Raw genomic sequence first — 136,338 nt, 5'->3', positions numbered from 1 at the left:
TTTTTGGTGGCCAACCTTATTTAAGGATTGCCACAAATTTGTCAGACACTGTGACAAGTGTCAAAGAACAGGTAACATCTCTAGGAGGAATGAGATGCCCCTCAAGGGAATCCTTGAGATTGAGCCATTTGACTGTTGGGGCATAGATTTCATGGGTCCATTCCCATCCTCCTACTCTAATCTGTATATCCTTGTCTGTGTGGATTATGTGACCAAATGGGTGGAAGCAATTGCTTGCATAGCTAATGATGCCCATATTGTTGTTAATTTTTTAAAGAAAAATATCTTTCCTAGGTTTGGAACCCCTAGGGTTTTGATCAGTGATGGGGGGAAGCACTTTTGCAATAAGTATTTGGAAAGTGTTCTTGCAAAATATAATGTCAAGCACAAAGTTGCTACTCCCTATCATCCTCAAACCAGTGGGCAGGTAGAAGTGTCGAATAGACAATTGAAACAAATCCTAGAGAAAACAGTAGCATCATCTAGAAAAGATTGGTCTAAAAAGCTTGATGATGCACTGTGGGCCTATAGAACGGCTTATAAAACTTCCATTGGTTTCTCGCCATATCAGTTAGTTTATGGAAAGGCTTGTCACTTACCAGTTGAGTTAGAGCATAAAGCCTATTGGGCTATTAAATTTTTAAACTTTGACCATACTCTAGCTTGTAAGGAGAGACTTCTGAAACTAAATGAATTGGATGAAATGAGATTGCAAGTGTATGAGAATGCGCTAATTTACAAGGAAAGAACAAAAAAATATCATGATCGCAACCTTGTGCTTAGAGAGTTTTACGCTGGGCAACCAGTATTATTGTTCAATTCTCGTTTGAAGTTGTTTCCAGGTAAGTTTAAATCCAAGTGGTCCGGGCCATTTATAGTGAAGGAAGTGTCACAACACGGAGCTGTTGAGGTGACAACACCTGATGGCGAGAGGAGTTTTAAGGTGAATGGGCAAAGGTCGAAGCCCTATCACGGAGGTGATATGCCCAAAGAAAGAGCGGGCTTGGTACTTTCCGACCTTTAAGAGGTCATCAGAAGTCAAGCTAATGACGGAAAACGAGCGCTGAGTGGGAGGCAACCCACTGGTCATATGTTTCAGGTAATTTTACAATTTCATGTTAAAAAAAAAACAGAGAGAGAAGAGTAAGAGATGGAAGCACAAAATAGGAGTCCGATTTCCCTAAATCGGGCTACGATTTCTTGTCCAGTAAAATCAAGCTTGCTTCGTAAAATATCGGAGTCCGATTTCCCTAAATCGGACTACGATGTATCTTTAGTAAAAAAAAAAAAAATTTAAAAAAACATCGGACTACGATTGCGATTCATCGTACTCTGATTTTTGAACTTTGAAAACTTTTTTTGAATCGTAAAAAATCATAGTACGATTTTAGGGAATCGGGCTACGATTTAGGAGTTACTATGCCAATCTGACCGTTACACAAACAACATCGGACTCCGATTTTTCCCATCGGACTCCGATTTCGCTGCCTCTATAAATATCTGGACCAAATCCTTGACCGTACACACCAGTTTTTGAGGCGAAGCCCTGCTAAATTTTTCTTTGAACACGCAAAACTCATCTCGAACACAACCATCACTTAAACTTCATCTTCCTAAACTCATTCCTTCATCACTATATTACCCATCCACCATTACCAAAAATCAAACCCTCACAAAACCACTAATCCACACATTTTCTAACACCCATTTCATCAAACACCTTACACACAAACATTTTCTTCACCCAAACGAACGAGATGGCTAGAACTTCCAATAACACCGAGGTTTAACCAAGAAAAAGAACCCGAAACCAAACGAAAGCATCCTCATCAAACCCTCCACCACCCAACCAACCAGCGGACCAACCACCACCTTACAAGCGGTTCACGACTGAAGAGGCTGAGGAACAGTTCAAAGTGATCCAGACGTTAGATTTCACCGGAGAGAGAGCCTTTGATCTCACGAAACTCACAACATACAACACATTTGATAGAACATTGAGAGAGAAAGGCTGGGAAGGTCTGAATGCGATGGTAAGCAAGACAAGTAACAAGTCTATTGCAATGGAGTTCTTTGCGAATGCTATCTGTGAGAAAGCAGGGAGTTATGTGTCCCAGGTTCGGGGTAAGAGGATCGATTTTAGTCCCCGGGAGATTAACCGTGTGTTGAGGTTACCTGTACCAGCGGTCTGTGATGTGGAAAGGAGAAGGTTATCCGAAAATTGGCCTCGCGGTCAAGAGGCGTGGGATGAGTTACTCTTAGGGCTGATGAAAGAAGGAAAGGGTTGGATAAGGAAACACCCGACGAACAACCCTCATAGGCTTGACACAGCTGATTTGCTTCCGATCTCGAGAGCGTGGGCATCGTTCATTCTATCCACTATTGTGAGTACTTCCGCTGCTGCCGAGATGATACTGGCTCGTGCTTTTATTCTATTGGTTTTATTTTCTGAGCAGGAACAGATGGATGTCGGGAAGTTGATAGCTTATAACACTCATGACATGATCCATAAAAATACAGCTTTAGGGCATTCTTGTTTGATTAATCTGCTGTGTCACGAAGCTGTAGTGTTACCGGAACCTGCGGATGTGATTCTCAAGTCTCAAGTGCCTATCACCAAGTCTACAAGGGCCAGGTTAGAGAAGAAGGTAATGAGAGTGCACCACCAGCAGCACCAAGCACCACCGGAGGCACCCCATCAGCAGCACCAAGCACCGCCTCAAGCTGAGTATCCACCTATGCACCCGGCGTTGGCTGAATACATCTACACATCGGCCAATTGGATGGATGAGGCGTCCTCGCAGCTTTTAATTGAGCCCCCGCGTTTTTCCGAATAGTTCGCAGTGATGCAAATTCAGTACAAGAGGAAGCCGGGCCATTCCTACGAGAGGTTTGGCTCTCGTGCGAACATGCAGGATTATTTCCGTGTGACTAGGGAGAGAGCGCGACAAAGGGAGAAAGACATTGAGGAGGACTACAACTATGGTGAAGAGATGGACATTGAGATTGACTTAGCGGATGTTCCTTCACAGTCAGATTTTTTCCCTCAGGATGGACAGCCGGGGCAGCATGACGAGTGATGTTCATTTGTCATTTTAGTAGTGTAGTCTTTATTTTTATTTTTGATTTAGTACTTTTTATAATAAAGACTCATGTGTGATTGCTGCTAGTGTCTTTATAATTTGAAATTCCCCTTGTTTTGCAATTGCATCGGCATTTGTTTATTAATGAATTTTCTTTGATTCTGAATTTTACCAGTTTTGTAGCATATGGTTCATCAATGGTGTGTCAAAAGTTCAAAGGAGGTAGAGCTTGCACAAGGATCAACGGTGAAGTGTACGACAGTGTAAATTGTCACAACTTCCAAAAATCTAAACTTGTAAGTTCATAAGCCAAATCTTTATTTTTCAATTTTCACAAATACGAGTGTTCCATGCTGTGCTATTTCTAGGATTTGCTGATTTTCTTTATGTCGATTGGTTGCATCTCATAACACACTAAGGCAAAGTGCTTATACCTTGAGCCTTTGAAGCCTACCCTTTGCATTGAATATTTCCATTTTTAAGCCAACTTTAAGCCAATAAGTTAGACCAACTTTGTTTCGGTGACAAACCATGTATATGCCTAGAGCCTTAGGATGTTGAACCCGTTCTTGTTGGAGTTATGCATTGTGATATGTTGGTAAAAATATAAGTTTGGGGTTGCTCATGGGATAGCAACTTTCTAAGTTTGGGGTAGGGGGATTTAGAGAACAAAATTTTATACTTTATGGAAGATCACTATGTCTCAAATAAAAAAAAATGAATGAAATTTAAGTTGAAGTACAGAAAAAAGTCAACTTACACAAAAAAAAAAGTGTTTATAAATAGAGACGTTGTAATTATAAGTGATCTAAAGAGCTTCATGTGTTCTCTAAATTCCCGAATGTTTATGTGAATCCATATTGTGTGTTGTTTTCATTCAAGAAGTAACATAACTCCAAAGTTTTTATTTTAACCTACTTCCCAAATTATCCCACCTTGTTAACCCTGGCCCCGTTTCACCTTGAAAGTCCTTAAAAGTGTGGAATGTGATGCAACTTTGATTGATGTTTAGAAGGTTTTCAAATTTTGGCAATATAGTATTAGCATGTCGACTGTGTGCACCCTGTATTCAAATTGTTGCGTGAAGTTATGGGATGATGATTGGCAAGTATGTTAGCCCTCTAATTGCTAACAAGAATATGAACTTTTGACACTGCCATTGGTGAGGTAAATGCTATATTACTGTTAAATTTCATTTTTTAAAGTTTATTCCTTGAGGACAAGTAATGATGCAAGTTTGGGGTTGTGATGACACTAGGTCATACAGTGTTTTTAGCTCAGTTTTTATGTAATTCTAGTTGAGTTCAGGTGTTTTTGGCATGAGTTTGAAGCTAGAAAGGACAATTTTATGACTGAATGAAGCAGGAAAATCGTAGCCCGATATTTGGCATCGTAGTCCGATTTATGGAGGAAAGTTGGGGTTTTGGATACGTAAAAAATCAGGCTCCGATGTGGACACATCGGGCTCCGATTTGGAGGAGCGTCTGATCTGAATTTGGTCTTTAATGAGAAATCGGACTCCGATTTGGTACATCGGGCTCCGATTTTGGCGAACTCAGAATTTTTATTATAAAAGCCAAGTTGTTTTCTGGAAAGAGGGTTGGAAATTTTGAAGAAGAAATCATACTTTTAGAGCTGGATCACTGAGCTAACGGTGGAATACCACCAAAACTCATAGTCGGTCGTCAAATTTACATGTATGAATTCTCTTTTGTATTTAGTTATTTGTGCTTTAGCCATGAGTAGCTAGATCTACCGTGATTAGGTCAAGAGAAGAGTATGTATTAGCTTACATTATTGTAACCTGAAACTCTTTTTGTTTTATGAATATTAATCCAGTTTATTCAGTATATCTTGTGCTTAATGCTTTTATGATATTAACACTATATAATCGATCTTAGGGTTTACTTGACTACTGATAATAGCTTGTAACTCAGACATAGTTATACTGTTCAATCTAACGGACAATCTAGGGATAGAGAGTTGTTAGGTTGTGACAATTGGATTAACGGACTGTATAGCCTTTGATGATTATAGGTTCACCTAAGGAATTAGGGAATTATAATTAGATAAGCGGATTTAGGATCAAGGGATTGACCTAAGTTAATGTGTTAGTTCGTCGTTGACTTTGTAATATTCGTAAACATAAGAATCAGGTTGCTAGTAAGTAAAATGCAGATGAATTGATTGACCTAGTCATCTCTCTAAATTGATTTTAAACCAAAGTTATTTTCTTTGTTGTTTCAAATTATCATTGCAATCAAACCAACTGCCTAGGGCAACCCCCATATTTACACATCTTAACAATAACATTCTTGTTTAGTAGAAATCTAACAGTCCATGTGGATACGAATTATTTTATTACTTCGATATAAATTAGTACACTTGCTAATATTGTATCATTTAGTAAGACCACTCTTACCACTTTTTGACAACACAGTAGGTGGTGAAGAATTACTTTGTGTCGTATCTAAAGTATCAACCTTATTTTTCTCGACATTGCAAGTAGCTGAGAAAACATCACCACTGTCCTGAACAGTCCTCCGATTCGCAAGCCAATCGAAGCTCCACGATCCATAAGTAATATTTTCCTTCGGTGCTAATGGTAGTGATTTATTAAAAGTTTCAAACCGCTCATTGACATCCTCCCTTGGTGACTTCGGCAGAGGCTGAGTCACTGGTGATAAATTCACCTCAAAAAACTTTGATTGCTGATCTTTAACGTCATCACTAGGTGAACCAAGAATAGGACAAGTACCTTTATCTCTCTTGTTTTCATCATGTTGACTCCATTCCTTATGCAAGTCATCTACCAATGCATCCAAATCCCACTCCCCTTGAACTTCATCCATGCCATCAATGTCATTTGGTTGAAATAACTCATTTGATCTCGAGTTTATGTCCACCTCTGTCATAAACGCGTCCTCCCCCAAATTACACCCCCATTCCTCCACCAACTTGATAGAAAACTTGGTCCCATCAATCAAAAATTCTGCCAATTTATTCACAGTCTCAATTTGCGGTGTTGATACTAAAATACGTGCAAAATCCATTCGAGCTTTGTCCACCGTTTGTCTTATCTTGGTTTTCGGGTGTCAAACATTGATTACGTTTGAACCTTTTAAACCGGTGATATCTTATTTTTTCTTGGGAAGGGAAAAAGTAAGCAAAACCCTTGAGAATCGAGGTCCGGGAGTTGTTTTCGCTACGGGAAGGTGTTAGGCACCCATAACGACTATAGTATCCTATAGGAACCGTCTTTAATTTCTACGCGCGCGCTTTATTTTTAAATGCTATTTTGAAAGAAAATATTAAGCCTAAGAGTTTCTAAGTGAAGAATTGGAGGGAGAAGAATGTTTTTGGATTTTTATTTTAGTTGAATTGAAGGAATTTTGTTCCTTGCCTACGTACCCGTTTAAGGGATCAAATCCACCGTAGTTCTCTTCAAAAATGTTTTTGTTTTTGTTGGTTGATTTTAAGTTTGAAAATTGGAATTTGAAGAATAGAAAGAGGCCTCAAGGGCATGAGATTTAGGAAATGTGAGGTGGGATTAGTTATTTGCAAAATGTGGTCTAAGTATGGTTATTATTCATTGAAATTTGATTAAGAAAATGAAAAAGGAAAATTCAATGGGATTTTGATCCCAAGGTTTATTTTGAAAAATATTTGAGTGATGTTGTTCATATTTTTTTTGGAAAATTGGTTTTTTCTAAGTCTAAAGCCTAAACATACATCTAAACATACAATCCTAAACATACATCTAAACATGCATATTCTAGCTATATACCTAAAGTGGAGTGTGTGCATGTGTCGGTGCTTGTGTCGGTGTACACCATTAGAGTCCATTGTCCTTATTACATCATACCCTAAATACATTCTATGGCCTCTTTGCCAAGGAATTAAAAGTACATAAAGGAAAATATTACAAAACTCCTAAGTGTTTACATTCTAACTTTGGTACAAATTAAATTGCAAAAAAAAAAAAAAAAAATAGGGATGAATATGGGATGAAATGGAGATGCTTATGAAATGATGAAACATGAAATGAAAGGAGTTAGTAGCACAAGATATAAAGCAAGTCAAAGCTATCATCACAAACGTAATGAAAATTAGCATAAAAACAAGCAAAACAAAGTGAAATAGGCCTAAAATCTCATTACCAATGCAAGACTTGAGTATGACCTATAATCCTCACAATTCAACATGCTTTCAAGGTATAAAAATCCAGGTTTTAAAATGAGGATCCAAGTGTCATTGCAAACTTTGCATTTTTTATGTGAATTTAGACTTATTTGCACCATTTATTCACAAAACAAAACTTGCCAAGCAAGCAACCAATCATCACATGCACATGTCCAGTAAAAAATACATTCAAACAGTAGTAAAAATCCTCATAAAATCATCCATCATGAACCACAAACATTTATCAAGGATTGGAATTGGAATCAAGCAAATTTTCATTTATTTCTTAGCACAAAATACCACAAAAATAGTAGAAAAGTTAACACCTTATTTTTTAACCAATTTTAATATGTAAAATTTGTCACAAGAGACTACAAAATTATCAAGAAAATTATATGAATTTTTTTAGGAATTTTAGACTAAAAAGTGCAAGAAAATTACTAATTCTAACAAAAATAGGAAAGAAAACTATACATATTTTTTATCAAGTTTTATTATGTGAAAATATCATAAAAAACATCAAGAATATCATCAAGAACCTATGGAAAATTATTTGGAATTTTTATGGAGAGTTTTGGACACGTAGAAGGTTCAAATAGCAAAAGGCAGTATAGAAATAGCAAGAAATCATAAAAGAAGAGAATCTGCACAAAAATCCAGTCCAGGCCCAAGGTTGCAGATGGATCTTGGACTATCCAAATGCCTCAGGGGCGTTGGATTGATCCAAGTCTATCAAAACCCTAGATCTGAAGGCTGGAATTGCAAGGCGCATAGTAACACAGATTAGGCACACAATAGGAACGAATCTAGGCCATACACGTCACCATCTAGTGAATCAAACGGTCAGGATTAAAGGATAGGTTTAACCAAGGGTGAACCAGATTGGTTTATGTGAACCGGTCCGGTTCACCTCTTATATATACTTAGAGGCCGGTTCAAACATCACAACTCACCTCTCTTTCTCTCACTAAACCTCTCTTAGAGAGAGAAGCTCAGCAATACTTCTCTTCTTCTCCGACGAGAAAGATTTCTCCGGTACGGTTGCCGGTGGCGGTTTCCGTCACCGGAGAGTCAAAACTTAACCGATCTTGCATTTTTTTACATCGTTCTCTTCGTCTCTCTCCCCTCTCTTAGAATATGTAACTCTTTTTCTTAAGAACTCTCAAATAAAACCTAGATCTACATTTTTTGAATCGATGAAAACTTTTTCAAAAGAAAGAGGGAGAGGAGAACGATGATACCTCAGTTTTAATCGGAGATTTGGAACAAGAATCACGTCGGAGAACTTGAAATCCTCTTTGAATCGGTGAGTTTCTGGATCTTCGTATTTTCACCGAAAATAAATCGGTGAAAAGCTTCGTATTCTTCTTCTCTCGCTTCGTCTCTGTGAATTTGCTTAAACTGGTACTGATTCACTTCGATCCCTCTTCTTCTCACTATTCGTCTCTGTGATCGTTCAAAATTGCTACCTCGATAGTGAATTTGAGCTCGAATTGCAGGGAAGAAGGTTCGATGATGAGATTTTCTCAGAAAATCACTGAGAACTGATGCAAATCGAACGAACTCTCTCTTCGAAATTGGAACTATCTTGACTAAGCTTCTGTGAAATTTGTGTCGAATTCATATGATTGATGATGAATTTCGTGAGAATCAGTGGAGAATTGAGGTTGAATTGTGATGGTTTTGTAGAATTTGGATGAAGATTGATACGGTTAGGGTTTAAAGTTCATATGTTCTTGATGAATTTTCTGGAAATTTTTGCGTGTTTGATCCTTGTGATTTTGGAGAGAGATTGTGGTTATGTTTATGAGTTGGCGGAAAATGAATGGTATCTGTGATGATTTGGCCCCTTTTATAGACTGACACTTGGACAGGCTGGACCAATAGAATAGTGACACCTGGACTAGACTTGTAACTGACTGGACCAATGCAAAATTAACACGTGGATTGAACTTGTGACTAACTGGACCAATGAAAAATTGACACATGGCACTGAACTAATGACTTGGACAAAAATGGACTAAAATGCAATTTTTTTAGAATTTTGGGACTTAAAATAAAAAAATAAAAATAAAATGAATTAAAATTGGTAACTGGAAAATAACGTAAAGTGAAACGATTAAAATTGACAAAACGGACTAAAACGAACCAATGGCCTAAATGAGGTACTTTAAAGTAACCTCTCTCTGCCGAAATTTCGTGTGAAATGACCAAAATGCCCCTAGGGCTAAAACAACTGAAAATGACTCAGATGCAATTTTAAAAAAAATGGATTTTTAACAGAAATTGAATCAAAGACTCATACAAGCAAAATTAAAAGACTCAGAGACAATTTTAAGAGTTTAAACAGAGCTTTGACACTTGAAAAGACTAAAATGCCCCTAGGGGCAAAACTGACTCAAAATGACTTCAAATGCAATTTTTGAAATGGGTTTTGACATAGAATTGAAATGAAGACTTATTCCAACTACTTGAAAAGACTCAAACAAAATTTTTAAAGACTGAAAGAAAATTGACATAGGAAATGACTAAAATACCCTTCCATGTGAATTTTGCAAATAAAATTGAAATAAAATGCAGAGAGAAATGTAATTGATCAGAGACATATCAAATGACTTATAATGCAAGAAAAGAAGAATTGAATAAGTATTTTTAGGTCCAAAATTAGGGTATAACAGCTGCCCCTATTTAAGTTTCTTTGTCCGGAGAGTCAAGAGACGAAGTCTTAGAGTTGACGGGACGAAGATACTTAAATATTAACATTTGCACTGCTTTTGGACATAAAAATACGTCTTCAGATTTTCAAAGACATGAATGCCATGCAACATTTTGATTATGAATGCAAGACAAACAACTGGAGTCCATGGAACATGTCATATCACTGGGGATTCAGGTGGACATTGACATGGTGGACAGACCAGGGGATAGAAAGTAAGGTACAAGCTGTTCTCTGGGTCGAACTAGCCACTTGACCAAGGAATACAAAACAAAAGATAGGTGCAAGCTGCTCTTGGGATTGAACTTGGCACTTGACCGGAAACATAGACATATAGGCAGATACGAGCTGTTCTTTGGATCGAACTTGACACTTAGCTGAAGATACAAACAGATAGGCAGACACAAACTGTTCTTTTGGATCGAACTGGCCATTTGGCTGGAGACATAGACAAAAGGATTGATACAAGCTGTTCTTTGGATCGAACTTGCTTTTTGGATTATCACCACATCATGTGGGAGGGTGCAAACTGTTCTTTTAAATCGAACTTGCCGTTTGACCGATAACAAAGCATAAGCTGGGTACAAACTGTTCTTCAGATCGAACTTGTCGTTTGACCGATAACAAAGCATAAGCTGGGTACAAACTGTTCTTTTAGATCGAACTTGTCGTTTGTCCGGAAGCATAGGCATATAAGTAGGTACAAGTGGTTCTTTTTTGGATCGAACCTGGCACTTGACCAGTAACAAGATACAAATTGAAAGTCTGGTTTAACAAGATACCAATTGAGGGTAAATTGTCATTGACTTGATTTGAAAACAGACATGACCATTTTTGTTGGCCCAAGAGTGAGTTGAGAGTGAATTGGCATTGATCTGAATTGAATTGAAAGTTGACATTGAAAGTTGAGATTGAACAGAGACATAGACATTGGATTGGAGAGTTGCAATTGACATTGAGATTGGATTGGAATTGAATTGAAAGTTGAAATTGACATTGGACATTGACATTGACATTGACATTGACATTGACATTGACATTGACATTGACATTGACATTGACATTGACATTGACATTGACATTGACATTGACATTGGATATTGACATTGGAGATTGTCATTGAAATTGGAATTGAAATTGGAGATTGGAAATTGCTTCGAATTGACATTGAATTGAAATTGAAATCGAGATTGCTTCGAATTTGACAGTTGACATGATTTGGAATTGAGATTGGAAAGTTGAGATTGCATTGAATTTGACAGTTGAAATTGAATTGAATTTGACATTGGAATTGGAATTGAAATTGAAATTGAATTTGACAATTGACAGTTGGATATGCAACATGCATGCATGGTATAGCAAGATTATCGGATGTATGAGCATATAAAATGCATGATTATGCATGTATGAATGCTTAAAATGCATGATTGGCTCGTAATTTGATAAAGGAGTTTCACAAAGGCAGATAAAACATTGGAAGTTTGGGCACGTAGTGGCTCGTGCTGCAACATATTCACATGGGAAAAACCTCTTTGGAGAGACCGTCGTTGAGAGACGTATCAAAACCATGGCTGAGGGCAATAAAACTTGTAAAGGAGGGACCCTTGGAAAGTCCTTGGATACAGGTCGCCGCCGCTAGGCGTGTCAGTGCTGAGTAAACATTGGATGTTCGCATCTGTGGTCAATGCTTTTATATTCTTTTCATTTTTCATTTTCAAACCCCACTTTTGCCTGAACCGCCCTTTTGGGTTTTCGATTCACCGGGGAATAAGATTCTTTTCATTGCCCCATTTTTGCCTGAATTGCCTTCATAGGTTGTCAATCAGCGGGGTGCTCATTTTTGCCTAAGCCGCCCTTTCGGGTTTTCAACTTAGCGAGCTTTTTATTTGCATTTTTTCATTTTTCCTTTCATTTCCATTCTGTTTTTTCATTCTTGCCATTGACCACAGATCATCCTGGGGAGTAACCTGCTAGTAACATGTATTGAAATAGACATTGACATTCATTTATTCATGCATGTTTCATTGAAATGTACCCTGTTGCTCAGGTTTGCTTTCAAAATAGACAGAAAAAGATTTTTCAATTTTCAAAAGATGTTTGTTTCAGATATTGACATTATCAAATAGAAAGAAAATATTTTGTATATATAGTATTGAAAGTAGAAAGGAAATAGAGTTTCAAACAATAGAAAGGCTCAAATTGATGTAGAAGAGTGAAAGTTAGCCAAGGGCATGACTTCACGGATTTACAAAGCTTGGAAAATGGTAATTTTATTGGTTGGTGATACATTGAACACGATGACCGCTACATTTCATAGAAATTTTGAATTCACAAGTACAGAAGCTTCTGATGAAGATGATCATTGACAGTTGCAGATGCCCCAAGAGGTGATGGTGATTTGCCGGATATAGTTACTTGTCTTTTATCAACCTCATTTCTGCATGAACCGCCCTTTCGGGTTTTCGGCTCATCGAGGCGCTCCTTCTTGCCTGAGTTGCGTACAATCTCAGCGAGCTCTTTCATATTCATTTTTTTTGTCCCTAAATTTTGCCTGGATCGCCCTTTCGGGTTTTCGATCCACCGGGAAGCGCATTCTTGCCTAGGCCGCCCTTTCGGGTTTTCGACCTACCACGCTGTTCTTTTCTTTTTAGACAAAGTATTTCTTGACTATATCGGCATTAACAGGATTTGGAAGCTCAACACCATCCATGTGTGTAAGAATCAAAGCACCACCAGAGAAAGCCTTCTTGACAACAAAAGGACCTTCATAGTTAGGTGTCCACTTGCCCCTTGGGTCGGGTTGCTGGTTTATCCTTCTTTTCAATACAAGTTCTCCTTCCTTGAATTCTCGAGGTCGAACTTTCTTGTCAAAAGCATTCTTCATTCGCACTTGATACAACTGTCCATGAGTCATAGCATTCATACGCTTCTCTTCAATCAGATTCAATTGATCGTACCGACTTTGACACCATTCAGCCTCAGTTAACTTTGCTTCCATGATCACTCGAAGAGATGGAATCTCCACTTCCAGAGGGAGAACTGCTTCCATACCATATACCAGAGAGAAGGGAGTTGCCCCGGTTGAACTGCGCACTGTAGTACGGTAACCATGCAAGGCAAAGGGTAGCATTTCATGCCAGTCTTTGTAAGTAGTGACCATCTTCTGAACAATCTTCTTGATGTTCTTGTTAGCGGCCTCAACTGCACCATTCATCTGAGGTCTATAAGGAGAAGAGTTGTGATGTTCAATTTTGAATTCTTCACATAAAGCTTGCATCATGCTATTGTTCAGATTGGAACCATTGTCAGTGATGATCTTGTTGGGAACACCATATCGACAGATGATGTTATTCTTGATAAACTTGACAACCACTTGCTTGGTCACATTTGCATAGGAAGCAGCTTCAACCCACTTGGTGAAATAATCAATTGCCACTAGAATGAAACGATGTCCATTGGAAGCCTTCGGTTCAATTCTTCCAATCATGTCAATGCCCCACATAGAGAAAGGCCATGGGGAAGATATAACATTGAGAGCATGTGGAGGCACATGAATCTTGTCAGCATAGATTTGACACTTGTGGCATCTTTTAGCATGTTTGTGGCAGTCACGCTCCATAGTTATCCAGTAGTAACCGGCTCTTAACAGCTTTCTTGACATGGTGTGGCCCGAAGCATGGGTCCCAAAAGTACCATCATGTACATCATGCATCAATTTCTCAGCTTCTTGTTTGTCAACACATCTCAACAAGACCATGTCATAGTTCCTCTTGTATAGGATTTCTCCGTCCAGATGGAATCTACTAGCCCACCGTCTCAAGGTCTTTTTATCTCTGTTAGAAGCACCAGGTGGATATTCCCGATTCTGCAAGAATTGTTTGATGTTGTGATACCACGGCTTTTTATCATTCACCTCTTCATCCGCCTGATCTGGCCTATTTTCAATGGTAAACACATGAGCGGGTCTGTCAAGACGCTGCACTTTAATTACAGGCACGTCATTCCAATGGTTGACACGAAACATGGAAGACAAAGTAGCAAGAGCGTCAACCATCTGGTTTTCATCCCGAGGGATGTGGTGCAGCTCAACCTTGGTGAAGTACGTCAACAGACGTCTTGCATAGTCACGGTAAGGGATCAGCTTCTCATGATGAGTCTCCCATTCACCCTTTATCTGATTAATAACAAGTGCAGAATCTCCATAAATGTCAAGGTGCTTGATTCTCAAATCAAAGGCTTCTTCAATGCCCAAGATGCATGCTTCATATTCAGCTATGTTGTTTGTGCATTCAAAAGTTATTCGAGCAGTGAAAGGAATGTGGTGCCCCTGCGGAGTTACAATGATGGCTCCAATCCCTTTACCATAAGCATTAACAGCACCATCAAACACCAATCCCCATTTGCTATTGGGGTCCGGCCCTTCATTGATCAGTGGTTCTTCACAGTCTTTTGCTTTCAGATACATAATCTCTTCATCAGGGAAATCAAACTTAATTGGCTGGTAATCATCAAGAGGCTGACAAGCAAGATGCTCAGCAAGGATACTTCCTTTGATTGCTTTCTGAGCTTTGTACACAATATCATATTCAGACAACAACATTTGCCAACGTGCGATCTTTCCAGTAACAGCAGGCTTTTCAAAGATGTACTTGATTGGATCCATTCGGGATATCAACCAAGTTGTATGATTCACCATATAATGACGCAGGCGTTTGGCAGCCCAAGCTAAAGCACAACAAGTCTTTTCAAGCATTGTATACCGAGTCTCACAGTCGGTGAACTTTTTGCTCAGATAGTAGATATCATGCTCATTCTTACCAGTCTCATCTTGTTGACCGAGAACACAACCCACTGAATCATCTAACACTGACAGATACATAATCAAAGGCCTTCCTTCCACTGGTGGGACAAGGATAGGTGGTTCCAACAGATATTCTTTAATGCTATCAAAAGCTTCTTGACATTCATTGTTCCATACAACAGGCTGATTCTTTCTGAGCAATTTGAAAATTGGACCACAAGTAGTAGTCATGTGAGATATAAATCTTGAAATATAATTCAGACGTCCGAGGAAACCTCTGACTTGCTTCTCAGTTTGAGGGGCCGGCATCTCTCTGATGGCTCGGACTTTGTCAGGATCAACTTCAATGCCTCTTTGACTGACAATGAAGCCTAGCAATTTTCCAGATCGTACACCGAATGTGCACTTGTTAGGATTCAACCGCAGCTTGTACTTTCTCAATCTTTCAAACATCTTTTTCAAATACACAACATGCTGCTCTTCATCACTTGACTTCACAATCATATCATCAACATATACTTCAATCTCTTTGTGAATCATATCGTGAAACAGAGTGGTCATACCCCTTTGATAGGTAGCACCAGCATTTATCAAGCCAAACGGCATCACCTTATAACAGAACGTTCTCCATGGAGTAATGAAGGACGTCTTTTCTCTATTTTCGGGAGACATTCGTACCTGATTATAGCCAGAGAAACCATCCATGAAGGAGAAGACTTTGGATTGTGCAGTACTGTCAACAAGCACATCAATGTGAGGCAATGGGAAGTTATCTTTTGGACTGGCTTTGTTCAGATCTCTGTAATCAACACACATTCGAACTTTCCCATCTTTCTTTGGTACTGGTACGATGTTGGCAATCCACTCAGGATATTCAGCCGTCATGAGGAAACCCGCATCAATTTGCTTTTGCACCTCAGCCTTGATCTTAAGAGCCATGTCTGGACGAGACCTTCTTAATTTCTGTTTGACAGGAGGACATTCAGGTCTTGTCGGTATCCGATGTTCCACAATCTTGGGATCTAGACCCGGCATATCTTCATATGACCATGCAAAGACATCTGGATAATCATGGAGGAGCTGAATAATCTTCCTTTTCACTTCTGGCTCAAGTGCAGCACCAATCTTGATCTCTCGCTTGTTCTCTTCAGTGCCCAGGTTGATAAGCTCAATCTCTTCCTGGTGAGGCTGAATGGCTCTTCTTTCTTGCTCAAGCAGTCGAGTGATCTCATATGGTATCTCTTCATCATCATCATCCTCATCTTCAGCTTCATATACAGGGAATTCAAAATTTGGAGGAACCATAGGGTCACTGTGTTCAACGGGTTTATTATGGTTCAATCTGCATAATATGATTGGGATGATTTTTAGGAAAAGTTTTTCTATGCAGATTTTTGAAATTAATAAGAAAATAACAAATGTTTTGGTTTTTTCTGGTATTACCATTATTTCCAAGAAAAAGGCACTAAAAAGTAAAAAAACAAAGAGTCGTGAGAAAGACGACAACTTTTATTGATAACGGCAATGCCGAAACAAACATGCCCTTACAATGATATCACTTTCGCCTTGGGCAGAGCGAAAGGATTGTTATTTTGAAAACAAAAAACATGAGCAACAAAACACATTACATGGAAGCATGCATGACTAAAGGAACATCAATGGCTTCCCAATTTCTCACAGTGCCTCCTGGTATAACAAATGCAGGCACGTAACCACCTTCAGCAGCATCTTCAGTAATAGCATTGATGAACCCAGCACTGTAGAAGGTTCCCTTTGAAACAGCAGGTGTCGGGGAGAATCCAAGGCCCTCTTTACGTTTGTTCTCCAGAATCTGAATCACTTTGCCCCAGCCAGCAGCTTGCCCTTCTTGAACAGCCTTCTGGGCGTCTTTCAGTGAAGCCATGCTAGCACCAGCCCTCCGGGGTTCTGCACCCTCAACAGTCAATCCTTGAAACGACGTCCCTTCAGCGGACCCTGCTTCAACACAAAAGAAAGATGACACTTGGCTGACTAGATATGCTTCCTCACCATGCACAGTGACAATCTTACCATTCCTCATGAACTTGAGCTTCTGATGCAAAGTGGAAGTTACTGCTCCAGCGTCATGGATCCACGGTCTTCCGAGGAGACAGCTGTAAGAAGCGTTGATGTCCATGACTTGGAATGTAATCTGAAATGTCTCAGGACCAATGGTAATTGGCAAGTCTACTTCCCCAAGAACATCTTTGCGGGATCCATCGAAAGCCTTAACCAGATAGCTGCTACCCCTCAGGGAAATTCCATGATGGCTCAATTGCCTTAGTGTGGACTCAGGCATTACATTCAACGATGATCCAGTGTCCACCAATACGTTGGATATCATATCAGACCCACAGTGCACCGAGATATGTAGAGCCAGGTTGTGGTGTTTCCCTGCTTCGGGGAGCTCATCATCACCAAACCCCAAGTTGTTGCAGGCAGTGATGTTACCCACTATACCGTCAAACTGATCCACAGAGACCTCATGATCAACGTAAGCTTGCTCAAGTATCTTCATCAACACCTTCCTGTGAGCTTCTGAGCTCATGAGGAGAGACAAGATGGATATCTTTGATGGGGTTTGTAGCAGCTGGTCAACGATCTTATAGTCACTTTTCTTGATAAGCCTCAGGATTTCGTCCAGATTAGACTCTTCATTAGATTGACCTGCTGGGCCGGTGTTCTTGTCAACAGGAGGAACAACTGGTGGAGTTATTGTGGCAATAGGTGTCACCACCTTCTTTTGAAACAAGGGTGGACGGATTTTTCCACTTCTCAGAGTTGTAATTTCACCGGCAACATTGTCAACTGTAGCTGGGGATACCAGAGGCACCTCCACCCCGTTCTCAATCATGGTTGCATTGTACTTGTAGGGAATTGCTTTGGTAGAGGTATAAGATACCGGACCAGGTAGCCTGATCACCAAAGGCTCAACATTCTTTGCCTGAGATACACTTTCAACAGGAGAGTCATGGAACACTGGTACAATCACACATACATCACTGGTAATCAAGTGCTTGTCATCCATCAGACTCTGGATATCATTTTGCACAACACAACAGCCCATAGGATTCCGAAGACATTCCGGACAAGAAGCATGATCATGTTTGAACAGAGAAGCCTGGCAAAGTTTGACATGTAATGGCACCAAGGGAGTAACGACATTGCGGACATCCAACATGGGATCCTCTTGAGGAAAGGGAACCCTTTCAAAGGCCTCAATCATATTGACAGCAGCATGGTTTGGAAGCGGGTTGTCAAGGACATGAGGAACACTGTTCTCAAAAGTCAAACGTCCTTTTTCTATCAGATCTTTCACAATATATTTCAGAGCAAAGCAACCTTCGACATCATGGCCTTGAGCACCCTGATGGAATTCGCATGTTAGATCCTGTCGGAACCTGGGAGGCAATGGGTTAGGCGGAGGCTTGCCTGGTCTAGTGACACAGTGTCCCTTAGCCAGTAGAGTTGGGAGCAGCTCACCATACCGCATTGGTATCGGTGGAAAAGAAGGTTTGGGTCGGGGACCCTGTTGTTGCTGCCGTTGCTGTTGAGCAGGAGGCTGTTGTTGCACTTGCTGAGCGATGGCATTGACGGGCACTGGTGGTTGGCCCGGTGGCAGAGGGTATTGCTGGTAGAATGGTGGGAAGAAAGGATGCTGAGAGTACTGCATGTAGTGATAGGGCAGAGGTAGTTGCGTAGCAGCTGCAGATGGGTTACCAGATACCATCCCTACGTCAGATTCTTTCCTCTTGTGACCATTACCATACTTCTTTGGCGCACTGTTTGAAGATTCACCTTTCTCAAGGACAATAATACCATCTCGGACAGCCTCCTCTAGACGAGTTCCCATTGTAACCATATCAGAGAAGTTGTTTGGAGCAGAGACTATCATTCTCTCCTTATATTCCTTCTTCAGAGTCTTCAGGAATGTTTGTGTTAACTCTTCCTCATCAAGTCGAGGAGAAACACGGGCAGCTGCCCCTCTCCATCTCTGAGCGTACTCACGGAAGGTTTCATCTGATTTCTGAGATAGGGCCTTAAGAGAGTCCATGTTTGGCCTCAGACGGGTGTTGAACTCATATTGACCTTCAAAAGCAGCAGCGAGTTCCTCAAAAGTATGGATGTTATCTTTGCTCAGACTAGTGTACCAATCTGCTGCATCATCTGTCAAGCTACTCTGGAAGCAATGGATCATCAGCGCATCATTATCGGCGTAATTTGCCATCTTTCGGACATACCGGATAACATGGTTATGTGGGCAAGAAGTCCCATTGTATTTGTCAAATTCTGGCTCTTTGAATTTCTTAGGAACCTCAAATCGGGATACCAAGCATAAATCACGAGATTTAGCAGGAACACCGTTGTTTCCCCGGCTAGCCTTGACTTCACGGAGTTCTCCAGCCAACTCCCTTAACTGTCTTTTCATAGCTTCCATTGCGGGATCTTGTCCACGCAGAGTATCGACATCAATCACCTGTTGCACAGTGCGTACAATAGGGTCGGTAACAACAGTGGTTACTTGAGGCATAGCAGTGGATACAGGAATCTGTCCTTGACCAGTAACACCAGAGACACCAGCAGCAGTATTAGGAGAATAGTAAGCTGAGAGACCATAAGGACGGCCATTGGGCATAACAAACCGAGCATCGGTAGCCACAGTAGACAGTGGGATAGATGGAATTGTTTCAGTAGCAGCTGGAATAGATGTGGCTGGCTGTTCTTGTGCAGCCATCATAGCGGACATAGCGTCATGAGCCTTAGCCAAGTCTTCTTTCATAGCAGCCAATTCGGCACGGAGCTGAGCATTCTCTTCTTCAAAGTTAGCCATAATTCTTCTCTTGTGAAATCTTGTTTGATGAACTCTATCTGGTTGGTAGACTTTGCGAACACGAGCCACTTTTCAGACTGCGGCGGACAAAACCAGGAGGCAATGAGCACGAGAGAAGTCTTTTGTGACCAATGGATGCATATGATGCATGAAATGTGTTAATGCATATGCAAAAAGACTCTTTTTGTGTTATCGAAGGGTTTTAGACAAATTATAAACTTGTAAACATTACTTAAACAGCAATAAACGGGAACAAACAACCAACATATAGTTTTACAAGACAATTTCAACATAGACAAATGGAAATAACAACAGGAAGAAGAAATCCTCAAGCATAGGAAGTGGAAACGTCATCCTCAGACTCAGACTCATAGCTGCAGTATCGTGCATAGAAGTCACGGGCACCCCTAGCCCTCTTAGAGTCTCTCATAAGCAACATATCCTTTTCTTCAATCTCTCTCTTAGCCTTAGCTAACTCTTTCTTCACTGTCAGGACCTCATGAGTCTGCTGCTCATCCTTTCCATCCAAAGTCATGATCAAGTTCTCAGCCTCGTAGTATCTAGCTCTCCACTGATGCTTCTCCCGACTCTCCATGGCTAGATGCTCCTGATACATCTCCTGGGTAGGTGGGAGTAGAGGCAAAGGCATGGTAGGAACAGTTGCAGACACATATCTCATAGAGGGGTAAGGTATACCAATCTCCTCAGCTTGGTTTATCACCCACTGTGTATAGGCTTCATGAGCAATACCGGACCTTACACCCATATGCTTCACCTCTTTCTTCCGAAGCTTAGTCCAAGCTTCCATGAAATCCTCTCTAATTCCCGTGGGAGCACTGGAGTAGTGAAAGAAGTAAGGAGCCGTAGCAAGATTGATGGGCTTATCTTTCATCGGGAAACCAAACTGTCGCAAAGCAAGCTCCGGGTTATAGTTGATTCCACCCCGGGTACCAAGAAGAGGTACATTAAGAAACTTTCCACCGCCAAAGATAATTTCCTTAACCCTTGAAGCGGGAGTAAGCCAAACCACTTCATTAGGTGTGAGAGCCATAATCCTCTGCGAAATAGACCAATTCTCCGGATTGTCATGGAAAGACTTCGGAAGGTGCGAAATAAACCACCTATAGAGGAGAGGCACACAACAAAGAATGTATCCACGACCTTTGTCGGAACGATCGTGAATAGCATGGTATGTGTCAGCTAGCAAAGTAGGAACCGGATTCTTGGAGTGGAAGATCATAATAGCATTCACGTCCACGAAGCCGTCAAGATTTGGAAAGAGAATAAGCCCATAGATGAGAAGTGCAAGAATAGCCTCGAGAGTGTCCTGACAAGTGGTATTGAGGTTGGCTTTCCCAAGAAGATACTCTGAAGTGAACCCTCGGATGCGTGCCTTAGTGACAAGATTCTTGGAGACGTCGGTGGTCTTGAGATAGAGATCCCTAGCAATAACCAATGGAGTAGGAGGATTTTCAGGTCCTGAGAAAGGTATCCCCTTAGCAATAGATAAACCCATCAAGGAAGAATAAGCCTCTAGAGTAGGCACCAACTGAAGGTCTGGAAAAGTAAAGCACCGATACCCCCGATCATAGAATTGCACTAGAGTGTGCACAAGCTTCTCATCCACATTAGTATGGAGAATAGGAAGTAAGGCCCCGTAACGACGTCGGAAACCAGTCGGATCCTCAATCTTGAGTGCCAAATCTCTCAAACTAGCCAAATCCACTTCCTTGAACTTGTAGGACTTAGTCATCTTCATCCCTACAATGTTTACAAATTCAACTTGTCTAAGCCCTTCGATAACAATGCATGGAAAAAGTTTATGCATGTATGCATGTATGCATGAATGCATGATTATGTTCAAGTTCGGAGAAAACATGGTGGGTTGAAGTTCAAAGTCGAGGAGTCATGGGTGGACACGGTGTCCGGTGAAACTAGGGCTTTAGGATGATAGTAACCGGGTTCTAAAAAGGTTCCCAAGTTGCAACCTCTCCGACGTATATCATGGTGCCACGAGACAACACTCGCTCCATGATTATACGTGGAAGGTCTAACTTGAGTGTAGTATCGCGTGACGACTAAAACTCGAGAGAACACTCGGTTTAGCCTCCGCACTACATCCTAGAAAATGGCCATGGATGGGTTTGGTTATCTACGGTCCATAGCGTCATAGAACAATTAGAAGTAAAGTGCCTAAACGCGACAACACGCGCCAACAACATCACCCCCAAAATGCCTCAGCTATGTGGGATTGATCGCATAATCCAAAACACGAGGCAACCCCCGGAATGAATTGTCGATTATATCCCTCCTAAATCCTAAGTTCACTCAGCCCGGGTGCAGGACTTTTGATATTCTCACCCCACACGTTTGCATGAAATTAAACATTTATTCACATAGGAAAGCAAGTAAAAGAAACAAGTAAAAATACAAGCGCAAGCGTGGAAATAAAGACTAGGCTCTCGAATCTCCCCAGTGAAGTCGCCAGCTGTCTTATCTTGGTTTTCGGGTGTCAAACATTGATTACGTTTGAACCTTTTAAACCGGTGATATCTTATTTTTTCTTGGGAAGGGAAAAAGTAAGCAAAACCCTTGAGAATCGAGGTCCGGGAGTTGTTTTCGCTACGGGAAGGTGTTAGGCACCCATAACGACTATAGTATCCTATAGGAACCGTCTTTAATTTCTACGCGCGCGCTTTATTTTTAAATGCTATTTTGAAAGAAAATATTAAGCCTAAGAGTTTCTAAGTGAAGAATTGGAGGGAGAAGAATGTTTTTGGATTTTTATTTTAGTTGAATTGAAGGAATTTTGTTCCTTGCCTACGTACCCGTTTAAGGGATCAAATCCACCGTAGTTCTCTTCAAAAATGTTTTTGTTTTTGTTGGTTGATTTTAAGTTTGAAAATTGGAATTTGAAGAATAGAAAGAGGCCTCAAGGGCATGAGATTTAGGAAATGTGAGGTGGGATTAGTTATTTGCAAAATGTGGTCTAAGTATGGTTATTATTCATTGAAATTTGATTAAGAAAATGAAAAAGGAAAATTCAATGGGATTTTGATCCCAAGGTTTATTTTGAAAAATATTTGAGTGATGTTGTTCATATTTTTTTTGGAAAATTGGTTTTTTCTAAGTCTAAAGCCTAAACATACATCTAAACATACAATCCTAAACATACATCTAAACATGCATATTCTAGCTATATACCTAAAGTGGAGTGTGTGCATGTGTCGGTGCTTGTGTCGGTGTACACCATTAGAGTCCATTGTCCTTATTACATCATACCCTAGATACATTCTATGGCCTCTTTGCCAAGGAATTAAAAGTGCATAAAGGAAAATATTACAAAACTCCTAAGTGTTTACATTCTAACTTTGGTACAAATTAAATTGCAAAAAAAAAAAATAGGGATGAATATGGGATGAAATGGAGATGCTTATGAAATGATGAAACATGAAATGAAAGGAGTTAGTAGCACAAGATATAAAGCAAGTCAAAGCTATCATCACAAACGTAATGAAAATTAGCATAAAAACAAGCAAAACAAAGTGAAATAGGCCTAAAATCTCATTACCAATGCAAGACTTGAGTATGACCTATAATCCTCACAATTCAACATGCTTTCAAGGTATAAAAATCCAGGTTTTAAAATGAGGATCCAAGTGTCATTGCAAACTTTGCATTTTTTATGTGAATTTAGACTTATTTGCACCATTTATTCACAAAACAAAACTTGCCAAGCAAGCAACCAATCATCACATGCACATGTCCAGTAAAAAAATACATTCAAACAGTAGTAAAAATCCTCATAAAATCATCCATCATGAACCACAAACATTTATCAAGGATTGGAATTGGAATCAAGCAAATTTTCATTTATTTCTTAGCACAAAATACCACAAAAATAGTAGAAAAGTTAACACCTTATTTTTTAACCAATTTTAATATGTAAAATTTGTCACAAGAGACTACAAAATTATCAAGAAAATTATATGAATTTTTTTAGGAATTTTAGACTAAAAAGTGCAAGAAAATTACTAATTCTAACAAAAATAGGAAAGAAAACTATACATATTTTTTATCAAGTTTTATTATGTGAAAATATCATAAAAAACATCAAGAATATCATCAAGAACCTATGGAAAATTATTTGGAATTTTTATGGAGAGTTTTGGACACGCAGAAGGTTCAAATAGCAAAAGGCGGTATAGAAATAGCAAGAAATCATAAAAGAAGAGAATCTGCACAAAAATCCAGTCCAGGCCCAAGGTTGCAGATGGATCTTGGACTATCCAAATGCCTCAGGGGCGTTGGATTGATCCAAGTCTATCAAAACCCTAGATCTGAAGGCTGGAATTGCAAGGCGCATAGTAACACAGATTAGGCACACAATAGGAACGAATCTAGGCCATACACGTCACCATCTAGTGAATCAAACGGTCAGGATTAAAGGATAGGTTGAACCAAGGGTGAACCAGACTGGTTTATGTGAACCGGTCCGGTTCACCTCTTATATATACTTAGAGGCCGGTTCAAACATCACAACTCACCTCTCTTTCTCTCACTAAACCTCTCTTAGAGAGAGAAGCTCTGCAATACTTCTCTTCTTCTCCGACGAGAAAGATTTCTCCGGTACGGTTGCCGGTGGCGGTTTCCGTCACCGGAGAGTCAAAACTTAACCGATCTTGCATTTTTTTACATCGTTCTCTTCGTCTCTCTCCCCTCTCTTAGAATATGTAACTCTTTTTCTTAAGAACTCTCAAATAAAACCTAGATCTACATTTTTTGAATCGATGAAAACTTTTTCAAAAGAAAGAGGGAGAGGAGAACGATGATACCTTAGTTTTAATCGGAGATTTGGAACAAGAATCACGTCGGAGAACTTGAAATCCTCTTTGAATCGGTGAGTTTCTGGATCTTCGTATTTTCACCGAAAATAAATCGGTGAAAAGCTTCGTATTCTTCTTCTCTCGCTTCGTCTCTGTGAATTTGCTTAAACTGGTACTGATTCACTTCGATCCCTCTTCTTCTCACTATTCGTCTCTGTGATCGTTCAAAATTGCTACCTCGATAGTGAATTTGAGCTCGAATTGCAGGGAAGAAGGTTCGATGATGAGATTTTCTCAGAAAATCACTGAGAACTGATGCAAATCGAACGAACTCTCTCTTCGAAATTGGAACTATCTTGACTAAGCTTCTGTGAAATTTGTGTCGAATTCATATGATTGATGATGAATTTCGTGAGAATCAGTGGAGAATTGAGGTTGAATTGTGATGGTTTTGTAGAATTTGGATGAAGATTGATACGGTTAGGGTTTAAAGTTCATATGTTCTTGATGAATTTTCTGGAAATTTTTGCGTGTTTGATCCTTGTGATTTTGGAGAGAGATTGTGGTTATGTTTATGAGTTGGCGGAAAATGAATGGTATCTGTGATGATTTGGCCCCTTTTATAGACTGACACTTGGACAGGCTGGACCAATAGAATAGTGACACCTGGACTAGACTTGTAACTGACTGGACCAATGCAAAATTAACACGTGGATTGAACTTGTGACTAACTGGACCAATGAAAAATTGACACATGGCACTGAACTAATGATTTGGACAAAAATGGACTAAAATGCAATTTTTTTAGAATTTTGGGACTTAAAATAAAAAAATAAAAATAAAATGAATTAAAATTGGTAACTGGAAAATAACGTAAAGTGAAACGATTAAAATTGACAAAACGGACTAAAACGAACCAATGGCCTAAATGAGGTGCTTTAAAGTAACCTCTCTCTGCCGAAATTTCGTGTGAAATGACCAAAATGCCCCTAGGGCTAAAACGACTGAAAATGACTCAGATGCAATTTTAAAAAAAATGGATTTTTAACAGAAATTGAATCAAAGACTCATACAAGCAAAATTAAAAGACTCAGAGACAATTTTAAGAGTTTAAACAGAGCTTTGACACTTGAAAAGACTAAAATTCCCCTAGGGGCAAAACTGACTCAAAATGACTTCAAATGCAATTTTTGAAATGGGTTTTGACATAGAATTGAAATGAAGACTTATTCCAACTACTTGAAAAGACTCAAACAAAATTTTTAAAGACTGAAAGAAAATTGACATAGGAAATGACTAAAATACCCTTCCATGTGAATTTTGCAAATAAAATTGAAATAAAATGCAGAGAGAAATGTAATTGATCAGAGACATATCAAATGACTTATAATGCAAGAAAAGAAGAATTGAATAAGTATTTTTAGGTCCAAAATTAGGGTATAACACCGTTCATTCATCAGCTTGGATAAATCTCCCTACACCCAAAACACACAATTTGAAAAAAGAGACGTTCCATGCGTGTATGGGAACCCCATACACACGTAGCCAAGCACCACGTTCATACCTAACCTCCGTGGACGACCACTTTTGAATGTTTGCAAATAATATTCCAAAAAAATAAATTGCCTAGTTGAACACTTGCCAAATATCACCACCTCCGTTGCAACTGATGAAAACCTTATCACCCCCCAAAGGGGTAACAACCACATTTGGGAAGCTAGCATCGTCGACCTTTTGTTGAATAACCAACGCAGAATCACCACCAATCACAGAAGCAATCATATCGGATGTTGCCCAATTAAGATACTCAACCTTTGACTGATATACCGGAATAAAATAATTAATTGCATGATCTTTTGTACCTGTTGCCTTCGCTGCCAAAGTTTTCTTCTTTCCCTCTTCCACATGATTCTTTCCCATACCTCCACCAGCTCCCTCGACTACCCTCTTCTTCTCAACCTTCCCTCCTCCCTCAACCGTTGTTACCCTCTCCTTTCCACTCTCATCCTCCACCACCCTCCTAACTGAAGCTCCCTCAACCTGCTTAAAAACCACCCTCCGCTCATTTTTTGCTCCCTCACCCATTTTCGACTTCGCCATACCCGTAACCCTCTTCTCTCCCTCACCAGCCTTCAACGCCCCCAGCGTAAATTCCCCACCTTCCTTCCTCCCACCAGACACTGCACCAGAATCTGGAACAAGATCATTGTGCGCAAACTTGTCGTATCTAACGTCTCTCGCCCAAACACGACATTCCCCAATCCAAACATTATTCAAGGCATGTAATAATTTGTCAATATTTCTCATGTTCACATACCTTAAAGCCATATTCCTGACCGCTCGCATTCTTGTATCGTGCAATATACACATTTGTTGATATAGCACGCACCTCGAAAGCTTGACGCAATATGAACAGAGGCATATTGTCGGGGAAGTTGGAGACATAAAATGAAACCCTAGAGCCATGATTGCCTGACGATACTGCACCAGACCCATGCCATTCTGTTGAAGCCACTCTACCTCCCACAAAGTTGGAATTTCCACCGTGAACCCTAGTCTCATGCAGCTGCCTGACTCGGACGCCATCCTTGGAAACCCTGTCGAAAACCTGAAGCCTATCCTGTCTGAACCCTGAAGCCGCTCCTCCTTGCCCGTCTGATCCTCTTGAACTGTCCCTTCCTCGTTGATTCGGTTCCGTCGCTTTCTTCTTCCTCGATCTCACCACAGACCAATTCCCCCTATCCCCCCTAGTTTCTGCCACCCAGGCTGGACCCCGATCCCCCCATGATGTCTCTCAGTCGGAGCAAAATTCCAACGAGGTTGCCATTGGATTACCCTTGGGTCACCGCCGCTCATTCTACCGCTCTCTCTCATTCTCGTTTGCCTTTTCTCTCTCATTCTCTCTTGTGAGAAAAATCTCATGTCTCTCGCACAAGTACACAATTTATCATTTTTGTCAATTGTATTTTTCTTTTTATTTTAACCCTCCGGTTCTCATAGTAAAGCGGCCATGGTGATCCAAAGTTCAGTCTAGAGGTAAGTAAAATCTGGCAAAAAATTGATCCACTTGAGAATCAAACTCAAATTCTCCTAAACAATTAGTCATTTTGGTTTTCTCACACACGTACACAATTTTTTTTTAAAAGATGTTTTGGTTTTCTCTTTCTAATTTTTAATATTACTTTTTGCTAGTAAGTCAAAAAAATTCCAACAAGCCAAGAGAAAGATTAGGCATCAAGAAGAATCATCTATATCTCAACTAAGTTACCGTCTAACTGAATCGCCCTTCACTACCGCCTGCTCAATATAATATTTTTAAAAAAGGAAAAATATATATACAGGGGGCAGACCAAAACCATCAAAAGGAGAAAGAAATAGCAAAAAAGAAAAACAACCTACGTAAAATGATAAGAATCCTGCTCTTCGCCCTGCACGTTTCGGTCCCACCCAGCTGAATGGACATTAATGCCCCTGCGCTAGTTAAGTTACGCAGCGTGACTTAACTAACGCACGCTATGATCTTTGCATGAGTTAAGTCACGCACCACTGGCCTGTGCGCGAGTTAACTCACGCAAGTTGGCCGGTGGTTAGAGCTCAAAAACACGTTTTTTTGACTTTGTTCAATGCATTTTAATTGGTTTTGCATGTTTTTGTTAAGTTTTTTCAGATTTTTTTACCCTATTTATGGAAGATATAACCTACGTTACAATCTCCCCCTATAAATACACCTCTAAACTTCCCCATTTCCTCACACCATCTCACATTCTCACTCTCCTCCTCACTTTCTCCCCCTATGAATCTTCTTCCTTTCCTTCTTTTTTTCCTTCTTTATTTTGGTGTAAAAAGAGAAAGAACGATAAGTAGTGGGAATGATAGGGAAAAGATAAGTAGTGAGCAGCTTTCTTGGAAAAAAAACCAGATTGTTTAAAACTAAATGTGCAGATTTAGTTTTACCCCAGGAAGGTCGGTTTTTTGGTGGTTTTCTTTTAGTTTTACGCCAGGGAGGTCGGTTTTCTGGTGGTTTTTATTTTTTCGCAGATTGAGTTTTACCCCATTGTAAATGTAATAAGAATTATATTAATAAAATGTTATTTTATATCTATTATTTTTGTTTCTTTATTTTTTTAAATTGTTGCATTTATTTTACGATTGAGTATTGAATTAATAAATTCGAATAAAGTAAATAAATGAATTAGAATAAATTCTGTGTGAATTAGAATAAAAATTGCGTATTCAGTAAATTCGAATAAAGGTTACGTTACATTACCTAAACGACATGTATGTCAACTATATATGTTCATAAATATGTCCTATCATTACATTACATTACATTCGGGAATGCACCTTCCAACTACAACAATTGTCTTGCCTCTGAATGGGGTAAATTCAAACTTGCTAAGCAGCAGGACTCCAACATTCGTCCAGAAGTCCTTTTGTTCCATTCAAAAGGTTAAATTCTAGTTGGTCTTGGTTTAAAATGATAGTATCCAAGTGCCAACGGAATGAGGTCCAGACATTGACACCTCAATACCATCATTTAAACGAAGCCAACAAGAATTTAACCTTTTGAATGGAACAAAAAAACTTCCGGGCGAATGCTGGAGTCCTGCCGATTAACAAGTTTGAATTGCCCCATCCAGAGTAAGACAATTGTTGTAGTTGGAATGTGCATTCCAACTACAACAATTGTCTTACCTTTAAATGGGGTAAATTCAAACTTGCCAAACAGCAGGACTCCAACACTCGTCCGACATTCCTATAGTTCCATTCAAACGATTAAATTCTTGTTAGGTTTGGTTTAAATGACAGTATTCAAGTGTCAAAAGAATGAGGTCCATTCCTTGACACTTCAATACCTTCATTTAAACCAGACTAACAAGAATTTAGTCTTTTGAAAGGAACAATGGGAATGTCGGTCGAATGTTGGAGTCCCGCTGTTTGACAAGTTTGAATTACCCCATTTAAAGGAAGACAATTGTTGTAGTTGGAAGGTTCATTCCCTACCTAATCACGATCTTCTGGCGGAATCAGACTCTTGATGATATCTTCAGTTGATCTCAGCAACGTTACCCGCTTATCGATCCACTGGAACATGTTGTCCTCCCAAAACATGCTCGTCCCGTTTTCGTCGTTCTTTAACTCCACCCAAGTGAATGATACTCTCCCCTCATCGAGCGTTGCACGTTTATATCGAACGTTTTGCACCCTCCTTGTGTCTCCGTTGTTGACTCATTGGTTGAATTCATCCAGTTCATCCTTGAGGCCTCTTAACGTTACACCAAGGCACCGAACCTTCAACCTATGAGGTTATCCGTCGTTGAATTGTGCATGAACGTCGATCCACCCATCATTGTTTCAAATCTACACAATAAGAAATTGAAAACAATCAATGAAAAACTCATTCAAACATTTCATCAAACACTTGGAGTGCAAATTATACATAAACCCTAAAACTCATAACTATAACATTAACATGCAAACATCTAGCCACAATTAAGCAACATAAGTCATTTACATGTAACATTGTATCATTTCTTGCAAGCAAAATTAAAATGTAAACAAATCCTAAATCTAAAAAAAAATATCTAAAAAATCTCAACTACAGCATAAACATGCAAACATCTAAACATTTATGCAACACAAGTCATTTTCATGTAAACATTGTATGATTCTTGCCAAAAAAACAAAAATTTAAACAAACCCTAAATATAAAAAAATTCTAATTTAAGAAAAAAAATCTAACATATAAACATAAAAGGTTAATGGTGTTTGATTATGAAAACTTACTTGTTATTGGAGTGTTGTTTGATTTGAACTTGAAGGAATTTTGGTTTTGGGTGATTTGAGAGAGATTTTTGAGATTTTTTGATCTTTTAGATGAGAAATGAGGAAATGAGGTGTTCTACCTTGTTTAAGACATTGTGTTAGTTAACTAACACAATGTTTAACACTTGCGTTAGTTAACTAACGCAAGGGCATTTTTAGCATGGCTGCAGGGCGCGAGCAAAATGTGCTGGGGGAAGAGCAGAATTCAAATGATAATTAAGCAGACCATTTTTTTTTTATCTTGAGAGAAGTCCTCCAACACAAACCGAGGTTTAGAATGGTGGAGTAAGCTGCCTTTTGAATTTTCTTGTTCGGACTCTTAGACAAATAAGGTGTAAAAGGTACTTCTGCAGGTGCACTTTGAATCAACAGATAACACTTATATTTTAAGTATACTTAGTGATTAATGTCTCTTATATTAAATATAATTATGAATTTCTTTAACAATTATTTAAAAATATTTTTCTTTAACAAATAACACAATATTAGATTAGGGTTTCTTATATACTTATTGTATTTAAGAAATTATTTTTTAATCAAATTATATTCCTTGTTCGCTTAAAAAATAATGTTCCTTATACTCGATTCCTTTAACTTTAAACTCCTAGCTCCGTTCTGGGTGAGCTAATCAACCCGCTGACCTCTAAGGTGTTTTGATTAGGGGTGTTTGTGGGTGGGTTTGGGTTGGGTTTGGCCAAACCTAAAACAAAAACCAAATAGGGTACCCTGGTTTGGCTGAGATAAAATAACCACCCGTTATACTATTGGGTGGGTTTGGGCAAACCCACTAATTTTTGGGTTGGGTTGGATTGGGTAATGGGTTACCTAACTTATTTTTCTATTTTTTTAATATTAAGTGACTAAATGACAAGTCCTCATAATTTTGTTTTAAAATATTAGTCTACTTTTTAATTTTCTTAAAAAAAGTTTAATTTATTTTACTATAATTTTATGCATCATAGAATATCAAATAATAAACTTCATCATAAAATACTTGCAACAAACTAAAGTTACATGACATAAAATTGCATTAGTATCAAAATAACCAAAAAGTGCAACATATTAATTTGTAACTCTAGTATGTTTTGGTTAAAGGTAAGACCAAGTTAATTGGTTAAAGAAATAGAGAATAAAAAACTACTACATATAATGACATATGGATTTGGTTAAAGGTAAGACCAAGTTAATTAGTTTTCTTAATTAGATTTCTCTTTTGTTTTATACTTTAATTAGCAAGAGACACGTTTCTAATTTCAATTGGGATACAAAAGCCAGCAGTTGACTCTCTGTTTGTCCATTCTAAAATAGCTCTTACTAGCCTACATTATATTCCCTTGTACCTAACTTGATTTACTTCATATTTTTATCTCATAAAAAAATACAAAAATTCTTATATTTTAAGCGGTCCCTTGCTTGTTCAGAAGTCTAAATAAACTTCATTCAAGCCCACACATAAAAAAAAGTATAAAAGAAAAATATTTTTAAAATAATTAAATTACACTATGTAGTTATTTTTTTTATAGAGCTGAAAAATATGACTAAGAGAGACCTAAACCAATCACACAAGAAAATGTATAATATGTAAGGCATACATGAACTATCCCTAGCAGGTAAAGGAACAGTAAAACAGGTAGTAACTCCCACCAATGTGAGAAGAACTGAGGTAAAACATATGCTTATTTTTTGCCAGTGCATCGGCTGCATCATTTGTGTAAATCCATAAGTTGATCTATTGCTTTTTCTACAGCCAACGTGAAATCGCAAAGCTCAGCAGCAGTCTAAGTCACTTCATACAAATATAATGCATTTTGATTTTGGTAGTGGCCGGGGTTTGAACCCCAGACCTTGCATTTTTATGCATTGTCCCAATCAGTTGAGTTAAGCTTACGAGGACAAATAAAATGCATTTAAGCACATACATACAAATAGTTATCATTTAATTATTTAAAATAATATATTATTTAAGTGGTTCTTCTCTTATATTTTTCTCATTTGTGTGTGTACCCAGATAAAATCATCTGTATCTGTGACCAAGCGTATTTCTTTGAATACACAATTAAAAAGAAAATTTCACTTATTATTTAAAAAATACATATTATTTAATTATTTTTTTCTACTATTTTCATTTATGTAAGTGTTTTTAAATTATGCCTTCAAAATTTTGTGACCACGCAAGAGTTTCACCTTTCATCTTGTCCCTCGCGAAATGAGTATTTAATATTAAAAAAATATGAATGACAATTTTAAATCATGTATTAAGACCAATTATATGGTGTACAGGAGAAAAATAGGTTACACAATGTACCTATAATTTATTTGTGCATGTTAGACAAAGTTATATAGACCAAATAATTTAACTTTTGTTGACACATTTGATTTTTATAAAAAGAATCGGAGGAAGAATTAAATATTTTGATGCTGGTTTTGATCCCAATACAATAAGGTTGGAAGGGCGATGGTCCAACCAACCATATCAAAAGTCATAAATATTAGATAGGTGCATTCATACCACATGATGGGGTGCTTCTATAATATAATCACATCCAATTTCTATTTAAGGGATGGGGTTTTGCATACACTTTCCTCATATCATACCAATAGGACTTGTTTTCTTGCTTCTATCATTTTAGTTTCTTCCAAGGATGGTGCTTAATGGTAAACTTAGTACTGAACTTGGGATCAAAGCATCCGTTGACAAGTTCTACAATTTCTTTGCAACACAACTACACGAAATGCAAATCCATTGTGAAAGAGTTCATGAAACCAAGCTACATGAAGGTGATGATTGGCATCACACTGATACGGTTAAACATTGGACTTATGTCATAGGTAATCATGTTTCTAACAATTAACTTTTAATTGATTATAAAAAGTAGGTAAATGATATCACCATAAATTTTGTTTCTCCTAAAATTTATTAAATTCAATTTATAATTAAATATTCTATTAACGTTTGAATTTAGAAGTTATTTATTTTTTTTTTTTGAGCAAGAAGTTATTTATTTAAAAAGACAAATATCACAATTTTCAATGTATTAAATACATTAGTTTTTATAAAAATATTCTAGTTAAGTCTTTAAAGAGTACTCAAGAGGCATCAGTTAACCTATCCCAAAATGATAAAATTAGAAAGCTTTTACATGTTCTCCTGTTGGCCTCTACGTTTAATTACTTACTATAAAATAAATCCTTTTATTTTAACAATTTACGTACTATTAGTTTGATCTCTAAGTTTATCTACTAGTTTCTAGTGTATTTTTTGAAGGACTAATGTTAATAAGATTTGCAGAATCGGTAATGTTTTAGTATTAAAATTACTTTAAAAGTTAAAACAGCTGGTACAAAACTTAGATATATAGCTTAAACTAGAAATCTGAAAAGGCAAACTATTTATGTTTACCAACAAATATTGTTCTTAATTTTTTATCTTTGTTTAGAAAAATACGTCCTTATCTTTCTCAATAATTCTTTCATACCACACAATTTTATTTTCATATGGTATTAATTGCCCGTCACATGACAACAGATGGCAAGGTACACACATGTCATGAGCGTCTTGAAGAAGTTGATGAACAGAATAAAAAACTCACTTACAAGCTCTTTGGTGGAGATATTGGTGAGCACTATAAGGATTTTAAGCTCATTATTCAAATAATTGATAATAGTGGCAGCAGTGCTGCCATCAAATGGACTATTGAATATGAGAAGATCAATGAGGATATTGACCCTCCTAATGGCTGGATGGACTACGTTGCAAAACTTACTAGAGATATTGATGCTCATCTGGTCAAAGCATAGCTCTATAAGCCATATATTAAAGAAATAAACAAATAAGTAGTAATGGCTTAATGCATGGAGTTGGTTTGGTTATGGATATAATTAAGTGTTCTTTATATAAATAATGTGATGTTTGTAATTGCATGTTTCATATGCATATATTGTCTTCTTGTGATTTTTCGTTTGTAATGGAATAAATGTGTCGATTGAAGATTGTGTCTTAAATTATATGATGCAAATTAATAAATGGATATTTGTGCCTTTTTAGTTTATTTTGTATGAACAAGTTAATGAATCATCTTTAACTCAATTCACTAGGATAAAACAATAACCTAACTCATCACATTCCGCTAGGTCAATCACATTTCAAACAATAACATTGCGTGCTCTTGGAATCTAGACTATTCAACTTTATTTGCTATCATTCTACTGTAACTTACTTGGTTAGGAGATCGATAGTCATATGTCACCATATGGGTATGGACTGACCATTCACAATATCATGTTGGTCTTATCATTATTGCTAAGCTAGAAGGGGGAATATTATGGTGGTCTTATCATCATCGATAAGTCAGAGAGGGGGAATATTATGGTGGTCTTATGATTATTGATAAGTTGGGGGAAATCGTACGTGGCGGTCTTATCATTATTAATAAGCCGAGTGAAGTTTGACCTCATAGACCCTCTCCTCAATCCAAGACCTAATGACAAAATGATTTTTTACCTTTTAAACCTTTAACAACTATTTCCCCCTATAGTTGGCCTAAGATACTCTTTCAAACTCCAATCTTAAGCCGAGTTGAAATTGTCGTTATTCCAATCTTATGGGGTAACCTCAATTTTGTTCATATATCAGTTTAAAATATATCAATTGTCCTCTCAGATATTCATCTTAGTATCATTCACAACATTTTCAAATTAGTGCATCATAATTTTAGCTACACCTATTAATCACAACACAGTCTTAAATCTTACAAGATCACATATCCGATGTATTAGCCAAATATCACGTGAGCATATAATCATCATCAAATACATAGTTGCACACATAATTTCAATCAACAACAGTCAAACTAGTCAAGTAAGCACAACAATTCAATATCAGCACAATAACTCATTCACGTATCATATTTCTAAAAACATATACTCATTGTTGAACTAATATCTCACTATCAATAGTCATATATATTTTTCATGCAAAAAATTCAACATAACATCCCAATTATATCAGTGGTTGAATAATTCATAAATTCAAATAATTGTAGAAAAAAAAAAAATGAGCACATCACAAACTATATCAAATATATCAATTACCACACATTCAACATAATTTAAATCAATCAAGACCTTAATAAATTTCTAATTCATCTTTTAACATCACATTGTCAGATTTTCACATTAATTTAATTATTTATCAAAAGGCTACGATCATTGCAGGAACCCCAGATGGATTGTTTGGAAACACATTTTTCCCGTTCATCACATTTATTTAACACTCATGATTCAAACTCAGATTCAACGGTGTTGACAATCTGCATCTCCTCCCCTTCACAATGTAATGGCTAATAACCTATTAAGGGTCCAAAAACAAAGACAACAAGAAGCCAACATAAATTAATTATTATCCCTACAAAATATAAATTTTTATATAAAACAATAATATTAATTTTTTTACTGATTCAGTGAGGAAGACATCATGAAGCCACTAAACATTCTGTCTTGGTCGGCTCCCCCATGAGACTCCTATCCTCTGCAACTCACCCATATAATATATATGGAAAAAAAGAAGAGGAAATATATATACAAGCGGAGGTGAAACCAAAAACCCTCTGGGAAAGACAAAAATAAGGAAAATAAATCTACAGAAAGCAAAAATTAGGTAATCCAAATTGGTCCCTAAAAGCCTTCTCCCTAACGAAAACGGGCATAATTTCCAAGCAAACTGTATCTAAAATAGAGTGATCATGATTAGCTAATTTGCCCGCGCATCCATCACCTTCTCGATAGATGTGATAGGAAACCACCTGAAAACCTTGTAAGAAGCAGTTGTGCCAACGATTCCGTCATCGAATAAGAACCATATAGGGCATAGAAAAAGCCAAAAGAGCACTAGTAGGGTCACCCTCTATCCAAATAAATCTCCAATGATTCCTCACTGCCATTTCCATCACTAAAATGAAGCAAATAATATCTTCTTCCAAAACCGAGTATTCACACCAATGTTGGCAGAGAAACAACCCATGAAAGTCCTCGAATGATCGCGGAAAATTCCACCACAAGCCGCATTAGAGTTCCGTAAGGATCCATTTGTGATTATCTTGATGCAAGGATGAGTATGAGGTTTCCGATCGTCTCAGTATCCTTAAACCGATAGAAGGACAGTGAAACGTTAAAACAGTCCAACAATCTAATATCATTAACAAAAGGAAGACATTGACCATTCGATGCATGACCCGACATGGTGACCATAATGGAGATCATTTCTTTGGCTGCCAAGAGAGAAACTTTGGCACCACTAAAATGCATAAAATTTGGAACCATCTGAATGGTATGAAACATGAATAATGCCAGCAATGAACAACTCTCTAACTTGCGAGCTGCATCAGATAAGAATACAAGAGAGAGTATTAACCATTGAAGAAGTGTTAATAGTGTGGTCCAATTTGTCCCTTAACCAGCTCCACAAATGCAATGCGAAGGGACATCAAAGAAAAAGACGATACAACATTTCAAATTGAAGTATGCAAAGGATACAAACCAACACCACCGTGCAACCACACTTCTGAAGATTCTCATATGTAGGCATCTTGTTGTGCATCAGCCTCCAAAAGATAAAAGAATGTGATGGTGGAAAGCTATTGCTCTAGATAACAGACACCCAAGAGGAAGGGCCAGCTATGAGAGTAAGGAAAGCATAAGTTTGTGTAGAAAAGTGTTCACCACATAGAGAATGCAACCAAACCAACCTATATGAAGGACTTTTCCTTTTTCATAACTTTAGGTTTTGAACTATGATGATTTGAATCATTAAAGACTTTAGATTTAATAGCAGTCTCATGCTTTTCAAAGTGTTTATCAAACCTCTTCTAAACTTCAGAGGATTGACCCTTCTCGTGAATCTTACTTCTCATCATGAGATTCTCAATCTTTATGTTTAGATTCTTAACTTCATGTTATAGTAAATCATACTGTCTTTTCAAAATTTTAAATCTTTTTTAGCTATTATGATAGTGGCAACTAAGGTCTTTAGAAACAGTGATTAAATCTTCACAAGTGAGTTCAGAAAATACCTCATCCTCATTTCTAAATCAGCCTCAGATTCTGCATCGAAAGATATTTATGTCATAAGAGCCATGTTTGCTTCCTCTTCGTCATATTCAACATATAGATCTTTCCATATTTAGAATAGACTTTTATTGACTATGCTTCTGAAGTTTTATTTCTTGAAGCTTGCCTTCTTGGACTTGTGCTTTTGAAGATTACGACAATCAACAACGAAATAACTAGATCTCTTGCAGTTGAAGCAATCCATTGGTTCATCTTACTTTTCCTTATAACTTGAGATTTTGACTTCACTAATTCTCCGTGGAAACCTTTTCTTCTTCTTTTTCAGATATTGAAGTCTCTTGGTCAATAATGTCATCTCTTCAACATCAGAACCATCTTCGGATTATCCTTTTGAAGTTTCTTCTTATGATTCCACAACTTTAAGTGCTTTACCCTTAGACTTCAGAGCAACAGACTTCGACTTCTTAGTTGGTTCATCACATACAAGATCCATCTCATGACTCTTAAGAAAGCTTATCAGGTTTTCCAAACTATAATTGTTTAAGTCTTTTTCTTCCTGAATGGTAGTAACCTTTGAACATTTTGGAGGAAAGAATCCTCATAATCTTCTAGACATGATCTAGAGTTGTATAACTCTAATTTAAAACTTAAAGATCGGATATAAGAGTTTGAAACCTTTAGAAATTGGTTTCATTATTTTCATCTTCCTTCATTTTAAATAGTTTGTACTGACGAACCAGAAGGTTAGCCTTTGCTTCCTTCACTTGTTGGCTTCCTTCAGAGGTTGAGCAGAGAGATTCAAAGGGTGAAGAAGATTTCCTTATTTAGACTTGGCTGCAAGATCAAAAAATTTCATGTGAAAATCTTGAATGGATTCATCATCATTCATTTTGAGATTTTCAAACTTAGTGGTGATTAACTGAAGTTTTGACATCCTGACCTTAGATGTTGCTTCATGCATAGTTCTCAATATTTCCCAAGCATTCTTTGTCGTGCAATTGTTTATCACTCTAATTTTTTTTTTGTCAACCCCATTGAACAAGGCATTCAATTCCTTGGAGTTTCCATGCGTACCTTCCAGTAATCATGGTTGGACCCATCCAGAATAGGTGGTTTGTTAACTTGTCCTCCTTCCCTTTCCATAGTACCAGAAAATATTTTTCCTGGAGATCACCTAGAAACATAACAGGGTGCATGCCCTGTTAACAATTGAAATTCTGGCACGCAGTAAAGATGTTATACATGATGTCGAGACAAGTGAGATGTCAAGAAGGATGTCAAGACTTCATCATAACACAGTAAACAAACAATTATAAAAGGGCAAGAAGTAAAAGACATAAGTTGTTTGTTGACCCAGTTCTGTGTAACTTCACCTACGTTTGGGGGCTACCAAGCCAGAAAGAAAATTCACTAAGTAGTATCAATTCAAAGCATACATAAAAACGCTCGGTCTACAACTTCTCACTTAATCACCACCCGTGCAATTTCTACCTAAGACTCTCCATAGTCCTAGATATGAGAACCTCCGCCCACTTCCTCTTAATCAGAGATCCAATGATCTTCCTTTTAGTAATAACAAAGTGGAGACACTCTCCCAATCCTAAGAATTAACTCGTTCTTACAAGCTTTGAATGATTTCTGAGAATTACAACTCAACTACAAAGTCCAGCTCAACGCATCAACATGATACAAGAATGGTTCACAAATAACAAAGAACAAACTAAAATCCTAAATAACTCTTTTGCAAATGACGGCTTCAGTGAGAAATTAGGTCTTGAGTCTTCCTTTATATAGCCTGATTGTAAAATGAACTTGATGTGCAAGATCGGATAAACATAAGCTGAATCACGAGATTTCAGCTCAAAATATTCTGAAGCAAATCTGATATTTCCGTAAATGTTGCAACAACATTCTTAAGGACTAAGATAAGTACAAACCGTCTTTTTTTGCTTCTTGAAACACGCTTCTGATAGGGCCAAACCGCAAGTGCACGGCCTATCGAAGTAATAGTAGTAAGTAGAGTATCGTTCCGCTAGGGAGTTGGTCAATCTAATTAACTTTTAGAAAATGATTAGAGGAGAAAGAAATAAGAAGTTGGAGAGTGCAGTTTTTGAAAGTAAATAACAATAATATTAAAAAGCCTCGGGATCATTGGTTCATCATAATAACGAATCTTTTCACAAGCAAGCCTTAAACTTATAATTATACGTTAATCTTAATTACTAAGGACAAGTTTCTCTTTAGCATATCACAGCTCCTCTCGAAGTCAGTGAGTGTATCCCTCCAACAACCACACCTATTCTCATGGGTGATTGCCTTTGGGACCCTTGAAGATCGAAACTTTATGTGTGCCAAGGTTTGCTAGACTATTCTCATGTTTCGCAAACCTTGTCTAAATTCACTTGCTCGGATATCAATGCTCCGCGTTCGCTTTATGAATTGATATCTGTGATGATGAATTAACCATTATCGAACCCTCCGAGTTCGCTTCCACAATTTGATAATAATTAATTCATGTTAAAACGGTGAATTTAGATTAGGAATTAAGGTAACAAATAATTAGGGTTTAAGGCTTGGCTTGATCCGGATTACGTCATTAGACTTATCCAACGATCCCAAGACAAAGAAGTCTACTCAGTCATGTTCATCGTAGACATGGGGGAAGAAGAGTGAATGCGATAAAAGTAAATTACAAAGAAGAAAGTAAATAAAGTAAAAAACTTTTATTGAAATAAAGACTTGAAATATTCAAAGTAAAGGTGAATGTTTATGGTGGAGAGCTACTCTATTTATAGCTTTACAATTGACTTAAAAACTTAGCAACTAAAAGGATAAAACGGTAAAGCTGCAACAGGGTAACTTGGGCCCGAAGAAAAAGCAGCAAAAGTGGATCTGGGGACGGGCACGGCCGTGCCACATGTTGGCACGGGCCGTGCCAAGCTTCTGAGTATGGGGGAACATATTTTTGTCCCGTATCTTCGTATTCTTGCGCTGTATTTGCTCCAGTCCTCTTTCTTTTGCTCCAAGGCACCTTCCACCATATATTCGTTCCTAAAATAAAATAAAAGACAATTTAAAGTAAAATATTCTAAAAGGAAATAAAATGCAATAAAATCAAATCAAATCTTAAATAAAACTAAACTAAATAATGCATTAAATTAGACTATTCTATGACTCATCAAACTCCCCCACATTTGAATCTTTGCTTGTCCTCAAGCAAAAGGCAACAGACATAGTAGCAACAAAAGATTTATTCATGGCAATATTAAGAACACATGTCTCAAAAGAAAGGCTTTGCTTCAAGTACACTAATTACAATTTCAAATACTTCTCATGAACCTATTCTACCCAACATCAAGTCTCAAGTGAGTGTGTGTGTGCAGTCCAACCCTTTTCTTGCTCCTGTATAAGACAGATATTATGAGGAATAGGTTCTATCCTTAGTGCTAAAGTAACCGAGAAAAGTCCTTTCTTCATTTCATATAAGAGTGATGAGAATTTAAGTTAAAATCAGATTAGATTAACAATTAAGCACAAGGGGATGCAGATGCTTAGAGGCTATCTATCCTCGTAGGAAGTCTTCTCGGATGTAATTGTCCTTTCCCCCTAGATTCAAAATCACCCTAAGCAGTGCTGCAAAATTTTATTTGTTTCATCTCCGCGTAGGAAGTCTTTTTGGATGTAATTGTCCTTTCCCCCTAGCATTGATGAATTTGTTTCACTTTAAGTTCAAATTAAGGAGTCACCACCACAATTAGGAAGTTAGGGATTGTCCTTTCCCCCACATGTTGGTGCCATTCTCCCGCCCCATTATAACTTTAACAATTAAGCATATAACAATTAAGAACATTTGATTAATTTCCCACACAAACTTATACTACTTTTACTCTTAAGACTTTAAAGGGTCTAAGTTAACACTAAAGATAGAACGTGTTCCTTAAAATACCTATTCATACATTTGCTCAAAGATTGCAACTGAGTGCTTTTCTCATTGGAGATTTTCACAATAAAACAAGACATGGGTATAGCATGAACATAAGAAACACAAGGAACTACTTTCATGTACAAGAAACAACCTTTAAAGAAGAGACAAAACAAAAAAAATTCATGCCATATTTTACATTAAAAACAAGCTACTAGTCATGCCTTTCACTATAAAAACAAAACAAAATAATAAAGTTCAAGGGAGTTTGGACACTACGACTCTAGACACTTTATTAGGCCCCCCCTACACTTAGGGGAAGCATTGTCCTCAATGATTCAAAAGAAAAAGAAATTAAAAAGAAGAAGAAGAAGAAGAAGAAGAAAGAAGGAGTAGAAGAAGAGTAGTAGAGAGAGAGGAGAGAAGGGAAGAGAGGAAGAGGAAAGCTCACAATTTATTGAGGTCCATATGGAGGACCTTGAAGTTACAGGTGTTGCATCATCCGACGGAGCATCTCATTATTTTCATCATTGACACGGTTGCCCCTTTGAACTTCATTGCGAAGGCCGGAGATCTCAACACCTTGCCTTTGTTGCTCGGTGCTCATCCTCTCGATTTCATTGTGAATCCATGTCCATCTTGGATTTTCATTAAGCTCACTGGCTTCATGGCCATGGTGCCCCTCTTGGTGCAGGTTAGCACCCTCTCCCATGTCATGGTGCAAGTTAGCACCGTCTCCTTCATCATCTTGCTGCTCTAGAACCTGCACATCATCAACATACAACCAATTTTCTTCCACTTCGGTGGTAGTCCAAGATGGGTTAGGAAGTAAAAACAAGATAGGCACATTTAGCTTGAGTTGGTAATGGAGGGGTGGACGTTGTTTAATGAAGTTCATAACAATGAGGGTATCTATGTTGAGTCTATTGTTGCCCTCAATGGGTTTGATCCCCTCATCTTCACCTACTCCAAAACACCTAGCTATGTATGTAATGATGCCACCCACCACTATGTCTCCCTTACCGGCTGGTTTATTACCTAAGAAGTCTAGGTAGTCAATCAAATAGAAACATGTGTTGACGGGGTGGTTGTGGAGCATTGCCCATAACATGAACAACTCATCGGTTCTAGTATTTCCTAGCTCGGTTCTACCCCAAATAGTGCAAGCCATTACCCTTTGGAGGTACCTAAGTACGGGGTTGTGGATGTTGCTAGCTTTGTTGGCTCTAGGAACATAGTTGGAAACGCCGGTGATACGTGTCCAAAAGGCAGCTGGGTCATAGTTAACCGGTTTTAGACTAGGATCCCAATGATCATGAATATATCCTTCATTTGCAAAACCTAAGGCCTCACAAAAGTGCTGAAGTGACATGTCATAATCAATATTCATCAACCGGAAAACAACTCTATGGTTAGGGTTATCATAATCCAACTTATCTTTGGTAAAAACTATTGAGCTCAAGAATTCATAAGTGAAATTTTCATAACCCCGCATAGGTTTCAGCAAATCAGTCCAACCTAACTTTCCTATCAGCCTAGAAACATCATCAAAAAGCTCTAGCACATCCAAAGTATTGGGATCAGGATAACGAGAAGGATGCAAGTGTTTAGAGATAAGATTTTTATACCTGTCCCTTTGCTTGTTGTTTTTGAACTGGATTCCATGATTCTTCACTTGTGCTTGCTTCTTTGGGGGAGGTCCTCCTTGAGAGCTTGCTGGTTCCTTACCACTTCTTCTTGAAGCCATTGACCCTTGTTGCAATTGGTTTGAAGTTTTAGGGTTTGGGAAGATTTTTGGTGGAAAGGATTGGTTTAGGGTTGGGGTTGATGTTTTAAGGAAGGTTTGTTGGTTTGGATGTGGAGATTGGTTAAGGTTTTGTGGTGTTTGGGTTGGGTTTTGAAAGATTAGGGTTTTGGTGAATTATGGGTTTGGATGGATGAAAGATGTTTTTGATTGGTGGTTTTTGTTTTGGAAGAAGTTTGTGGTTGATTGGTGAAAGAATTGAGTGATTTGGTTAAGTTTTGAGGGAGATATGAGGGTTTGAAGGTTTGGAGGTTATGGAGGTTTAAAGAGAAGTTTGAAGGTAGAGAGAGGTTTGTGGTTTGAGAATGAGGAAGAAGAAAGAAAAATTTGTATATATGGGCAACAAGAGGTCGGGCAGGGCCGTGCCACCTATTGGCACGGGCCGTGCCATCTTCCTGACTTCATGCCCATTTTTTCTTTAAAAACTTGGCACGGCCGTGCCATACCTAGCACGGGCCGTGCCACCTCTCTGGTCCTGGGGGCTTCAAAATTCTTCAATTTCTTGATTTTTTTCGAACTACACTTGGACAATTACCTACAAAACAACTGACAACAAAGAAAAACAAAACAAAAGCAATTAAATGGTGGGTTGCCTCCCACGAAGCGCTCTTTTAGTGTCATTAGCTTGACGGTTAGAAAGAGTCCTTAGAATGATCAAAGATATCATATTGTGTAGATGACGCTATAAAACGTCCTTTCACAACATGATCGTTAAGCATACAACAAGAGTAAAGAGCGGGACCTTTCATAACATTTTCCAACTCAAATCCTACCATCTTATCACTCACTTGAAAGACTATCCTACCGTTCTTGACATCTATAAGAGCTCCCGCAGTGGCTAGGAAAGGTCTACCTAGGATTATGGGGACGTCTTCGTCCTCCGCAATGTCAACGACTACAAAATCAGTTGGGATATATATCCCTTCTATCTTAACGGGTATGTCCTCAACAAATCCTACAAGTTTCATGGTAGAACGATCAGCTAGCTTCAACTCTATTTCGGTAGGTTTCAATTCTCCTATCCCTATCCTTTTAAGAAGAGACAAAGGCAGCAAACTAACACTAGCTCCTACGTCACATAAGGCTTTGTTTATGGTTTCATTCCCAATTTCACACGGTATGGCAAAGCTACCTGGATTTCTAAGCTTAGGGGGTGCTTCTTGGATGATTGCACTAGTTTCCTTGGCCAAGGCTATTGTCTCATTATGCTCTATAGCCCTTTTCTTTGAAAAAATTTCCTTTAAAAACTTGGCATATAGAGGCATCCTAAACAAAGCTTCAGCAAAGGGAAGTTTAATGCAAATCTTCCTAAGTATGTTAACAAATTTTTCAAACTTACCCTCTAGTTTAAGCTTATCAAGATTTAAGGGGGATGGAGTTTTGTTTTCTTCAAGCGGTTTTGCTTCTTCTATCACAATTTTATCACCTAAAGGCTTGACACTTTCTTTCCCAATGTTTTTAACCTTAGCAAAAGTTTTGCCTAACTTACTACCCCCAAAAGATATGACATTAACTTGGGCTTTGGGATTGGCTTCGGTTTGACCAGGAAAGACTCCCGGTGTTAGGGAAGAGGTAGCCACTTGTTGGGCTATTTGAGCGATTTGAGTTTCAAGCATTTTAGAGCGAGTAGCAATAGAATCAACCTTGGTATTGAGCTTGGAAAGAGAATCATTCAGAAATCCGGTTTGGTTTTTAAGTTCTTGAAGTTGTTTAGTTTGGTTGGCAATAGAATTTTCCAACAAAATTTCCAAATTGGATTTCTGAGTGAATCTTTGCTTGTTTGCATAACCGGGTGGTGCTACTTGTCCATAGGGATTTTGGTTTTTATAAAATTTTTGATTTTGTCGCATCCCTTGGTTGTATTGAGCATAATTCATTTGCTCAACACCATTAATAGCACTACCTAGTTGGCAATCAACACCAGCATGACCAGTTATACCACATATTTCACAAGAAGGAGTAGAAGCAGAATTGATAGCACTGACATTGAGTTTTTCAAGTTTTTCAGTTAGTGTATCAATTTTAGAAGCAAGGTGGTCATAGTTAGAGACTTCGTACATACCTGCCTCCTTTTTGGAGGATGAGGAACTAGTGATGGCTCTCTCGTCCGTCCATTTGTAATGATTTTGAGCCATGTCTTCAATCAGGGCATACGCCTCCGTGTAGTTCTTGTTCATAAGTGCTCCACCTGCAGCTGCATCAACAAACATCTTAGTGGTATAAGACAAGCCATTATAAAAAGTGTGGACTATAAGCCACTTCTCTAGGCCATGGTGGGGACAAAGTCTTAGCATTTCTTTGAAACGCTCCCACGCATCATAGAGATATTCCCCATCTTTTTGGTTGTACCGCGTGATTTGGTCTCTAAGTTTAGCGGTTTTAGATGGTGGAAAGAAACGGGCAAGGAATGCTTGTCTCATCTGATCCCATGAGGTAATGGAACCGACTTCGAGGGAATGGAACCAAGCGCTAGCTCTATCCCTTAAGGAAAAGGGAAAGAGATGAAGTCTTACGGCTTCTTGGTTCTCCTTCATGGTTCCACTAATTCGTAGGAAAACAGAGATGTGAAGATTGGGATCCTCAGTGGGGGATCCCGAGAATTGGTTTTGCTGCATCAAGTTAAGTAGGGCAGGCTTAATTTCGAAATTGTCATCCTCAACCGTTGGGTACACAATAACAGCTTGTGGCTCAGCCGTAGACGGCGTTGCATACTCTTTGAGAGTGCGATTGGCCATGGCGGTGTTATTTCGTGCGTCTCTCTTTCGTTTATGCAAATACCTTTCGATCTCGTTGATTATTACAACTCGATTTCTGGTTTTTCGCATAAAAAATTGAGAACCCAAGAAGTTAACGATAACAGAAAAATAAAAGGCTAAAAATAAAAAGAGAGAGAAAAGAGAAAGAAGAAGAGAGAATTCTAATCACTAAGAAAAAGCTAATTAAATTAGTTAACTCCCCGGCAACGGCGCCAAAAACTTGATAGGGCCAAACCGCAAGTGTACGACCTATCGAAGTAATAGTTGTAAGTAGAGTATCGTTTCACTAGGGAGTTGGTCAATCTAATTAACTTTTAGAAAATGATTAGAAGAGAAAGAAATAAGAAGTTGGAGAGTGCAGTTTTTGAAAGTAAATAACAATAATATTAAAAAGCCTCGGGATCATTGGTTCATCATAATAACGAATCTTTTCACTAGCAAGCCTTAAACTTATAATTATACGTTAATCTTAATTACTAAGGACAAGTTTCTCTTTAGCATATCACAGCTCCTCTCGAAGTCAGTGAGTGTATCCCTCCAACAACCACACCTATTCTCATGGGTGATTGCCTTTGGGACCCTTGAAGATCGAAACTTTATGTGTCCCAAGGTTTGCTAGACTATTCTCATGTTTCGCAAACCTTGTCTAAATTCACTTGCTCGGATATCAAAGCTCCGCGTTCGCTTTATGAATTGATATCTGTGATGATGAATTAACCATTATCAAACCCTCCGCGTTCGCTTCCACAGTTTGATAATAATTAATTCATGTTAAAACGGTGAATTTAGATTAGGAATTAAGGTAACAAATAATTAGGGTTTAAGGCTTGGCTTGATCCGGATTACGTCATTAGACTTATCCAACGATCACAAGACAAAGAAGTCTACTCACTCATGTTCATCGTAGACATGGGGGAAGAAGAGAGAATGCGATAAAAGTAAATTGCAAAGAAGAACGTAAATAAAGTAAAGAACTTTTATTGAAATAAAGACTTGAAATATTCAAAGTAAAGGTGAATGTTTATGGTGGAGAGCTACTCTATTTATAGCTTTACAATTGACTTAAAAACTAAGCAACTAAAAGGATAAAACGGTAAAGCTGCAACAGGGTAACTTGGGCCCGAAGAAAAAGCAGCAAAAGTGAATCTGGGGACGGGCACGGCCGTGCCACATGTTGGCACGGGCCGTGCCAAGCTTCTGAGTATGGGGGAACATATTTTTGTCCCGTATCTTCGTATTCTTGCGCTGTATTTGCTCCAGTCCTCTTTCTTTCGCTCCAAGGCACCTTCCACCATATATTCGTTCTTAAAATAAAAATAAAAGACAATTTAAAGTAAAATATTCTAAAAGGAAATAAAATGCAATAAAATCAAATCAAATCTTAAATAAAACTAAACTAAATAATGCATTAAATTAGACTATTCTATGACTCATCAGCTTCTTAGTCAACCCTTTTCCTGAATTAAATCTTCAAAGAATATTCAGGAAATCTTCACGTTTAAAATAAATAACCAAGTAAGCGGAACAAGACACATTATGATGGCGTACCAACATGTTAAGACATCTTGTCTGACATCTTGCTAAAACTATTGTTTTAACAAAATGTAGCCAACACATGTCTACAAACCCAAGAAAGTGTTTCTTTTCTTACATTTTTCTCATTTGTGTTGTTTTCGAATGAAACTATTTGCAATTTATCTCTTTGAACATACAAGTAAAAAGAAAGTATCACTTAATTATTTAAAAAATACATATTATTTAATTATTATTTTTTCTATTTTTTTTCAGTTTCGTGAGTGTTTTTAAATTATGCTTTTAAAATCTTGTGACCACACAAAATTATTATTTTTTCTATTTTTTTTCAGTTTCGTGAGTGTTTTTAAATTATGCTTTTAAAATCTTGTGACCACACAAAAGTTTCACCTTTGATCTTGTCCCTCATGAAACGAGTATTTAATATTAAAAAAAAAACTATGAATGAAAATTTCAAGTCGTGTATTAATGCAAATTCTACGGTATACAAGAGAAAAATGGGTTACACAATGTACATATAATTTATATGTGCATATTAGACAAAGTTATATACTTCCTTTGGTCCTTTTTTATAAGAGATAAATGGGTAAGAAAAAGTTGACATGTTTGATTCATAATATCGATCAAATACATCAATTAATGTTTAACCATTTTTCTTTTATAAAAAGAAACAAAAGGAGTATTACAGAGGAGGGATAATTAAATATGTTCATGCTGGTTTGGATCCCAATACAAGAAAGATTTTTTCCTTACAAAAATAAATTATATTCATTCATTCAAATTGATAAAGTATATCGATATAATATAAATTGAAAATCGCTAAAAAGAAAAAGGATGAATATGCGAACAAACTTACATCTTCCCTGTTAATAGCATAAAACAACACAATATTTATGCCTACAAATATGATTATATTCAAGTCTACGGAATACCCATATCTCCAGATCTGCAATGCAGACGACTCTCTGTGCTTGCTCAAAGCTCATTTTTCTATTTGAATAAAATAAACACCGAAATAAGACGCGAAATCCAAAACACATTTTTGTAGCTATATGAAAAACATTCAAAATATGTGGAAATCACTTGTTTAACTAAAAAAAAAATTGGAGTAGTGTTTTGAGATCAAAATTAATCTTAAATCACCTATCTTCAATAGATAAATTGATAAAAGATAATGACGGTTAGGGTTTGAGAAGGAGAGAAGAGAGAAAAAAGAAAAGAGGCCACGATACATGAAGATTGGAAGGGCGAAGGTTCAACAAACCATATCAAAATCATAATTATATGACAGGTGCATTGATACGACGGGATAAGGTGCTTGTAGTATAATCAATATCAAATTTGTACAATTTTCCTAGTTAGCATATAGATCACGAGCGATACGGATATGGAGTGATTCCCTTAAAATAGAAAAGGAAAAAGCCTCTCAGCATTCTATTTTGCATAGTCAAATAGTGGATCCCATATACAATCAAATTAAATTAGGTGGGTTTCTAGTAGGTGTCTTTCCACGATGATGCTATTTAGTGAACAAGTTTCACTCATTTGCAAAAACAAAAAATTGTTTCAAAAAATTTGATCTATATCATTTTTTAACGTAATATTAATTATTTTTTTCAAGTATAATTCTAATTAATATTATTTATCACTTTCAATGTAATATATTCTACTTTGTATTTATAATAATGATGAATGCACTAATACTTGACAATGCCATTCAAAATTATTTTTCTCTCTCTTTCACTTATACATTTTTTTAAATGAAATTATTTTGGAAGGGAGAGAGTGTAAGACAAATATATATTAGTCTAATTAATTTAATGGGCAGGTGTGTAGCTTGCCTATATGCTTTCAGGTGGTTGTTCAAATATCAAGGGTTATGATCCAACTATTCGCTAGACCAATCTATTCTCTCATGTCTTAGCCATCACAATCTTCATGACTCGGTCGTACCGAAAACGTGATCAAACAAAGCATAAAGTAAATTGAACGGGCTCTTTGCTCTTGGTCATGAGAGAATGTTCATAAAGTGTTCTTGTATGGTCACCAATTTCACACATTCGTGCCTACTGCAGCTGGAGGATCAGAGCTAACTTCCAGAGATGGGACCTGAGGGATGGACACAAAACCAATCCCATGTTCTAAATGAATCTATCTTTCCAGTAGTTTGAGAGCAATGAACCACCCATTATGGAAAAACTCCTAGATAAAACATGATTGAAAGTTGCCACACCAAGGAGATCTCGAAAGAAGAGGAAATCGAACTGCAAACATACAGTTGTACACATATTTAAGGTCAATTAACTGCTCAACCTTACTCCTTAATGGTTGCATGAAGATCCCATAAAGAAATAGATAAATGGATTGTCAAAAATGGGTACCTAATAAGGTAATAATGCTTAGTCATAAAATCAACAATTAGAAACTGAGACCTGTCAATGGCAATGTGTGCCAAATTTGAATCAAGATTAGCTTAGCTATTTTTCCGCCCTGTATGATGATTAGTTTCACAGGTTATTTTTTTGGCTTCCAACCCGAATTCTAAAAACATACGATAATTGAACCCCAAAGAGTGATAAAAAGCATCGCCTTAGACAATAGGCTACGCTCGCATATGAGACGGCTGAAAAACATCCCTTATACCTTTAGGCAACACTTTTTCTACTTTTGGCCATGATTTTCAGTTGTTCCTAGAGAGGATAAATGTTGTAGTGACTTGATTGTGATGATTATATAAAGCTCCCTGAAAGGATTTAATTTTCCTGAGACATATTATTAAAATTATTGGAGAGATCACATCATTTGTTCATTTTAAAGATTAGAAAATAAATTTGTTATTTTGTTATAATCGATTTTATGATGATCGTATAAATATTTATCAAAGCTCCTGAAGAGATTTTAAAATTTGTTGATGATAGAAAGGTTTGAAATAAATATGTTGGATGCGCAAAGTTTGTTTGGATTTGCAAATTTGTTATTTAACTGAGATTTTGTGCATCTAGAAAATTATTAAAATAATTTTATATGGACAAATCTAGTTAATTTTGTAGTAGAATGATTGCGATGTCATTTGACATGAACAAAGATCATGTCATGTCTCAAGAAAATTATAAACTTAAATTCCGAAAGTACCATATCTTAGTTCAAATAAGAACACTAACATATTTTGCTAATTATATATATCGTGGAATTTCATTTTTGTCAATATTAGTAAACACATATATTTGAGAAAAGTCAATCATACAATATTTTGCTCGAGCACATGGAAATGTCAGTTACATCAAAAAAGTGAAGAATGCTCTTTATTAAGGATTATGATTTAACACATACACAAAACTTGTGATTTTCATATTCTATAAGAAGCACCTTTCAACAACTCAAGATGAAGATAATATATCGAACACAACTATTTTGGATAAGAATATGGAGATAAACCACATTTTTCTACAAAGTCATCATCAAGTAAAGTTTTTGAGAAACTTGTACTATAAGGATTGGTTTTCGTCGTCTCAGAGAAAATTTTCTTCATGAGAGGGAGAAATAAACGTGTTCTACACTCTTTCCCTTCACCATAATTTTATCACATTGAGTTTTCCTGATAAGGTTTTTAACGAGGCAGTTTACACTCAAAATGATATTGTATCATTTTTCCTTCACTATAATTTTTTAGCAGTATGTTTATTTTAGTAAAGTTTTAGTGAGACATATCCTCGATGAATATCCAAAGAGAAGTGTTATGAATATATTCTTAGTGGATGTCCATTAGTCATTAGGCCAAACAATTGGTACATTATATTAACCCATTTCCATAATCTTGTATTTCCCTAAAAATATGGTGTATTTGTAATAGAATTATACACATCACAAATACTCTTTCTCTCACTTTTCTCTCTTTCTCTTCATCATCTCTATTTTGATTACAACACAGATATAATCTTTTTTTTTTATCTCAATTTTACTAACAAGTTTTAACCAACTCATAACCATAAATAATTAACCTATCAATTCTAACTAACTCCAACAATCTTAACAATGACCGAGGGAGATTTGGCAGAGCCAATAGACTAATTTAAAACAGAAAGTCAGTTCTACAACAAATTTTAATATATGAAACCTTTTTCTGCCTGCATGTAAAGCCTTTTGTTTATAAAATCTAATCTAAAATAATTTATTATTGATAGGTTTAAAGTGAGGTCTTTACTAACTTTACCCTTAAGTGGGGTCTAAAATATTTTTTTTTAGGGAATAAACACATCAATATTGTAAAACTTTTTTTCTTTAAAAAAAATAATTAATGTAAAACTTTTTTATACATACACCTAAGAAATAGCACCAATTAGACCAAACATATACGTGTAAAAACATTATAGGAACTAAGGTTGAAAAGAGGTATTATAGTTTGATTTAGTTAAATAAATGTATACAAGAATTTTACTCATCAGTTCATATAAATCAATCTTCTTAGCGAAAAAGTTGTTTCAATGTTTCTAGAATTTGAAAACATGTATTTAAAATGACAACAAAATGTCAGATTTCTTGGAATTTAAAACCACATGGTATAAATATTTTAATTGCATAAAATCAATCATGGAGCGCGAGATCAAATAATGTATAGTGAACAGTTCGTACATTAAGGGTAGTTGGCACTTGTTAATTTATGTCCCCCTCTTTTCTGTTCTTTTTATTTCTATCTATATATTTAAGGTGCTGCAGTTGGAGATCCCTCTGCGCTCTTTATTTTGCTTAAAAAAAGAATGTATAGTGAACAGTTGGTACATTAAGGGTGGTTGGCACTTGTTAATTTAATTTATTGATGACTACTTGCCTCTATCGTACTGTAGACTACATATCCATAATTATAGAACTCTCTACAACATTTTAAGGGATATGCTAAAAAAAAACAAAACTTAAAACACTTGTTAAAAAGTTTTAAAATGAATTCTTCTTGATGTTAACCTTATGATACACAAGGAAAATAAGTCTTCGTAATTTGGTGTTCAGTCTAGAGATAAGTAAAGTTTGGTCAAAGATCTTTTTATCAAAGAATGATACTCAATTTTTTTTTAAATAATTTGTCCTTTGTAAAACTCACTAAGCATTTGAGTTCAATTAATTATTTAGTTTAAAAATAATATCTTAAAAATTATGCATTTAACGCATTCACATTTTAAAAATATACCTTTTCTAGGTAGAACTCATCACACATTTCTTTAAAAAAATTCACTTATTTCCTTTTAGGTTACTTTATAAGTGTTCAGAACTTGTTAGCATGACCACTAAACCAACTCAAGTGAGTTGCAATATAATCAAACTTTGTATCAGGAAAATGGAACTTGATACCTTAAAAGGACACACTCTAAAGTCTCAAGTCAACACAACTAAACCAACTCAAGTGAGTTGCAATATAATATTGTTATAAAATTAACGTATCATGAGAAGCTAATAGTGGAACGGTAAAGCCTTCAATATTCTGATGATGAATGATATGATATTACATTTCGAAAGCTTAAATATAGTTATATTTGTAAGCATTTGAAGATGCTTTTGGAAGAAGAATGGATTGAACTGTTGTTTGATTTTTCTACATTATATTATTATAGATGTTTCCAAACTCTATGTTAATCAAAACATAATTGGAAACATATTAAAATGAATAGCAACTTTTTAACAATTCTAGTTTTCTTTGATAGATTGCCATTTTTTTTTGTGGTGACCGAAGTTTGAACCCCAGACCTTGCATATATTATGCATTGTCCATACCAACTGAACTAAGCTCACGAAGATATTGCCATTTATTTATATTAGCATATTCTAGAAATTGGAACAATAATTTAAACAGATATGCATGGAGGCACATCATGTAGTGGACCCCATAATTTGATTAGGTTTCCATGTTCGATAGTGTATCAACTTCTATTTAAGGCAAGGGATTGCATACATTTTCTTCACATCAAATCAACCCTTTTTACTTTCTTCTCTTTCTTCTTTTAGTAAATTTACTTTCTTCCCAAAAATGGTGCTTGCTGGTAAACTTATTACTGAACTTGGGATCAAAACACCCGCTGAAAGGTTCTTCAAACTATTTGCATCAGAACTTCATGAAGTGCAAAAACACTGTGAAAGAGTTCATGAAACCAAGCTGCATGAGGGTGAAGATTGGCATCACACTGATTCGGTCAAACACTGGACTTATGTCATAGGTAATTATATTTCTAACTAATTTAACTTGCCAACAAAATCATCTTGTTGGACTTGGATTTTTCTATCATTTAAGTTTATTTACGTGTTGATCACATTACTTAGTTTAGTTTATTATGTTTCATCACAAAAATAAAGCTTCAAGATAGCCGTTGCTATTTTCAATAAAATAATAATAATAATAATAATAATAATAATAATAATAATAATAATAATAATAATAATAATAATAATAATAATAATAATAATAATAATAATAATAATAATAATAATAATAATAAAAGATATGTAAAAAAGCAGATCCTTTCCATTTTTAATAAGGATCCAGTATTGTACAATTTTTTGCTGTTTATATTAGATCCACCATCAATAATAATATTTGTCTAATATGGATCTCTAAAAAATGTTTAAGGGTGAACCGTTATCATTTGTAGTACAACAATGAATTTAATAATTAAAAAAATTAAAGAGATGTACAAAAAGGTAGATCCTTAACATTTTTTAGTAAGATTGCACTCTAAAACTGCTGTTATTTTTTTTTTGGTATTAATTGCCCATGAAATAACAACAGATGGTAAGGTACACACATGTCATGAGAAGGTTGAAGAAATTGATGAACAACACAAGAAAGGTACTTACAAGCTCTTTGGGGGAGATATTGATGAGCACTATAAGGACTTTAAGCTCATCCTTGAAGTAATTGATAAGGGTGATGGCACTGCTGCTGCTAAATGGACAGTTGAATATGAGAAGATCAATGAGGATATTGACCCTCCAAATGGCTGGATGGACTACTTATGCAAATGTACTCGAGATATTGATGCTCATCTTGTCAAGCAGGCCAAGGTTGCTCTATAAGTCATAAAGACAGTAACAAATACTCCCTCCGATTCTAAATATACGGAAAATTGACTTTTTAGATTCATTCATTTAATGATGTATATATGTGGTTAATAATATGGACCATATATTTTGTCGAAAAAAAAATAATAATATGGACCATATACATCATTAAATGAATGAACCTAAAAAGTCAATTTTGTTTATATTTAAAAACGGAGGGAGTAACTAATAATGGCTTAATCCATGGGGTTGGCTTAAGTGTTCATCTTTAATAATAAATGTGATGTCATATTGTTGCATATGGTTCTATTGATGTTTCGTCTGTATGTGTGATCGGTTGAAGTGTGCTTAAACTAAATTTAGTAATGCAAATCAATAAATGAATATTCATACTTTTTAGTTTATATTTTGTATGAGCAAAATTTTCTAATTTTTACACAACAATACAAACGTTACAGGTTTCTCTATCAAACAAACTCATCAACCTTTTAACTTCATTTTTTTTTATAAGCTTTTCGTTCCTACAGCTGGTCAATATGTTATGTATTCACAACATACTCCGGTGGAAGGGGTGCATCCTGTAATACCAATTCCAACATACTGCTATACGTACTAAGCTTTTTTTTTTTTTTTTTTCTTTCTAAATTAAGAGCACAATGATATTACAGAGAATAGAAGGTTTCTCAACTAGACTATCATTTGTGTTCATATATATTCTAAAAAAAAATAAAAAAATACATAACACTACTAAAAAACCAAAAATTAGTGAGGAAAATTTAGTCAGGGAAAACATGAAATCCCTCTCTAATTCCGTCACTAAATTTTGCGACCAAGGATTTTGTGAGATTTTATTTTTTCGATCACTAATTTCCCTCCCTAATTTTGTTTTTCCTAGTAGTGTAAAAAAATAAATGGGGGACATAAACCTAGCTCAGTAAATCCACACAAACGTGTAGGTCAGCATTATTTAATCCTAAAACTAATAAACGGTCTTCAGTGTGGTGATTGAACCTTTCATTAACACGGAAGCGGGTAAATGTACCATGAACTCCCAGCAAAAAGGCAGCAAACTAAACACCTTTTCGAGCACCAGAGTCCCGGGTAATATAAAAAATTAAAACAAAGGTATTCAATATGGTGATTGGACCGATCGTCAACACGGAAGCAGGTATATGTACCATCAACTCGCTACAACAAAGACAACAAGCTAAACGACCCTTTCGAGCCCCCACAATCCAAGTAAAACATAGTGAATGACGAATCTAAACTAGCGTATATTTAATCGTCTCCCAACGCAAAAGAGATTCAAGATCTATCAACTCCCTGCAAAACAACAACAGGCTATAATCGCTCTTTCGAGCCAAACCAATTGAAACAGATTCATTAGAATGACAATGTGACATAAACCACAGCACACACCAGAACTGGACATTCAAAGCAGTAACCAATCTTTTTGAGTTCAATCACGAAGGATTGAAACAGATTTAAGACCATTCCAATTACTCCGACACGGTGGAAGAAAACCTTGAATCCTTCATATCTTAACATATTTGGGTTAGAATCAGAAAACCAAAGCAACACGAGAACACCAGTCAAACAAATCGAGACGGATGCGGTGATGATAGCTGTTATACCCTAATTTTGGACCTAAAAATACTTGTTCAAAACTTTCTTTCATCTTTGATATATGCCTATTATCCTTGAACATTTGTCAGTCTGCTATTGTTTACACTAACATTTCACTCTGCTTTATCTCTCAACTTAGCTTTAAAAATCTTTTCAACTGTGTATTTGTCCATGTTTTCTTGCATTTCAAGTCATCCAAAAACATCTTTCTTGCATTTTAAGTCATTTGATATGTCTCTGATCAATTGCATCTTTCTCTGCATCTTATTTCAATATTATTTGCAAAATTCATAAAAAAGGGCATTTTAGTCATTTCCTATGTTAAAATTTCTTTCAACCTTTGAAAAATTGTTTGAGTCTTTTCAAATGGTTTGAATGAGTCCTTATTTCAATTCTATGTCAAAATCCCTTTCAAAAATTGCATTTGAAGTCATTTTGAGTCAGTTTAGCCCCTAGGGGCATTTTAGTCTTTTCATGTGTTAAAACTCTGTTTAAATTCTAAAAATTGTCTCTGAGTCTTTTCAATTGGTTTAAATAAACTCTTGCTTTAATTTCATGATAAAATCCATTTTAAAATTGCATTTGAGTCGCTTTGAGTCGTTTTAGTCCCTAGGGGCATTTTGGTCATTTCACATAAAATTTCTGATTCATTTTAATCTGCTTTGTTGTTTTTAATCGTCTCGCTTTACGTTAATTTTCAATTTACTTTTTCAATTCAATTTTAGTTTTAATTTTCATTTTGGTCCTTGTACTTTTGTTATTTGCATTTAAATCCTTTTTCAAGTTTGTTAGAGTCAAAGTCAAGGTTTGTTAAGTTCAAATACACATGGCATTGTTTCATTGGTCCATCAATCCCATTCATCACCTATAAATAGATGAGTCATGGTCAAGGTCAATGACTAATTATTTTTTTCAATGATTTTCACAAAAAAATCACAAACTTCATATTTATTTTCTCTCAATTTTCCCTCTCCTCTAACTAACTTTCTCATCCCTAACAAACTTCCACCACCCTAACTAACTTCTTCCACCACCTTCAACCATCACAACAACCTTTAACCACCTTCAATCTTCATCCCTAACCACCACATTCAACACCAAAAACCTCCATAACCAAAAGCTTCAATCTAATTTCATCTTCAACCTCCATAAACCAACCTTCACCTTCAACAATCTTCATCATCAAAAAAACTTCCAAAATCACTACGGTAATTTCCGATTCGTAACTGATTCGCATAATTCACCACTGAATTTTCCAGCGTTCATCACCATATTCAACATCACCGTGTTCAAATCCAGAAGAATGAGCAGAAATTCGGACTGTTCGGAAAAAGGAAAGGCTGCGTAGTGAAGAACAGAGGAGAAACGGGATCAACAACAACGTTTTCATGATCCACAACCCAAGAACGTGAATCTCAGCCAGCGAGGAAGAAGAAACCAGTATCGCACAAGGGGACACAAACCGAGTTCATCCAAACACAAAACCGAAATCAAGGGAAGAAGGAGCGGTGTTTACAGTTCGTGAGAGAATTCGGATCTGTAGCCATCAACAAACAGGCCGAACTCGAGCATTAAAGCAACCAGGCCAAAGTCAGCACCAAAACGAGCTCAGATTCGCGAAATGGAGCAAGGAGTGTTCGAACAGTTCGAACAGCGTACAACAGTCATCGCATAACCACAGAACAGAACAGAGAAAGGTAAGAATAGAGGTATTGTTTTTTCCCTCTTGGCTTATTCGAATGTTCAATTTCCGATCTAGTGCATATGAGATTTGTTTTGGGGATTTCGAGGTCGGATTCGTACTCTAAAGGAAAAAGGAATTTAGAAAATGTGCTTGTTTTAAAAAAAGGGTGGAGTGTTGAATTCCGACGTGGTGGTGCCACCACCGGCCACCGCGTCGGAATGAACAATCTCACCGGAGAAGAAGCCCCACGGGCGGCGCTGTAACTTGAGAGAGAAGAGGGACCATTTCACGTTTTTTTTTTAGTTTGTAACAAATGGTTTTTTTGCAACCCAATCTTTATATACTCAACCCAATTACCCATAAATCTTGACCCGCTCCAGCTCTCTCCAACCCATGGATCCTGGGCTGATCCAACGTGGAGCCCATTTCCTTTGTCTCTTGCTTGTTTTCTGGTTACTTTTCATCATTCCCTTGCATGCTAATTACACCCCCTGCTGTGTAAAATTCTCATGATAAAAACTCCAAATAATTTTCTATGTGTTCTCTAACTTTTTCCTCTATATTTTTGTGATTTCTTGCATGTTAAAAGACTATGAAAAATATATGAAAAATATTTGTTTGTTGTTAATTCATTTCTTTTCGATTCTTGATAAAATCTTGTTAAAAACATGTAAAAATTTTGGTGAGTCCTTATCGCAATTGTGTTGATGATTTAGATTTGTTTTATGTGAATTTTGTATGCTGAAAAATGGATAGAAAAATGCATGAATAGTAGCTTGTGATTTGTGTTGTTTTGGTGCAATTTTGAAGAACTTTTGGTGAAGGGTTTGTTTCCAATTCTTTTGCTTATAATAGTGGTTAATTGTTGAGTATTTTGGAGACCTTGTTTAGTGTTTAAATTGAAGTATGTGGTGCTGTCTTTGGATATGTGATAATTGGTTGCTTAGTTAGCAAGTTACTTGTTATGTTAATGTGTGATTTAGTGCAAAATTGGCTTAGTAGTATACTATGATTCCTTGGCACATAATTTCCTTGTAATACTCACATTGCGGCTGAACCTAAAAAACCCTTGAAAAGTGTCAAAATGTGAGAGTTGTAGGTCTTGCATTTGCCTTGGAATTTTGGTGTTTTATTAAGTGCATTTTTGCCACTTTTTGTTGTTTTTTACCATGTTGATATGCTTTATTTTCTTGCCACTTTTTTCTACTATTCAATGCCTATTATTACTAACCCTTTGTTCATTGTTTCACATCATATTTTCATCTCTTATTTCTTGCACTTTAATTTCTTGCACATTAATTTTTACCAAGAGTTAGAATGTAAAAGACCTAGGTATTTCTTGTACTTTTATTCCATGCAATTTTAATTCCTTGCAAGACCATAGAATGTAAATTAGGCCAATGATGTAAAGGACAATGGACTCTAATGATGTACACCGACACAAGCACCGACACATGCACACACATCACATAGATATTGCTAGATGTATGGCTAGGATATGCATGTTTAGATGTATGTTTAGGATTGAATGCCTTAGATGTATGCCTAGGATTTACACTTAGAAAAATCATTTTCCAAAAAAATATGAACAATATCACTCAAACCATTTTCTAAATAAACCTTGGGATCAAAATCCCATTGCATTTTCCTTTTATTTTCTTAATCAAACTTCAATGAAAATTAATCATATTTTGACTTTCTTTTGCAAAATAACTAATTCAACCTCACAATTTCACAATCTTATGCCCTTGAGGCCTCTCTCTCTCTCATTCTTCAAAATTCCAATTTTCAAACTTAAAATCAACCAACAAAAACAAAAAAACATTTTTGGAAGAGAACTACGGTGGATTTGATCCCTTAAAAGGGTACGTAGGCAAGGAATCAAAATTCCTTCAATTCAAATAAAATAAAAATTCAAACACTTTATTCTCCCTCCAATTCTTCACTTAGTAAACTCTTAGGTGTAAATATCATTTTTCAAATAGCATTTAAAAATAAAGCGCGCGCGTAGAAAATAAAGACGGTTCCTATAGGATACTATAGTCGTTATGGGTGCCTAACACCTTCCCGTATCGAAAACAACTCCCGGACCTCGATTCTCAAGGGTTTTGCTTATTTTTTCCCTTCCCAAGAAAAAATGAGATATCAAAGGTTAAAAAGGTTCAAACGTAATCAATGTTTGACACCCGAAAACCAAGATAAAACAATAGCTAGACAGACGCAAATCTCATAATAAAAAAGATCTCAGTCCATGTTATAAAACTTAAAACACCCATCAATCACCAACCCATGAGACGGACATGGTGGTGAGAACTATGAGGATGACGAAACTGCTCAAAGACTAGATCTAAACCACAAACCAGTTGACGAACACATGCAACCTCCACCCATCACAAAATGTTGGCAGTAGTGAAATGGGTCTAAGTAACATCATCCGCATCCAACTCTGTTTAAAAGAACCAACCACCTCCGTCGAAGACAGAGGCTGCGCTGAGTATTCCCAAGGTACTTTACATATGGATGTTGTTTTAAAAAAATTGTTAATACATACTCCCTCCGTTCACATTTATAACCAAAAAAACAACTTTTTAGGTACATCCAATAATTAATGTATCTAACCCATAAATGTGACCGGATAAATTAATTATTCAATGTATCTAAAAAATCATTTTTTGCTTATAAATGTGACCAGAGGGAGTATAGAATTTAAAAAATTGTCTTATATTAAGGACATATAGAAAGTAAAAATTGATTTTACAATTTGTAAAAAAATAAAAAAATTGTAAGAGTATTTGAATGAGATGATAAGAAATCTCTTTTAGCATAACCAGAACCCTAAATTCAGATTCAGTTATAGAAATACAACGGTATTAAATCTTGCAAGGTAGAACTTTCTCGATGAGTTAATCATTACAATTTCATGTAGAAGATAACTGGTTTACACAAAAACACATCGTAATTTATTACCGAATTTCTTAGAGTGAATACCCAAATTCGTCCCTGGATTTTCACGAATCGGACAAAAACGTCCCCAAATTAATCGAAATGCATAGTTTGTCCCTGAATTTAATAAACGTCAATCAAAATAGTCCTTCCGTCCAAATGCTCCGTTATTGCTGCTGAGTTGTCTTCCTGCATGGCTTGTTGTCTTGTACATGTGTCTTAAAGGAAGCCATGTGTACAAGGACCAATTTGATTGAAAAGCACAAAATTTCGGTTGTACTTTTTGAATTCAATTTTTCCTGTTTTTCCAAATTTACCCTTGTAATACCTATACCTTTTCATGATCACATTTCAGCCAGAACATCAAAAACATCCCTAACCGTTCTCCTTCTCGCTAATCCCTTCATCATCGTCATCAGCATCATCTCCGGCGAGGAACGTTGCAAAAGATTCTGTTTTGATAGAAGATTTCGTCATTTCATAAGGTAACGCCGTTTTTGTTCGTTTTCCATTCAGTCATGTTTGTTCTCGTTCGTTTTCTCCCTTTTTGTGTCCGTTTTTGTGATTTTCGTTTTGAGTTTTTAGGCATTCATTTTCGACTTTAAACTTCATTAGATGCTTGCTTTGATGTTCGTTTTTGTTTGCTTTGATTGTTTGTTTTAGATTACTAATATTAAGGTTTTGTGTTGAAGACGTAAAACATAAAAATGGCGTGTTTTTATGTTTGGTTACTAAAAATTATGAACATTAGAGTAGTTATGAACAAGATTATTGGTTGATTAAGACAATATAGATATAGATTGTTTTTTTTTTACTGATGATTTGCATTTTTATGTTCTTTTGATTGTGCTTATGACTGATGCATTGCAAAATCTCTAGGATGGAAGACAATATCACATTAATCTTGCATCATGGTGGTTGTTTAGAGCGAGATGAATATTGGAGGCTAACTTATGTTCGTGGTGAGTTCTGTGTGTGGGAAAAAATGGGTGTTGATGAGCTGTGTTTGTGGGACATTGAGAAGATGGTGAAGAAATGCAGAGGCTACTTCAAGGTATCTAAGATGTGGTTCTAGAAGCCGTTCAAAGGTGCTGAAGATGATCATAATATTTGCTTGAATCCATTGACAACAGATAAGCATTTTTTGGATATGATGAAAGTTGCGAAGGCTAATGGGAATGAAGTGGAAATATATGCACAACATGTGGTGGATACAAGTGAGGTTGAAATTGTACCATTATCAAGTGAAGAAAGGGAAGAGCTTGAGAGAGCAATGGAAGAATCTCTGAGAAGTATGCAAACTGAAGCTGAACCATGCAATGTTATGGATGTTGACATACTTACTACTAAGGAAAGAAGTGTTGTAGAAAGTATGGTTGCTAGTGTGCAAAACAGGGTTGGTGATGAAGAGGACAATATTGGTAATGTAGATACTGTTGGTGCTACTCAAGCTACTCAAGAAACTCAAGCTCAAGAAACAGTGACACAACAAGCAACTCAGCCTCAAGAAATAGTGACACAAGAAGAAACTCAGATTGAAGCAAATGTTGCCAAAAAAGGGGCTAAAAATTCAGGGGCAAAAAAAGGAGCACAAAAAGGGAAAGAAAAGCAAACTGTAGCACCAAAAAGGAAAAGACCAGTAAGACAATCAAGAGGGACTGGGATTACAATTAATGATGATCCCCCAATGATGTTTGATTCTTCTAGTGATGACAGTGATTTCTAAGGATCGATTTACTAGTAAGTGTAGAAATTCAGGGACTAATTTGATTGAATGTTTTATAAGTCAGGGACTAATATGATTGAAACTCTTGTTGCAGGGTGTTCCTGCAATGAGGTATGGTGTAACGCCCCATTTTTATTCTAATATTTTAGTAGATGTGTGAATATTTTATATATGACTTTAATTGCTATATAAATGATTTTATGTGAAATATATGTTTTATATGATTTTTATATGAAATATGTTATGATGCAATTTTATTATATGAATATTGGGGTTGTGTATTATTTAAATGAATGTTGTTATTATTTGATAGAAATAATATGAGAAATAGAAATATTATAGAAATAGTATTTATTTTTGGTTAATGGGAATTAAGTGGAAATTAATAGAAATTAAGGGAGTTGGGTGAGAAAAGAAAAGAGAGATATTTTTGAAGTAAAAAGAAAGAAAAAGGGAGAGAAACATCTTCACGTGAAAACATTAGAAGAAAACCTGCTTTTGGAGAGAAAACCTAGAAGAGGCAAAGAGAGAGCTAGGAAGGAATCGATTGCGGTAGCTTGTCGTTTGGTGTTGCTGAATTAAGGTAAGGGTGGGATTCCTTTCAATAATCTTGATATATAATTTGAAAATTGATGAAATTGTTGTTCTTGAGTTTAGGGTTTGAGAGGTTATGTTAGATGATAATTTATGATAAAACATGTTGTTTAATTGTATGAATATAGGTTGTTTTACCCCTATGATGTATACTAAACCTGTAAACATTGTTCTAATTCATTTTGGGTGATTGGGGGATCAAAAATTGGGTTTTTGGAGTGAAAACTGGTCTTTCCCGTAAGCTGTGAATGTCCAAAATCGGGCCCCGAACTGCCAAAATCGGGCCCCGAATTCTGAGCTGATTTTTCAGCTTTGGTTCGACAAAAATCGGGCCCCGAACTGCCGAAATCGGGCCCCGATTTCCTGTCAGTCAAAACTGAAAAACACTCACTTTTTCGCCCGTTTCTGTTTTGAATTAGCTTTCGGTGTAAACATAAAAGTTGTAGATAATTGAGTTAGCTTTCTAATGGCCTTGGTTTGGAGTGGAAAAGATTTGTAAATTTTGAGTTATGATAAAAATAGTCCAAGTGGGTCTTTAGCAAAATTTAAGAAAACTTAGCATAACTAATCCCAAGTTAGTCCAAAAACTTATGGTTGGTTTCCCAACTTCAAACTTAAGTGTTAGGGCTTTAGTTGAGGTGTTTTATGGATATTTGACTTATGTTCTATTGATCAAAACTTAATTGCTTTTGGGGGATGTTTTAGACTTGAGCTGAATGTAATTGATTTATAAATATATGTTATGTTGTTGATTCCGTTGTTGACGTTGTTGTATCATCTAATGTCAAAGTTGGGGAGTGTGTCATAATTGTTTTAGGCACATATGTTGTTGTTGTAGTCGCTGTTGAAGTTGTATGTTGATATACACAAGTTGAGTCCATTTGCATACTCACATCTGTTGGGGGCTTATGCCCTGGAATGTTTATCATTCACCTGTTGGGGGCTTATGCCCTGGGATGCTTTAACCATCCAAATTGTTGGGGGCTTATGCCCTGGAATGCTTAGCATTCAACGCGCGTAGATTGGTACCACCTGCATGATGCATAGTTGTTGTTGTCGTAGCATTGTTGGGTAGTTGTTGTTGTCGTAGCATTGTTGAGTAGTTGTTGTTGTCGTAGCATTGTTGAGTCGTTGTTGTTGTCGTAGCATTGTTGAGTCGTTGTTGTCGTTGTAGCATTGTCGAGTTGTCGGTGTCGTTGTGGATAATGTTGTTGTTGTAGTTGTTGTACCTTGTTGCTGAAATTAATTATGTTGTTGCTTATGTATTTATTTATATACTTTATTAATGATGCATGTTGTGATATGTTGTTGTTTTCATTAATTCGATGAATTATATATTATTATTATTGGATAAGTTTCTCACCCCTTCTGCGTATATGTTGCCTCGACCGTGGGTAATGTGCAGGTAATGATGGCTTGTAGGTTGATTGGCTCAAGTGTCTAGGGCTCTGATACATATTAGGATGGGGATCGTCGCGAGTGTCTTCTCATTTCTTTTATGTATCACATATTTTGGAAAGGACTTGCTATTAGAATAAAGTTGAATTATGTTGTGGCCTTTGTGCCAAGATTTTTATTGATGTTGAATTTGGTTAAATTTATATTTTAAAGAATTATTCCGCTGCAGTTTGCAAGATAATTTAAATGTTGGTATTTAAATAAATAGATATTTCCTATTTATGAAATTTTGATTAGCAGTGTGACACTCCGTTGTGTGGTTACTCTGATTAAATTAACTAATATTACGCTGTTGGGAGAACGGGGTGTTACAATTGGTATCAGAGCAGGTCGGTCCGTCCGGCCAATTAGTAGAGTCGTGTCGAGCCATGTAGAGTTGTTTGACAATTTATATTGTCTCAGTTGTGCTGATTTTTGTTGTTATGTAGATTAGAGCGCTGGAGGCTGCGAATATTATCTGTTACAAGAGAAATAGAATGGCTGGAAGAAACGATGCTGCGGTGGCTGCTGCATTGGAAGCTGTGGCCCAAGCTATAGGACAACAACAGAATGCTGGTGCTGGTGTTAATGCTGATGTAAGAATGTTGGAGGCCTTTCTGAGGAATCATCCTCCTACTTTCAAAGGAAGGTACGACCCTGACGGAGCACAGACATGGCTCAAAGAGGTTGAAAGAGTTTTCAGGGTTATGCAATGCACTGATGACCAGAAGGTGCGTTTTGGTACGCACATGCTAGCTGAGGAAGCTGATGACTGGTGGGTGAGTCTCTTACCTGAATTAGAGCAAGGTGATGCAGCTGTGACTTGGGCCGTGTTTAGGAGAGAGTTCCTAAACAGATATTTCCCTGAGGATGTTCGCGGAAGAAAAGAGATTGAGTTCCTTGAGCTGAAGCAAGGAAACATGTCGGTGACAGAGTATGCAGCCAAGTTTGTGGAGCTGGCTCAGTTCTATCCACACTATACTGGAGACAATGCTGAATTTTCTAAGTGCATAAAGTTTGAGAATGGTTTGCGTGCTGATATTAAGCGAGCCATTGGTTATCAGCAGATCCGTGACTTTTCTGCTTTGGTGAGCAGATGCAGAATCTATGAAGATGATACCAAAGCTCACTACAAGGTGATGAGTGACCGTAGGGGTAAGGGACAGCAGAGTCGTCCGAAGCCTTACAGTGCCCCTGCTGACAAGGGCAAACAGAGGATGCCTGAGGAAAGGAGACCCAAAGGAAGAAATGTTCAAGCTGAGATAGTTTGTTACAAGTGTGGTGAGAAAGGCCACAAGAGTAATGCATGTACTCAACAGGATGAGAAGAAGTGTCATCGTTGTGGCAAGAAAGGACATATGATGGCTGAGTGCAAGCGCGGTGACATGGTTTGTTTCAATTGTGATGAAGAGGGTCACATTAGTTCTCAGTGCAAGAATCCTAAGAAGACTCAGACTAGTGGAAAAGTGTTTGCATTGGCCGGTACACAAACGGCTAATGAAGATCGACTTATCAGAGGTACTTGTTTCTTTAATGGTACTCCTTTAATTGCTATTATTGATACTGGTGCTACACATTGTTTCATTGCTGTTGATTGTGCAAATAAGTTGGGTCTAGTTATGTCAAGTATGCCTGTGGAAATGGTTGTTGAAACTCCAGCTAAGGGTTCAGTAATCACTTCTCTCGTTTGTCAGAGTTGTCCTATATCCATGTATGGTAGGGATTTTGAAGTTGATATGGTATGTTTGCCGTTGACGGGTATGGATGTGATTCTTGGTATGAACTGGTTGGAATACAACCATGTGCATATTAATTGTTTTAGGAAGACGGTGTACTTTTCTTCTGCTGAAGAAGAGGGTGGAGCAGAATTTTTATCTACCAAGCAACTGAAGCAGTTAGAACATGATGGAGACTTGATGTTTTCCTTGATGGTGTATCTGTCTGTAGAGAACCAGTCGATAATTGATAAATTGCCCGTTGTGAATGAATTTCCTGAAGTTTTCCCTGATGAGATTCCAGATGTGCCACCAGAAAGGGAGGTTGAATTTTTGATCGATCTTGTGCCGGGTACGAAGCCTGTGTCGATGGCTCCTTACCGTATGTCAGCCTCCGAGTTGGTAGAATTGAAGAAGCAGTTGGAAGAATTGCTTGATAAGAAGTTTGTAAGACCGAGTGTCTCACCTTGGGGAGCGCCGGTATTGTTGGTGAAGAAGAAGGATGGTAGCATGAGATTGTGCATAGATTACCGTCAGTTGAATAAAGTGACGATAAAGAATAGGTATCCACTTCCGAGAATTGACGATTTGATGGATCAGCTAGTGGGTGCACGTGTGTTTAGTAAAATTGATTTGAGGTCAGGTTACCATCAGATTAAGGTGAAGGATGAAGATATGCAAAAGACGGCATTTAGGACACGGTATGGACACTATGAATATAAAGTGATGCCTTTCGGTGTTACTAATGCGCCTGGAGTGTTCATGGAGTATATGAACAGAATTTTTCATGCTTTTCTAGATAAATTTGTTGTTGTGTTTATTGACGATATTTTGATTTATTCTAAGACTGAAGAAGAGCATGCAGAACATTTGAAGATTGTTTTACAGGTGCTGAAAGAAAAGAAATTGTATGCAAAACTATCAAAGTGCGAGTTCTGGTTAAGTGAAGTAAGTTTTCTTGGCCATATTATTTCTGGTAGTGGTATTGCAGTTGACCCGTCGAAAGTAGAAGCGGTATCGCAATGGGAGACTCTTAAGTCAGTTACGGAGATCAGAAGTTTTCTTGGTTTGGCTGGTTATTACAGAAGATTTATCGAAGGATTTTCGAAGTTGGCACTTCCATTGACTCAGTTGACCTGTAAAGGTAAAGCGTTTGTGTGGGATGCTCAGTGTGAGAATAATTTCAATGAGTTGAAGTGAAGATTGACGACGGCTCCAATTTTGATTTTACCAGAGCCGGATAAACCTTTTGTTGTATATTGTGATGCGTCCAAGTTAGGCTTAGGTGGTGTGCTTATGCAAGATGGCAAGGTAGTGGCTTATGCTTCAAGACAATTGAGAATACATGAGAAGAATTATCCTACACATGATTTAGAGTTGGCTGCTGTGGTTTTTGTGTTGAAAATTTAGAGACACTATTTGTACGGTTCCAGATTTGAAGTGTTTAGTGATCATAAGAGTCTGAAATATTTATTTGATCAAAAAGAGTTGAATATGAGGCAGAGAAGGTGGCTTGAGTTGTTAAAAGATTATGATTTTGGCTTGAATTATCATCCGGGTAAAGCCAATGTGGTTGCAGATGCCTTGAGTAGGAAAACATTGCACATGTCGGCTATGATGGTGAAAGAATTTGAATTGCTGGAACAGTTTAGAGACTTAAGCCTTGTTTGTGAATTGGCACCTCAGAGTGTGCAGTTGGGTATGTTGAAAATTAATAATGATTTCTTGAAAAGTATCAAAGAAGCCCAGGAGGTTGATGTGAAATTTGTAGACTTGATGGTTGCTAGTAATCAGAATGCAGATGGTGATTTTCAGGTTGATGATCAAGGAGTGTTGAGATTCCGAGGCAGGATTTGTATCCCTGATAACGATGAATTGAAAAAGTTGATTTTAGAAGAGAGTCACAGAAGTAGCTTGAGTATCCATCCGGGAGCTACAAAGATGTATCATGACTTGAAGAAACTGTTTTGGTGGTCTGGATTGAAGCGTGATGTCGCACAATTTGTTTATGCATGTTTGACTTGTCAGAAATCGAAAGTTGAACATCAGAAGCCTGCTGGTTTGTTGACACCATTAGATGTGCCGAAATGGAAATGGGATAGCATCTCCATGGACTTTGTGACGAGTTTACCAAACACGCAAAGAGGGCATGATGCCATTTGGGTTATTGTCGATAGATTGACGAAGTCGGCACACTTCATTCCGATTAATATCACCTATTCAGTAACTCAGTTGGCGGAGATCTATATTCATAATATTGTGAAGTTGCATGGTGTTCCATCGAGTATTGTGTCGGATAGGGATCCGAGGTTCACTACGAGATTTTGGAAGAGCTTGCAAGAAGCTTTGGGCTCTCAGTTGAAGTTGAGTTCAGCGTATCATCCGCAAACAGATGGTCAGTCAGAAAGAACGATTCAATCATTAGAAGACTTGTTGAGGGTGTGTGTACTTGAGCAAGGTGGAGCTTGGGACAGTCACCTACCATTGATAGAGTTCACGTACAACAATAGTTACCACTCGAGTATTAGTATGGCACCTTTCGAAGCTTTATATGGTCGAAGGTGTAGGACTCCTTTATGTTGGTTTGAGTCGGGTGAAAGTATTGTGTTGGGGCCTGAAATAGTTCAGCAGACTACGGAAAAGGTCAAGATGATAAGAGAGCATATGAAAGCGTCGCAGAGTCGACAGAAGAGCTATCATGACAAGCGTAGGAAGGACCTTGAGTTTCAAGAGGTTGACCATGTGTTCATGAGAGTCACTCCTATGACCGGTGTGGGTCGTGCATTGAAGTCCAAGAAGTTGACTCCGAAGTTTATTGGTCCTTATCAAATATCTGAGAGAATTGGCACAGTGGCTTATAGAGTTGGTTTGCCACCACATCTTTCGAACTTGCATGTTGTGTTTCATGTGTCGCAACTTCGGAAGTATGTAGCGGATCCTTCACATGTCATTCCTAGAGATGATGTGCAAGTTAGAGACAACCTTACGGTAGAAACTTTACCTTTGAGGATTGATGATCGCAAGGTGAAGACGTTGAGAGGCAAGGAGATACCTCTAGTGAGAGTTGTTTGGGGGGGAGCAGCTGGTGAAAGTCTTACTTGGGAGTTGGAGAGTAAGATGCAGGAGTCTTATCCTGAGTTGTTTACTTGAGGTAATATTTCGAGGACGAAATTCTATAAGTTGGGGAGAGTTGTAACGCCCCATTTTTATTCTAATATTTTAGTAGATGTGTGAATATTTTATATATGACTTTAATTGCTATATAAATGATTTTATGTGAAATATATGTTTTATATGATTTTTATATGAAATATGTTATGATGCAATTTTATTATATGAATATTGGGGTTGTGTATTATTTAAATGAATGTTGTTATTATTTGATAGAAATAATATGAGAAATAGAAATATTATAGAAATAGTATTTATTTTTGGTTAATGGGAATTAAGTGGAAATTAATAGAAATTAAGGGAGTTGGGTGAGAAAAGAAAAGAGAGATATTTTTGAAGTAAAAAGAAAGAAAAAGGGAGAGAAACATCTTCACGTGAAAACATTAGAAGAAAACCTGCTTTTGGAGAGAAAACCTAGAAGAGGCAAAGAGAGAGCTAGGAAGGAATCGATTGCGGTAGCTTGTCGTTTGGTGTTGCTGAATTAAGGTAAGGGTGGGATTCCTTTCAATAATCTTGATATATAATTTGAAAATTGATGAAATTGTTGTTCTTGAGTTTAGGGTTTGAGAGGTTATGTTAGATGATAATTTATGATAAAACATGTTGTTTAATTGTATGAATATAGGTTGTTTTACCCCTATGATGTATACTAAACCTGTAAACATTGTTCTAATTCATTTTGGGTGATTGGGGGATCAAAAATTGGGTTTTTGGAGTGAAAACTGGTCTTTCCCGTAAGCTGTGAATGTCCAAAATCGGGCCCCGAACTGCCAAAATCGGGCCCCGAATTCTGAGCTGATTTTTCAGCTTTGGTTCGACAAAAATCGGGCCCCGAACTGCCGAAATCGGGCCCCGATTTCCTGTCAGTCAAAACTGGAAAACACTCACTTTTTCGCCCGTTTCTGTTTTGAATTAGCTTTCGGTGTAAACATAAAAGTTGTAGATAATTGAGTTAGCTTTCTAATGGCCTTGGTTTGGAGTGGAAAAGATTTGTAAATTTTGAGTTATGATAAAAATAGTCCAAGTGGGTCTTTAGCAAAATTTAAGAAAACTTAGCATAACTAATCCCAAGTTAGTCCAAAAACTTATGGTTGGTTTCCCAACTTCAAACTTAAGTGTTAGGGCTTTAGTTGAGGTGTTTTATGGATATTTGACTTATGTTCTATTGATCAAAACTTAATTGCTTTTGGGGGATGTTTTAGACTTGAGCTGAATGTAATTGATTTATAAATATATGTTATGTTGTTGATTCCGTTGTTGACGTTGTTGTATCATCTAATGTCAAAGTTGGGGAGTGTGTCATAATTGTTTTAGGCACATATGTTGTTGTTGTAGTCGCTGTTGAAGTTGTATGTTGATATACACAAGTTGAGTCCATTTGCATACTCACATCTGTTGGGGGCTTATGTCCTGGAATGTTTATCATTCACCTGTTGGGGGCTTATGCCCTGGGATGCTTTAACCATCCAAATTGTTGGGGGCTTATGCCCTGGAATGCTTAGCATTCAACGCGCGTAGATTGGTACCACCTGCATGATGCATAGTTGTTGTTGTCGTAGCATTGTTGGGTAGTTGTTGTTGTCGTAGCATTGTTGAGTAGTTGTTGTTGTCGTAGCATTGTTGAGTCGTTGTTGTTGTCGTAGCATTGTTGAGTCGTTGTTGTCGTTGTAGCATTGTCGAGTTGTCGGTGTCGTTGTGGATAATGTTGTTGTTGTAGTTGTTGTACCTTGTTGCTGAAATTAATTATGTTGTTGCTTATGTATTTATTTATATACTTTATTAATGATGCATGTTGTGATATGTTGTTGTTTTCATTAATTCGATGAATTATATATTATTATTATTGGATAAGTTTCTCACCCCTTCTGCGTATATGTTGCCTCGACCGTGGGTAATGTGCAGGTAATGATGGCTTGTAGGTTGATTGGCTCAAGTGTCTAGGGCTCTGATACATATTAGGATGGGGATCGTCGCGAGTGTCTTCTCATTTCTTTTATGTATCACATATTTTGGAAAGGACTTGCTATTAGAATAAAGTTGAATTATGTTGTGGCCTTTGTGCCAAGATTTTTATTGATGTTGAATTTGGTTAAATTTATATTTTAAAGAATTATTCCGCTGCAGTTTGTAAGATAATTTAAATGTTGGTATTTAAATAAATAGATATTTCCTATTTATGAAATTTTGATTAGCAGTGTGACACTCCGTTGTGTGGTTACTCTGATTAAATTAACTAATATTACGCTGTTGGGAGAACGGGGTGTTACATATGGCATTAGAGGGCCTATTATTACAAGTGAGAGGCCTAAGCAAACACCATTGAGGGGTCTTGCACCATCACATCCAACTGCTCCTAGCGTTATTCGAGTGACATATCTAGATTATGGTCCATCCGGTTCAAGTCAACCTAAGTTCATGGAGTTTATCCCAACCCCCGGCTTTCCAAAGAAGTGAAGCTTGATGCATGCTTAGATTATGTTTTTTGGAATATTTTTACTTATTTACATTATGCCCCCTAGTTGGGTTCTTTTTTGGCTATGTAATATTTAAGAACATCCTCTATGACTTATTACTTATGACTTGTTAACGCCCCATGGTTGGGTTGCTTTTGCCTATGTAATATTTCAACCTTAAGACATATGACTTATTTAATGGTATTTTCAAGGATGAAGTTGTGTGTTTTGTCATTTTTAATTCATTTTCTGCAAATATATGCACCAAAGATCAACTTGGAAATATGTTTTTATCATTCAAGGACTTATGTGACGGTTTTTTGAAATAATTCAGGGATCGATTTGATAGTAAGTTAAAATTAATAGGGACTTTATTAGAAAATATTTTCTGAAATCAATCAATTTCGTCCTTGAAATTTTTTGGCATTATACATCAATTTAGTCCCTGCTTATGTGGCATCTAACATGGCACCCCATCTGAAATGTTAACAGCCACGTCATCACCGTTAACGCCCCAAATGGACGTAGGGACTATTTTGATTGACGTTTGTTAAATTCAAGGACAAAGTGTGCATTTCAATTAATTGGGGGACGTTTTTGTCCGATCCGTGAAATTCAAGGACGAATTTGGATATTCACTCGAATTTCTTAATTGGATTTCACCCTAACCAAAGCTTGATTGCCGTTACTTCACTCTTCAACTCACATTCATATCTAAGAGACGAATAAATTTAGCACAACAATGCATATTACACCGTTTGTAAAAAAAAAAAAAAAAAAAAAAAACATATTTACACCAAACCACACCGAACCAATATTATAATCCAAAACAAAATAGTTGGCACAACCATATTTATGAGCAATGATATTTGTAAATCAATTTAATAACAATTTTGGTGACAACCATGTTTTTCTCTCTTTTTATTGGTAAAAAATAATGAAGAGATAAAAAGGAAGAGAGGGGATAATAACATCATGGAGTACACGTTATGCCGTGTTTGCATGTACTTGGCACACGCCAACGCGTGCTGAACACACCACAGGCATGAGGTACCCTCTGCTGTTCAACTCGCCCAACACGTGATCATTTATAAGATGATATCAAATCATTGATTTTGTAACAGACCAATGATTAAGCCATTAATGCTAATTGAAAGGTAGACATAATGATATCCATGTCATTTAGTTGAATATTTACATCTCATCCAATTAATCAATGTCATATTTTTATATTAACTTATTTTAAAATTAATTTAAATATTAAATAAATTTTGTTTTTAAAGGCCACTGATACCCAACCGAACTCTAAGGTATCTCCTTCTTGATAGATTTTCATCAAGATCGAATCTGCTCCAAAGAAGGATTACCCCTCAATAAAATTCCAGTGATTGCTTGTATATTTTGTCCTAAATTTGGGTATGCCTTGTGCTTGAGTTTGAGTTAATGCAATATATTTAGCAGTTAAAATAAATAAATGTATATACAAAAATAAACTATGGTCATGCTAATCGGCGTTTCGACATCAACAAAAAAATTATTTTTTAAGCTTTTAATGCATTGATTATACAACTTTTAAGCCAAAATTTACTATTATATTGATTTCTTGACCAGTGTTCAGGGATACCGGTTAGTACTCCCTCCGTTTCAAAATGAGTGTCGTTTTAGATGTTTACACACATATTAAGAAATGCAATGATTAAGAGAAAGAAAATGGTTATTTTACCAAATTATCCTTATTAACTATTGGTTAGTTTCAAAAGTATTACTTTGGAAGTAGTGTGCATAGTATTAATTGAAGGGTACAATTGAAAAGAAAAAGTTATTATTGCATTGGAAACTGAAAGCGACACTCATTTTGAAACAAATTTTTTTGGTTAAAGCGACATTCATTTTGAAACGGATGGAGTATTTCTATATAAACTAAAAAGCACGAATATCCATTTATTGATTTTCATCACATAATTCAACACACATTTTTCAAACCGACACATACAAACGAAAGATCCACAGAAGCCAATACGCATATGCAACAATATGCCATTACAAACAACACACTAATTAATGGGATTTGCTAGAACACACCCACTAGTTTTTATGTGGGAGTGTTTTAGTAAGCTACACCTTAAGGTGTATTTAACTACTTTTTAGTTATAACTTGCTAAAACACACCTTCTAAAAAATAAGTGGGTGTATCCTAGCAAATGCCTGTAGGAGTTGCTAACATACACCCACTTATTTTTTTAGAATGTGTGTTTTAGCAACATTAACCTTAAGGTGTATTTAACAACTTTTTAGTTATATCTTTGCTAAAACACACCTTAATAAAAACTAGTGGGTGTATCCTAGCAAACCCCCTAATTAATTATAAAGATGTACACTTAAGTCAACCCAATGCAATAAGCCCTTACTATTTACTCCCTCCGTTTCAAAATGAGTGTCGCTTTAGCCGAAAAAATTTGTTTCAAAATGAGTGTCGCTTTCAGTTTCCAATGCAATAATAACTTTTTCTTTTCAATTTTACCCTCCAATTAATACTCTGCACACTACTTCCAAAGTATTGCTTTTGAAACTAACCAATAGTTAATAAGGATAATTTGGTAAAATAATCATTCTCTTTCTTTTAATCATTGCATTTCTTAATATATGTGTAAACACCTAAAACGACACTCATTTTGAAACGGAGGGAGTATTTGTTACATTCATTATGACTTATAGAGCTATCTTTTCCTTAGCTAGATAAGCATCAATATCTCGAGTGCATTTGCCAAAATGTTCCATGTAGCCATTTGGAGGGTCAATATCCTCATTGATCTTTTCATATTCAATAGTCTATTTAGCAGCAGCAGTGCCATCACTCTTATCAATTACTTCAAGAATGAGCTTAAAGACCTTACAGTGCTTATCAATATCTCCACCGAAGAACTTATAAGTGTTTTTTTGTTCAGTTCATCAACTTCTTCAACACTTGCCGATTCAAAAAAAAAAAAACTTCTTCAACACTCTCATGACATGTGTGTACCTTGCCATCTGTTATGAATTATGATGGCACGGGAAATTAATACAGATAAAAATGAAAACAACTATAGAAAAATGCACTTGTAAAAAAAAAAAACTATAGAAAAATGCAAGCACCCTTTTTTTTTTCCAACAAATAACCTATTATTTTTATGAATATTATAAATGGATTTCCATATAGCAAATAGGTTAATGAGTCATACTACTAGACTATTAGGCTTGTTCCATAAAGTTATTGTATGTCTCTATAAATAGAGTTCACATGTAACATACTTGTGCACATATGAGAATAATAGAATGCCCTATTCTCTCTTCCTCTCCTTCTCTCTTCTTCTCTCTATTCTTATTATTATTCTATGAGTTTTAGAACAATTATATTGTTTTCGTTTTTCTAATAAATAATTTTCTAAACAAAAAATTGAATAATAAATATTTGAAGGTAAACCACGGTAATTCTTTATATGATTAATTTTAATCTCCCAAATAATTCATAATTTTTTTTACAGTAAATGATTCATATTTTTTTTTGAATGGCAGTAAATAAGTATATAATTCATAATTGTTTTTTTTGGTGGTGTCTAGGGTTCGAACCTCAGACCTTACATATATTGTGCATTGTCCATACCAGCTGAGCTAAGCTCACAGGGACTTCATAATTGTTATATAGTTCTTTTCATTACTTTTTATTTATAGAATATATTTTGAGATCTCATAATCTATATTAACAATATTTACAAATTAAATCTATCAAATTATTTTTAACATTGTACTTAAAACTTGTTAAAATTGTCTTCATGAGCTTAACTCAGTTGGTAGGGACAATGCAAACCCCGGCCACCACCAAAACATAAAACTTGCTAATTAATATCTCAGTATTTATAAAAAATGTCTAGAGAGAGAGTGAAAGAGCGTGGTCTAGAGAGAGAGTGTGGCGGTTATTCTCGTTACCACCGGGGACAACCGCGTCGGTATTCACGTTCACCGGAAGTAAGGTACTACAGGGGGGAAGGGGGCCAAGCAGGGTGCCACTATACGGGGGGGGGGGGGGGGGATAGGCAACGGGAAGGGTGCCACTAGGGGAGAATGGACCGATGTGAGATCGAGAAAGGGGAAAGCGCAGGAACAGGTGGACAGGCAACCGGACAGGCTTCGGGAGGATCAGCAATATCGACGGTCAAGGGAGCGGGCTGGACGGCAGGGACGGTCTAGGGTTAGGAGCAGATTTGATTCAGCAAGTCGGTTTGGTTCAGAGGTTGAGTGTGATTATGGCAAACGGGATTTAGGGCATGATGGCAGGGTAACTGTAAGGTTTGAGCGACCTGTTAGGGTTACGGATTGTGATGCTCTAACGTATGCGGATGCACATGTGTTGGAGCCGCGACATTCAAATCATCACAGTTAGAAGGTCGGGACTGAACAAACTTTTCCAGGGCGTGATCAGCATCAGAAAAAGAGGCGCATGTCTGAGTCAAGGTCCAAGGCGGCAATTCAACGTGATCATTCTGTTACGGTGAACTCGCATTTTGTCTCATTTTATTTTACAAATGTTCCTTCTGATATATCCTATATTGCATTGAGACAAGGGTTTGAGGTTTGTGGGGTAATGGAGGATGTTTACTTGGCCCGAAAAAGAAATGCTAATGGTGGGGTTTTTGGTTTTGTTCGTTACGGCAATGTGAAAGATGTTGACAAGCTGTTACAGGCTGTTAATAATGTATGGTTTGGGGATTGGAGGGTGGTGGCTAAGGTGGCAAGCTTTGATCGGTTCGGGAATAAACGTGGTGTAGGTAAGGAGCAGGGATATGGGGAAAAATATTGAGGGAGAAAAAAGTGAGGTAGAGGGTCGTAATGGCTACGAGGGAGAAAATAGTAAGGTTGTTCAAAAGGGAGGTAGAAGTAACAATGTCGGGTACGCACAGGTGGTACGGGGGAAGGAGGCAGGTGGTGAAAATGTGGGGCGTAGAGTTGAGAGTGGAAAGGTGACGTTGGAGGTGGAGAAGGTGGAGAACCTGGGAAAGGTGTTCGTTCCGAAGTATACATCAAGCGAAGAAGATGTTGTATGGGCTCGTAGGGGTGTAGTGGCTACTATTATTAATGGGAAGCTGATAAGGTGCTTTTGCGTATGGAAGATGGTGGGGATGTCAATAGTGTTTTGTCGGACGCTTCTGAATTTTTTAATAATTTCTTTTCTCAGTTTGTCAGTTGGAAAAAGGATCTGATAGTGCGCGAATTTACGGGGTGAGAATTTACGGGGTGCCGATGCATGCGTGGAACATTGACTTCTTCAAATTATGTGTTTACGATTGTGGTCGACTGTTGAGACTTGATGATTTCACCGTGAACAAATAGCGCTTTGATTATGCGCGTGTGTTAATTTCAACATCTTCTTTGGAAATGATAACAACAAGTGCTAAGGTTGTGGTAGACGGTGAGTTACTGGATTTTTCCATTATTGAGGAGTGGGGTTTTGCACTAGGGGAGGATGCTTGTTTAAATGAGGATGAGGAGAATCAAGATGATGTCAAGGCATAACAGGAAGATATCCACAATGTTGGGGATGCTACTGGTGATGTTGATGATCTGTTAAATCATCTCTCTGAGGATTGGCAGAATGAAGATTCTATTCCTATAATGCGTTCTAATCCAGCTATCAATATAGAGGAACCGGTTCAAGTTTCTGTGGCCAGGCAGAACGCAGATTTTTGTGAAGTGCAGGTTTCAGCTGCTGATTCTATTGTCAAGCAAGGTGATAATCAGCATGTTGCGGGTCATGACAAGGCACTACCGAATTCTGAAGGTATTGTTAGCCATTCACGCAATTGTTTTCATGTTCAGAAGCGACCAGCAACACGCACAAGCTCCTGCCCTCCTGGTAAAGTTCATTCTGGTACTGCTGGACCTTGGAGTTTAGAGTGGGTTCAAAGGCATAGGCGTGATACAGTTGGTGTTGAAGGACCTCAAGAAGCTACGAGTAAGAAAGCTAATAATGAGGGAGCAGCAAAAGTGTTAAGAAAAAAAGGTAACGAATACATCCGGCATTGTGCTCAAAATTTGAAGCGTATTGCAAGACTCTCAGATAAAGATCGTAAGGAGGTTCTTCGTGCTTTACGTAAAAATTATAGACACCGTAAAGGTATCTCGGATGCATCAAAGAATATGGTAACTAGTTCTGAGTGTTCTTCTCAAAGTGGTTCACAGGCTTCTGTTACTAATGATTGGACGAATTGGTTGGTTTTACATGGTAGTGAGAAGGCGTTGTCAGATGATGTCAGGGGAATTGGGAAGACAGTGGGACTGAATTTTAAATGTGATATTAATAACAAGTTTGATGTGTTGTTAGGGGTGGGTAGGAAAAAAACAGAGGGAGTTGGGAGTGAGAGATAGGCCGTGAAGCTGGTGTGAGGTGGGGTGGGGGGTGTGGGTGGTTGTGATGAAGATTATTTCTTGGAATGTCAGGGGGTTGGGTGGTTTTGAAAAACGAAGGGAGGTGTGTCAGGTGGTGAAAGAGAAAAAACTGTTTATTCTTTGTCTTCAAGAAACGAAGCTGTCTGCTATTGACGGTATGGTGTGTAATTCTCTTTGGAGTGATTCAAATGTTGATTTTTCTTTTGTGCCGTCGAGGGGTGCTTCGGGTGGTTTAATTACTCTTTGGGATCGTACTGAGGTAGAGGTATGGACATCTTTGTATTTTGAGCATGTTTTAGGGATTCAAGGGCGGTTTGTGAAGACTGGTGAGGAGTTTACTGTGCTGAATGTTTATGCTCCGTGTGATAGTACTCGTCAACAGGACCTTTGGTGTAATATTTCTTTGCATCTGTCAACCTTATCTGATAATAATGTCTGTATGTGTGGTGATTTTAATACTGTTAGAAATGCGGAGGAACGCAAAAGTGTGGGGGGCGCAAGTATTCATGTTGGGAGCGCTTTCTTTAATCAGTTCATTGGTGGAAATTGTTTGGTGGACTTACCTCTTCGGGGCCGCAGTTATACATGGTTTCGGGGGGACGGAAAATCAATGAGTCGTCTTGATCATTTTTTGTTGTCAGAAAGGTGGTGTCTGACGTGGCCAAATTGTGTCCAGTTGGCTACATCGAGAGGGCTTTCAGATCATTGTCCTATTCAGCTGTGTATTGATGAGGAAAATTGGGGTCCTCGACCGGTGCGTATGTTAAAATGTTGGGAGAATTTCTCAGGTTATAAAGAGTTTGTTCGTGACAAGTGGAATTCTTATCAGTTGGATGGTTGGGGTGGTTATGTGCTGAAAGAAAAACTCAAATTCATTAAACTAGCCTTAAAAGAATGGCATCACCGTCACTCAAAAAATTTACCATCGAGGATTTCTGATTTGAAGGACCGTATCTCATCTTTAGATTTGAAAGGTGAGGCTGCAGTTTTGGTGGATGAGGAGTTAGAGGATCTTCATGGGTACTCTGAGGAGTTGCATTCGTTATCGCGGATAAACTCTAGTATTTCCTGGCAACAGTCGCGGATGCAATGGTTGCGTGACGGGGATGCGAACTCTAAGTTTTTTCACAATGTAATGTCTAGTAGGAGGCGTAAGAATGCTATTCAATTTATTTTGGTGGATGGGGTGTTAGTGGAGGGGGTTGCAAATGTTCGTTCGGCTGTGTTCTCTCATTTTTCAACACATTTCCAACCGCGCCGTGTTAACCGCCCGAGCATGGAAAATTTGCATTTTCGGTCCTTATCTTGTCGTCAAGGGTCTAGTTTGATTAAGCCTTTTTTCGATGGATGAAGTGAAGGCGGCTGTGTGGGATTGTGATAGTTTTAAATGCCCAGGTCCCGACGGTATTTCTTTTAGCTTCATTAAGGATTTTTGGGATTTGTTGAAGGAAGATGTGATGCGCTTTTTGGTAAAGTTTCATAGGAATGGAAGATTGACCAAGGGGATTAATAGTACGTTCATAGTGTTGATTCCTAAGGTTGATAGCCCACAACGTCTGAATGATTTTCGCCCAATTTCCTTGGTGGGTAGTTTGCATAAAATTTTGGCCAAAATTCTTGCAAACAGGCTTCGTATGGTGATTGGTTCGGTAATTTTTGATTCTCAGTCGGCTTTTGTCAAAGGTCGTCAGATTCTTGATGGAATTTTGGTGGCTAATGAGGTGGTAAATGAAGCTAGAAAATGTAAGAAAGAGTTACTTTTGTTTAAGGTTGATTTTGAGAAAGCTTACGATTCCATTGAGTGGAACTACTTAGATGAGGTGATGGTGAAAATGGGGTTTCCAACCCTATGGCGTAAATGGATAAAGGAGTGTGTCGGGACAGCTACAGCATCAGTCTTGGTGAATGGGTCTCCCACAGATGAGTTTACTTTGGGCAGGGGTTTGAGGCAGGGTGACCCCCTCTCGCCTTTTTTAATTTTACTGGCAGCAGAGGGGTTTCATGTTTTAATGGAATCGGTGGCTAATAACAATCTATTTACTGGTTACAAGGTGGGATTAAATGATCCTGTTATGGTTTCGCATATCCAGTTTGCGGATGACACCTTAATCTTGGGTGAAAAATCTTGGGCTAATATTCGGGCTATTCGGGCAGTTCTGATTCTTTTCCAAGACTTGTCTAGTTTAAAGGTGAACTTTTTGAAGAGCCTTTTAGTTGGGGTGAATGTTCCTGGGTCTTGGTTAGCTGAAGCAGCAATGGTTTTGAATTGTAAGGTTGGATCAATCCCGTTTATGTATCTTGGCTTACCTATTGGTGGAAACGCGCGTCGGTTGACCTTTTGGGAACCCTGTCGGGGTGGAGTTCGAAATTTTTGTCCTCGGTGGTCGTCTGGTGTTGCTGAAGTTTGTCCTATCGTCGTTGCCTGTTTATGCTCTTTCTTTTTTCAAAGCTCTCTCGGGTATCGTTTCCTCTATTGAATCTATTTTTAATAATTTTTTTTGGGGGGGGGGGGGGGGGGGGGAGTGTAGACCACAGGAAAATATCTTGGATTGATTGGAAATCTATATGTCGGAGTCGGGAGGTTGGCGGTTTGGGGGTAAGGAGGATTAGGGACTTTAATAGTGCTCTTTTAGGTAAGTGGTGTTGGAGATTGTTGGTTGAGATCAGGGATAGCTTTTGGTTTCGGGTGCTAGTGGCTAGGTACGGTGTGGAGGGTGGCCGCTTGTGTGATGGGGGTCGTGCGACTTCTAGTTGGTGGAGGGACATCGCCACTCTTCGTATGGCTGATTGGTTCCAAGGTAATGTCAATAGGGTAGTTGGGGATGGTCACAACACATTTTTTTGGACGGACGTTTGGGTGGGAGGTAGGTCTTTTAGTGATAGATTTCATAGACTTTTTGAGTTGTCGTTATTGCAGGAGGAGTCGATTGCTGGTATGTATGCCTTAGGGTGGGGAGTAGATGGAGAGGCCTGGAGGTGGAGACGGAGGTTATTTGCGTGGGAAGAGGAGCTAGTGGGGGAACTTAGGGTGTTACTTCAAAATGTTTCTCTGCAGGTTGACAAAAATGATATGACTTTTTGGAGGTTGGAAACATCTTCCGGCTATACAGTTCGAAGCGCTTATAATGCTCTGAATGCCAACGTTACGGTTGATCTTGCAGTGCCCGTGTCTTCTTTGTGGCATAAAGACGTTCCTTTGAAGGTGGTGATTTTTGCCTGGCGTCTGTTTCGTGATAGGCTTCCTACAAAGGAGAATCTTTTCCGTCGATAGGTTATTGGTATTGATGCCCAGACTTGCGTGGGAGACTGTGGGAAGATAGAATCATCTTCTCATTTGGTATTACATTGTGATTTTTTCGGGTCTGTTTGGTTCTTTATTTACAGGTGGCTTGGTATTTATTCAGCTTTGCCTTATGATGTATTAAGCCATTTTCATCAGTTCACTTTTATGGGTGGGACTGCCAAGTCAAAACAATCTATTCTTCAAGTGATTTGGTATGCAACGGTGTGGGAAATATGGAAAGAAAGAAATAACAGGGTTTTTGGTGACAAGAAATGTTCAATTCAGCAGGTGGTTGACAAAATTAAGTCGTTAACTTACTTATGGCTGAAGGGGAAATATGTTAATCTTCCCTTCAATTATCATGGGTGGTGGCTTAGTCCTTTTACCATCTTAGGGATCGGCTAATTTGTTGTTTTTTTGGTGTCCGCTTTTGCGGTATGGCTTTGCCTTTTAATTATTATCTTGTCACTGTTTGGATTTTGGTTTTTCTTCTTTAGCACATCTTGTGCTAGGAAGACCATTTTGTTGTGGTAATGAAATTTCATTTTAGCCTCTTCAAAAAAAAAAAATCTCAGTATTTATCTAGTTTGCTTTTGCTTTTTTTTTTTTTTTTTTGTCTATATAGAGAGTTTTGGTAACATTTTGCCTATGTAGGTGGTCTTTTGTGTGTAGTTAATTATATTGATTATTTATTACTTGAATTATTTTTTGAACTACCAAAGCAAACATTCAAATAAAAAAATGATAGAACATTTAAATAGAGAAATTATATTTGTATTAGACGAAAATCACACATAAACCAATTAAAAATGATCAACATTTTTGTTTTTGTTGTGGTGATCGGGATTTGAACCCCGGACCTTACATATTTTATGCATTGTCCATACCAACTTAGTTATGCTCACGAGGACCAACATTTTTGTTTTAACGAAACTTCAAACAAACTTAATGATAGAAAAATCCAAGTAAAATAATAAGATGATTTGGTTGGCAAGTTAATTGAACTAGAAACATAATTACCTATGACATAAGTCCAGTGTTTAACCGAATCAGTGTGATGCCAATCTTCACCTTCATGAAGTTTGGTATGATGAACTCTTTCACAAAGGTTTTGCACTTCATGAAGTTCTGTTATGAACAGATTGTAGAACTTGTCAGAGGGTGTTTTGATTCCAATTTCAGTACTGAGCTTACCACAGAGCACCATTTCTTAGAAGTAAAACGGAAAGAAGAAATAGAAGAAAGAAACTAGGGTTGATAACTTGATATGATGAAACTAGATGCAACTCGCTTTAAATAGAAATTGCATTACAGCATTTTTGTTTAGTTTTGCATTACATCCTTGATTACACAATAGAGGCAGTAAATTAAAGGGAAATGTTTCACGTGCAATATTTTAATTTCCAGTAATGGTACTCCTATCTTCTTTGTTGGCAATAAATTAAGGACCCAATTTTAATAGCAAAGATAAAATCATGGAGATCCAATAAAACATCCTACTAATTTCCTATCAAATTGGTTGGAACATTGGTGTGAGCTTGGAAGGAAATTAGAATAGTAATGATGCTTTGATCTAGTATTGTGTGAATTGAAGAAATAAAGTGTGGAAGTACCACATAAATTAGAACACACATTAGTAGTGTTCAAATTGTGCTATTTAATGACAGATAATAATAAAAATAATAGTAATTATTTTTATTCATGCATATCACTTCCTTTGGTGAGTTTTCCATCTTTCATCTAGTCATATCCAATTAAGTTTGTTTTCTTCAGTTTTGGGATTTGTTTATTTTTGATCTTATCCATAAGAGTCTTTGAATTAATTGGCTCCCATAATTGCAGCTAAATTCAGTTACAAAATCTCTATATAGAGAGAGGACTCCACTTAGTTTATAAAACACACCAAAAAATTCTATTGAGTTATCGAGAACTCTTTCTCTCTTCTCGCTCTTTATGCTCGATGAATTTTTGAGCCACTTCTCCCCTTTTTTTTCTATCCCTTCAGAATTAAGAGTGTCCATAAGATCGTAGTCCCGTTTGAGATATAATGTTCCTTCATAATTAAAAATGATCATAAGATTATAGTCCCTTTAACACTCCATGTCCCTGTAGAATAAAGAGTACTTAAGATCATAGTCACTTTGTAAGAATAATAATTTCATTTCGAAAGTAAGAATGATCTTCATAGTTTATATATAATTTCCTTCATTTTCCACCATTGGAGTAGCTAGAGGTTAAAATGGTGGTATAACCATATTTGAATTGTTGCAGTACCATATCGATATTTTGAAGTTAAAGTTTAGAATGGTGATAACACCATATTTGAGTGGTCTCAATAACTTAATAGAGTGGTCACAGTACCATATTATAGTGGTTTCGGTATTAAATTCGACTAATAGCGATATTTAAGAGTGTAATTCTCAAACGATTAGCTATAGTGCAGTAGTTAATCGCAACGTTGTAGTCGGAGTTGTTTTATCGTGGAGCCGACGTGGTTGATAGTTTGACTTTGTCGCGTCATTTTTTGGAGATCAAGGCTATTTGATTAGCTTTTGACTCACTAATTTATTTCACGACTGAACATTTAAATTTTTTAGAAAAGGGAAAAAAAGTTCAAACCACCCCATATTTTGAAAAGATTTAGGGTTCGGGGGTTGGTTATATTTAGGGAAGGTATTAGCACCCTAAATATTCGTAGTACTCTACGAGAACCTCTTGATTTTATTTAACTTTTTGTGCTATAAACTTGCTTGTCTCTTTTTAAAAATGGAATTTTGAAATGATTAAAAAGGGAAGACCTAATTATCTACATTTTATTGATTTGAGAGAACGAGTGTCCTTTGCCTACGTACCCGTGAAGGATCAAAATCACGTAGTTTGGGGTTAAAAAATGACGATTGATTTGTTTTGTGTTTTTTATTAGTTTTGAAAAAGTTTTAAAGAGAAAAGCCAAGTGGCAAAAAGAATCTGTTTGTGTTTTTTATATTGTAAGAAAAATGACTCAAAGTAGAATTAAAATTGATTTGATATTTGATTAAGAAAAAAAATAAAAGGAACGATCACTTGATTGAAAATCAAGGTTTATTATGAAAATATTTTTGTGATTTTTGTTATTTGAATGTTTTTGTTGTTTTGGAATAATAAATGAAAATTAAACTAACGGAGCAATAAAATAAAAGTGCGTGGATTTTTGTAGTGACGTTGGGTCACCACAAAATCCCTAATCTAATTTTTTTGTATTTTTTGATATATATAAAGCGGTAAAGAAATAAAAGACACACACACACACACACCCACTTTTCTCATTTATATTTACATTGGACCTAAATACATTCTAATTGCTGGAAAATAAATGACAATAATTAAAATGCTAAATAGAAATAAAATAAAATGCTAAAAAGAAATAAAATGCAAGAAAATAAAAGAAAGGGACAACCGAAGGGACAAAAATTACCGAAGGGACAAAATTCCGAAGGGACTTATTCCGAAGGGACAGAAAAAAGAGGGAGAAGAAAATAATAGTTCGTCAACACAAGCTAAATGAGGGAGAAGAGAGAAAAGTTCTTTGACAACTTAAGAGAACTTTTGGTGTGTGAAATTGTGAAGGATGAGAGCTCTATTTATAGGTTTTAAGGTTGATGAAAAATGGAAAATTGGTTTAATGCACTTTGATGGGGATTTGAATGAGATTGATGGTTTTGGAATGTGATTTGAATGATTTTTCAAATGGGAGAGTTGACATGTAAAAATGCATGATTGGTGGCACACTTGAGAAAGAAAAAAAAAATGGACCTTGACACTATTTTTTTGACAATTTTTGGACTCATTAAAAAAAGTTAATAAAAACCTAAAGAAGTAATTAAACGAAAAAAATAAAAATAAAATGGTAAAATAAAAAAATATAAAAATCAAGACTGAATAAAAATGAAAGATAAAAATAAAAACTAAAAGTTTAAAAAAAAAGACTAATAAATAAAAAAAAGTGAGAAGCTAGAGGTATTGATGATGAAACGCGTTCCTGATGAAAAATGGGAAAGAACTTTCTGACTTTGTGATTGAGGCTGTGATAGTGGCATGGTTGGAATAGAATTTTCTTTGGACCCCAGAGACAATTATTTCGGACTCATTAAAATGATTAAAAAAAACTAAAAGAAATAATTAGACTAAAAAAAAGACTAATAAATAATAATAAAAATTAAAAAAGTGAGAGGAGGTCTAAAAAAAATAAGGAATATTCCTAGTCAAAAGACATGTGTCAGTGGGACCTTAGGTCAAAAATTGGGGTATGACAGATGCCCCTATTTAAGTTTCTTCGTCCGGAGATTTGAAGATGGAATCTTTGATTTGACAGGCCGAAGAGACTTAAATACAAAATACACCAATTTTGGACCTAAGATGCTATGATTGCTCATGATGCAAAGATGATTTGACTGAGACGAGAAACAACAACGGGAAACCAAAATTCGTTGAAGAAAGGGATCCGACACCGCTGGGGAATGTAATTTCACAGGGGAAAAGATTGTCTACTACCGTATTGGTTTGAGACGACAGCTTAATGAAGACAAGACTTTTAGCGACATCTCTGGAACAGCTAACGCTGGGGATGACACTGGAGAAAATAAAATGTGATTTCAAATTGTTCATCGGTTGGAACTGACCGTTTGAAACGTGACAAAAGAGTAAACTCAAGCGGTCCGTTGTTTAGGACTGGCAGCTTGAAACAAGACAAAAAGGTAAACTCAAGCGGTCCGTTGTTTGGGACTGGCAGCTTGAAACAAGATAAAAAGTAGACTCAAGCGGTCCGTTGTTTAGGACTGACAGCTCGAAATAAGATAAAAGGTAAAGTCAAGCGGTCTGTTGTTTGGGACTGGCAGCTTGAAACAAGATTAAAGGTAAAGTCAAGCGGTCCGTTGTTTGGGACTGGTAGCTTGAAACAAGATAAAAATGTAAATCCAAGCGGTCTGTTGTTTAGGACTGGCAGCTTGAAACATGATGAAAGGTAAACCCAAGCGGTCCGTTGTTTAGGACTGGCCACTTGAAACAAGATAAAATGTAGACTCAAGCGGTCCGTTGTTTAGGACTAGCCACTTGAAACAAGATAAAATGTAGACTCAAGTTGTCCGTTGTTTTGGACTTGCCACTTGAAACAAGATAAAGGTAGACTCAAGCTGTCCGTTGTTTTGGACTTGCCACTTGAAACAAGATAAAGGTAGACTCAAGCTGTCCGTTGTTTAGGACTTGCCACTTGAAACAAGATAAAGGTAGATTCAAGCTGTTCGTTGTTTAGGACTTGCCACTTGAAACAAGATAAAATGTAGACTCAAGCTGTCCGTTGTTTAGGACTTGCCACTTGACACTGACGGGTGACATCTCTTGACCAGCACACTGGGAATGACACTCTTGATGATAATAAGATGATTGCCAACTGCTCATTTGTAGAACTCGCCGTTTGGCACAATGATAAGTAAGGACCGAACCCAAGGGGTGCGGCCAAACAAAACTCTGGGTGACTGATGCAACCATGTATGAATTGATGTTGTGTATATGTTGTGTATCGATATGTGAAAGTATTAGGGTATGAATGTATGAATGTATAAATGTATGAATACATGAATGTATGAATGTGTGAACATGTGATTGTGCAACTTGCATGACTGTATAAACCGTAGGTGACTCGATGAAATGAGACAAGATAGATAAGATGGGAGGCGGACTAACATCGCAGTACAAACAATCGGCAAACTTCCTTGGAGATGATACTATTGTGAATAAATCAAGCCGTTGACGGTGTAAAACCCAGCACAAGGTAGCAATTAATGACTCATGGGGAGAAAATCCATTGTTGACCACAAGTCTGGAAGAAGTCGCCATTTGTAAACCGGCGCAGAGTGCTTTTCCCCTGGCATGCTTCAACAGTCATGTTTTTTTTTTTTTTTGAAAATCCCTAACTTTTGCCTAGACCGCCCTTTCGGGTTTTCAGTCCACCGGGAATATATTCCTTTTTTATGCCCCTAATTTTTGCCTGGACCGCCCTTTCGGGTTTTCAGTTGCCTAAGCCGCCTTTTCAGGTTTTCAACTTAGCGAGCTTTGATATTTTGTTTTTTTGTATATTTTTTGTATTCTTGGATTGTGACAGCGTCTTGCTCAAGGCAGGAGTCCTCCCCATAGTTCTTAGCCATGTTTCTCTTCTGGAGTGTAACCGTTCTCGAGGCAGATGCTGATGTACGCTTCAACTACTCATAAGTTCAAAGAGAGTGTGCTTGTTGTTCACACTTTTCAAAAGATGTAAAAAGTTTTGTATTTTGAAAAATTTTGCTTCAAGTATTGTCATCAAAAATAGAAGAAATTTTGCAAATAGAATGAATGAGAGTTCCAAATAAATGGGCACAGGCTCAAATTTGATGAATTGAGTGGTGGCCTGCCAATGGTGGACCCCACGGATCTTTGAAAAATTTGGAAAATGGTAAATATAATGGAAGGTACATTGAACACAATAACCGTTATACTCTCTAACAACTTTGAATGCCCCTGTTTCGAGTCTTTGAATGCCCCTGTTTCGAGTCTTTGATTTGTGGGTGCTTCGAATTGGAGGTTCTTTTGACGATTGGATTCCCCAAGTGGACTGTGCTTGACTTGATGCAGTTACTTTGTCTTTTGATCCTTAACTTTTGCATAGATCGTCCTTTCGGGTTTTCAATCTATCAGGAAAATCATTTTTGTCCATGTCTCTAATTTTTGCCTGGACCGCCCTTTCAAGTTTTCAGCCCACCGAGATGCTCATTTTTGCCTAAGTCGCCTTTTTAGGTTTGCGACTCATCGAGCTTTCATTTTTTGACAAATTATTTCTTGACTGCACCAATATTCATAGGACGCGCGAGTTTGTCACCATCCATAGTTGTAAGAGTCATTGCATGTGAGCCTTCATAGTTAGGCGTCCACTTGCCCCTGGAGTCTGGTTAGAAAGATAGTGTTTTTTTGAGCACAAAGTCTCCTTCTTGAAATTCACGGGGACGAACCTTCTTGTTTCAACTTCTTTTGATATAGTTGTACAAGGTCGTCATGCATTTTAAGTTCAATCGAGCTTGGACTTTAGCAGAACTCCTATTGACGGGACTTCGACCTCCACGGGAAGCACGACCTCCATGTTGTATATTGGGGAAGGAGGGGGGGTTGCCCCTGTTGAAATGTGTACTGAAGTACGATATCCATGCGAGGCAACGGTAACATCTCATACTAGACTTTGGAAATGACTGCAATCTTCTAGACAATCTTCTTGTTTTTTTGTTTGCAGCTTCGATGCCCCAGCATGCAAGAGACCTTGTCGGGAATCTCTTCATACTCCTTCTTCACTTTCGGACACAGGGAAATCAAAGTCGAGAGAGAATACATGGTTAATGTGTTCAACGGGTTTATCAATGCATGATTTGATTATTGATTTTGATAAGTAGTTATGATTATGCAAATATTTGAGAATGATTAAAAAAAATTGTTTTTTGTATTACCATTTTTCCAGAATAAGCACAAAAAATAAAAAAAACAAGGTCGGGATCAAAACGACCTTTTCATTAATGATGGAAAACACATGAAGCAAAAAGCCCTACACAAGTTCACTTTCGTCTCGGGCGGGACGAAAGGTTTTTTTTTGAAAAGCAGTAAACAACAAACACATGCATTATTTGAACAAATAAGTAGTAGAAGGAACATCAAAAGCGACCCAATTGCGGCTATCCACTCCATGTGTCACAATATAGTCCGGCAGTGGATTAACTTGCACATTCGAATTTAATCTTCGAAAAGAAAGATATTGACTTCAATCAGCTTCTGGACTTCAATCTTCAAAGAGAAACAGTGTTCGATGTCATGGCCGGGTGCTCCTTGATGGAAGGCACAGTAGAGGACAGGTTGATACCAAACCGGCAACTCGTTAGGCACCCAAGGAGGCGCTCTAGTTTGGACAAGGTTCTTCATGAGCAAGATGGGAAGCAGCTCCGCATATGTCATTGGGATTGGGTCAAACTGCATCCTTGGAGCCCGTTGTCGAGGCTGTTGTTGATGTTGGCGTTCAGGCCTTTGCTGGAACATTTTTTGGAGATCAAGGCTATTTGATTAGCTTTTGACTCACTAATTTATTTCACGACTGAACATTTAAATTTTTTAGAAAAGGGGAAAAAAGTTCAAACCACCCCATATTTTGAAAAAATTTAGGGTTCGGGGGTTGGTTATATTTAGGGAAGGTATTAGCACCCTAAATATTCGTAGTACTCTACGAGAACCTCTTGATTTTATTTAACTTTTTGTGCTATAAACTTGCTTGCCTCTTTTTAAAAATGGAATTTTGAAATGATTAAAAAGGGAAGACCTAATTATCTACATTTTATTGATTTGAGAGGACGAGTGTCCTTTGCCTACGTACCCGTGAAGGATCAAAATCACGTAGTTTGGGGTTAAAAATTGACGATTGATTTGTTTTGTGTTTTTTATTAGTTTTGAAAAAGTTTTAAAGAGAAAAGCCAAGTGGCAAAAAGAATCTGTTTGTGTTTTTTATATTGTAAGAAAAATGACTCAAAGTAGAATTAAAATTGATTTGATATTTGATTAAGAAAGAAAATAAAAGGAACGATCACTTGATTGAAAATCAAGGTTTATTATGAAAATATTTTTGTGATTTTTGTTATTTGAATGTTTTTGTTGTTTTGGAATAATAAATGAAAATTAAACTAACGGAGCAATAAAATAAATGCGCGTGGATTTTTGCAGTGACGTTGGGTCACCACAAAATCCCTAATCTAATTTTTTTGTAGTTTTTGATATATATAAAGCGGTAAAGAAATAAAAGACACACACACACACACACCCACTTTTCTCATTTATATTTACATTGGACCTAAATACATTCTAATTGCTGGAAAATAAATGACAATAATTAAAATGCTAAATAGAAATAAAATAAAATGCTAAAAAGAAATAAAATGCAAGAAAATAAAAGAAAGGGACAACCGAAGTGACAAAAATTACCGAAGGGACAAAATTCCGAAGGGACTTATTCCGAAGGGACAGATGTTTTATCTTGGTTGTCGGGTGTCAAACATTGATTACGTTTGAACCTTTTTAACCGGTGATATCTCTTTTTTTCTTGGGAAGGGAAAAAATAAGCAAAACCCTTGAGAATCGAGGTCCGGGAGTTGTTTTCGCTACGGGAAGGTGTTAGGCACCCATAACGACTATAGTAACCTATAGGAACCGTCTTTACTTTCTACGCGCGCGCTCTATTTTTAAATGCTATTTGAAAAGTGATATTTACACCTAAGAGTTCACTAAGTCAAGAATTGGAGGGAGAAGAAAGCGTTTGAATTTTTATTTTATTTGAATTGAAGGAATTTTGATTCCTTGCCTACGTACCCGTTTAAGGGATCAAATCCACCGTAGTTCTCTTCAAAAAAATGTTTTTTGTTTTTTGTTGGTTGATTTTAAGTTTGAAAATTGGAGTTTGAAGAATGAGAGAGAGAGATGCCTCAAGGGCATAAGATTGTGAAATTGTGAAGCTGAATTAGTTATTTTGCAAAAGAAAGTCAAAGTATGGTTAAAATTCATTAAAATTTTGTTTAAGAAAATAAAAGGAAAATCAATGGGATTTTGATCCCAAAGTTTATTTAGAAAATGATTTGAGTGATATTGTTCATATATTTTTTTTGGAAAATGATTTTTCTAAGTGTAAATCCTAGGAATTCACCTAAACATTCAATCCTACACATACATCTAAACATGCATATCCTAGCCATACATCTAAAAATATCTATGTGATGTGTGTGCGTGTGTCGGTGCTTGTGTCGGTGTACATCATTAGAGTCCATTGTCCTTTACATCATTGGCCTAGATACATTCTATGGTCTTGCAAGAATTTAGACATAAAGGAAATTGCAAAATTTCTAAGTCTTAGCATAGGAATTAAAGTGCAAAAGATGGAGCTAAGGTTGAATGATGGAATATGCTTATGGAATGTATGAGACATGAAACACAAGAAAATGGTTAGTAGCACATGATAATATAAAGGGAAATAAGGCAAGGAATACTATAGCAAAAATATGGAAACTAACACAAAACAAAGCCAAAACAAGTGCAAAATATGACTAAAATTCACCCACAAAATGTAAAAATTCTATTGCCTAAAATCCTCACATTCTCATACATTTTCCAAAGGCTTAGAATCAAGTATTAAAGTGAGAATTAGGGCAATATGATGGACTTGACATTTTTAAGGTGAATTTAGACATATATGCATTATTTATTTACAAATGTAACTTGTAAACCAAGCAACTAACCAAGATCCACACACAAGCATCAAAATTATGTACAAACAGTGGCTAAAGATTCATAGAAACACATATCATGCATATCAAATAGTCATCAAGAACATGGCATAAAATTGAACAAATTTTTAGAGGTTTTTTCATATAAAATCAAAAAATAATGCAAGAAAGTGTGTTAATATTTTTTGACAAAATTTTCAGTGAACTAAATGCATAGATGTGTCACAAAATTAACAAGAAGCATTCATGAATTTTTCCAGAATTTTTAAAGGATTTTTTTAAAGCTCAAGAACATATGAAATTCCACAAATTTCAATTAAAATAGTAACAATTAATAAGAAAATACCACACATATTTTTTAATCAAGATTTAACACATAACAACATCACAAAAATATCAAGAAAAAGATCAAGAATGCATAGGAATTTTTTTAGGAATTTTTAAAGGATTTCTAATGAGACAGGGGTGCAAAAAGCATCAAGCAGTGTGGAAACTAGCAAGAAATTCAAAGCAAAACGAAGGGAAAAGGCCCAACCCAAACCTGCATGGATCCTGGGTCATCCAAACTCATCAGAGCCGTTGGATTGATCCAGGATCCCAAACCCTAGATCAGACGACCTAGACACATGGTTCAGGGACGAACCAGACTGGTTCAACTGAACCGGTCTGGTTCACTTCCCTTTATAAACAACCAGAGGCCGGTTCAGCTCATTTTCAACCCTAACTTCTCTCTCTTCATTCGTTCTTCTCTCATCTTCTCTCTAAAACTCAGCCTTGTCGTAAACTGGGGAGGACGGCGGAGGACGGCGGAAAGGGATGAAGATTCACCGGAATCTTCATCTTCTCCGACGATCTAACTCTATTTCTTGAAACTAATTACCCAGAACTCTTCGTCTTCCTCCCCTCTTTACGAATCTGAGACTATTTTCATGAAATTGTGGCTGAAACGTAGCAGATCGAAGCTTACACCTTCGGTTTCTAGGGTTTCAAATATTTTTCTAAACTTCTTGAAACTAAACCCTAATCTACTCTATTTTCTATGCTGATTACGAATCTGAACTCTGATTTGAAAAATAGACGGTGAACCTTCGTGATTTTACATTTTAGGGTTTCGTTTCAAACTTTTCGAATCTTTTCGAAGTTTTCACTTCGATTCACCGTTTGTTTTCAATTTCACGCCTTCGATGATGATTTAAAGTGAAAAACGAGAAGGTTTTGTATGTTTACCTGATTTTGTTTGGAGATTCGAACGAATAGATCCTGCGAAGGCTTCTGGTAAGTTGAACCGAAAATAAATCGGTGTTCTTCGTCCTTTTATTCTTCACTGGTTCAGGATTTGCTTCGATTCTTCTTCTTCTCCCTCCTACGAACTGTGATCGCACGATTCCTTCGAATCTCTGCTTGAATTGCAGTTCCTTCAATTCGATGATGAAGATTCGAACTCGAATCTCTGAGAATTGCAACGAATTAGCTTCAATTCAGTCCAATTCCTTGTTCTGGAAATTTAGGGTTCTATGAATGTTCTTCTGTGTTCTTCATGTTCTTGTTATTTATGGCTTTTTGATCGTAACAGAATAGAGAGAGAAAATGATGATCTGTTTCTGATTTTTTTTGATGTGTTGGCGCAATCTCAATGGGATTGTGATGATTGGAACCTTTTATAGCTTGACATGTGTATCTGTGAGCCAATAAGGGTTTGCCACGTATTCTGGACCTTAACTGATTCTGGACTTGGAACTTGGACTTGGGCCTTTTTGCAATTTTGAGAATTTAAGGGACTGACCTGCAAAAATAAAAAAAAAGACTAGAAAAATAACCTGCACAAAAAAGGACCATTCTGCAATTGTTACAATTTTTGGGGACTGAAATGTAATTGACCAAAAAAAGAACTAAAAGATAAAAGTTTGACTTGGAGGACCAAAATACAAATTAGAAAAAATTTTAAAGAAAGAAAAAAAAAGAAAAAAAAAATAAAAAAGGACTAAAGTGCAAAAACTTAATAAAAAATTGAATTTAAAAAATGTAATTCGGAATAAACGTAAAGTGAAACCAATAAAAGACACAAAATGGACTAAAACGAACCAACTACTTAAATGAGGTACTTTAAAGTAACCTCTCTCTGCCAAAATTACATGTGAAATGACCAAAATGCCCTTAGGGACTAAAACGACTCAAAATGACTCAGATGCAATTTTTAAAGTGGTTTTTGACAGAGAATCAAGGCAAGAGTTTATTCAAACCAATTGAAAAGACTCAGAGACAATTTTTAGAGCTTAAACAGAGTTTTAATACATGAAAAGACTAAAATGCCCCCAGGGGCTAAATTGACTCAAAATGACTTCAAATGCGATTTTTGAAATGGATTTTGACATAGAATGGAAACAAAGACTTATTCAAGCTATTTGAAAGGACTCAAACAATTTTCAAGGACTAAAATGAGTTTGGATGCAGGAAATGACTAAAATACCCTTTTTCATGAATTTTGCAAGTAACATTGAAATAAAGTGCAGAGAAAGATGTAATTGATCAGAGACAGTTCAAATGACTTGAAATGCAAAAAAAAGAAGAATGGAGCTAGTATTTTTAGGTCCAAAATTAGGGTATAACAGCTGCCCCTATTTAAGTTTCTTTGTCCGGAGAGTCAAGAGACGAAGTCTTTGAGTTGACAGGACGGAGATACTTAAATATTAACATTTGCACTGTTTTTGGACATAAAAATACGCTCTCGGATTTTCAAAATCATGAATGTCATGCAATATTTTGATTATGAATGCAAGACAAACAACTGGAGTCTATGGAGCATGTCATGTCACTGGGGATTCAGGTGGACATTGACAGGGTAGATAAACCAGGGGATAGAAAATAGGGTACAAGTTGTTCTTTGGATCGAAATAGCCACTTGACCAAGGAATACAAACAAGAGATAGGTACAAGCTGTTCTTCGGATCGAACTCGCCACTTGACTAGGAATAGAAATGTGAGACAGGTACAAGCTGTTCTTTGGATCGAACTTGGCACTTGACCGGAGACATAGACATAAAGAACGATGCAAGCTGTTCTTTGGGTCGAACTTGTCGCTTGATTGAAGATACAAACATATATGAAGATACAAGCTGTTCTTCGGATCGAACTTGTCGCTTGATTGAGAATGTAAACAGATAGGCAGGTACAAACGGTTCTTTAAATCGAGCTAGCCATTTGACCTGGAGGCATAGACAAAAGGATGATACAAGCTGTTCTTTGGATCGAACTCGCTGCTTGATCAATATCACAACATGTAAGTTGGTGCAAACTGTTCTTTGGATCGAACTTGTAGTTTGACTGATAACAAAACATAAGCAGGGTACAAACTGTTCTTTGGATCGAACTTGTCGTTTGACCGGAAATGTAGGCATATAAGCAGGTACAAGCTATTCTTTGGATCGAACTAGCTACTTGACCAATAACAAAATACAAATTGGAAGTTTGATTTGGAAGGACACAAATTGAGAGTAAGTTGACATTGACTTGATTTGAAAATAGACATGACCATTTTTGTTGGCCCAAAAGCAAATTGAGAGTGGATTAATATTGACAAAGACATTGAATTGAAAGTTTGAGATTGAAAGAGGGATTGAAAATTGAGATTGATCAGAGACATAGACACAGACATTGAATTGAGAGTTTGAATTGAATTGGAGATTGAAAATTTCACGGAGACATGGACATTGAATTGGAAAGTTGAAATTGAGTTGAATTGAAAATTGAAATTGAATTGAATTGGAAATTGACATTGGGTTGAATTTGGAGATTGAAATTGAATCGAATTGAATTAAATTGGAAATTGAGATTGAATTGAATTGGAAATTGAGACTGAGTTAAATTGACATCGAGATTGGATTAACGGTTGAGATTGAATTGAACTTGACAGTTGAAATTGAATTGAATTGAAATTGAAATTGGATTGAAATTGGAGATTGAATTGAATTGGACATTTGAAAATGAATTGAATTGAATTGAATTTGAGATTGGGTTGAAATTGGAAATGGATTGAAAGTTGAGACTGGATTGAATTTGACAATGAAGGTTGGAAATGCAACATGTATGTATGGTATAACAAGATTATTGAATGTATGAGCACGTAAAGATGCATGATTATGCATGTATGAATGCTTGAAATGCATGATTGGTTCGTAGTTTGACAGAGAAGTTTCACAGAGACAGACGAAACATTGGAAGATTGGGCACATAGTGGCTCGTGCTATAACATGTTCACATGGAAATCCTCTTTGGAGAGGCCGTCGTTGAAAGACGTATCAAAACCATGGCTGAGGGCAATAAAACATGTAGAGAAGGGAACCTTGAAAGAGTCTTTGATACAGGTCGCCGTTGTTAGGCGTGTCAGTGCTGGGTGTAACGCCCACTTTTTAATTACTTGATTTATTCCATGTTACTTGATTTATTGGTTTATTTATTGAGCCTAGAAATATATTTATATATATTTATATGAATTATGTGATGAGATATGAATATTATATGATTTCGTATGATTTTATGTGGTGAGAACATTTATGTGATTTTATATGGTTTATGTGCCGTGATATTTATGTAATGTATTTATGTGAATATATTTGTTATTTGTGAGAGATATATTTAATTTAGAAATAAATAAGATTATGAGGAGTATAGGATTTTGTGAAGTTGTTACGTTGGGTGACTTATTTTATTTAATAAATAAAATAAGATATGAAAAATAAAATAAAAATATTAGAATTTGGGCTGTGATGTGAAAAGAGTATTTTTAGAGGTGTAAAGAGAAATTAGAGTGAGGTTATAAATAGAAGGAGTTAGGTTGAGAAATTTTTTTTAGGCAGAACGTACGTTTTTGGAGAAAAAGGGAGAAAAGTCAGAAAAGAGGAGAACAAGAGGGAGGCCATCGATTTTCATCTATAACCAGGTAAGGGTGAGACTAACTTTTAATATTATTAAGAGTATGATTCTGAAAAATGGATTTAACATGATTAGGTTGAGTTTTGTGAGAATTGATGAATTAGGGTTTGAGGGAGTTGGAGGATTAATTGATGAAAGGTTGTTAGATTGATGAAGAGACTGTAATTAGACCTTAGATAATCCTCATAATGATTATCAGAAGTAATTTTGAAGCTAAAACTATGTGATTAGATGAGATGTCGGTGAGTTTAAGAATTAGGGTTGTGAGGTTTTGGAAAACGATTTTTTTGAGTGGTTTAAACCTGAATTTTTCTGTAGAATATGATAGAGCTTAGTGTCTGAAGCGCGTAGGCGAAAACGGCATCGAAAACGGATCAACGGTTTGAGTTTTACGGCCGAAAACGTGAAAGGTAGAAAATCTGAAGTTGTCTGTCGAACTATGAACGTGCCACGATGGAAGCCCAACGTGCCACGATTTTTCCAGAACCGAAACCATTTTTAGGCTGTCCAAACGTGCCACGATGGTACCTCAACGTGCCACGATGCAGTGTTGACTTAAACTATATTTGACCCATTTTTATGCCTCTAAAGGGTTCCTAAGATGTACAGTAAGACCCCAAATCAATAAGCTTAATGAGAGGGATTTAATTAAGGGTTATAGGAGTAGTTACTTGCCATAATGTAACCCACCTTGCGAGTAAGTGATGTTTAGTTGCCTTGATTAGCTTCCTTGCGATCCTTTCGCACACGTAGTCTTGAAATGACCTTGGGGTAGGGATGAAAGTTGTTCATGAGATTATAAAGTATCCAGAGAGCTTAAGTTAAGATGATTTTATGTTAATAGAAGATGATGAATGATAATAATATACGATTAATATGTGATTTATAAAGATGTTTATAATGCTGTTTCTCATTGAATGATATTGCTATTTTATGATGCTGATTATGTGCTGCTATGTTACTATTACTATTGAATTATGATGATTAATGAGACGATTAGTGTGTTAATGCTATATGATTATTATGTGACTTATGTGCGATGTTTATGATGTTGTTGCCTATTGATTGATGTTCATTATTATGATATTCCTGAGTTATCATGTTACTGTTGAGTTTTAGCGAAGATGTATAAGTCGGTCTAAGTTGTCTTGATTTAAGAAGTTGTCCATTTTAATGGAATTGCATAAGATGTTCACGTTGTTGTCCAAGTTGTTGCATTTAGAGTTGTGTTGTTGCATAGTTAGCGATGGGGGCTTAATGCCCGACAGGTCCTTTATGACCTTAGCGATGGGGGCTTAATGCCCGACAGGTCCTATATGACCTTAGCGATGGGGGCTTAATGCTCGACAGGTCCAAATGTGACCTTAGCGAAGGGGGCTTAATGCCCTGGTGGTACCACATGCATGTTGAAGTTGTCTAAGTTGTTGCGAAGTTGTCTAAGTTGTTGTCGAAGTTGTCTAAGTTGTTGTTGAAGTTGCTGTTGCATTGCAGAGTCGTCGTAACTTATATTTAATGAGGATCTAACGATTTGATGATGATGGTTGTTTATGCTTTGATTATGTTTTGATGATGATAGTTGTTTATGTTTTGATGATGATGTTTGATGATGATAGTTGTTTATGTTTTGATTATGTTTTGATGATGATAGTTGTTTATGTTTTGATGATGATGCTTGATGATGATGTTTGATTATGTTTTGATGATGATGTTTGATGATGATGTTGTTTATGAATGATGATGATAATAATATGATACTAAATGAATATTAATGCTGATGTTATGATGTCTTGAGTTGTTAAATATATGATGATACTTGGTTATGATTTAAAGGTGATTTTGCTTATGAATTAAGAATGATATTTGTTTACGAACTAATGATGATATATGATGATAATAATTAATTATGATTTGTTAAGATGCTAAGTGATAAATGTTTAATATGTTAGAGATGTCTTACGTTGTTAAATGCATTTTGATGAATTATATGCTTAATTTGTTGACTGTGAAATCTCACCCCTTCTGCGTATATGTTGCCTCGACCGTGGGTAATGTGCAGGTATTAAAGATTAGAAGTGTTCGTGAGAGGACTCCTCACTTGTGTCTAGGTGCTCTGATACGTAACGGGATGGGGCTTGCTTTCTTATCTATTCCTTACGTGTCTTTATGAACTTTTTACGAATAAGTATTGAATCAAATTATGAGATTTTCTGATAAGGCCTGCGTGCCAAGACTTTGTTCATGTTGAACTATTTCCGCTGCGTATTTCCATACTTTTATGATGTTGAACCTAGAAGGATATTTATTAATATCTATTTTATGACTTAAAAGTAGTATGTGACATTCCGTTTATGAATTAAATACTCTGATTTTAAATGAAATTTTCAAGTTGGGAAAACGGGGTGTTACAATTGGTATCAGAGCAGGTCGGTCCGTCCGGCCAAGTAGTAGAGTCGTGTCAAGCCACGTAGTGTTGTGTAATAATTTTACATTGTCTTTTGTTGTTCTAACTCGTTGTTTGTTGTATGTTGTTTTGAATTGTTGTTTGTTGTATAGACTAATCCAGAGTTGTTTGCAGGAGGTTTAATTTTCGAGGACGAAAATTTTTTTAAGTGGGGGAGAGTTGTAACGCCCACTTTTTAATTACTTGATTTATTCCTTGTTACTTGATTTATTGGTTTATTTATTGAGCCTAGAAATATATTTATATATATTTATATGAATTATGTGATGAGATGTGAATATTATATGATTTTATGTGGTGAGAACATTTATGTGATTTTATATGGTTTATGTGCCGTGATATTTATGTAATGTATTTATGTGAATATATTTGTTATTTGTGAGAGATATATTTAATTTAGAAATAAATAAGATTATGAGGAGTATACGATTTTGTGAAGTTGTTACGTTGGGTGACTTATTTTATTTAATAAATAAAATAAGATATGAAAAATAAAATAAAAATATTAGAATTTGGGCTGTGGTGTGAAAAGAGTACTTTTAGAGGTGTAAAGAGAAATTAGAGTGAGGTTATAAATAGAAGGAGTTAGGTTGAGAAATTTTTTTAGGCAGAACGTACGTTTTTGGAGAAAAAGGGAGAAAAGTCAGAAAAGAGGAGAACAAGAGGGAGGCCATCGATTTTCATCTATAACCAGGTAAGGGTGAGACTAACTTTTAATATTATTAAGAGTATGATTCTGAAAAATGGATTTAACATGATTAGGTTGAGTTTTGTGAGAATTGATGAATTAGGGTTTGAGGGAGTTGGAGGATTAATTGATGAAAGGTTGTTAGATTGATGAAGAGACTATAATTAGACCTTAGATAATCCTCATAATGATTATCAGAAGTAATTTTGAAGCTAAAACTATGTGATTAGATGAGATGTCGGTGAGTTTAAGAATTAGGGTTGTGAGGTTTTGGAAAACGATTTTTTTGATTGGTTTAAACCTGAATTTTTCTGTAGAATATGATAGAGCATAGTGTCTGAAGCGCGTAGGCGAAAACGGCATCAAAAACGGATCAACGGTTTGAGTTTTACGGCCGAAAACGTGAAAGGTAGAAAATCTGAAGTTGTCTGTCGAACTATGAACGTGCCACGATGGAACCCCAACGTGCCACGATTTTTCCAGAACCGAAACCATTTTTAGGCTGTCCAAACGTGCCACGATGGTACCTCAACGTGCCACGATGCAGTGTTGACTTAAACTATATTTGACCCATTTTTATGCCTCTAAAGGGTTCCTAAGATGTACAGTAAGACCCCAAATCAATAAGCTTAATGAGAGGGATTTAATTAAGGGTTATAGGAGTAGTTACTTGCCATAATGTAACCCACCTTGCGAGTAAGTGATGTTTAGTTGCCTTGATTAGCTTCCTTGCGATCCTTTCGCACACGTAGTCTTGAAATGACCTTGGGGTAGGGATGAAAGTTGTTCATGAGATTATAAAGTATCCAGAGAGCTTAAGTTAAGATGATTTTATGTTAATAGAAGATGATGAATGATAATAATATATGATTAATATGTGATTTATAAAGATGTTTATAATGCTGTTTCTCATTGAATGATATTGCTATTTTATGATGCTGATTATGTGCTGCTATGTTACTATTACTATTGAATTATGATGATTAATGAGACGATTAGTGTGTTAATGCTATATGATTATTATGTGACTTATGTGCGATGTTTATGATGTTGTTGCCTATTGATTGATGTTCATTGTTATGATATTCCTGAGTTATCATGTTACTGTTGAGTTTTAGCGAAGATGTATAAGTCGGTCTAAGTTGTCATGATTTAAGAAGTTGTCCATTTTAATGGAATTGCATAAGATGTTCACGTTGTTGTCCAAGTTGTTGCATTTAGAGTTGTGTTGTTGCATAGTTAGCGATGGGGGCTTAATGCCCGACAGGTCCTATATGACCTTAGCGATGGGGGCTTAATGCCTGACAGGTCCAAATGTGACCTTAGCGAAGGGGGCTTAATGCCCTGGTGGTACCACATGCATGTTGAAGTTGTCTAAGTTGTTGCGAAGTTGTCTAAGTTGTTGTCGAAGTTGTCTAAGTTGTTGTTGAAGTTGCTGTTGCATTGCAGAGTCGTCGTAACTTATATTTAATGAGGATCTAACGATTTGATGATGATGGTTGTTTATGCTTTGATTATGTTTTGATGATGATAGTTGTTTATGTTTTGATGATGATGTTTGATGATGATAGTTGTTTATGTTTTGATTATGTTTTGATGATGATAGTTGTTTATGTTTTGATGATGATGCTTGATGATGATGATGTTTGATTATGTTTTGATGATGATGTTTGATGATGATGTTGTTTATGAATGATGATGATAATAATATGATACTAAATGAATATTAATGCTGATGTTATGATGTCTTGAGTTGTTAAATATATGATGATACTTGGTTATGATTTAAAGGTGATTTTGCTTATGAATTAAGAATGATATTTGTTTACGAACTAATGATGATATATGATGATAATAATTAATTATGATTTGTTAAGATGCTAAGTGATAAATGTTTAATATGTTAGAGATGTCTTACGTTGTTAAATGCATTTTGATGAATTATATGCTTAATTTGTTGACTGTGAAATCTCACCCCTTCTGCGTATATGTTGCCTCGACCGTGGGTAATGTGCAGGTATTAAAGATTAGAAGTGTTCGTGAGAGGACTCCTCACTTGTGTCTAGGTGCTCTGATACGTAACGGGATGGGGCTTGCTTTCTTATCTATTCCTTACGTGTCTTTATGAACTTTTTACGAATAAGTATTGAATCAAATTATGAGATTTTCTGATAAGGCCTGCGTGCCAAGACTTTGTTCATGTTGAACTATTTCCGCTGCGTATTTCCATACTTTTATGATGTTGAACCTGGAAGGATATTTATTAATATCTATTTTATGACTTAAAAGTAGTATGTGACATTCCGTTTATGAATTAAATACTCTGATTTTAAATGAAATTTTCAAGTTGGGAAAACGGGGTGTTACACTGGGTAAACATTGGACGTTCGCATCTGTGGTCAATGCTTTTCAATATTTCATTCATTTGTTTTTTCATTTTTCCATTTTTTCCAATTTTTCCAATCCCATTTTTGCCTGAACCGCCCTTTCGGGTTTTCGATTCACCGGGAATAGATTCTTTTCATTGCCCCATTTTTGCCTGAATTGCCTTCATAGGTTGTCAATCAGCGGGGTGCTCATTTTTGCCTAAGTCGTCCTTTTGGGTTTTCAACTTAGCGAGCTTTTCATTTGTATTTTTCAATTTTCCATTCTGTTTTTTCATTCTTGCCATTGACCACAGATCGTCCTGGGGAGTAACCTGCTCGTAACATGTATTGAAATAGACATTGATATTCATTTATTCATGCATGCTTCATTGAAATGTACCCTATTGCTCAGGTTTGCTTTCAAAATAGACAGGAAAAGAGTTTTCAATTTTCAAAAATGTTTGTTTCAGACATTGACATCATCAAATAGAAAGAAAATATTTTGTATATAGTATTGAAAATAGAAAGAGAAATAGAATTTCAAACAAAAGCACAGGCTCAAATTGATGTAGAAGAGTGAGAGTCAGCCAAAGGCATGGCTTCACGGATTTACAAAGCTTGGAAAATGGTAATTTTATTGGTTGGTGGTACATTGAACACGATGACCGCTACATTTCATAGAAATTTTGAATTCACAAGTACAGAAGCTTCTGATGAAGACGATCATTGTCAGTTGTAGATGCCCCAAGGGGTGATGGTGATTTGCCAGATATAGTTACTTGTCTTTTATTGTCAACCTCATTTTTGCATGAACCGCCCTTTCGGGTTTTCGGCTCATCGAGGCGCTCATTCTTGCCTGAGTTGTGTACAATCTCAGCGAGCTTTTTCATATTCATTTTTTTGTCCCTAACTTTTGCCTGGATCGCCCTTTCGGGTTTTCGATCCACCGGGAAGCGCATTTTTGCCTAGGCCGCCCTTTCGGGTTTTCGACCTACCACGCTGTTCTTTTCTTTTTAGACAAAGTATTTCTTGACTATATCGGCATTAACAGGATTTGGAAGTTCGACACCATCCATGTGTGTAAGAATCAAAGCACCACTAGAGAAAGCCTTTTTGACAACATAAGGACCTTCATAGTTAAGTGTCCACTTGCCCCTTGGGTCGGGTTGTTGGCTTATCCTTCTTTTCAATACAAGTTCGCCTTCCTTGAATTCTCGAGGTCGGACTTTCTTGTCAAAAGCATTCTTCATTCGCACTTGGTACAACTGTCCATGAGCCATAGCATCCATACGTTTCTCTTCAATCAGATTCAATTGATCGTACCGACTTTGACACCATTCAGCCTCAATTAATTTTCCTTCCATGATCACTCGAAGAGATGGAATCTCCACTTCCAGAGGGAGAACTGCTTCCATACCATATACCAAAGAGAAAGGGGTTGCCCCGGTTGAACTGCGCACCGTAGTACGGTAACCATGCAAGGCAAACGGTAGCATCTCATGCCAGTCTTTGTAAGTTGTGACCATCTTCTGAACAATTTTCTTGATGTTCTTGTTAGAAGCCTCAACTGCACTATTCATCTGAGGTCTATAAGGAGAAGAATTGTGATGTTCAATTTTGAATTCTTCACATAAAGCTTGCATCATGCTATTGTTCAGATTGGAACCATTGTCAGTGATGATCTTGTTGGGAACACCATATCGACAGATGATGTTATTCTTGATAAAATTGACAACCACTTGCTTGGTCACATTGGCATAGGAAGCAGCTTCAACCCATTTGGTGAAATAGTCAATTGCCACTAGAATGAAACGATGTCCATTGGAAGCTTTTGGTTCAATTCTTCCGATCATGTCAATGCCCCACATAGAGAAAGGCCATGGGGAAGAAATAACATTGAGGGCATGTGGAGGCACATGAATCTTGTCAGCATAAATTTGACATTTGTGGCATCTCTTAGCATGTTTGTGGCAGTCTCGTTCCATGGTTATCCAGTAATAGCCGGCTCTTAACAGTTTCCTTGACATGGTGTGACCCGAAGCATGGATCCCAAAGGTGTCGTCATGTACATCATGCATCAGTTTCTCAGCTTCTTGTTTGTCAACACATCTCAACAAGACCATGTCATAGTTCCTCTTGTATAGGATTTCTCCGTCCAGAAGGAATTTGCTAGCCCATCGCCTCAAAGTCTTTTTATCCATGTTGGAAGCACCAGGTGGATATTCATGACTCTACAAGAATTGTTTGATGTTATGATACCAAGGCTTTTTATCATTCACACCCTCATCAGCTTGACTTGACACGTTTTCAATAGTAAACACATGAGCGGGTCTATCAAGACGTTGTACTTTGATTACAGGCACATCATTCCAGTGATTTACACGAAACATGGAAGACAAAGTAGCAAGAGCATCAGCCATCTGATTTTCATCCCGAGGAATGTGGTGCAGCTCAACCTTGGTAAAATATGTCAACAGACGTCTGGCATAGTCACGGTAAGGGACCAGCTTCTCATGATGAGTCTCCCATTCACCCTTTATCTGATTAATAACAAGTGCAGAATCTCCATAGATGTCAAGGTGTTTAATTCTCAGGTCAATGGCTTCTTCAACGCCCAAGATGCATGCTTCATATCACTACAAGAAACTTGCCATTTAGCAACAGCAGAAACCGTTGGTAAAGGTCTCAAAAGCCGTTGGTATAGGTCATGAAACCTATACCAACGCCCACCTGCTACCGTCTAGGATACTATGCTTATACCAACGGCAAGAATGCCGTCCCAATAGCTTATACCAACGGAAAATTAGCTTGATGCTATAGATTTCGGAGCTATAGCAACGGCATTTTACACCTATTAAATAACTTTAGTCAACCTCCATATCCGTTGGTATAGGACCAATCTGTCCGTTGCTATAGGTTCTCTCTTTTTTTTTTAAATAAAATTCACCCTAATATAAATATTTTATAATAATAATAATAATAAAATTTTCACAAGACCAAAAAAATAATATATTCTGCAAATACTTTTTCATTGCACTACACAAAATTTAAGGTAACATCAAAGAAAATTTCAATTATATATATGATCAAAGTAGTAAGTCTTACAAACATATCAAAATAAAAAAATAATGTCAATTTTATATAATAACCAACACAAAAATAGATACTACATCAAAAAAAAAAACACTAGATGAGCCTAAACATATCCAAGATAAAAACAATTTCTAATCTTCCTCTCTTCCGTCTTCATCACTGCATCGACTTGAAGAATTTATCTGGTTTGGAGTACTAGCACCATCTGTGGCCTATTAAAATTAAAAATAAAATATGTTACAAACTCTACTTAATTCATGTTATTATAATATTCGAAATCTGAACTCGAAAAGTAAAATATCAATTATATAATATACCTGTTTTGCAGCTTTTAAAATATCATTCAAATCTTCTTGAGATAATCGATTTTGTATCACTGACATCATATTTGCCATAAACACATTTGTCCTCTCTTGACTTTCTCGCATTTTCTTAAGTTCATCCCTCAATTCTTGATTTTCAGACAAAGAAGCTTTTGATTTCTTAGGTTTGGGAATATTGCCTATACAACGCACATGTCCCCTCTTTTCAGCTCCTTTTACTCGGGAATAAATGTCATTCTTCCAAGGCATATGACTTTGTGTCCCAACCGATTAAGAATATTGTTTCTATTTTCTCTTCAGGAATAGGCTGCAAAACCAATTCTCAATGCCAATATCCCAATAGTATAAAGTATAAAGTAGCAACTTCTACTCATAGTATTTTACAGATCTAAGATTTAATTATGTCTATCTACTTGATTGAAATTTTTTGGAATGGGTCCTACGTTGTCAACTATTGTAAATGAAGAGGGAGGCCAAGGTAATATATATTGTTGGCCATATGTTTTACATAGTTATAATTGTCTTTTGTACAACTGTATCATGTAGCACTGGTTTGAAAATTAGTGAAGGATTTATCTAGCAAACAGTAGATAAAGATTGACAAATTTTTCCATGCGTTGAAAGTAAAAGTTACATGGATAAAAAATATAATGATTGCATGACACATAGAAATAAACAATTTTACCACTCAGTTTACATATTTTTAAAATTTGAATTTGTGAGCTACTTATATACTAAGAAAACATGGAATGCAAAATTGTGAAAAGAAAAGAGTGAAGAAAGAAGAATATGTAGTTAGTGAAGAGATACAAATGCTGAAATTCAAACTTCACACACCAACACTTACCTTCATTGTGATTTACTGTATTGTTTTATGACCTCATTCACATCTGCCTCTTGGTCAAATTCTGTATTGTCGATTGAAATTTCAGAAAGCTTTGGTGTGTATAAGATTCCATTGAACCAAAAGGTCTTCATCTTTGGGCAGTCATCAATTCTTATACTCTCACAGTTTGGCATCTCAACATAGCAAGAGAAAGAGCTTCTGCAGAAACATTTGAGGTTGGAAAGCTTCTTAGTTTTATATAGCACAATAATGAGAATATGATCTTCTTAGCCATCTGTTGTTGTGGTTCAACACAAAGCTTAGGTTAGATGTTAAATAAGTTTTTGTAGATATACCAATATACCAAACAGGGACACCAGGGACCCTGAAACACCCTAAATAGGGACACTAAAACTTACACCAGAGACCCCTAATATTGTCTAACAAAGACAACACTGGAACACCAGTACAACAGAGAACCTTCCTGCTCTATAAATTGAGATAAAAATCTACAACGGAAAACTAGAAGAAAAAAAATTGCATATTTCCTCATTGAAACGACATTTTCACTGTAGGGAATACTTCTCCCAAAGGGCAAAACACCTGAAACAACAGAGTTCAGCAAACCAGCGGAATCCACAAAGCACAGCGTGCTAACTAGACAACGGAGGATCCCAATTAAGTCATCAAATCATTCAAAACCCTAACCCTATATAACTAACGAAAACAACTTTTAACAGAAACTGAATCCACTTCCAATATAATTGATTAGCATGGTTCCTTTAATCTTCTAAAACAAATGAAAATAGATCTTTACAAATTTTACAGAGAAATCGAAATTGAAAGCGCGAAACAAAGAAGAATTAGAGAAGTGTTACCTTTTTGCGACTGTAAGATGAAGAAAGAGTAAACTCGGCGGCATGAAGCTCGATGGGTGTGACGGCGACAAAAGTGATTATGAGAATACAATATAACCTATAAAAATACATAAAAATAAACAATATACAGTGTGGGCTAATTCAACCTTCTTACCAAGTATGAGGAAGAAGAAATCGATTTGGTGAAACCTTTTTCTCTACACAAGCTCTGACAGAAGAGGAAGAGGAAATTGATTTGGGGGGTTTTGAGCAATAATCGATTTTGAGAAAACTAATTGAAGGAGATTATAAGAAAAGCGATTGTGACAAAAGTGATTATGAGAAAAGTGATTTAAGGGTTGTGATTGGATGGATTTAGAGAGGATTTCTAAGAGGATTGTGATTGGATCGATTGAGAAAGGTGTTCTCAGATTTGAGATTTGGGTTTTATAAGGAAGAGGAAATCGATTTGGAGTGTATTTTGGAGGTTCAATGGTGAGTAGTGATTTTTTTTTGTTACAATCATGAGTATTTGAAGTTAGGTTTGTTATTTTTTGTTTTTTCTTTTAGTTTTGTTATGTGAAAGAAAGAAAACGTGGGAAAGAGGGAAAAAAAATTAAAAGATGGGGAAAAAATGAGCGGGCTGATTTGGAGCCAATGGAATATTTGGTGAAAATGTTTGGCGCTTTTTCATTCTTAACCTATAGAAACGGGGTATTGGAACTCAGTTGCTAAATTCTATCTATAGCAACACTTTTTTCTGCAGTTGCTAAAAGTGACCGTTGCTATATGGCAAATTTCTTGTAGTGTATTCAGCTATGTTGTTCGTGCATTCAAAGGTTATTCGAGCAGTGAAAGGAATGTGGTGCCCCTGCCGAGTTACAATAATGGCCCCAATTCCTTTACCATAAGCATTAACAGCACCATCAAACACCAATCCCCATTTGCTATTGGGATCTGGCCCTTCACTGATCAGTGGCTCTTCACAGTCTTTTGCTTTCAGATACATGATCTCTTCATCAGGGAAATCAAACTTAATTGGCTGGTAATCATCAAGAGGTTGACAAGCAAGATGCTCAGCAAGGATGCTTCCTTTGATTGCTTTCTGAGCTTTGTACACAATATCATATTCAGACAACAACATTTGCCAACGTGCAATCTTTCCAGTAACAGTAGGCTTCTCAAAGAGGTATTTGATTGGATCCATTCGGGATATCAACCAAGTTGTATGATTCACCATATAATGACGCAGGCGTTTGGCAGCCCAAGCTAAAGCACAACAAGTCTTTTCAAGCATCGTGTACCGAGTCTCACAGTCGGTGAACTTCTTGCTCAGATAGTAGATAGCATGTTCTTTCTTACCGGTCTCGTCTTGTTGACCGAGAACACAACCCACAGAATCATCTAACACTGACAGATACATAATCAAAGGCCTTCCTTCCACTGGCGGGACAAGGATAGGTGGTTCCAACAGGTATTCTTTAATGTTATCAAAAGCTTCCTGACATTCATCATTCCATACAACAGGCTGATTTGTTCTGATCAATTTGAAAATTGGTCCATAGGTAGTAGCATGTGAGATATAAATCTTGAAATATAATTCAGACGTCCGAGGAAACCTCTGACTTGCTTTTCAGTTTGAGGGGCTGGCATTTCTCTGATGGCTCGGACTTTATCAGGATCAACTTCAATGCCTCTTTGACTGACAATGAAGCCTAGCAACTTTCCAGATCTTACACCAAATGTGCACTTGTTAGGATTCAACCACAGCTTGTACTTTCTCAATCTTTCAAACATCTTTTTCAAATATACAACATGCTGCTCCTCATCACTTGATTTCACAATCATATCATCAACATATACTTCAATTTCTTTGTGAATCATATCATGAAACAGAGTGGTCATACCTCTCTGATAGGTTGCACCAGCGTTTATCAAGCCAAACAACATCACTTTATAACAGAATGTCCCCCATGGAGTAATGAAGGACGTCTTTTCTCTATCTTCAAGTGACATCCGTATCTGGTTATAACCAGAGAAACCATCCATAAAAGAGAATACTTTAGACTGAGCAGTACTGTCAACAAGGATATCAATGTGAGGCAATGGAAAGTTATCTTTTGGACTGGCTTTATTCAGATCTCTGTAATCAACACACATTCGAACTTTCCCATCTTTCTTTGGTACTGGTACAATGTTGGCAATCCACTCAGGATATTCAGTTGTCATGAGGAAACCTGTGACACCCTAAATCCCAAAAATAATTATAACTATTATTTAATTAAAATATAGTTTGATTCGCAGCGGAAAGTGCCAACAAAAAAACTTTTCTCATAATATAAGAATTCTTCCACAAGATTTAGGATATCACGTTGACTCATAACAAACATAATTCATATTTCACTTCATTAAAAATTATAGTAATAATAACATCGAATCTTTTTCTTTTGAAAATATTTCATTTTACATCATAGACAATGGTTTTCTTGCACAAAATTAAATAAGTAAGCATATCCCTTTTCCCGTGTCACTATCAGAGCGGTGCTTTTCCCCAAAATAAACGACGACACAAGACAAGTCCTCACGAAAGGCATGCACTTGACTCCAAGACTCATAACCTATATAACTACGGTTTCGCAACCGCAGGGCCAAGCCAGCAAACACAAACAACGAAGGGGTGAGTTCCGAGAACATGTAATAGTATAAAAAAATGAGAAGAACACGTAAGCAATTAAGTCAAAGTCGTTTCACATCACAAACATAATATTCAGAACCTTGAAGAATATATTATATCATCTCAATCTATATTAGTAGAAAATATCATTACAACTTAAGAACCAAAAAAAACTTCACAAACACAATGTCACAATTCAATTCCAACTAGTCACAACACATGCAGTCACCAATAACCATCTTCATAAGAACATCAACAAATAATCACCTTCATCGTCTCACACAATTACATTAATAGACATCACAAAGTAATTCGTTAAAACATCACAACTTAACAACTTGACTCGACAACACGACTCAACTTGACAATGCACTCTTAACAACTTAACAACTTAAATCATCGTGAAACTTCTTGATATGCAAATGCATGTGGTACCATTCAACAACGTAAATGAGCGTAATTAGGCTCTTCAACATGTGAGCACAAAGGCTGCCGGGCTTAAAGCCCCCAACTTTAATGAGCACAATGGCTGCCGGGCCTAAAGCCCCCAACTTTAATGAGCACAATGGCTGCCGGGCCTAAAGCCCCCAACTTTAATGAGCACAATGGCTGCCGGGCCTAAAGCCCCCAACTTTAATGAGCACAATGGCTGCCGGGCCTAAAGCCCCCAACTTTAATGAGTATGCAATGGACTCAATCTTCCTACAACTTAGACAACAACGTGAACATCTTATACAACTTCATAATCATGGACAACTTCTTAAATTCTTGCAACTTAGACCGACACTTACAACTTTATGACATTAATGGTCAACAACATCAAACGATAAACATCAACATCTTAAACATCGCATCAACATAAGCATCATAAATAACACATATTTAAATCACACATCTTCCAAATAGCACTTCATTATATAACACATCTTTAAAATAGCATCATTATCAAATACACATCATTAAATAACAATTCAGTTATACATCATCAATTAACACATCAATTTCACATCATCAAATAATTCACAAATTACACTTAGTCAAATAATACATCAACTATACTTCTTAAATATCACATAGTCAAATAATATATTTCATTTACACATCTTAAAATAATACATTTAGCACTATGGTATCCAAGACACATCTATAAGGAGAATAAATCTTATTTCAAACACATTCAAAGATAGTAAGAATAATTTCAATTATTATCTCTATAAAATCACTTAAAAAATAAACTATTATTTATACTAGGCATACGGCACCACTACAATTCCAACTTCTAATACATAACATCACATCTATATCAATCATTAAATAAGTCATCAATCTAAATAGTTGCAGCAAATCAAGCATAAGCACCCACAAATTTATCCATGACTTCAAATACCACATATTCACATAGTTTAAATCAAGCAACACCTTAATAATGTTTTTAATTCTTCTTTTAACCTCCCACATCTAAATTTGCACATTAATTAATTATTCTCCCAAAGGGCTACAACCGTCGCGGTGAGCCCCGAATGAACTTTGGGAAATACGGCTTTCCCGTTCATCCCAATTAATTTACACTCATGATCTCGAACTCTTCTCTCTCACCCCATACCTGGATTGAAGATTTCGCGGACCATCAAAACTCCATTAGCAACAATTTTTGAATAGGTTGTTCCAAGGTCTATTCCAGTAGCACGTCCTTGGTGCTTTATCCCCGTGATATTTCAAATAATCAAAAGATGCTTGGTTTTTGAATCTTCCGGTTAGACTCTTTTTACTAAGTTTGAAAGCAAGCCTCAAGCGATGAAAATATATAGGTGACACGAGAAATAGGGTTCCGAACTAGCAAAGTTAAGGGAAACGGTTTAATTTCAAGCAAGCTAGAGTAGTGGAGTTTGATCCAATCTGAAAGCATTAGTCAACAATTTCATGGGTTAAAATTCACTATCCTCTAAAGCTATATTGCTACCGGTGTGCGGCGCAAATTCACTGCATTTGTTCATATAGCTTCTAGGTCAGTTAATAGTCTTTTTGATTCAATATATACCAATGGTTTTGGGCCAACTCGGGTCATTATTTATATTTTTAATACAATTCTACAAAACAAAATACAATTCTATTAATTTATCAATAAACTATATAATATATTCTCTCAAAAGCATAAAGTAGGCGTGTACATACTTATCATAAATATATATTATGTATGACTTATGTTATAAAGAAAACAATAAACATACTCTCAATTGATTCATGATTATTATCTCTTGACACAATTGGCAATAATTTTAAAATATATATTTAGAATAATGGCTAACTAATAAATTAAGGTAATTTCTAAGGTGGATACATATATAAAATATATAGAATTTATGGGGTGTTACAACTCTACCCCTCTTAAAAGAATTTCGTCCTCGAAATTCAGAGCACAAGAGAAAATATATTTAATTCTTGCTTGAATATCTTAAACGATACATCATTTGAAACATTAACTTGTCTTAAGCCTCACAATAATACAACAGAAAATCAAAGCAAGTTTTTCTCTAAAGACTCCCAACAATGAAAGAAATAACTTAAAGAATCACAGAAACAAATAAATCAGCCATAAAGCCCCAACAACAAGCTTAAACAACTAAATTCATGACAACAACAAACAAGTAGATGAAAATAAGAGCTAACAACCAATCATAGTTCCACTCATAACAAACATACACTATAACCCAAACATAAATTATGAATTTCAACCAATAGAGAACCAAATAGAGCACCAATAACTCACAATTATACATTTACAACTTCTCACATTATATTATTTAAGATTTACTACGAGCATTGAAATTAGAGTGAAATTCAAGTTAAATATATAAGTATCACTACTACGTACCTCAAACTTTATCACTACACAACTAAAATAAAGAAACTAGAATATGATCAAGGGTTCTCTCTAATGATAAAGTGACATACAAATAGGCACACATGAACTAACATTTAATTACAGACATATACATTTCATTCTCTCTTTTTTTTTTTTAAAAAAAAAAAATAATATAAAAAATTAAAATGAAGGGAACTTTCATGCATACACACAACAGGAAAGATCATGTATTGGTGGAATAGGAATACCATGGAGATTAATCAAAACAGGAGCAACTTTGACATATCAATTAATAAATAGATAGATATGAAAGTCATAGACGTACGGTTGCAGAAATTAAAGGCTAAAATTATTCATGAACAAAACCTACAAAATTTGAAGGACCATTCAAACTTAAAAGATTGTAATAAGTTTAAAGGAAGAAAAAAAAAATTAAACATAAACTTCAGAACTCGTCTAATCTGGAAAGGAAAAGAAGCAAAACAATTAAGCAAAAGGATACAAAAATAAGCAAGTGGGACAAAATAAAACTTCAAAAAAACTTCCCCCCTTACATTGCAAGGACAAATAAGTTTGAAATAAACATGGTATATTATATATACATAAAGGAATCAATTAAGGGAACAATTATTGGACTTTGAGAAATAAAAGCTTGTGACAAAAAAATGCTCAAGAAAAATAATTAAATAAACAGTGTTGGATTGTTACAACCACTACTCACGGTATAGAAAGGATGTAAAGGCACGACTTCTAGTAAAACTAATATTATTTCCTTATTACCCTCACACAACACGAGACACTAGATATGTCATTCTGTTACTATATACATATGCATGTTCAACAAGAGCAACAAGGAGAAACATTTACTAAATTAAATCAAGTCTTCTAAAAGAGTAACAGACATAAACACATCAGTTTTACAACATCATCAAACACACAACAACGAATCATAGGCACAAAAGACAATATTATAGCGAGCAAACGATCACACAATTAACAAGGACATACACAAACACAATATGAATATGACTGACGCATGACCCACACAGTCTTATTGAATCGACCTGCTCTGATACCACTTGTGACACCCTAAATCCCAAAAATAATTATAACTATTATTTAATTAAAATATAGTTTGATTCGCAGCGGAAAGTGCCAACAAAAAAACTTTTCTCATAATATAAGAATTCTTCCACAAGATTTAGGATATCACGTTGACTCATAACAAACATAATTCATATTTCACTTCATTAAAAATTATAGTAATAATAACATCGAATCTTTTTCTTTTGAAAATATTTCATTTTACATCATAGACAATGGTTTTCTTGCACAAAATTAAATAAGTAAGCATATCCCTTTTCCCGTGTCACTATCAGAGCGGTGCTTTTCCCCAAAATAAACGACGACACAAGACAAGTCCTCACGAAAGGCATGCACTTGACTCCAAGACTCATAACCTATATAACTACGGTTTCGCAACCGCAGGGCCAAGCCAGCAAACACAAACAACGAAGGGGTGAGTTCCGAGAACATGTAATAGTATAAAAAAATGAGAAGAACACGTAAGCAATTAAGTCAAAGTCGTTTCACATCACAAACATAATATTCAGAACCTTGAAGAATATATTATATCATCTCAATCTATATTAGTAGAAAATATCATTACAACTTAAGAACCAAAAAAAACTTCACAAACACAATGTCACAATTCAATTCCAACTAGTCACAACACATGCAGTCACCAATAACCATCTTCATAAGAACATCAACAAATAATCACCTTCATCGTCTCACACAATTACATTAATAGACATCACAAAGTAATTCGTTAAAACATCACAACTTAACAACTTGACTCGACAACACGACTCAACTTGACAATGCACTCTTAACAACTTAACAACTTAAATCATCGTGAAACTTCTTGATATGCAAATGCATGTGGTACCATTCAACAACGTAAATGAGCGTAATTAGGCTCTTCAACATGTGAGCACAAAGGCTGCCGGGCTTAAAGCCCCCAACTTTAATGAGCACAATGGCTGCCGGGCCTAAAGCCCCCAACTTTAATGAGCACAATGGCTGCCGGGCCTAAAGCCCCCAACTTTAATGAGCACAATGGCTGCCGGGCCTAAAGCCCCCAACTTTAATGAGCACAATGGCTGCCGGGCCTAAAGCCCCCAACTTTAATGAGTATGCAATGGACTCAATCTTCCTACAACTTAGACAACAACGTGAACATCTTATACAACTTCATAATCATGGACAACTTCTTAAATTCTTGCAACTTAGACCGACACTTACAACTTTATGACATTAATGGTCAACAACATCAAACGATAAACATCAACATCTTAAACATCGCATCAACATAAGCATCATAAATAACACATATTTAAATCACACATCTTCCAAATAGCACTTCATTATATAACACATCTTTAAAATAGCATCATTATCAAATACACATCATTAAATAACAATTCAGTTATACATCATCAATTAACACATCAATTTCACATCATCAAATAATTCACAAATTACACTTAGTCAAATAATACATCAACTATACTTCTTAAATATCACATAGTCAAATAATATATTTCATTTACACATCTTAAAATAATACATTTAGCACTATGGTATCCAAGACACATCTATAAGGAGAATAAATCTTATTTCAAACACATTCAAAGATAGTAAGAATAATTTCAATTATTATCTCTATAAAATCACTTAAAAAATAAACTATTATTTATACTAGGCATACGGCACCACTACAATTCCAACTTCTAATACATAACATCACATCTATATCAATCATTAAATAAGTCATCAATCTAAATAGTTGCAGCAAATCAAGCATAAGCACCCACAAATTTATCCATGACTTCAAATACCACATATTCACATAGTTTAAATCAAGCAACACCTTAATAATGTTTTTAATTCTTCTTTTAACCTCCCACATCTAAATTTGCACATTAATTAATTATTCTCCCAAAGGGCTACAACCGTCGCGGTGAGCCCCGAATGAACTTTGGGAAATACGGCTTTCCCGTTCATCCCAATTAATTTACACTCATGATCTCGAACTCTTCTCTCTCACCCCATACCTGGATTGAAGATTTCGCGGACCATCAAAACTCCATTAGCAACAATTTTTGAATAGGTTGTTCCAAGGTCTATTCCAGTAGCACGTCCTTGGTGCTTTATCCCCGTGATATTTCAAATAATCAAAAGATGCTTGGTTTTTGAATCTTCCGGTTAGACTCTTTTTACTAAGTTTGAAAGCAAGCCTCAAGCGATGAAAATATATAGGTGACACGAGAAATAGGGTTCCGAACTAGCAAAGTTAAGGGAAACGGTTTAATTTCAAGCAAGCTAGAGTAGTGGAGTTTGATCCAATCTGAAAGCATTAGTCAACAATTTCATGGGTTAAAATTCACTATCCTCTAAAGCTATATTGCTACCGGTGTGCGGCGCAAATTCACTGCATTTGTTCATATAGCTTCTAGGTCAGTTAATAGTCTTTTTGATTCAATATATACCAATGGTTTTGGGCCAACTCGGGTCATTATTTATATTTTTAATACAATTCTACAAAACAAAATACAATTCTATTAATTTATCAATAAACTATATAATATATTCTCTCAAAAGCATAAAGTAGGCGTGTACATACTTATCATAAATATATATTATGTATGACTTATGTTATAAAGAAAACAATAAACATACTCTCAATTGATTCATGATTATTATCTCTTGACACAATTGGCAATAATTTTAAAATATATATTTAGAATAATGGCTAACTAATAAATTAAGGTAATTTCTAAGGTGGATACATATATAAAATATATAGAATTTATGGGGTGTTACAAAACCCGAATCAATCTGCTTCTGCACCTCAGCCTTGATCTTAAGAGCCATGTCTGGACGAGACCTTCTCAATTTCTGTTTGACAGGGGGACATTCAGGCCTTGTCGGTATCCGATGTTCCACAATCTTGGGATCTAGACCCGGCATATCTTCATAGGACCACGGAAAGACATCTGGATAATCATGGAGAAGCTGAGTGATCTTCTTTTTCACTTCTGGCTCGAGTGCGGCACCGATCTTAATCTCTCGCTTGTTCTCTTCAGTACCCAGGTTGATAAGCTCAATCTCTTCCTGGTGAGGCTGAATGGCTCTTTTTTCTTGCTCAAGCAGTCGAGTGATCTCATACGGTATCTCTTCATCATCCTCCTCATCTTCAGCTTCATATACAGGGAATTCAAAATTTGGAGGAACCATAGGGTCACTGTGTTCAACGGGTTTATTGTGGTTCAATCTGCATAATATGATTGGAATGATTTTTTAGAAAAAGTTTTTCATGCAGATTTTTGAAATTAATAAGAAAATACAGATGTTTTGGTTTTTTCTGGCATTACCATTATTTCCAAGAAAAAGGCACTAAAAAGTAAAAAAACAAAGAGTCGTGAGAAAGACGACAACTTTTATTGATAACGGCAACGCCGAAACAAACATGCCCTTACAATGATATCACTTTCGCCTGGGGCAGAGCGAAAGGATTGTTGTTTTGAAAACAAAGAAAAACATGAGCAACAAGACACATTACATGGAAGCATGCATGACTAAAGGAACATCAATGACCTCCCAATTTCTCACAGTGCCTCCTGGTACAACAAATGTAGGCACATAACTACTTTCAGTAGTATCTTCAGCAATAGCATTGATAAACCCAGCACTGTAGAAAGTTCCTGTTGAAAGACCAGAGGTTGGGGAGAATCCAAGGCCCTCTTTACGCTTGTTCTCCAAAATCTGAATCACTTTGCCCCAGCCAGCAGCTTGCCCTTCTTGAACAGCCTTCTGGGCGTCTTTCAATGAGGCCATAGCAGTACCAGCTCTCCGGGGTTCTGCACCTTCAACAGTCAAGCCTTGAAATGACGTCCCTTCAGCGGACCCTGCTTCAACACAAGAGAAAGATGACACTTGGCTAACCAGATATGCCTCTTCACCATGCACAGTGACAAGCTTACCATTCCTCACGAACTTGAGTTTCTGATGCAAAGTAGAAGTTACTGCTCCAGCGTCGTGAATCCACGGTCTTTCGAGGAGACAACTGTAAGAAGCATTGATGTCCATGACCTGGAAGGTGATCTGGAATGTCTCAGGACCAATGGTAATTGGTAGATCTACCTCCCCAAGAACATCCTTGCGAGATCCGTCGAAAGCCTTAACCAAATAGCTACTTCCTCTTAGAGAAATTCCATGATGACTCAACTGTCTCAGTGTAGACTCAGGCATTACGTTTAAGGACGATCCAGTGTCCACCAACACATTGGATATCATGTCAGACTTACAGTGTACTGAGATATGTAAAGCCAAGTTGTGGTGTTTCCCTGCTTCGGGGAGTTCATCGTCACCAAACCCCAAGTTATTGCAGGCAGTAATGTTACCCACTATTCCATTGAACTGATCCACGGAGACTTCATGGTCAACGTAGGCCTGTTCCAGTACTTTCATCAACACTTTCCTGTGAGCTTCTGAGCTCAAGAGCAGAGACAAGATGGATATCTTTGACGGAGTTTGCAGCAGATGGTCTATAATCTTATAATCGCTCTTTTTGATAAGCCTCAGAATTTCGTCCAGATTAGACTCGTCAATAGACTGGCCTGATGAGCCGGTGTTCTTGCCAACAGGAGGAGCAACTGGTGGAGTTATCGTAGCAACAGGTGTAACCACCTTCTTTTGGAACAAGGGTGGACGGACTTTTCCGCTTCTCAGAGCTGTAATTTCACCGGCAACGTTATCAACCGTATCTGGGGATACCAGAGGCACTTCCACTCCATTCTCAACCATGGTTGCATCGTACTTGTAAGGGATTGCTTTTGTAGAGGCATAAGATACCAGACCAGGTAACCTGATCACCAAGGGTTCAGCATTCCTTGTCTGAGGCACACTCCCAGCAGGAGAGTCATGAAAAACTGGCACAATTACGCAAACATCACTGGCAATCAAGTGCTTGTCATCCATCAGGCTCTGTATATCATCTCGCACCACACAACAACCCATAGGATTTTGAAGACATTCTGAACAAGAAGCATGATTGTGATTGAACAAAGAAGCCTGACAAAGTTTGACATGTAATGGCACTAAGGGAGTAACAACATTATGGACATCTAAAATGGGAGCCTCTCTAGGAACAGGAACTCTTTCGAAAGTCTCGATCATGTTAACAGCAGCATGGTTTGGAAGTGGATTGTCAAGTACATGAGGAACACTATTTTCAAAAGTCAACCGTCCTCTGTCCATCAGATCTTTTACAATATACTTCAGAGCATAACAACCTTCAACATCGTGGCCTTGAGCGCCCTGATGGAATTCACATGTGAGATCTTGTCGGAACCTGAGAGGCAATGGTGTAGGCGGAGGCTTGCCTGGTCTGGTGACGCAGTGGCCCTTAGCAAGTAAAGTTGGGAGCAGCTCAGCATACCGCATTGGTATTGGTGGAAAATAAGTCTTGGGCCGAGGACCCTGTTGCTGTTGTTGCTGTTGAGCAGGAGGCTATTGTTGTACTTGTTGAGCAATGGCATTAACGGGCACTGGTGGTTGACCCGGTGGCAGAGGGTATTGCTGGTAGAATGGCGGGAAGAAAGGATGTTGAGAATACTGCATATATTGATAGGGCAGAGGCAACTGAGCAGCATTAATAGGAGCGATAGTAGCTGAAGATTGGCTACCGGATACCATCCCTACTTCGGATTCCTTCCTCTTGTGGTGGCCATTACCATACTTCTTTGGTGCACTGGCTGAAGATTCACCCTTCTCAAGAACAATGATACCTTCTCTGACAGCCTCCTCTAGACGAGTTCCCATAGTAACCATGTCGGAGAAGTTGTTTGGAGCAGAGACTATCATTCTTTCCTTATATTCCTTCTTCAGAGTTTTCAGGAATGTCTGTGTTAATTCTTCCTCATCAAGCCGAGGAGAAACACGGGCAGCTACCCCTCTCCATCTCTGAGCATATTCACGGAAGGTTTCATCTGACTTCTGAGACAAAGACTTAAGAGAGTCCCTATTTGGCTTCAAGCGGGTATTGAACTCATAATGACTTTCAAAAGCAGCAGCAAGTTCCTCAAAAGTATGAATATTGTCTTTGCTCAAACCCGTATACCAATCTGCCGCATCTTCCATCAAGCTATCCTGGAAGCAGTGAATCATCAGTGCATCATTATCCGCGTAGTTGGCCATCTTTCGGACGTACCGAATGACATGGCTATGTGGACAAGAAGTTCCATTGTATTTGTCAAAATCTGGCACTTTGAACTTCTTAGGGACCTCAAATCGGGATACCAGGCATAGATCACGAGCCTTAGCAGAGACACCTTTCCCACGGCTAGCCTTGACCTCACGGAGTTCTCCAGCTAGCTCTCTCAATTGTTCTCTCATAGCCTCCATTATAGGGTCTTGTCCACGCGGAGTATCAACATCAATTACTTGTTGCACAGTGTGTACAACAGGGTCGGTAACAACAGTGGTCACTTGAGGCATAGAGGTGGATACGGGAATCTGTCCTTGATTGCCAATGCCGGAAATACCAGCCGCAGTATTAGGAGCATAGAAAGCTGAGAGTCCATAAGGGCATCCATTGGGCATAACAAACCGAGCATCAGACATCACAGTAGACAGTGGGATAGACGGGATCCCTTCAGTAGAAACTGGAACAGATGTGGCTGGTTGTTCCTGTGCAGCCATCATAGTGGACATATCGTCATGAGCCTTAGCCAAGTCTTCTTTCATAGCAGCCAGTTCGGCACGGAGCTGAGCATTTTCTTCTTCAAAGTTAGCCATGATTCTTCTCTTGTAAAATCTTGTTTGATGAACTCTGTCTGGTTGGTAAACTTTACGAGCACGAGCCACCTTTCAGACTGCGGCAGACAAAAACCAGGAGGCAATGAGCACGAGAGAAGTCTTTTGTGACCAATGAATGCATATGATGCATGAAATGTGTTAATGCATATGCAAAAAAGACTCTTTTTTTTGTGTTATCGAAGGGTTTTAGACAAATTGGAGCTCTTGTAAACATTACTAAACAACAATTAACATAAACGGGAAACAAACAACCAACATATAGTTTTACAAGACGATTCCCTTTGAAATGCTAAGCCAAGGGATAGACTTTGAAATGTAAAACAACATAAACAAATGGAAATAACAATAGGAAATGGAGATCCTCAAGCATAGGAAGTGGAAGCATCATCCTCAGACTCAGACTCAGACTCATAAATGCAGTATCGGGCATAGAAGTTACGGGCACCCCTAGCCCTCTTGGAATCCCTCATAAGCAACCTATCTTTTTCTTCAATCTCTCTCCTAGCCTTAGCTAACTCTTTCTTCAGTGTCATCACCTCATGAGTCTTCTGCTCATCCTTTCCATCCAAAGTCATGATCAAGTTCTCAGCCTCATAGTATCTAGTCTTCCACTGATGCTTCTCCCGACTCTCCATAGCTAGATGCTCCTGATACATCTCCTGAGTAGATGGTAGTAGAGGCAAAGGCATGGTAGGAATAGATGCAGACACGTATCTCATAGAGGGGTAAGGCATACCAATCTCCTCAGCTTGGTTTATCACCCACTGTGTATAAGCCTCATGAGCAACACCGGACCTTACACCCATATGCTTCACCTCTTTCTTCCGAAGTTTAGACCAAGCTTCCATGAAATCTTCTCTTATTCCTGTGGGAGCATTGGAATAGTGGAAGAAGTAAGGAGATGTAGCAAGATTGATGGGCTTCTCTCTCATCGGGAAACCAAATTGTCGCAAGGCGAGCTCCGGGTTGTAGTTTATTCCACCCCGGGTACCAAGAAGAGGTACATTAAGAAACTTCCCACCACCAAAGATAATTTCCTTAACTCTAGAAGCTGGAGTAAGCCAAACTACTTCATTAGGAGTGAGAGCCATAATCTTTTGTGAAATAGACCAATTCTCCGAATTGTCGTGGAAAGACTTCGGAAGGTGTGAAATAAACCACCTATAGAGGAGAGGCACACAACAAAGAATGTATCCACGACCCTTGCCGGATCGATCGTGAATAGCATGATATGTGTCAGCTAGCAAAGTAGGAACCGGATTCTTGGAGTGGAAGATCATAATAGCATTCATGTCCACGAAGTCATCAAGATTTGGAAAGAGAATGAGTCCATAGATGAGGAGTGCAAGAATAGCTTCAAGAGTGTCCTGACAAGTGGTCTTGAGGTAGGCTTTCTCAAGTAGATACCTCGAAGTGAACCCTCGGATGTGAGCTTTAGTGACAAGATTCTTAGAGACATCGGTGGTCTTAAGATAGAGATCTTTAGCAATAACCAATGGAGTAGGAGGATGCTCAAGTCCCGCGAAGGGTACCCCCTTTGCAATAGATAGACCCATCAAGCAAGAATAAGCCTCTAAAGTAGGCATCAACTGGAAGTCGGGAAAAGTAAAGCACCGATAGTCCCAATCATAGAATTGCACTTGAGTGTGCACAAGCTTCTCATCCACATTAGTCTGGAGAATAGTAAGTAAAGTCCCGTAACGGTGTCGGAAACCAATCGGATCCTTGATCTTGAGTGCCAAATCCACTTCCTTGAACTTGTAGGACTTAGTCTTCCCCATTCCTACAGTGTTTACAAATTCAATTTGTCTAAGCCCTTTGATAACAATGCATGGAAAAAGTTTATGCATGTATGCATGTATGCATGATTATGTTCAAGTTCGGCGAAAACATGGTGGGTTGAAATTCAAAGTCGAGGAGTCATGGGTGGACACGGTGTCCGGTGAATCTAGGGCTTTAGGATAATAGTAACCGGGTTCTAAAAAGGTTCCCAAGTTGCAACCTCTCCGACGTATATCACGGTGTCACGAGACAACACTCGCTCCATGATTATCCGTAAGAAGGTCTAACTTGAGTGTAGTATCGCGTGACGACTAAAATTCGAGACAACACTCGGTTTAGCCTCCGCACTACATCCTAGAAAATGGCCATGGATGGGTTTGGTTATCTACGGTTCATAGCGTCGTAGAACAATTAGAGGTAAAGTGCCTAAACGCGACTACACGCGCCGACAACATTACCCCCAAAAAGCCTCAACTATGTGGGATTGATCGCATAATCCAAAACACGAGGCAACCCCCGGAATGAATTGTCGATTATATCCCCCTTAAATCCTAAGTTCACTCAGCCCGGGTGTAGGACTTTTGATACTCTCACCCCACACGTTTGCAAGAATTTAAACATTTATTCACATAAAGAAGCAAGTAAAAAAGAAGCAAGTAAAAACGAAAGCGCAAGCGCGGAAATAAAGACTAGACGTAAATCTCGAATCTCCCCAGTGAAGTCGCCAGCTGTTTTAACTTGGTTTTCGGGTGTCAAACATTGATTACGTTTGAACCTTTTTAACCGGTGATATCTCTTTTTTTCTTGGGAAGGGAAAAAATAAGCAAAACCCTTGAGAATCGAGGTCCGGGAGTTGTTTTCGCTACGGGAAGGTGTTAGGCACCCATAACGACTATAGTAACCTATAGGAACCGTCTTTACTTTCTACGCGCGCGCTCTATTTTTAAATGCTATTTGAAAAGTGATATTTACACCTAAGAGTTCACTAAGTCAAGATTTGGAGGGAGAAGAAAGCGTTTGAATTTTTATTTTATTTGAATTGAAGGAATTTTGATTCCTTGCCTACGTACCCGTTTAAGGGATCAAATCCACCGTAGTTCTCTTCAAAAAAATGTTTTTTGTTTTTTGTTGGTTGATTTTAAGTTTGAAAATTGGAGTTTGAAGAATGAGAGAGAGAGGCCTCAAGGGCATAAGATTGTGAAATTGTGAAGCTGAATTAGTTATTTTGCAAAAGAAAGTCAAAGTATGGTTAAAATTCATTAAAATTTTGTTTAAGAAAATAAAAGGAAAATCAATGGGATTTTGATCCCAAAGTTTATTTAGAAAATGATTTGAGTGATATTGTTCATATATTTTTTTTGGAAAATGATTTTTCTAAGTGTAAATCCTAGGAATTCACCTAAACATTCAATCCTACACATACATCTAAACATGCATATCCTAGCCATACATCTAAAAATATCTATGTGATGTGTGTGCGTGTGTCGGTGCTTGTGTCGGTGTACATCATTAGAGTCCATTGTCCTTTACATCATTGGCCTAGATACATTCTATGGTCTTGCAAGAATTTAGACATAAAGGAAATTGCAAAATTTCTAAGTCTTAGCATAAGAATTAAAGTGCAAAAGATGGAGCTAAGGTTGAATGATGGAATATGCTTATGGAATGTATGAGACATGAAACACAAGAAAATGGTTAGTAGCACATGATAATATAAAGGGAAATAAGGCAAGGAATACTATAGCAAAAATATGGAAACTACCACAAAACAAAGCCAAAACAAGTGCAAAATATGACTAAAATTCACCCACAAAATGTAAGAATCCTATTGCCTAAAATCGTCACATTCTCATACATTTTCCAAAGGCTTAGAATCAAGTCTTAAAGTGAGAATTAGGGCAATATGATGGACTTGACATTTTTAAGGTGAATTTAGACATATATGCATTATTTATTCACAAATGTAACTTGTAAACCAAGCAACTAACCAAGATCCACACACAAGCATCAAAATTATGTACAAACAGTGGCTAAAGATTCATAGAAACACATATCATGCATATCAAATAGTCATCAAGAACATGGCATAGAATTGAACAAATTTTTAGAGGTTTTTTCATATAAAATCAAAAAATAATGCAAGAAAGTGTGTTAATATTTTTTGACAAAATTTTTAGTGAACTAAATGCATAGATGTGTCACAAAATTAACAAGAAACATTCATGAATTTTTCCAGAATTTTTAAAGGATTTTTTTAAAGCTCAAGAACATATAAAATTCCACAAATTTCAATTAAAATAGTAACAATTAATAAGAAAATACCACACATATTTTTTAATCAAGATTTAACACATAACAACATCACAAAAATATCAAGAAAAAGATCAAGAACGCATAGGAATTTTTTAGGAATTTTTAAAGGATTTCTAATGAGACAGGGGTGCAAAAAGCATCAAGCAGTGTGGAAAATAGCAAGAAATTCAAAGCAAAACGAAGGGAAAAGGCTCAACCCAAACCTGCATGGATCCTGGGTCATCCAAACTCATCAGAGCCGTTGGATTGATCCAGGATCCCAAACCCTAGATCAGACGGCCTAGACACATGGTTCAGGGACGAACCAGACTGGTTCAACTGAACCGGTCTGGTTCACTTCCCTTTATAAACAAGCAGAGGCCGGTTCAGCTCATTTTCAACCCTAACTTCTCTCTCTTCATTCGTTCTTCTCTCATCTTCTCTCTAAAACTCAGCCTTGCCGTAAACTGGGGAGGACGGCGGAGGACGGCGGAGAGGGATGAAGATTCATCGGAATCTTCATCTTCTCCGACGATCTAACGCTATTTCTTGAAACTAATTACCCAGAACTCTTTGTCTTCCTCCCCTCTTTACGAATCTGAGACTATTTTCATGAAATTGTGGCTGAAACGTAGCAGATCGAAGCTTACACCTTTGGTTTCTAGGGTTTCAAATATTTTTCTAAACTTCTTGAAACTAAACCCTAATCTACTCTATTTTCTATGTTGATTACGAATCTGAACTCTGATTTGAAAAATAGACGGTGAACCTTCGTGATTTTACATTTTAGGGTTTCGTTTCAAACTTTTCGAATCTTTTCGAAGTTTTCACTTCGATTCACCGTTTGTTTTCAATTTTAGGCCTTCGATGATGATTTAAAGTGAAAAACGAGAAGGTTTTGTATGTTTACCTGATTTTGTTTGGAGATTCGAACGAATAGATCCTGCGAAGGCTTCTGGTAAGTTGAACCGAAAATAAATCGGTGTTCTTCGTCCTTTTCTTCTTCACTGGTTCAGGATTTGCTTCGATTCTTCTTCTTCTCCCTCCTACGAACTGTGATCGCACGATTCCTTCGAATCTGTGCTTGAATTGCAGTTCCTTCAATTCGATGATGAAGATTCGAACTCGAATCTCTGAGAATTGCAACGAATTAGCTTCAATTCAGTCCAATTCCTTGTTCTGGAAATTTAGGGTTCTATGAATGTTCTTCTGTGTTCTTCATGTTCTTGTTATTTCTGGATTTTTGATCGTAACAGAATAGAGAGAGAAAATGATGATATGTTTCTGATTTTTTTTATGTGTTGGCGCAATCTCAATGGGATTGTGATGATTGGGACCTTTTATAGCTTGACATGTGTATCTGTGAGCCAATAAGGGTTTGCCACGTATTCTGGACCTTAACTGATTCTGGACTTGGAACTTGGACTTGGGCCTTTTTGCAATTTTGAGAATTTAAGGGACTGACCTGCAAAATTAAAAAAAAAAACTAGAAAAATAACCTGCACAAAAAAGGACCATTCTACAATTGTTACAATTTTTGGGGACTGAAATGTAATTGACCAAAAAAAGAACTAAAAGATAAAAGTTTGACTTGGAGGACCAAAATACAAATTAGAAAAAATTTTAAAGAAAGAAAAAAAAATAGAAAAGGACTAAAGTGCAAAAACTTAATAAAAAATTGAATTTAAAAAATGTAATTCGGAATAAACGTAAAGTGAAACCAATAAAAGACACAAAATGGACTAAAACGAACCAACTACTTAAATGAGGTACTTTAAAGTAACCTCTCTCTCTGCCAAAATTTCATGTGAAATGACCAAAATGCCCTTAGGGACTAAAACGACTCAAAATGACTCAGATGCAATTTTTAAAGTGGTTTTTGACAGAGAATCAAGGCAAGAGTTTATTCAAACCAATTGAAAAGACTCAGAGACAATTTTTAGAACTTAAACAGAGTTTTAATACATGAAAAGACTAAAATGCCCCCATGGGCTAAATTGACTCAAAATGACTTCAAATGCGATTTTTGAAATGGATTTTGACATAGAATGGAAACAAAGACTTATTCAAGCTATTTGGAAGGACTCAAACAATTTTCAAGGACTAAAATGAGTTTGGATACAGGAAATGACTAAAATACCCTTTTTCATGAATTTTGCAAGTAATATTGAAATAAAGTGCAGAGAAAGATGTAATTGATCAGAGACAGTTCAAATGACTTGAAATGCAAAAAAAAGAAGAATGGAGCTAGTATTTTTAGGTCCAAAATTAGGGTATAACAACAGAAAAAAGTGGGAGAAGAAAAGAATAGTTCGTCAACACAAGCTAAATGAGGGAGAAGAGAGAAAAGTTCTTTGACAACTCAAGAGAACTTTTGGTGTGTGAAATTGTGAAGGATGAGAGCTCTATTTATAGGTTTTAAGGTTGATGAAAAATGGAAAATTGGTTTAATGCACTTTGATGGGGATTTGAATGAGATTGATGGTTTTGGAATGTGATTTGAATGATTTTTCAAATGGGAGAGTTGACATATAAAAATGGCATGATTGGTGGCACACTTGAGAAAGAAAAAAAAATGGACCTTGACACTATATTTTTTGACAATTTTTGGAATCATTAAAAAAAGTTAATAAAAACCTAAAGAAGTAATTAAACGAAAAAAATAAAAATAAAATGGTAAAATAAAAAAATATAAAAATCAAGACTGAATAAAAATGAAAGATAAAAATAAAAACTAAAAGTTTAAAAAAAAAGACTAATAAATAAAAAAAGTGAGAAGCTAGAGGTATTGATGATGAAACGCGTTCCTAATGAAAAATGGGAAAGAACTTTCTAACTTTGTGATTGAGGCTGTGATAGTGGCATGGTTGGAATAGAATTTTCTTTGGACCCCAGAGACAATTATTTCGGACTCATTAAAATGGTTAAAAAAACTAAAAGAAATAATTAGACTAAAAAAAAGACTAATAAATAATAATCAAAATTAAAAAAGTGAGAGGAGGTCTGAAAAAAAAAACAAGGAATATTCCTAGTCAAAAGACATGTGTCAGTGGGACCTTAGGTCAAAAATTGGGGTATGACAGATGCCCCTATTTAAGTTTCTTCGTCCGGAGATTTGAAGATGAAATCTTTGATTTGACAGGCCGAAGAGACTTAAATACAAAATACACCAATTTTGGACCTAAGATGCTATGATTGCTCATGATGCAAAGATGATTTGACTGAGACGAAAAACAACAACGGGAAACCAAAATTCGTTGAAGAAAGGGATCCGACACCGCTGGGGAATGTAATTTCACAGGGGAAAAGATTGTCTACTACCGTATTGGTTTGAGACGACAGCTTAATGAAGACAAGACTTTTAGCGACATCTCTGGAACAGCTAACGCTGGGGATGACACTGGAGAAAATAAAATGTGGTTTCAAATTGTTCATCGGTTGGAACTGACCGTTTGAAACGTGACAAAAGAGTAAACTCAAGCGGTCCGTTGTTTAGGACTGGCAGCTTGAAACAAGACAAAAAGGTAAACTCAACAGCTTGAAACAAGATAAAAAGTAGACTCAAGCGGTCCGTTGTTTAGGACTGACAGCTCGAAATAAGATAAAAGGTAAAGTCAAGCGGTCCGTTGTTTGGGACTGGCAGCTTGAAACAAGATAAAAATGTAAACCCAAGCGGTCTGTTGTTTAGGACTGGCAGCTTGAAACATGATGAAATGTAAACCCAAGCGGTCCGTTGTTTAGGACTGGCCACTTGAAACAAGATAAAATGTAGACTCAAGCGGTCCGTTGTTTAGGACTGGCCACTTGAAACAAGATAAAATGTAGACTCAAGCTGTCCGTTGTTTTGGACTTGCCACTTGAAACAAGATAAAGGTAGACTCAAGCTGTCCGTTGTTTAGGACTTGCCACTTGAAACAAGATAAAGGTAGACTCAAGCTGTCCGTTGTTTAGGACTTGCCACTTGAAACAAGATAAAATGTAGACTCAAGTTGTCCGTTGTTTAGGACTTGCCACTTGACACTGACGGGTGACATCTCTTGACCAGCACACTGGGAATGACACTCTTGATGATAATAAGATGATTGCCAACTGCTCGTTTGTAGAACTCGCCGTTTGGCACAATGATAAGTAAGGACCGAACCCAAGGGGTGCGGCCAAACAAAACTCTGGGTGACTGATGCAACCATGTATGAATTGATGTTGTGTATATGTTGTGTATCGATATGTGAAAGTATTAGGGTATGAATGTATGAATGTATAAATGTATGAATACATGAATGTATGAATGTGTGAACATGTGATTGTGCAACTTGCATGACTGTATAAACCGTAGGTGACTCGATGAAATGAGACAAGATAGATAAGATGGGAGGCGGACTGACATCGCAGTACAAACAATCGGCAAACTTCCTTGGAGATGATACTATTGTGAATAAATCAAGCCGTTGACGGTGTAAAACCCAGCACAAGGTAGCAATTAATGACTCATGGGGAGAAAATCCATTGTTGACCACAAGTCTGGAAGAAGTCGCCATTTGTAAACCGGCGCAGAGTGCTTTTCCCCTGGCATGCTTCAACAGTCATTTTTTTTTTTTTGAAAATCCCTAACTTTTGCCTGGACCGCCCTTTCGGGTTTTCAGTCCACCGGGAATATATTCCTTTTTTATGCCCCTAATTTTTGCCTGGACCGCCCTTTCAGGTTTTCAACTTAGCGAGCTTTGATATTTTTTTTTTGCATATTTTTTGTATTCTTGGATTGTGACAGCGTCTTGCTCAAGGCAGGAGTCCTCCCCATAGTTCTTAGCCATGTTTCTCTTCTGGAGTGTAACCGTTCTTGAGGCAGATGCTGATGTACGCTTCAACTACTCATAAGTTCAAAGAGAGTGTGCTTGTTGTTCACACTTTTCAAAAGATGTAAAAAGTTTTGTATTTTGAAAATTTTTGCTTCAAGTATTGTCATCAAAAATAGAAGAAATTTTGCAAATAGAATGAATGAGAGTTCCAAATAAATGGGCACAGGCTCAAATTTGATGAATTGAGTGGTGGCCTGCCAATGGTGGACCCCACGGATCTTTGAAAAATTTGGAAAATGGTAAATATAATGGAAGGTACATTGAACACAATAACCGTTATACTCTCTAACAACTTTGAATGCCCCTGTTTCGAGTCTTTGAATGCCCCTGTTTCGAGTCTTTGATTTGTGGGTGCTTCGAATTGGAGGTTCTTTTGACGACTGGATTCCCCAAGTGGACTGTGCTTGACTTGATGCAGTTACTTTGTCTTTTGATCCTTAACTTTTGCATAGATCGCCCTTTCGGGTTTTCAATCTATCAGGAAAATCATTTTTGTCCATGTCTCTAATTTTTGCCTGGACCGTCCTTTCAGGTTTTCAGCCCACCGAGATGCTCATTTTTGCCTAAGTCGCCTTTTTAGGTTTGCGACTCATCGAGCTTTCATTTTTTGACAAAGTATTTCTTGACTGCACCAATATTCATAGGACGCGCGAGTTTGTCACCATCCATAGTTGTAAGAGTCATTGCATGTGAGCCTTCATAGTTAGGCGTCCACTTGCCCCTGGAGTCTGGTTAGAAAGATAGTGTTTTTTTGAGCACAAAGTCTCCTTCTTGAAATTCACGGGGACGAACCTTCTTGTTTCAACTTCTTTTGATATAGTTGTACAAGGTCGTCATGCATTTTAAGTTCAATCGAGCTTAGACTTTAGCAGAACTCCTATTGACGGGACTTCGACCTCCACGGGAAGCATGACCTCCATGTTGTATATTGGGGAAGGAGGGGGGGTTGCCCCTGTTGAAATGTGTACTGAAGTATGATATCCATGCGAGGCAACGGTAACATCTCATACCAGACTTTGGAAATGACTGCAATCTTCTGGACAATCTTCTTGTTTTTTTGTTTGCAGCTTCGATGCCCCAGCATGCAAGAGACCTTGTCGGGAATCCCTTCATACTCCTTCTTCACTTTCGGACACAGGGAAATCAAAGTCGAGAGAGAATACATGGTTAATGTGTTCAACGGGTTTATCAATGCATGATTTGATTATTGATTTTGATAAGTAGTTATGATTATGCAAATATTTGAGAATGATTAAAAAAAAATTGTTTTTTGTATTACCATTTTTCCAGAATAAGCACAAAAAATAAAAAAAACAAGGTCGGGATCAAAACGACCTTTTCATTAATGAAGGAAAACACATTAAGCAAAAAGCCCTAGACAAGTTCACTTTCGTCTCGGGCGGGACGAAAGGTTTTTTTTGAAAAGCAGTAAACAACAAACACATGCATTATTTGAACAAATAAGTAGTAGAAGGAACATCAAAAGCGACCCAATTGCGGCTATCCACTCCATGTGTCACAATATAGTCCGGCAGTGGATTAACTTGCACATCCGAATTTAATCTTCGAAAAGAAAGATATTGACTTCAATCAGCTTCTGGACTTCAATCTTCAAAGAGAAACAGTGTTCGATGTCATGGCCGAGTGCTCCTTGATGGAAGGCACAGTAGAGGACAGGTTGATACCAAACCGGCAACTCGTTAGGCACCCGAGGAGGCGCTCTAGTTTGGACAAGGTTCTTCATGAGCAAGATGGGAAGCAGCTCCGCATATGTCATTGGGATTGGGTCAAACTGCATCCTTGGAGCCCGTTGTCGAGGCTGTTGTTGATGTTGGCGTTCGGGCCTTTGCTGGAACATTTTTTGGAGATCAAGGCTATTTGATTAGCTTTTGACTCACTAATTTATTTCACGACTGAACATTTAAATTTTTTAGAAAAGGGGAAAAAAGTTCAAACCACCCCATATTTTGAAAAGATTTAGGGTTCGGGGGTTGGTTATATTTAGGGAAGGTATTAGCACCCTAAATATTCGTAGTACTCTACGAGAACCTCTTTATTTTATTTAACTTTTTGTGCTATAAACTTGCTTGCCTCTTTTTAAAAATGGAATTTTGAAATGATTAAAAAGGGAAGACCTAATTATCTACATTTTATTGATTTGAGAGGACGAGTGTCCTTTGCCTACGTACCCATGAAGGATCAAAATCACGTAATTTGGGGTTAAAAATTGACGATTGATTTGTTTTGTGTTTTTTATTAGTTTTGAAAAAGTTTTAAAGAGAAAAGCCAAGTGGCAAAAAGAATCTGTTTGTGTTTTTTATATTGTAAGAAAAATGACTCAAAGTAGAATTAAAATTGATTTGATATTTGATTAAGAAAGAAAATAAAATGAACGATCACTTGATTGAAAATCAAGGTTTATTATGAAAATATTTTTGTGATTTTTGTTATTTGAATGTTTTTGTTGTTTTGAAATAATAAATGAAAATTAAACTAACGGAGCAATAAAATAAATGCGCGTGGATTTTTGTAGTGACGTTGGGTCACCACAAAATCCCTAATCTAATTTTTTTGTATTTTTTGATATATATAAAGCGGTAAAGAAATAAAAGACACACACACACACACACACACACCCACTTTTCTCATTTATATTTACATTGGACCTAAATACATTCTAATTGCTGGAAAATGAATGACAATAATTAAAATGCTAAATAGAAATAAAATAAAATGCTAAAAAGAAATAAAATGCAAGAAAATAAAAGAAAGGGACAACCGAAGTGACAAAAATTACCGAAGGGACAAAATTCCGAAGGGACTTATTCCGAAGGGACAGAAAAAAGTGGGAGAAGAAAAGAATAGTTCGTCAACACAAGCTAAATGAGGGAGAAGAGAGAAAAGTTCTTTGACAACTCAAGAGAACTTTTGGTGTGTGAAATTGTGAAGGATGAGAGCTCTATTTATAGGTTCTAAGGTTGATGAAAAATGGAAAATTGGTTTAATGCACTTTGATGGGGATTTGAATGAGATTGATGGTTTTGGAATGTGATTTGAATGATTTTTCAAAAGGGAGAGTTGACATGTAAAAATGGCATGATTGGTGGCACACTTGAGAAAGAAAAAAAAAATGGACCATGACACTATATTTTTTGACAATTTTTGGAATCATTAAAAAAAGTTAATAAAAACCTAAAGTAATTAAACGAAAAAAATAAAAATAAAATGGTAAAATAAAAAAATATAAAAATCAAGACTGAATAAAAATGAAAGATAAAAATAAAAACTAAAAGTTTTAAAAAAAAAGACTAATAAATAAAAAAAGTGAGAAGCTAGAGGTATTGATGATGAAACGCGTTCCTGATGAAAAATGGGAAAGAACTTTCTGACTTTGTGATTGAGGTTGTGATAGTGGCATGGTTGGAATAGAATTTTCTTTGGACCCCAGAGACAATTATTTCGGACTCATTAAAATGGTTAAAAAAAACTAAAAGAAATAATTAGACTAAAAAAAAGACGAATATAATAATAAAAATTAAAAAAGTGAGAGGAGGTCTGAAAAAAAAAAAAGGAATATTCCTTGTCAAAAGACATGTGTCAGTGGGACCTTACGTCAAAAATTGGGGTATGACAGACTTGTTTAATTTTGAGCAGTGTCATGAAACGTCTTAAAGAGAACGACATGGTCGCGACTCAACCCAGTAAAAACTTCGACAGATGAAATTTTTTTATTAAAAAAAATTAGACTTTGGATATCCAAAATATCACAATTTGGAAATCAGAAAACCAACAGTTTTAAGACGTTTCCTTTTGCCTTGTTTACCAAAGAAATTACTGGTTCTCGTTCTCTTGTCTTTTCGACTAAACAAAGTGAAATGTTTGTTTTTTCAAACAACAACATCAACAAGCTCATATACGCCGCTCTAAATCTGTTTGAAAATTATTTTCAAAAACCATAACCGCACACTGTGAATAAGAACTTTAATTTCCAAGAGAGATAGACATGTCAATCAAATTTTGCTCTTCCAAAAGAGATATAGAGATAGAAGAATCAACCAAGTAGCATCCTTTGATCGCCCTGAATGTGCTTCCATCAAAGTGTGCTTCCATCAGAATATCTTAGGCCTCATGCAACTTTTGATCATGGCTTTGACTTTTTGTTGACCTTTCTTTAGATTATAAGCTTAGTCTCCAGAGCCTCTCTTTAGTACTAAATGCATTCCTTTGCATTTTGGTCTTGGTGTTTCTGAACCAAAAACATGACTTCAGAGTCAGAATTTAATTATATGGTCATGCACACTTAAACACACATTAGAGTATCCAATTGTTCTTTCATACATTGTTATTATCATTAAAACCTTAGAGACATTGTTCTAAAGCCAACTTTGGCTCAACAATCTCTTCATTTTTTATTATGACAAACTTATGTATTTTAAAGAACAATTGTCTATAATAATTAAGTTAACAAGTTAGAGGGTGAGATTTGTAAGCTCCCCGTGAGTTATATGCCATGTTAATTAAGACATTGTAATCACATAATCAATAACTAAGGAATAAGAAGCAATTAAATTCAGATTATGCAGAATAGACAATTTTTAGCAGGGAATCAAATTACTAGCATTCTACTCCGTCCTTTATCATCAACAAAAAGTAAACATGCATTTATAAGATACTGAAGAAAAAAAAAGGGATTATGCCCCAGAAAATTAGGATTATGGCTTGAGAGATATAATTTGAGAGGAAGAGTCTTATCCTCGATCAATCTAAATTAGAAGGATTGCAAGACTATTTTTAACCTCAATGATTCTTATGCTCAATTGCACGAGAATGCAAGATAAGTAGTGAAGACTTTTAACACTCGTTCAAGAACAGAGGCTCACACGAAGACTGTTTTGGACCATCTAAAAGAAGAGAAATATAATGAGCGAGTTGGAAAGTAAGCATGGTCTATTTGAAATAATGGAAAAACAAATAGGAAAAATAGTGTAGTTGTGGTGATAGAGAATGAAAAGAGAAAAATGAAAAATAGTAACATGGCAGAAATGTAAGGGTGGGACTTGACATTACTAGAAAAAATGCTATTTCCCAGATACATGTGTGAGGGGCATCAACCCCTGGGAAATTTACCAGGGGTAGAGACACGGGTACCCTGGGAAAATACATTTTGAGAGATTTGGGTGTGACAGGAGTTAAGCCTTGGGAAACATACTTTAACCCCTGGGAAATTTTAGGCGGGAAACCTCCCTACATTTCAAATTTATTTGAAACTGAGTGATCATTTTGTCAGTGCCTAAACCATAGATTGCCCCGGCAAATGGAGAGAATCTTTGCACCCATGTGCATCTCTGCAAAAGCATCTCTGCACCATATTGGTTGTCAACATTTTGCCAGGGCCTAAACTTGGGATTACCCCTAGCAAAGGTAGAGAATTTGTAGTATAAATTCATATGAACACTATTATTGGGAGTGTATAATGGTGTTAGTCTAAATGTTTACCTCTTCTTAGCTAGTATATGGTTGAATTGGAAGGCATGTAATGCCATATTTGTTCTGAAAAAGCCTTTCCTTGATTCCATGGTGGTTTTGAAAACTTCAAAGCTTGCTTCTCTGTTGAAACAATGCTTTAAAGCTGCTAATGAGGCTCCTTCAATTTTGGGAATTGTCATGTGACATCCTTCCTATATCGATAGTACTGTGTTGAATGTTGATGGAAGTTACCTAAGTGATGTTGGGATAGCTGGTTTCAGTCACTCTTTTCATACATGGGAAGTTCTTTGTATCAATGGGTTTAGAGGTTCTCTCGGTGATTCCATCAATACTCATGATGAGCTAGTTGCAATTCTTCATGGTTTAAAGCTTGATATGTGAGACAATTTTGGGAATGTTGTTTGCTACTTTGATTCCATGCACACTCTTAACATTATTGCTAATACTGATATTCATTTCCATTATTATCTGGTAGAGATCCTATTTATCCAAGATTTAATGAAACTTGATTAAAATGTGCAATTAATTCACAGCTTGAATGAAGGTAATCAATGTGCAGTTAATTTTAATACAAAGGTGTTATATGTGGGATCCATGAAGAAGGAAAAAAGCGAATCAGAAGAGAAGAAAATACAGTGTATCTTTTGTGTATTTTTGTGTTTGTTGGTTGTAATGGTTATGGTGATGGGTTCAAGTCACGTATGCCATATTTTTCATTCTTTGTTGGATGCCATGGTAACTCGTCTGATCTCGTAGAGTAATACATTTCTAAGTTTCGGTGGAACCTTTTTAATTTTTTTGTAAACTCAATACTTAAGATAGGTTATGAGGATTAAATGTTGCTTTTGTGGGGATAGTCTAAAGGAGAAAGAAAGATACTTTGATGGTCAGATGTTTGTAACCCTGCAAGTGAAAAAGGGTTGGGTATCTCAGATCCAAGATTGGTTAATCTTAAACTTTTTGAAAAGTAGCATCGGAGATTGATCATGAGAGGTGAGGGTGTGCAAAGATATCATTGTAGCTAAATATGTGAAAGGGTCTCAGTGGGATCATCATTAGAGAGGTGGTAGGTTTAAGAGGTGTCTTAAACTGGTGGAAGGAGATATCCTTATTTTGAACATATCATCTAGAGTCTGCTTATTGGTTCTCTGATAGCATCTTTAGGAAGGTTAGAGAGGGTTGGTCTATAAACGTTTG

At 36.7% G+C, this 136,338-nt stretch overlaps 4 protein-coding genes, 4 long non-coding RNA genes, 1 other non-coding gene and 1 pseudogene across 10 annotated transcripts; 5 read left to right on the top strand and 5 right to left on the bottom strand.

Annotated features, from left to right (window-relative positions):
- The first annotated feature begins 32,859 nt into the window (after positions 1-32,859).
- LOC146898698 (MLP-like protein 43) lies at positions 32,860-34,327 on the top strand. The gene is made up of 2 exons (XM_085734128.1): positions 32,860-33,112; positions 33,810-34,327. The coding sequence occupies exons 1-2, from the start codon at positions 32,926-32,928 to the stop codon at positions 34,079-34,081; spliced, it is 459 nt and encodes a 152-aa protein (XP_085590254.1). The 5' UTR covers positions 32,860-32,925; the 3' UTR covers positions 34,082-34,327.
- A 1,374-nt stretch (positions 34,328-35,701) lies between these two features.
- LOC146898697 (uncharacterized) lies at positions 35,702-38,476 on the bottom strand. Its single transcript, XR_015022197.1, has 2 exons — positions 38,289-38,476; positions 35,702-38,182 (listed from the first exon to the last, which is right to left on the bottom strand). It is a non-coding gene; the product is annotated as an uncharacterized LOC146898697 (long non-coding RNA).
- Positions 38,477-45,339: 6,863 nt separating this feature from the next.
- On the top strand, positions 45,340-45,446 carry LOC146898696 (small nucleolar RNA R71). Its single transcript, XR_015024327.1, has one exon. It is a non-coding gene; the product is annotated as a small nucleolar RNA R71 (small nucleolar RNA).
- A 7,864-nt stretch (positions 45,447-53,310) lies between these two features.
- On the top strand, positions 53,311-54,808 carry LOC146898695 (MLP-like protein 43). The gene is made up of 2 exons (XM_085734127.1): positions 53,311-53,563; positions 54,133-54,808. The coding sequence occupies exons 1-2, from the start codon at positions 53,377-53,379 to the stop codon at positions 54,417-54,419; spliced, it is 474 nt and encodes a 157-aa protein (XP_085590253.1). The 5' UTR covers positions 53,311-53,376; the 3' UTR covers positions 54,420-54,808.
- Positions 54,809-64,878: 10,070 nt separating this feature from the next.
- On the top strand, positions 64,879-71,754 carry LOC146898694 (uncharacterized). Its single transcript, XM_085736599.1, has 2 exons — positions 64,879-67,204; positions 71,555-71,754. The coding sequence occupies exons 1-2, from the start codon at positions 64,912-64,914 to the stop codon at positions 71,752-71,754; spliced, it is 2,493 nt and encodes an 830-aa protein (XP_085592725.1). The 5' UTR covers positions 64,879-64,911.
- Positions 71,755-74,444: 2,690 nt separating this feature from the next.
- Positions 74,445-82,717, bottom strand: LOC146898693 (MLP-like protein 43; annotated as a pseudogene). Its single transcript, XR_015022196.1, has 3 exons — positions 82,477-82,717; positions 74,727-74,780; positions 74,445-74,692 (listed from the first exon to the last, which is right to left on the bottom strand). The product of XR_015022196.1 is annotated as an MLP-like protein 43 (transcript).
- Positions 82,718-98,200: 15,483 nt separating this feature from the next.
- On the top strand, positions 98,201-102,129 carry LOC146898692 (uncharacterized). Its single transcript, XR_015021911.1, has 2 exons — positions 98,201-98,822; positions 101,859-102,129. It is a non-coding gene; the product is annotated as an uncharacterized LOC146898692 (long non-coding RNA).
- A 3,124-nt stretch (positions 102,130-105,253) lies between these two features.
- On the bottom strand, positions 105,254-105,912 carry LOC146898691 (uncharacterized). The gene is made up of 2 exons (XM_085737342.1): positions 105,618-105,912; positions 105,254-105,512 (listed from the first exon to the last, which is right to left on the bottom strand). Exons 1-2 carry the CDS (start codon positions 105,870-105,872, stop codon positions 105,432-105,434), a joined length of 336 nt encoding a protein of 111 aa, XP_085593468.1. The 5' UTR covers positions 105,873-105,912; the 3' UTR covers positions 105,254-105,431.
- Positions 105,913-109,618: 3,706 nt separating this feature from the next.
- On the bottom strand, positions 109,619-112,043 carry LOC146898690 (uncharacterized). Its single transcript, XR_015023422.1, has 2 exons — positions 111,584-112,043; positions 109,619-109,932 (listed from the first exon to the last, which is right to left on the bottom strand). It is a non-coding gene; the product is annotated as an uncharacterized LOC146898690 (long non-coding RNA).
- Positions 112,044-113,997: 1,954 nt separating this feature from the next.
- LOC146898689 (uncharacterized) lies at positions 113,998-116,415 on the bottom strand. The gene is made up of 2 exons (XR_015023458.1): positions 115,963-116,415; positions 113,998-114,311 (listed from the first exon to the last, which is right to left on the bottom strand). It is a non-coding gene; the product is annotated as an uncharacterized LOC146898689 (long non-coding RNA).
- Between the last annotated feature and the right edge of the window lie 19,923 nt (positions 116,416-136,338).

Source organism: Medicago sativa, chromosome 8 (genome assembly GCF_051527215.1).
Source record: "Medicago sativa cultivar Bolivia chromosome 8, Bolivia_mono, whole genome shotgun sequence".
NCBI lineage: Eukaryota > Viridiplantae > Streptophyta > Magnoliopsida > Fabales > Fabaceae > Medicago > Medicago sativa.
Note: the sequence above shows the minus strand (reverse complement) of the source record. Positions and strands in the feature narration are given on the sequence as shown.

Bases quoted from the DNA above. Each gene is read 5' to 3' on its own strand.
- LOC146898694 (XM_085736599.1), top strand. From the start codon at position 64,912: ATGGCTGGAAGAAACGATGCTGCGGTGGCTGCTGCATTGGAAGCTGTG. The intron at 67,205-71,554 runs GTTATTACAGAA...CGCTGTTGGGAG, and splicing joins AAGTTTTCTTGGTTTGGCTG to AACGGGGTGTTACATATGGC.
- LOC146898698 (XM_085734128.1), top strand. From the start codon at position 32,926: ATGGTGCTTAATGGTAAACTTAGTACTGAACTTGGGATCAAAGCATCC. The intron at 33,113-33,809 runs GTAATCATGTTT...ACATGACAACAG, and splicing joins ACATTGGACTTATGTCATAG to ATGGCAAGGTACACACATGT.
- LOC146898691 (XM_085737342.1), bottom strand. From the start codon at position 105,872: ATGCCTTGGAAGAATGACATTTATTCCCGAGTAAAAGGAGCTGAAAAG. The intron at 105,513-105,617 runs GTATATTATATA...TAATTTTAATAG, and splicing joins TTTTAAAAGCTGCAAAACAG to GCCACAGATGGTGCTAGTAC.
- LOC146898695 (XM_085734127.1), top strand. From the start codon at position 53,377: ATGGTGCTTGCTGGTAAACTTATTACTGAACTTGGGATCAAAACACCC. The intron at 53,564-54,132 runs GTAATTATATTT...AAATAACAACAG, and splicing joins ACACTGGACTTATGTCATAG to ATGGTAAGGTACACACATGT.